The 144179-nt window shown below is 38.7% G+C and overlaps 8 protein-coding genes across 13 annotated transcripts; 2 read left to right on the forward strand and 6 right to left on the reverse strand.

Moving 5' to 3' along the window:
• Positions 1–10045: 10045 nt before the first annotated feature.
• LOC128506186 (interferon-induced protein 44-like) lies at positions 10046–18291 on the reverse strand. 3 transcript variants are annotated; one of them, XM_053476514.1, is made up of 9 exons: positions 18220–18290; positions 18010–18079; positions 16060–16103; positions 15198–15231; positions 14693–14894; positions 14081–14275; positions 13632–13803; positions 12093–12193; positions 10047–11683 (listed from the first exon to the last, which is right to left on the reverse strand). In XM_053476514.1, the coding sequence occupies exons 3-9, from the start codon at positions 16088–16090 to the stop codon at positions 11522–11524; spliced, it is 897 nt and encodes a 298-aa protein (XP_053332489.1). In that variant the 5' UTR covers positions 16091–16103; positions 18010–18079; positions 18220–18290; the 3' UTR covers positions 10047–11521. The 3 variants fall into 3 exon arrangements, with proteins under 3 accessions (XP_053332490.1, XP_053332489.1, XP_053332488.1); XM_053476515.1 differs by lacking the exons at positions 18010–18079; positions 18220–18290 and adding an exon at positions 16216–16482 and having other exon boundaries at positions 10046–11683; XM_053476513.1 differs by having other exon boundaries at positions 18010–18291.
• Positions 18292–21028: 2737 nt separating this feature from the next.
• Positions 21029–30199, reverse strand: nsun3 (NOP2/Sun RNA methyltransferase 3). The gene is made up of 6 exons (XM_053477695.1): positions 30041–30199; positions 29793–29923; positions 27424–27767; positions 27033–27187; positions 23766–23887; positions 21029–21628 (listed from the first exon to the last, which is right to left on the reverse strand). The coding sequence occupies exons 1-6, from the start codon at positions 30164–30166 to the stop codon at positions 21361–21363; spliced, it is 1146 nt and encodes a 381-aa protein (XP_053333670.1). The 5' UTR covers positions 30167–30199; the 3' UTR covers positions 21029–21360.
• A 3216-nt stretch (positions 30200–33415) lies between these two features.
• arl13b (ADP-ribosylation factor-like 13b) lies at positions 33416–44665 on the reverse strand. Of its 4 annotated transcripts, none has more exons than XM_053477244.1 (10): positions 44065–44665; positions 41727–41797; positions 40433–40682; positions 40168–40273; positions 39800–40002; positions 38353–38467; positions 38086–38248; positions 37719–37835; positions 36398–36466; positions 33416–35063 (listed from the first exon to the last, which is right to left on the reverse strand). In XM_053477244.1, exons 1-10 carry the CDS (start codon positions 44121–44123, stop codon positions 34987–34989), a joined length of 1230 nt encoding a protein of 409 aa, XP_053333219.1. In that variant the 5' UTR covers positions 44124–44665; the 3' UTR covers positions 33416–34986. The 4 variants fall into 4 exon arrangements, with proteins under 4 accessions (XP_053333219.1, XP_053333220.1, XP_053333218.1 ...); XM_053477245.1 differs by lacking the exon at positions 44065–44665 and adding an exon at positions 41960–42106 and having other exon boundaries at positions 33416–34897; XM_053477243.1 differs by lacking the exon at positions 44065–44665 and adding an exon at positions 41960–42106.
• Positions 44666–45410: 745 nt separating this feature from the next.
• Positions 45411–59549, reverse strand: znf654 (zinc finger protein 654). Its single transcript, XM_053477248.1, has 9 exons — positions 59418–59549; positions 56185–56330; positions 55988–56069; positions 54179–54314; positions 53865–54067; positions 53633–53769; positions 53137–53278; positions 47741–51557; positions 45411–46456 (listed from the first exon to the last, which is right to left on the reverse strand). The coding sequence occupies exons 1-9, from the start codon at positions 59529–59531 to the stop codon at positions 46446–46448; spliced, it is 4788 nt and encodes a 1595-aa protein (XP_053333223.1). The 5' UTR covers positions 59532–59549; the 3' UTR covers positions 45411–46445.
• A 683-nt stretch (positions 59550–60232) lies between these two features.
• On the forward strand, positions 60233–61474 carry cldng (claudin g). Its single transcript, XM_053477287.1, has 2 exons — positions 60233–60352; positions 60726–61474. Exon 2 carries the CDS (start codon positions 60755–60757, stop codon positions 61382–61384), a length of 630 nt encoding a protein of 209 aa, XP_053333262.1. The 5' UTR covers positions 60233–60352; positions 60726–60754; the 3' UTR covers positions 61385–61474.
• Positions 61475–62361: 887 nt separating this feature from the next.
• htr1fb (5-hydroxytryptamine (serotonin) receptor 1Fb) lies at positions 62362–63499 on the reverse strand. The gene has a single exon (XM_053477285.1). The coding sequence runs from the start codon at positions 63487–63489 to the stop codon at positions 62380–62382; it is 1110 nt and encodes a 369-aa protein (XP_053333260.1). The 5' UTR covers positions 63490–63499; the 3' UTR covers positions 62362–62379.
• Positions 63500–117309: 53810 nt separating this feature from the next.
• chmp2bb (charged multivesicular body protein 2Bb) lies at positions 117310–124219 on the reverse strand. Its single transcript, XM_053476461.1, has 6 exons — positions 124056–124219; positions 123584–123675; positions 122232–122426; positions 122049–122151; positions 121810–121916; positions 117310–118796 (listed from the first exon to the last, which is right to left on the reverse strand). The coding sequence occupies exons 1-6, from the start codon at positions 124087–124089 to the stop codon at positions 118677–118679; spliced, it is 651 nt and encodes a 216-aa protein (XP_053332436.1). The 5' UTR covers positions 124090–124219; the 3' UTR covers positions 117310–118676.
• A 2399-nt stretch (positions 124220–126618) lies between these two features.
• Positions 126619–140736, forward strand: creb1a (cAMP responsive element binding protein 1a). The gene is made up of 8 exons (XM_053477206.1): positions 126619–126779; positions 130838–130975; positions 131202–131348; positions 131441–131541; positions 131625–131764; positions 137534–137716; positions 139338–139476; positions 139590–140736. Exons 2-8 carry the CDS (start codon positions 130889–130891, stop codon positions 139732–139734), a joined length of 942 nt encoding a protein of 313 aa, XP_053333181.1. The 5' UTR covers positions 126619–126779; positions 130838–130888; the 3' UTR covers positions 139735–140736.
• Positions 140737–144179: the final 3443 nt, after the last annotated feature.

The raw sequence follows: 144179 nt of genomic DNA on the forward strand, positions 1-144179 counted from the left end.
TCTCTATTTGGTAATGAGTTCTGAGCAGTGTAATAGGCAGAAAGAATCCAATGGGGCTTTTTATTCCCCTTGTATTTAATCACACCAAAGAACCCAAGTTCTAAATGGATGCTTAAAGCAGGTCAGATGCACATAACTGTTGGATTACTGGATGTAAAGTTAATTTTCTGAATTACTATCTGTCCCAGCAACCCAAGATAAATGTTTCCATAAATTGCATGCAAACAACTGTCTCTTTTGGATTAAGTAATTAGGGCTTTATATATCCTTATAGCTTTAAAGATAAGTGCACTGACAAACACATTAATACTTTACTCAAATAAAATTGCTAATATTCATCCAAAATCCAGTACCTTGCTAAAGTTTTGAGCCAACCCGCAATTCCTCATATTAAATTGAATGATGTACATTAAATTAAAGAAATTGGAACTAATGTTTTACTGTAACAGATTGCAAAGTGCTCAAAAATACAATTTAAAAATAGGTTGTTTATGTAACGACCTCAGCAGCGACCACTCAGCAATCAGCATCACCAGTATACTAATCACTGGCCTCATCGGCTGTCATCATCTGCACCTGTTTCTCGCTGGTTCTTGCCAGGAGTTAGACGCTTTTTTATGTTTGAATGGTTCATAGGTCACTGTGTGGCCTAACAAACCAAAAACATTCCTCTGAAACTGCTCAGGTACAGTGATTGGACTAAAAATGACCACCAAGGTCTAACCAAAGAACAAGAATCAAAGAAAGCATTCAAAGTGCCTGGAAAGCTATTACTCAAGATTACATTGGTTTGTTTTCTTGGAAGCAAAATATAAAGAAATATCTGGTGGTTCTAGACTTCTGTCTATACTTTTAAATACAGATTCAGATGCTTAAATCAACTTACTTATTCATTCATCTTCTATTATCCTGTACAGGGTTTTGGAGGGCTGGAACCCGGTCTATCTCGGGAAGGTATGAGGCGGGGTACATCCTGGACAGGGTGCCAATCCATTTGTACACACACTACAACAAATTGAAAATGGCAATTGGCCTAGTCTGCATGTCTTTCAAACGTGGGAGGAAACCAGAGTACCCAAAAGAAACCCATCAAGAGAACATGCACACAAACCCGAGGTGGGAATCGAACCCTCTACCCTGGGGGTGCAAGGCCACAATGCTAACCACTAAGCCCCTAACTGTGCCACCTCAATTTACTCAACAAAGCAAAATTACTGTACAAAATCATAAAATGGTAAAGGTTTAAATAAAGCTGAAGTACAAAATTGCAGAATCTTAAACATACATTAGCCAAAATTAACAAAAAACATAAAGAACTGAATCAGGTTAAAACTTGAATCAGGAGCCTAAAGTACAAGTTCGTAAAAAAAAATTATATATATATATATATATATATATATATATATATATATTTGGTACTAGTACAGTTAAATTTAATTAAAAAATACTAGTGAAAATCGCAAAGGAGAAAGAAGATAGCATTATACATTTTTTAGTTACTGATGCTAAAGTGGTGTATCAACCAAAAATGAACAACAACGAACTAAAAACCACTATAAAATAAGACGACTTAACCATCCTCCATAAATGTTAAAACCAATTGGTCCCAATGACTAAATAATATAAAATGTAGCTAGGATTTTTGTCCTCTACAGTTAAGGGGGAGAATTTTAAAGATGTAAATGTTTTTGGTGTAAAACACAAATCCATGCAGCCAATAAAATGTGAATTGTAGAAATTCGAATTTAATCAAATCCATCATTCACATTTTTGTTGCTATAATTACATGTTATAGTTTCAATTCCTTAAAAAAATTTAAACTGGCTGAAGCTGGTTTTCAAAAATATTTTGAATGCAGAGCAAGCAGTATGTTAAAAATGTAGTATGTATAAAGCAGAGATTATTTATCCTAAGAATTAATGAGTGTAAGTAAGAATGCATTTAATCAACCTTGTACATTTTTTTAAAAATCATACCATCATTCATGGCAAACACCTTTTATATTTATATTTGAGGTTGAATATTTACACAAAACAAGAATTCCTCTGGCTTGGCTGATACCTAAAGAAATGTATTTATGTGCTTAAAGATTAATGCACCTAATTTTATATGCAAACAGTGTAGGATGTTTGTATGACCTTATGTTAACAAATCACCCTTTAAGTATTAGTAGAAAATGACTCTGATATTAGCAGTCAGACATTTTGCATTGCCCACGCTCTGCAATGTCTCAATTTGGCTTCAAGAACTGTTATGAAAAATCCTATGTATCCCACTTCAACCTGGACAAAACCTGTATCAAGTCAAGTGCACACACAAGGGAACGCCACCTCGGACCTTGTGTCCATAAGTCATTTCATTTCATAGCCAGAGTGTTTTCGTAAACATCGGCCTTATGTAACGATGCGCTGTGCAGAAGCAGGGAACAAAAACTGATTGAATAATGATCCCACTGAGCCACTGACACCCAATCACGCGTACGAGAAAATACTTAGGCTTAGTTATGCGTCAATCCACCCGAGATGTAATGTGTTGCTTTAACAGGTTATTAACGTCCCAATGTTTGGCAGGCTGAAGTCTGACGGGTCAGGACACACGCTGGAACAGAACCAGTATGGGAATTGGGGTCGCATATAAATACAACACAGCAATTGCTTATGGATCATCAACAGTGTTAAGCAGAGATTTGAAAAGTAATTAGCATATAGTGCATGTAGCTTTGGATGCAAAGCAGAATCAAGTTTTATATTAATGCTCTTGTTCTAATATATTATTATTTTTAAAGTAACAATCAGTACACTTTCTAAAGATTTCTCAAGGTTTCTCGGTAGCATCAATAAAAAAAAATAGTTTATAATTATATATAATTAAAACTTCCAAAAATTGTTGTTAGGCTTTTGGCTGCTCCTATAAAGGGGTTGCTACAACTGATGATTTGATCTGCACCCCAATTGGTACAATATTTACACCATGTTATTCCTGGCGGAACCCTCCCATTTTATGCAGGCTTGTGACCGGCACTGCATCCAGAGGCTGGGGTTTGGGCAATGGGTGGGAATTGAAACTTCAACTTCCACATGGCAGGTGAGAAACCTACCACTGAGCCACCAATGCCCAAATATAAACTGTCTTTCGGTTGCTCCCATCAAGGGGTCACCACTGCGGACCATCCGATCTGCTCACAACTTGCCACAGGTTTTTACGCAGCCCTTCTATTTTTCCAGCCAGACTTGGGACCAGCACTGCATGCAGTTGCTGGGTAGTACGGTGTGTGACAACCCACCCACAGTAGTGCCTAAACCCAGATCCTCAGATCCCCAAATCAACAATCAAGAGTCTTTGAGCAAGTTGGTGTGGTTTGCAAGGAACAAAACTTAATGGTAGTAATTGGAAAAAAAATTCAGGGGGAAATAATCAACTTTGGAGCTGGTTTGGAGCCTGTCCGTGGCTGATCAGAGAAGAAGCCAATGTAGTCTTCTGCTGTTGTAGTCCACTTACCTTAACTTTCTGAGACACACTGGTCCTCACCACAGTGGCAGTTACCATAGTCTCCCTGTGAAACCTCGAACTAGCCAATGTGAAAATCCCCCGGGATCAGTTTCTGAAACCCAGCAAACGAGTTAATGACATTATGACTGTTGTCAAAACATGATGTTCATTTTATTGGATTGTGAATTCGCAAGCATGTAGATGAGTTTTTTTTCTTAAACTTCCTCATTTTGTTGCTTCCATAACAACTAGCAGTACAAACAGAGATAATCAATGTTATATCAGTCTTTGCTGTAATAGTGTTTCACCACTGGAATCTCAATTTCTCTGATTGCATCGCTGGCACTAAAGGCTACAGTGCTGATGCCCAAGGATTGATGAGTGAGGGAGAGAAAAAACATTGTTTAAGTCATGTTATCTTAGTAGCTCTTAGTAACTTTGCAAGTGGAACACTCTGGACTTTTAAAGTATCATTTCTGCCACTGTTTTATTAGTGAAATGATAAGAAAGCACCAAAGGAATAATCTCTGTCCATTAAATATCAAATTACATAATACCACATAGACTTGTCAGAAGTACATCTATTCATTATGACCTTGAATAGTACAGCAATATTGGGCTTGCAATTACTTCTTTGAACTGATCTTATTCCGAGGCAGAATGAATGTACAACACACGTCTTAAATAGAATAAAACCCTTGGAATTTGATGCAAAAAAATGTACGAGCTTCCTTCTTACTGTAAGCTTTTGGTAGCCATCATTAAGCTTCTGTCAGAATTCTGGTATATATATGACTTTAATAAATAAGAGAGCAATGCAAAATAATCAGTTTCTTCTGTTTCTTTTTATACAGATGCATGTGTTGGTGAGAGAAACAGTTTTTAAATCATTTTTTGTGAACTGCTAAATTCAAAATATAACTATTGCTATTTAGAGTGTACCTGTATATTTAAAAGAAATCACAAAACATCAAAATAACCCAAGATCATACAGTATTTGCAGAGCTTTAATTAAAAAAAAAAAAGAAGAAAAAAACAATTTCGCAAAAATAAACAAATTGTGTTAATGCTTTGGCTAAATCAGTATCTGGTGGAAAAATAACCCTGATCTGCAATTACAGCTTTCATGTGTTTTGGCTCTCCACCAGTTTTTCACATTGCCGTTGGGTAACTTTATACCACTCTTTTTGCAAAAAAGCAAACGGCCCAGCTTTGCTTGATGGTTTGTGACTCTCCATCTTCCTCTTGATGACACTCCTGAAGTTTTCTAGTGTAAATTGCAGTGCTCTCTTTTTTTTTTCTCTCTTATTTTTATATATATTCAGCTGATGCTCGGCTACAAAGCCAAAAACGGCCCAGCGCCCACTTACCTCTCAGCTCTAGTCACACATCGCACTGCGATCTTCCAGCACTGCTCGACTAGTCTCACCATCTCTCAGAGATTGAAGAAGACATGCACCAGGATTTTTTTTTTCTGTTCTGGCACATAAGCGGTGGAACTTCCTCTAGATTTCTGTACAGTTAAATCTTTAAACGATGACTTAAGACATATCTGTTTCTTCAGTACTTGGGCTAATCAAAAACATGAAAGACAACTATACTACAACAGAAGTTACTAAGATAAAAAGATTACAGTATATATCAAAAAAATTTAAGTATATATGTCTATATAAATCTATAATGAGAATTAAATGGATATGTGCAAATATCACTGAATGAGGATGAGTGTTAGTGGATAGACTACGGAAAAATTGAGATGTGCAATGAGTTATAGCCATTGAAAGTGACAGCAGTGCCAAAGTGAATGGTGCAAGACTGAGGTAATGTACGGCAATGCTAAAAGGTTACATGATGATAGATAGATAAATAAGTGAACAGTGAGTATGTTATGAGGAAAAGCAGCATGTTAACTGAGAAAGTACATTTTCTGTTGGGAAAATCAAACATTGTTCTCAGGGTTTTCTTCTGTTAAAGATGTGTGTGTTCTACAGTCATTCTGCCAGTTCTGCAAATCATTGCAAGAAAAATATTACCCTGACATTCATGGTTATGTCCATGATGAGTGTAGTACATCATGTAGTACAACTAAACAGTGTTTTACACCAGTTTCTTAGAAGGTTGCTTTTCTATAATATGTTTAGTAATAGACCGGGAGTTACATTAAATAATACTCCATTTAGGTCAACAGATGTTGTAGGTACAGAAGATTTTCCAAAGGATGGGTTAAGATCAGCTTGAGATTAGATGTTGTTCCTGCCTAGCCGTTCAATTTACACTCCGTAAAGTGCATTCTAATCTCTGGATTTATCGCAGGTGGGAGAAGTGGCATTGAAACACAGTAAAGTAAATGTCAGTTGCTATTTTAGTATATTTTATTTCTTACCAGCCAAGGAGCCATTTCTTACACTGGTAGCAAACCTGGTGTTTTTCACATCTTCTCTCACACAAACACACACACACACACACAGACGTCTCTGACTCCCAACACCGAGGAGCGGCAATTCATTTCTTGCCCGAGCAAACTGCTCAGTGATTCAAAAGGGCAAAGCGCTTGCAGCAAATGGAAAGGCGAACGATGTCCCTGCAAAAAATTCACACAGACATGTGCTTGCTTGCTGCCTCTCTCATACACACACACACTCCCACACACACACACACACACACACACACACATACTCCTACTTATCCTATTGTTGTTTTGTGATGAACAGTGCCAAACATTCATGGCACATGTTAAATGTGATCTCTTTTTTTGTGAAATTACGCTTAAGTAAATATTGCACAAATGCTTCCTTAATTGTTGCTTAAATGTTATTGTCATTTCACGCAACTGCTTTCTCTTACTGTTTCTGCTAGAAAATTTTTTGGGAAAACTTTATGATTTAAACAGGGTGGCAATGTGGCATGATGGTTAGCACTATGATTGAGGGCTTGATTTCAGCCTCAGGTACAGTACGTGTGCATGTTTTCCTATAGTGCTTGGTAGGTTTCCTTTCACATTTCAAAAATCTGCAGAGTAGGTTAACTAGTGTTTCCAATTTGTGCGTGCTTGTGCCCTGCAATGGATTAGCACCCCATCTAGGGTGTACCCCTGTCTTGTGCCCAAGTGTCCTGCTACCCTTTAAAGGATAAGCAGTTGAAAAAAAATGAGAGAGTGAGCAAGTTTAAAAGACTTTTATTTCCATACCTTCTGATGCAAACTGCTTTAAAATATCTTTTAAGAATGTGTGAAATTGTGTTTAAAGTAAAAACATTTTAGAACTTCCTCTACACTAACCATGGTAACATTTTCTGTATAATTATGTCATATTTTAAATATTTATACCGGTATTCCATAACCAAAAGGCAGTGTGTTCTAATCCAGAACATTCACTCGTGACTTTTCTGGTATATCTGTGTTAATTTTGTCAGGTATTTTCAATTTCATCTAAGTTCTGGGATAAATCTTATCCTATTTTTGTTAAGTCAAGTTTTAGTCAACTAAAAGTATGGGCATTGTAGTCTGAGGAACCATTAAATATTTTAGTCCAGTTTCAGTCCAAGGAACCCTTAATTATTTTAGTCCAGTTTCAGTCCGATGAACCCTTAATTATTTTAGTCCAGTTTTAGTCCGAGGAACCCTTAATTATTTTAGTCCAGTTTTAGTCAATGAAAATGCATTTTAGCAATAATACGATAAATTAACACTACAGTCAGTGTAGTCTAGCCAAACCCCCCCCCCTTTTTTTTATTTTTTCACAAAATAATTATCTTAACATTTAAAATAGATCTTTTCATGGAAAGTTTTTAGCTAATTATATTTATTTATAACCATCACAACAACTGCTGCATGTCCAATATATTGTTTTACTACAAAACAATAGGAGCAGTATGAACAGTGTTTTGAAACTTATATATATAAATGTACTTGGACTGTTTTAAGGATAGCTATAAAATAAAAAATAAATAAATAAAATACCTCACATATAACAAAAAAAAAAAACACAATGAGGCTGCAAAACTGGGTGATTATTATGTTATGCCTCTTTAGGTAATTTCTCCAGTTTTCCCCCAGATATTACTACACATCTGCTTTTTTTATCCTGCGGTTCAATATGAAGAAAATGGGCGCAGATATCGTTGGCCCGAGTAATACTGCTTAGAGTTAAAGATGACTCAGCTTGTAACATCTCGTCACTGCGCGCGCAAACTACTCCTGATATGCCGCGCGCCGTTACCCGGGAAACACTGCTGCTCGTATTAATGAACGCGGTTTTGTGGAGCAGCCGATTGTGACGAAAATTAAATGTTGACGAAAATAAACGCAGATGGTTTATTAGTTTTTGTAAACCACATTTTAGTCTTGTCTTTTTTCTTCAACAATATTACATGCTGATTTCGTCACTTTCACTGTTCATTGGTTTCCGTGACGTCTCGTCATCGTCTCCTCTTAGTCACAGTTTAAAAAAAAAAAAAAAGGAAAAAATGCTGGCACACTAATTAAAAGAGCGGTATCTGTTTGTGTTAAATAAATGAGTTTTATCTCTACTGTTCATCATTTTACATTTCTATTTAATTCCACTAGTAGTAGCTATAGTAGTAGAATCCTATATAAGTTATAAATCATCTTTCAAACCAGCAACACTTTTTTCTTTAAAATAACGGGTAATTCTGATGTTTAATTTTTTTTAAATAAAATAAAATATACACAGGATGACTTTAGCCATTCACTTTAGGTGAATCTGGTATTCCCGAGTCATGTGCATCGTCACGGTGCAGGTTCAGATCCCTAATGCATCACAGGCCTAAATACTAATAAACAATCAGAGTATATACAGTATATTAGGATTTGGTGGAATCCAGATGAAACCAGATTTTAAGCTACCAAGGATGTGGTTGCTGCTCCAGCACAGAACAAAACTTGGGGTAGGAAAGTAGGAAGTGTCGACACAAGGCCTTTCCTCTTGACCACTGCTAGGAGTTACTTTCAGGCCTTTTACACTAGTGCACTCTCTTGACTTCCCTTTCTTTTAAAGACTGATACACTGGCAGTGGTAGCTGATACACCACTACATGTCTCGACCACATGCTCGGTGGTTACACATTAGACTACTGATCAGAAGGTCAAAGGTTCAAACCACAACAGCACCAAGCTGTATAATGCAACCAAATGCAAGTTGCTCTGGATAAGAGTGTCTGCCAAACACTGTGAATATAGATTGACCTGGGGACCATTTTACCGCATGTAGTAGAGAGAAAGAAGCACATCAACAAGTCTCGCACTCCATTATTAACCGTGCCAGCTTGAGTTGCTCCACCAAATGAAAAATATGTTTATGGTCAAATATGAAATTTCAAATTATATTCTGTTGTCAGTATAAAAGAGGGGTTGGAAAGAATGAGCAGGGAATCAAAAAAGTAATTTGCACCTTTATTTTAAGTTCTGTTATGCATGTTATAAAAATAAAAAACAGAAAAGAAAAAAAAACAGAAAAGAAAAATAAATGTACAGCTCTGACATTTATCAAACCTGTTCCTGTGTCTTTTAAGTCATCCAGGGTGATACATTACATATGAATCAGCTGATGTTAAATGCTTCTTCTAGGCTTTGTACTTTAAACAAAACAGAATTAAAGTGCAAAATTCTGCGTATTAAAGTGATTAAAGTGATAACACGCATCACTTTAGCATCACTGTAATATATGTGAGGTGTTTTCTCTATTTTTAAACTTTATGAGAAACACCTAGCATGCAAGGAACTGATGGAGCTCTGTATAAAAAGGAGTCATTTTTTACTGTATATGATCTGCAGTGCTTTCTTCGTCTGTAATTTAAATTTTCATGTTCAGAAGCAATAAAATTATTTCTTAAATCAGAGGTATACTGGTTACTTAATTTTATACTGGAAGCAAAAAAAGCTAATACAATGTACAGAAAAGAGCATTAGAAACTAAGAATAAAGCTTGACATTGATGTATTTTTGGCCAGCAAAAAATTACTTTACACTGTAAAAAATCTGACCTAGGGTTTACTTAAAAAAATAATGGCAACAAATTGACACCTAACATATTTAAGTAAATTTTACTACTATAATAATGAGTAAGAAACATAAGATAAATTATTTAAATGTAAGACAAAATATATATTTAATTATAAATTAAATCAAGTCTTTTATTGTGTTGGATTTAATATTAACTGTTGAAAATATAATGTATTCAGCATAAATATTTTAAGCAAAATTAAATAATTTTAAGGAAAACAGTTTTACCTTTACTAGAAAAAAATGTGTTACATTCAATGAATACCTGAGAGAAATCTGGAAGAGATTGATTTATGTTTATTAAATATATGAGACAAATTGACTAACATTAATTAAATATTTAAGTGAACCTGATCTACTTTTATAGATAAATCTTCATCGGCACCTAAATACAGTTAAATAAAAAATTAAATCTACTCAATAATTTTGGATGTCACTTCATTGAAACAATTGTAATATTTCTAAGCTACTTAAATGCTTGTGTTGGGTTACCATAAAAACAACAGGAATAGAATTTAACATTTGTAACATTGACATTTCTTTGCAGACACGATAAACATTGTCCAACATTTTTGCAGCATCAGAAGCTGGTAAAATGGACAGTAACTGCATACTTCAAATGCAAGTACTTCAAAACTGCATGCATCAAAAAAGAATATACTGCCAAATGTTTCATCTGAAACATCAAGAGTTTTTATTTTACCATTAAAACTAGCAAACAGCATTATTCAATTCAATTCAATTCAATTCAATTTTATTTGTATAGCGCTTTTAGCAATTTTCATTGCCGCAAAGCAGCTTTACACAGTCAAAAAAATTATTTAAGTTTGTATGAAATGTGAATTTGTATGAATCAAAATGGTCAGATTATAGGACCATTACAAAGGTGGGCCATATTTATCATAAAGAAACATACAATATTCTGTTACTACACATGTCCCCTTTAATTTAATATTTTATATAGAGCTCAATTCAAAACACAAAAGGTAAATCATTAAGTTAATGACTCACTTCTAGAGCAACAGTTAACTGCTGCTGTGGGGGAGGGGAAGCTAACGCTGAAACTCTGAAACACTGACTAGCCCGGCTGCCTCTTTAAAGAATATTATATACTATATAACACACATTGTAATAAAATTCACACACTGAACTAATTACCATGCTAAGCCGACTTTTAGCCAAATAAAAACAGAGCAGACTTTGAGGACATCTTTGCTTTAAAACAGACTGAGAGGAAAAAGCTTAACTGAATTTAACCACACAATAAAATTTGTATATTTCACAACTGTCTGTAAAACAAAATGTAACTGCTACAAAATTATTTGTACATACTTATTACTAACTAAACAAATCGTACCTTAAGAAAAATGCATATCCTGCAGCATGTGGCACCTTGTCTGGACATAAAAAAAATGGGCGGAAATTGCATGGCAGTACAACCTAGTCTCTCTAAATGAGTAAAATTTACAACATTTCTTTAGTTGTGACATGGCCAGAAAAATGTAATTAAAATTTCAGTTAGTACATTTTATTATGTTCTTGTCACTTATATTTTATTTAACAATTGTTAACTAAGCCAGTCCCACTTTTTACAGTGTACAATCTTTTTCTTGACAATTAACATAGGCCTACATATACTACGTTAATGATAATTAAGTAGTTACCTGATTATGTAAGACACCAAATTAAATTAAATTAGGACAATAATTTATATTTAAATAAATTTTTTAATTAAGACAATAATTTAAATAAACATTAGACAAGTTTTAAATTTAATGCATGTATGTGTATAGAAATGTCAAAAAATTAAAAATCAATACAATGTTAAAAAATCCTTCATCCATTAAGGATTTTTCTCTTGAAATCTTAACCAACAATTTGTACAAGACGGCATCCAGCGAAAGGCCTTTTTTCATGGCTTAAGCTACTTAAAAAGTAGAGTTACATTACAATAAGCATTATACTTGGAACACAAAATACTAAGTTGCTTTCACATGGCTATGCTTAGGTATGTTATATCCTATCCACATAGTCATTGGCCAAGTTCACAATATGTTTCATTGCGGTAAGGATCAGAGTATCCATGTCCTTGTTGTTCTCGAGTTTTTTGCTGTAGTTCTGTACAGGAAAGATGCAGTTAAGTGGAACTCCCAGTCTATTATGACACTCAAGGATCTAAAGAGACGAGAATATGCACCACTTATTATCAGACAACAACACATATTAGCTTATTATTTACAGTCAAAAACTTATTGAAGAATCTTAAGGCAAATTTCTGCAGCTTTGACAATAGAAAAACAGCAGCTTTGACAATAATTCCAGATGTGAGGTAAATCACAGGTCATTAAATGTTATAGGTTTGATATTAACAGTACATTTAATAATCCTGATAGCAACTGAACTTGATCGTCTTATTTGATTTAGTTGACAATTAAACATTCATGGACATAATATTGTGGGAGAATAGTTTATTTTATATTTTATGGTGGTAACAATAACTATGACATTTAATTTAATCATGACTTTTGTAACAAAATGTGCATTTGTCCAAACGACTTTCATCGAATAATATTTTTTTCCTTACCTTCTCGTTAATCTTCCTGCTTTTTTCGATCTTCTTCAGGTCACCCGATACCATTGGACATGCTTTATCCACCATAGACATGACAACAACTTGAGGAATTTCTGTGGCAAGCCACAAAAGTCAGTCATATGTTAAAGGTATTAATTAAAGGTATTAATTGTGTCCAAATTTTTTACTATACAACTATATTTTTAACCTGAATACTTACAGTGCAGTGGAAAGTTTTTTTTTATTTTTATTTTTTAAAGATTATCCATGTAAATACAAAATGCAGTTTTTAAATGATGATTTCATTTATTAAGAGAAAAAAGCTATCCTACTCTACCTGGACCTACAGTATGTGAAATAGTAATTGGCCCCCTTGCTTGCTTTTTGCAAAGCTGAGTTAAATTCCACGTGTCCCAGAACTGTTAAATCCAAAATTTACTTAAATAGAACCTGACTGACAAAGTGAAGCATGCAAAAATATCTAAAAAGCAACATAGTCTTAAGAAATGCAAGAACACATGAAAAAAAAAAAGTAATTATCATGTATGAGTCTGAAAAGGGTTAAAAAGTTATTTCTAAGGCTTTGGGACTCCAGTAAACCACCGTGAGAGCAATTATCCACAAATGGAGAAGACTTGGTGAACCTTTCTAATTGTGGCCGGCTGACCAAAATTACTCCAAGAGGACAATGACATCCAGGAGCTTATAAAGGAACCCAGAACAAAGAACAACGAACTGCAGACCTCACTTGCATCAGTTAAGTTCAGTGTTCCTGATTCAACAATCAAGAGACTGGGGGCAAAAATGGCATCTATTGGAAACGTTCCAAGGCGAAAGCCACAAATCCATCAAAAACACGAAGGGTCATCTCACATTTGCCAAAAAACATCTCGACTTTGGGGCAAATATTCTGTGGATTGATGAGACAAAAGTTAAACTTTCCGTAAGATGTGTGTATGTCCCATCTGGCGTTGGTAGTGTGATAGTCTGGGGCTGCTTTGCAGCATCATGACCTGGACGACTTGACCATTGCGCTCTACCAGATGCTAAATGCTAAAGAAGAATGTCTGGCCATCAGTTCAGTTTATGACCTCCAGCTCAAGCACAATTGGGTTTAGCAACAGAACAATGATCCAAAACACACCAGCAAGTCCACCTCTGGATGGCTCATTAAAAAACTAAATTAAGGTTTATATTTGGCCTAGTCAAATTCTGGACTTAAATCTGATTGAGATGAACAGGCCATTCAAGCTTGAAATGAAAACAATTCTGAATAGAAGAGCGGGCCAAAATTCTCCCACAGCGATGTGAAAGACTAATTTCCAGTTATCTTAAAAGCTTGATTGCTGTTGTTGCTGCCAAGGGTGGCATAACCAGATTTTAGGTTTAGGGGCAATTACCTTTTTTTTTTTTTTTTTTTTGCAAATTGCTAGGTACGTCATCAAGGGGCAAATACTTTTTGCCAGTACTATACACACTATTAACAGAAATACATTTTAGTTATTTCTTGAAGAAAAAATGTTTGTCATTTAAAATGACATGAAGACTCACCTAGGTCTCGTGCTTTTTCTCGAACTGTTCTCATTTTAGCAATAATATTGTCTGACATTATAGTTATTTTGTCTCCTGGTAGAACATGCACCAGACAGTGAACTTTTTCATCTAGGCTTGGGTTCTTTACATATTCATTGCATTCCGAAGTCAGCTCGTTTTCTGGATCAAACTGAAAATGAAGGGGGGGGGGAAGTAATGAAAAATGCTAATTAATAATTAAAAAAACACTACTACTACTACTACTACTTCTAATAATAATAATAATAATAATAATATCTGATGAGTATTTTAACACATAAAAATGACTGGCACATAGCACATTTCATATTTGTAACTGTTATCCAATCATTCTGAATCATGTATAACTATTGTGTCACATCCCGAGTATATAGCTCCACAGTCTATGCATTTTATGAATTCCTCATGGTACTATTGAACCAACTTACCGTATAGCCCTCTGGCACATGACCTTGCATGGCACTGATGATGTCACTAATTTGAACTCCCTTTGAAGCTACTTTTTCTTTCATACCCTTCTCACTAGTCTGCAATGTCTTTGAATCTTCTTCCAGGCCCATGATGTCATTAAACACAAATGAAAAGTCATCATCTTCACCTTTCTTCACCTTGTACGTTGTGTACTAAAAATGAAACAAACAGACAAAACAAGTCTTTACAAAAAAACTGGTCGATTGTTTAGATGGAGCTTTTCAGTTGACTTCGGTCCTAGACATGTGCAATATAATAATTATCCCTAAACAATCTTGAGTATTGTTCTGATTACATACTCTCAAGTGCTTAATCTTCTTCAAGGTCATTCAGACCTATAGGAGAAATTTTGAGTTACTAAATCTTTTAACACACTCAGTTACTGTTTGGTTTCTCTAAGTTTCCTCCTTCTGTCATCTCAGGAAAATTTTCTCACCACCGTCGGATTGTTCATTAGTGATTTAAATCAGCGTCTGTATTCTTGTAAGGCTGCTTTGTTAAAACATCTACTGTGAAAATTGCTATCAAATAAAGCTATTTAATTAAAATTGATTTTAAATTTATTTTACCTTCATAGTAAAGCTGGTTCCTCCCTGTGCATCTACTGCAGCATTGCACACTTGGCGGAATTGAAGGGTCGTGTTAACAGAGTTGATAAAGCTCGACTTCCCAGAGCCTACTGGTCCAATCAGCAAAATTCTGAGACGTTTTACCTTTGAGTTTGGCTTAGAGTGTGCCAGGTTCCAGTTCATTGTATCTCTATTTGACTCACTAATTAAAAGGGTAAACATTGTGTAAGCAAAATATATGCTTTGTTTTAAAACAGAATGTACACTTTGCATAATATAAATAATTAAAAAATATAATAATAATAATAATAATAATAATAATAATAATAACAGCAATAATAATAATCACTAAGCACACTAAGTGATTTACTCCTTCTTCTTGTTTTTTTTAAATAAATTTTTTTGTATTAAAATAGGCAAAACAGTTTTTGTATATATGCTACATAGTACTGTACTGTATATGCTACATGTGTTTGTGAGATTGTTTAAATAGTCATACATTTACCTCCAATCCATAATTCTCCATGGTTTTTCTAAGGCTTGAAAAAGAAAAAGTTAGCATTATTATTATTATTATTTATTTATTTATTTATGTATTTTTTTTTTTTTTTTTTTTGTTTGAGTGTACTGCATCAAACACATGATTATTTCTCTGGAAATTATTAGAGACCAACATTTTAAGAGATACTTATATACACATGTATATCATGTTTTTTGAGGTTATTACATAAAAGGCTATTTAATAGCAAATGGAAAAAGAGTAAAAAAAAAATCCTGAATCTTTAAATTATTTAAGTAGTGTCATTAAAAGCAAGTATTATCAAGACTTAACTCAACTTAAGCTTAAATAAGTGCTGATGCTTACAGTATTTTTATTGGCTCTGTGTTGAAACAGCTTTATACATGATTATGTGTTTAATGTTAATTAGATAATAATAGATAGTAGATAATAACTTTTGCATACTTAAGCCACACTTGAAAATGCATAAATTTCACTTCTTGAGAAAAAAAAAATATTTAAGTCTCACCTGATTATGCTTATATCAATAAAAAATCAAGCTAAAGCTAGAATCAGTATAAGTCCATAGCCAAAAGTTTTTAGAATGACACAAATATAAATTTACACAAGTCAGCCCAGAAGCTTCAAAAAGTAGGGTCAACACTGCAAATAGTGACTCTTCGCATATACTTGATACTTGACCGCATAGGATTTGACACTTATGAAATGCATGTAATTATACTTAAGTATCATCTGACAAAAAGATCTAAAAACACTAAAGCAGCAGACTTTGTAAAATTGTATATTTTTGTCATTCTCAAAACTTTTGGCCACATTAGGTAATCATTTGAAAAACTGAAAAACTTACTTTCTTTCGGAGCTGAGTAACCTGAACCCATGTTTTCTCGTAAGCTGTTAGTAGACACAACAGTGTAAATCTTAACAGAAGTCTCTTCTTTGGTACTAGTTCCAGTCAATTTCAAAACCAAATCATCTAAACTAATAGTAAATTTTACTTTCATACCGTAAGTTTCTATAAATTACACTTTAAAAGAAAAGGTCTTTAAATTACTCTGCTTGAGGCTACTAATTCAGTTGTACAATAAAAAATACAATAAAAAATACAATAAAAATCAAGTCCATACTGATCCAGAGCTATGCAAAAGAATTGAAAACATCTTAATCTAAAGTTGATATAAAGATTATAAGAGAGCTGAGGAGAAGGTGCACATGCACATGTACATTAGTTGCTGAGCTTTACATTCACTTGACTTTCAGTTTTCATTTACTGTAAATTGCAGCCCCTGGAGCTCGATCTGTTCATAATCACATCCCACAAAAATCAGACTTCCTTGAGGTGGAGGTGCAAAGCGACATTGCTAACCACTACACCACCGTGCCAATTCATTTTAAAACGCAGTTAATTCAACTTAGTAATTATGTGATACTTGTATTTACACAGCCACAAAAGCACAAATAAAAACTTTTTTTTCCCTCTGCCCTGTGATCATCCATGCACTCCAGTATAGTTTACCCCACTTATTTTCATTCATCTGTGATAACAGTCAGACACAATACAGTGAAATCTCGGATTGCGAGTAACGCGGTTTGCAAGTGTTCTGCAAGATGGGCAAATATTTTTAATAAATTCTGACTTAAAAAACAAACAAGTCTTGGTTTACGAGTACCAAGTATCATGTATCACACATGCGCTTCTTGTTTTTATGCCGAGCGTCACGTGATCACAACTGAGCTACTGTTTTTCTCTCTCTCTTGCGCTGCAGAATTGTGGGCTGCGATTTACATCTCTCCTGCTGGGTCTTAGTGCGTGTCTCTCACTGGTATAAACGACATCCGTGCACGCGTGTACTGTTTACTATAACAGTGTGACCACGTGTGTGTGTTAAACATATTTAATTTTGTGTCTGTATGCGAGTGTGTACAACGCACGTGTAAAGCAAAAGCAAATCTCATTAGAGAGGTTAAAGATCCATTTTCTCTCTCTGCCTAGATCAGCCTGCTTTATGTGTCTGTGCCCGCGTCATTGGACAACATGCCCCCCCATTACACACACACAGACCCCTCCTACTTTCAACACACACACACACACAGACCCGTTCTACTTTCAACACACACACACACACACACATACAGACCCCTCCTACTTTCAACACACACACACACACACTCTTTCTCTCTGCTCTACACAGAAACACTGCTCTGTCGTGATTCTTTTCAAAGGTAAAGTGCAGGTTAATGTGTTTTACTTTACAGCAGTGATTCCGTTGGTGTGTCGCTTAATCAAGTGTCATTACAGAGATTTCTTGTTTATTTTTCTGATAAAAGTGTTTTCGTTAATGTTTGTGTGTGTGAAGTGGAGGAAGGGTAACTGTGTATGACGAGAAGGGGCTCCTTACTTTAGCTCACACATACAGACACACACACAGCGCCTGCGTGCACAAACAGAAACACTTAAAGTATCTGTCTGGATTTATTTTTAACTTTTTTTTAAAGGTAAAGTGCAGGTTAATTTGTTTTATTTTTACTTTATATTTTGTGTTAATTGTTTTTATGTATAAATTTTTTGGCCTGTGGAATGAATAATTTAAGTTTTTTTATTATTTCTAATGGAAAAATTTTATTTGGTTTACGAGTGTTTTGGATTACAAATTAGGCTCGTAATCCAAGGTTCCACTTTACCTATACTTTTACTGAAGTATTATTTTTCCTAAGGTTTTTTACCACCCTAGTTAACATCTACAATGCAGTACAAATTGTTAGCATATGCTATGAATCTGCATAGAAATGTCTGACTTACCTTTTTCAGAAATTTGAAGTACACAGATTTTGTGACTCAAGACTCACTCCAGGTCCTTAAAACCCCAAAACTACAGTAGAGGAGGTATCACCAACACAAAAATTTGCTCTGAATATTTACAATCTTAAACCTTATGCATGAACCAACATTAACATGTTAATATTTTTAGACTAGTGTTAACAAAACAAAAAGAAAAAAAAGGTTCGGCACCTGATCATAACTATTGTGTCAGTGAGCAGGAAGTGGTGTGTGTGTGCAGTTTTAGGTGTCAGATGCACACCATGGCTTAGTTTTACTTTCATTTAGTAAAAACGCTGAATTTACTGTAATCTGAGAGAAACACTGGAGCAAAACATGATGAAAACCTCCCCCAAAACATATTGGGACACTAATGCCACATTTACCTTCCTGTAAGTTAAATAAAAGTTAAAGTAAGATACTTTAAGCACATTTTTCAAGCAACTTATTTCTAATAACAATGAATAAATAAAAAATAAATAATAATAATAATAATCTTTTTTGAATAATAAAAATAGGTTGCAAAAAATATTAATATAGGAACAGTTAACCCATATTTAATGTGATGAACTACACCCTGTATACATCAACGTTAAATAAAAAAGTCTAAAAAGACACAACTAAGCTGTGAGAAAAGTTTGATTTATTTTGAACAATGATGGTAAGTCTGTTGAACTTGCAAAAATGAACGACAAATCAGAAAAGTTACAGAAGTAAATCAAGAAAGAGACTGGTTACAGCAGGAGAGTAATGCAGTGGAAATCATTTATCAGCCTCGAGAACAAGAAAACACATTTGCTAACATTTGCAAAAAAACAACAAAGACAGCAGCATCTGAAGTCCATTTTCTTTTATTATTCGAATTTAACTTGAATGGATCGGATGGAAAAGGGCGTCTCCTGGTATTACACATGCAGGTATTCCAAAACAACTAACCAAAGCACTTGGACTTCACAAGAAATGTGCTGCGGTATCTGGCACCAAGATGTTAGCACCAGATCATTTAAATCCGATAAGATGCGAGACATGGACCTCATTGTCCAGCACATCCCACACAGATGCTCGATCGGATTGAGATCTCAGGAATTTGAAGGCCATCTGAACTGTTTGTCATGTTCCTCAAATCACTTCCTGAAACATTCCCTGGAGATGCTTTTGATTGTGAATAGAGGTTATACAGTAACAGTTTATTAATCAAAGACTTTCATAATATTTGTTCATATATTAGTTAGTGGCTCATACTCTACAATTCTTACCCTAAAGTCCACTTTAATTTTTACTTTCAGTCAATTTTAAAACCAAATTATCTAAACTAATAGTAGTTTAATTTCATACCGTAAGTTTCTATAAATTACACTTTAAAAGAAAAGGTCTTTAAATTACTCTGCTTGAGGCTACTAATTCAGTTGTACAATAAAAAAAAAAAAAATCAAGTCCATACTAATTTAGAAATTATCCAGAGCTATGCAAAAGTGTTAAAACCATTTTAGTCTAAAGTTGATATTAAGATTCTAAGAGAGCTGAGGAAAAGGTGCACATGCACTTTATTTGGTGAGCTTTACATTCAATTGACTTTCAGTTTTCATTTACTGTAAATTGCAGCTCCGGGAGCTCGATCTGTTTATAACCACATCCCAAAAAAGTTACACTTCCTTTGCTAAACCTAGTCTAGTCGTTGCAAAAGTCACTTTTGGAATGGAGAAACCTTTGGGGATGGGGGAAAATAGTGTATTTGTATGCAAGCTGTGACTTTTTTTTTTAAAGGTCAAAGGGTGAGCTGCTGCTTGTCTGTTGGTTCCTGAAAACCCATGTATATTGAATATGGTAAATGCACAATCCAGTTTCTCCATTAACAGGTTTAAACCTACTGTTTAAACACAACTGGAGCTTCCTTCAGCTCTTTTTTTTTTTCTTACTTTGTACTTATCTTTTTTTTCCTTTTTTTGCATTTTCCATTTCATTGTAAACCTGCTTTTAAATCTTTATTGTGCTTTGATTTCTTCTGGCAAAAAAAAAAGGTTTTCAGACAAAATGTTTGATAACATCCTTAATAAATCTAGTTAACTGATGAGATCTATATATGTTCAAGTCAAACCGCACTTTCGATTGCACAGAATAACAGAATACACTTATGAACTTGCAACATAATACATGTAACTCCCTTTATTTCTCTATATAACCCACTGCTACTCTAATGCACTTATACCAGAGTTTCACTCGTGCTTGGATTCCATCAATTCCGTGTACCCGAGACGGGGTACACCCTGGACAAGGTGCCAATACTTCACAGGGCAGATACACTCACACGTTACAGGCACTTTGGGACCACCATTTAGACTAATATGCATGTCTCTGGACTGTAGGAGGAAACCGGAATGGACGTAGGAATCCCACCATGTACAGGGAGAACATTCAAACTCCACACATACACAGATCTGAGGCAACAATCGAACCCTCGACCCAGGAGGTGTGAAACCACTGTACTGTTTTCAATTAAACCCAAGGCTGGTTTTAAATATTTTTGCTGTGCACCTTGGGCTTTTAAGTCCTTGATTTTTAGGATGTAAAAATAAAGAGAGACAATGGGGAAAATAAAGCAAGGACACTGGAAGAAGAGAAATTTAAAAAGCCATTGCTTTTGAAAATTAATTTTAAGACCATGCGTACCTTGAGCTGTAAAAGGTAAAAAAAAAAAAAAAAAAAGGAAAGAAAATCTTCTTAAATACAATATGGCCCTCATAATCCAATGGCACAAAAGTGATGATACTTTCATTTTTTTTAAAAATCAATTCATGCCAAGCAACATTCCTTGTAAAGTCCAAAAAATCTCATTTAAACACTATTGCTAAAGTACTAACGATTCATTCCTACCTTGCCTGACCAATTCAGCTTGAATGTAATAAAACCGACCTAACAGTTTAAAGAAACAAGCACCAGGTAAGGAATAAAGCACTTAGAGGCATGCTGTTAGAATATAAAAATAAATAAATAAATGATCAAAGACGTGTTGGAGTGTTTTATTTCTCCTTCATCACAGCAATCTGCTGATGATTACAGTGTTTTATTTTTAATGAAGGTCACATCGTACTTCTTCTGATCCATTTATAGTGACATTTATTGTTGTAGAACAACAGGGACTAGTGTTCAGGCTTTTACCTCTGACTGTTACAAAGCGCCGAGGCTCACATCGAAACTCTCCGTAAATGTTAAACAAGCATCTCCTTAACGGTTACTGCCGGTACCGCTGCCAGAGCTGTTGTTATACGATATTAGTCCACACCTTCTGATCGATCGGATTTAAACAATCATGTGGTGCTATGAGTGAGTAGCTGTTCAGCAGGTCCTCCTCAATCTGCACACATACATTGGTCCCCAAGTTCGTCCCTGTTCCGGCACCACCAAACAACCCAGCGGAGGTCGGAGGTGGGCGAATTTAAAATGACCAGAGAGAGAGACAATCAGTTCTTCCTCCAGTTCTGCAAGCTCCACCCCGTGGACGGTGGAAAGTACCGCCTCCATGACTGACTGGTTCTCAGCGCTGGAAAGGGTGCAGGTGGAGTAAACTACAATCCCTCCGGGACGCACCGCTGACAAGGCTGAACTGAAACATACATAAACACAAGGCACACACATACACGCACGCACACGAGTCACACCCAGAGAGAGAGAGAAATCTGATAATAGCCATCGTGTTGCCTGAAAGGTCATCATTATTATCTTTAAGGTCAGCGAGCCACAGTCTCATATATCACTTCAGGTTTAATTCACTACACATATTTAGACTATATATAAAAAAATAAAAATAAAAAAGCGATCGTGTGAGGTAGCTGTGTGTGTCCTGGACTCTCCTGGTGGTAACATCATTAAAGAAGCAAGACAGGAGTGTAACACAAGCACGCAGTCAGTACCTGCTGACAGCAATGTACCAAATATCCCTAACGGTATGCAAGCCTGCTGAGAAACATCTGCCTTCATGCATTCATCACTCATCGCACGACACTTTGCTTGCCGATCGAAGCTGAATTATTTTGAGATTTTCAAGGTGGGAATAACACGACTTCGATTAGTCACTCTGAACCAATTCCATTTCTTCTAGAAACAGACTATTCCTAAAATGGCGGTCATGAATAAGCTCACAATACCCTTTTTAATTTCAACCTTCTCTCTGGTTACAGCATAACTTTGAGCACATACTGTATGTAGCTCACGTATACCTTATACATTAGAGAATTTTCAATGAAAAAGTTATGTACAGGGTTACTTTTGTGTGATATTACATGTATCATGACACTAATTTATATTAAATTTTTACTGTATATGTTAGCATTTGAAGTGGCGAAACGTTGCAGTTTCTCATAATCCTACCTCTATAGAACTATTTACTGGTAGTAACCGACTTACGAACATTTAAATTACGAATTTCCGCAGATATGAACGAAACATTCGGGGATGTGAACAAATCATGGACGTAGCTCATCTGTATTGTACAAAAAAAAATAGACACTGCAGTGCAACAGATATCAATTTTTACAATTATATACAATATTTTCAGTGTGTAAGTAAATGTATAAAATGTCCAAAGTCCTGTATACTGTATGTGTGTGTGCATGGAAAAAATTAGTCGGCCTCCTCAGTTTCTATAATTCAGTCCAGAAGCATGATTATAAAAAATGTCTGTCCTGTAATGCTGCCCTGATGGTGAATAATTATAATTTCGTAAAATCCTCAACAAAACAGAGTTCACAGTCAAATACGGTGGAAAACAGCGCTGAGACAAAATGGCATCTGGGATTCTCACACATTTGACATTTGTGTGAGATTAATTTTCTTAGGCATGGTTACAGTTTTTGCGCACATGATGGCTGTGTGCGGAAAGGAGATGGAGATTTAGTCAAGTGAATTGGTATGATTTACATCAGATATTCGCGTCGAAGGCGTATAAGACTCACTTTGTCGGACTTAAGAACAAATCAGACATATGAATGTGCTTCCAGAATGGAACTCGTTTGAAAGTCGGGGACTACCTGTACATAATAGTTTTGGGAAAATTATTTCCTAAATTTGTTTAGAATTTGAACAAAATTTTATAATTTTTTTTTATTCAAATCTGAATATTTATACAGTCGTGTAGAATCGGCACCTGGGTATCGTGATAATATCGTATCGGGTGATCCCTGGTGAGTACGGTCCCTATTACATACATACAAATTGTATATTTTGACACGTAAGCTGCATTAACCAGTATTATGCAAGTTACATTTTCCTGAAGAGTCGGATGACGAAAGTAAATGTTCCCTTGTAGACAGTTTGGCACAAGCGCGAGATCCAATTATTTCACATCTGAGAGAAAATCTACTTGGGATTGATTTTTTTTTTTTTTTTAATCTCTTTTTTATTTTTTTTCTATGAGGTTTTCAGCTCTTCAACTACTTTTCAATTTCATTTCCATTCATTATTAATAACACTCGGTTAGTGGTAGTGTCGAAACACCATAAGCACAATCGTGCACATATTGTACGTCTGATCTATGTCTTGACTTACATAATATGTTAAAATGAAAAAAGATTTTTATGAAATCTGATATCTGTTGGGGGGGAAAACAGAAGCCTTCATAACATCTAATGTAGATTTCTGTCAGTTGTCAGTGAGTGTTTATACAGCCTCTGTACGCCACCCTTAGGTTGGAGCGTCTGTGTATTTTGTGCAGATCAAAGTTAAGGCATGTCTAAGACACTCACCAGATGAGCTCCTTTTGTAGCTGAGGTAGTTTAGCGCGCTCTCTCAGCCGCAGCTCCCCCTGCTGGGCTCCGGGGCTAAACAGCCAACTGCGGTCGTTGGAGCATGGGGCATCTACTAGCACCTGACACAGGGGACAGACACACAGAAACACACCAGGGAACGTGTGTGAATCTTAGCGAGAGGAAAATGAGGGGGAAAATATTCCATGCGCCTGATGGGAATAGCGACGGGAGTCGAGTGGCAGCACGCTGTGAAGGGAAACGGAGGATGTGAGCCTCTGCTAAGCTAAAGCCCGCAAGGAAACTCTCACAAACAGACACACACACACAGCTCAAAATGACAAACACACAGCACTCATGAGGGAATTGAAAGAAAGCGAACATCTGAAATTAGCAGATGGAGGACACACCTGAGTTACAGCGGAGTTTGGCAATTAAAAAAAATAAAGCAGAAAAGATAACAAAACATACATAAATAAATAAATAAAAATGCCCTGAAAAAATAGTGTATAAATTTCTTAATTAGGCTTCAATATTTAAAACAGCATGACTGTTTTATTTACTTTCTTCTCTCTCTCTCTCTCTCTCTCTCTCTCGCTGTCTACTTGCTCCAGCTTAGCTTCTCTCAGAGATTAAGGTTTTCGCTCCTCATTAGAGTCGGCTCACTGTGAGAGTCTTGATGAACAGAGACTCGAGCGTCTGGCTGCACGCGCGCCAGCTTAATTCCCCCATAATTTCAGTCCGTCACAATTCCATTGCCTACACGGCTCGCACTAGAGAGCCACTCTCAAGGCAACGTTCCCCAGAGTGCATGATGGTACAAAATAATGCTTCAGAGTGGGGGGGGGAGAAAAAAAGCCATGATGAAGCACATCACTGCAATGAAATCATAGTTCTGTTCAAATGAGTCAGGATGAAGTGGTGGAGCCGTCCTGAGAGAAATCGTACATGCAGGCTGGGGAAAAGTGCCTGCTTCTGACAGGTGAGGGTAATTCTGCTTCACTTCCTGGCTTTTGTCAGAGTGACTGATGAAGATGGCCCAGCGTTTCCCTTTAGACGGATGACACATCATGCAAAATGCCAACGCTTCCACCTAGTGAATAAAGCGGTGCACTACACCGTACTATATTACTGCATTAGATCATTCCTAATATGTGTATTTTTTTTTACTTGCCTCGTGCTTTAAAGATTACTTGCTTAAATAATTTAAATACTTTAAAGCTTCTTGCATAAAATGTATTATTGATATAGCTAAGCTACTTTTACATAGAACAACAAACCAGACAAAACTTAAATGTTAGTATATCAACTATACATGTTTATTGTATTAACCCACTATCTGCATATATACAATAGATATATAGATATAATATAATTATAGATAAAATGAAATATAAAAACGAACATTCATCAAATTATTTTTTTACCTTTAACCATGAGCTTAACCTCATTTACTTATAAACTTTTACGACATATATCTAGACTTTGCTTGTAACTAACTAATGTCTTTTCTTATTGACTTAAACACTTTTTGTACTTATGGTCTTACTTGCTTAGTTACATACTCAAGCCACTTTATTTCTGGTCTTTACTTACCTTAGTATGGTCGTTACTTACATTTAACCTGGATTATTTTCCTTACTTAATTTACTAACGGATTTAAATTACTTTTATTTATTTATTTATTTACTTATTTTAATTTATATTTACTCTACTTTATTTATATAACAACTTGCTGACTGTACCTACCTTACATATAGATTTTATTTACTTACTTATAACATTTTTCATACTTTACTTATATATATGAAATACGTTACTTTATCACTTAGGTTGTTTATACTTATTTTTTATCTTCTTCTTCTTCTTTGTCTTTCGGCTGTTCCCTTTCAGGGGTCGCCACAGCGAATCATTTGCCTCCATCTAACCCTATCCTCTGCATCCTCTTCTCTCACACCAACTAACTTCATGTCCTCTCTCTCACTGCATCCATAAATCTCCTCTTAGGTCTTCCTCTAGACCTCCTGCTTGGCAGTTCCAACCTCAGCATCCTTCTACCGATATATTCACAATCTCTCCTCTGCACATGTCCAAACCACCTCAATCTGGCCTCTCTGACTTTATCTCCAAAACATCTAACGTGGGTTGTCCCTCTGATAAACTCATTCTTAATCCTATCCATCCTTGTCACTCCCAAAGAGAACCTCAACATCTTCAGCTCTGCTACCTCCAACTCTGCCTCCTGTCTTTTCTTCAGCGCCACTGTCTCTAAGCCGTAGAGCATCGCTGGTCTCACCACTGTCCTGTACAACTTTCCTTTCATTCTCGCTGAACTTATTTTTTATCTGTAATTAGTTGTTATTAACTGTAAATTATGATGAAATGAAAAACTGGCAACAAGAAATCCCGTAGCCTGGTCACTTTCAATTTTATTATATAATATATCTATATATTTGTTACGTAGCAACCAAATAATTAGGTTTTAAAAATAAATAAATAAATCTAAATCTAAGTGTAAAGTCTATAACTTAAATATCAGAGTAGTTGAAGGCAGATGGTAGACAGATAGTGATCCACACCACTGACATGTCGTTCAATAAACTAATAATTAAATCACGAGCGCTGCTTTATGATGTACAGCCCATTAAACCATTAAAGTAAAAGGCTGATTCAGCATGCTGTGTAAAGCCCCTTCACGCTGTATGACTGGCGTGTTTCTCCTGAAGGATGGTTGGCGTCTCCAGTGTCTCTGTGTAAGAGGAAACGTGTGTGTGTGTGTGTGTGTGTGTGTGCAGATTTTGCCAACACTACTAGTACTACTTAAAAATAACTGAGTCAGTCTGAGGAAAAACGCAGACATCAGGAAAATGTTTAATTGCTTTAAAAAAAAGAAAAAGAAAAGAAAAACCTGAAGTGGTCAGGTGGAGCTGAGGAGCAAAAAAATATATGGCTTGGCTTTAAAGGGGCAATGAAATTATTATTTTTTTAATATAGAGGTAAAACAACAAAAGTTATGATACTTACAATCAAATGCAATTTAAAAAACAGTAAAAACTTTGATATTTCTTTTCAGAAGTACTTATGTCTTGTCTTTTATGTTGGCTGAATTGTATATGTGCTAGCTTAAAAAAAAGCAATTCTGATGTATTAAGAGCTCAAAGTCATATAATTTACAGATAAACTAAATATTGTGTAAACAGTTGTGAAATATCTAAGGTCAAACAATTGCAAAATTTTAAACTGTTAAAGCAAACATGGGTTTCGTACCTTGTCGAACATCTTAAGCTTTGTTATCCCGATGTCCCTGCCGTCCTCGTTGGTCACGGTGAGGGTGTCTCTGAGTGCATGAGGTACATACGACTCCAGAGTCTTCACCAGCCATGCGTACCTGCTCTTGTCCACTTCGTTACAATGCAGCAGCCCTGAGAGTCACATGATCATCATATAAGCAACAGCATCGGGGTTAAAAGAAGATATAAAATATATAGGATGCAATTATTAGACAAATGATTAAGTTAAATAAAAGAAATGATCAGTGTTGGGCAATCTGCTGTGGTATAAGAGGAATAAAACACATCAAAACCTGCAGTTAACAATAAATAATTAACAAGCCATAGTAGGGTTATATTATTACTCTCATCACTAAGCAGTGTTGTACCTGGGTTTGCTGTTTGCAGTACAGCGAGGGCTTTCCCTCCCGGAGCGGAGCACAGATCCAGCACTCTCTCTCCGTCCTTCACGTCCAGAGCGAGCACGGGCAGCAGGGACGCGGCATTCAGCAGGTAGTACTGCTTCAGCCAGCCCTCTCTGTGTCTTTGAGTGGGCAGACGCACTGCATCTTTATGGACGAGACACTGGAGAGGCCACGTGTTAGGAGGATCGGGTTGAGAGAGAAGGCTGTAATAGCCACGGGATTTTAATACAGCCCTGACATCCAGGTGATCACTGAAGCGATTCAGTAGGACGCCATACTGCCAACAGTGAGGATTCAGCAGGACTTCCCTTTAAAAAAAACACACACACACACACACACACACACACACACACACACACACACACACACAAAATCTTATAGCCCTTAACATTTAATAGAATAATTTGTGTGAGTTAGTAACTTCTCTTCAAGGGGTAGGTCTTCATGTCTTTTATGTGTATGTGTGTGTTAATCTTACTGATTAAAACCTTAAAGGACCTTTAAAACCTTCGAGTTGGTACCTTGATCGGTTAAGGCTGCGGGTTACTGGGTTATTAATCGGAAGGTTGTGGATTCAAGCCCAAGCACTGCTAAGTTGCCACTGTTGCCCTGGAGGAAGGCCTTTAATCCTATCTGCTCTAGGGGGCGCTGTAACCTGGCTGACCCTGCACTCTGAACCCAGCCTCCTAAAAATTACTTTCACAATGTAAGGTACATGTGAAAAATAACTGAATTATTATTATCATTATTACTATTATTATTATTTAAAAATTTGGATTTACTCGTTTAAATAAGTTTTCAAAAATGTCAACAAAATAAAACAAGTTCCTCACAGGAGTAAAAGAATTACAGTCAAATAAAATATGTCTAATGGACAGATAAACACTTTTTGTAAAAAAAGTAAAATAAAAAATGTGTGTAGCCTTTGAGTGTCCTGTTCTGTATAAATGACTTGATCCCAACAATTAATAAAAGGAAATGTATGTTTTGTTCCAACATCAAGATTTATTTCATGTAGCTTAGAGGGTTCGATTAGTTTAGGTTTTGTCTGCTTGATCATTACCAGGGATTCCTGTGTCAAAGTATTCAACAACAAAAAAAAAAAAATCAGTTAAAATGATATTATTGTAAAAATGATAATTGATATTTCCACGATTGTTGGAAGATCTGTTTTCGAATGCTAGTTCTGATCGCTTAGAAGATGTTGATGCATTTTCATTGACAGCTGCTACAAATCACTGGTTTGTATTAAAAAGTAAAAAGAGAGTCTGATAAGATAATGAATGCTTAATGTAAATCATAACTTGTTTCACAGATGCTCAACACAATTATAAATATTATATAAGGTAACTATAAACAGAAATAAAAAATGTCAACATTTAATAGAAACGAGAATCAAGGTGCCAATGTGATTTGCATTCTGTAATACTGCAAACTCCGCAGACGCAAGGCTGCATTTAATTAATCTTTTTTTAAGTGTAAAATTGTAATGAAATTGTAATAAGCTGACAATTATAAAATCGTGATAATCAGAAAGGAGTGAAACGATTCCTCGAGTAATAAGATTACAAAAAATGATCAATGAAAAATCTTCTGCTTCGAAGCTTCTTTTAATTAATGTTAAAAACTTACGTTATATTTTTGCGCAATTTTGTTTGGCATGACACAGTGTGCTTCCGGATGCAAGCCGTCAGTAAACAACGAGAAAGAAGAAGCGCTTACATTACCCACCAAAGCGAAAGGAGACGCTGTGTATTGATTCGAGGGAGCGTTCTGGTGCGGGCTGCAAAATGGAAGGGAGCGATAAAATTACATTAAAATGTATTTTAATGTGTGCCTTAGTTGTTTTGATACTTAAAGTCATTTGAAATACTTTTTTTTTTGTGCATCTGAGAAAAGGCTTTAAAATAGGAATGTATGGCACTGTAATTCATCTTAGTCAACTTTAAGCTATTCCTTATATTGAGAATAATGACAATGTTTATTTTTAAAATGAAAGTAGATTTTTTTCTAAAAAGAAAACCAATTAATCTTTGTTTCTCTTATGTATTTTACTTTCCTCTTTAATTAAGCAAAAGTAAAAAAAATTTCCCGATTACTCGATTAGATTTTCGGTAGAATACTCGATTACTAAAATATTCGACAGCTACAGCCCTATCATCAGCACCTAAGCACTGTGATGTATCTTATCAGGTGGTGATTGGTAATTCCCATGACTTCTGTCTTACCAGAGACACTGTATGAACAAAAGTATTGGCCCGAAACCTGCAATGCCATTGTATCCAAATACATATACTTCAATATGGAGTTATGGCCTCTGGCTGAAAGCTCACCTTGCAGAAAGCCAGACTTGTCCCAGTTCGTGTGTGTACTGGTTGTTAAAATGCTCCAGTACTGACTCACACACCTTTCTCTCGGCTCTGCTCCTCTTCTTCTTCTCCTCCTCCTCCTCATTTATCCGAAGCTTTAAAAAAAACCGTTAAAGAAAGATTGTTACCATGACAACGCACGCGCCTGACCCGTTTTTTTTTTTTTTTTTTAGTTAAAAAATGTTTAAAGTGGAGTTTAAACGGGAACAAACCCCGGTGTGAAGTCCTCTCCTGACCCGGTCCGGCGTGACGGAGACATGGACACTGTCTAAGCCTAAACTTATCACATAACTGCGTGTCAATACACTTATTTTTAACAAACATTTTAATGAAAACATTGACGCAGCATCATCGAGCGATAGTGAAACATCGGTCCGTCCGCGTAATGTGACCCCCAGAAACGCGGATCGTCACTATTCGTTCCGTTTAAAAAAGGTGGGGTAAACTTTCCGCTCCACACGATACGATATCGATTTTTAATGCAAGAATTTAATATTTGACGATAGTGGCTTAGTGGTTAGCACTGTCGCCTTGCGCCTCCAGGGTCCGGGTTCGATTCCCACCTCGGGGTCAGTGTGCGGGGAGTTTGCATGTTCTCCCCCTGCTTGGTGGGTTTCCTCCGGGTTCTCCGGTTTCCTCCCACAGTCCAAAAACAGGCAGATTATGCTAATTGGTGTTCCCAAATTAGGAGTAGTGTGTGTGTGTGTGTGTGTGTGCCCTGTGATGGATTGGCACCCTGTCAGCTCATGCATGTGGATGAAGGTAGATAGCACTTTCCTTCAAGTGTGTTATGCTGCCCTGTGAAGGGCGTGGCCATCTGTTTGAATCAACGAGAAAGTGATATCACTTTGCAGGTAAAAAATTAAATAAATGTTGTGGACATTCAATAATCAAAAACAGAAGATACAGCTTAATGATTAATATAGAGATTTCATACATGCAGCACAAAGTTTAGAAGCTGAAGAAAGATACAGCTCTTTTTCGCTGTTTGTATTTCAGTAATAGAAGAGCAAAGCTCAGAGGGGGTGCAAACTAATGACTACTGCATTGTCATGTGACAAAGTAGCATAAAGTATGTTAATGCACTATCCATTCTCAGTATGTATTGTTTACTCATAAATGCAAACATTTGTAAAATTAATAGTTAATATATAAAAATTTGGGATGCAGATTATTATTATTTATTTTATAATTCAGAAACTATTTGTAACATTTCCCACCTGAAGTTGAAGTATGTGTGTTAGCCTAAAAAGGAAAGTACGGCAATGTGCATAGACACACACTGGAAACCCGTGGTTTCAGATCTAAAACATTTTCCTTAAAGACAAAAAATCCATGCTTGGGTTACGAAGGGTAACAATACAACGCATACTCATCTGTACCATAATTACACATACACTTACAGTTCTTTTTTTTTATTTTATTTTTTTAAGTTTTATCCTGCAGAGAAGCTGACTGCTGAAAGCACTGAATAGAGCACAACCCTGAGCTTAAATGACGAAGTTTAGTGTCCGGTCAGTGTTCTCTTCAACAAGAAAACCTCTGAAGATGTCATCCGTGAAATGAGAAAAAGCACGAGACTTGGGTGATTCATCATCCAGACATATCTTAAGGTTCATCCACTTTTTAAATCACTAATGAAACATAAGTCATTAGTTTTATAATGGAGACTTACATGCTTAACCTCGGTTGTACAGAGTGATTATTGAGTTACTGTAACCTTCCTAGTGGCTTTAAACAAGCCTGGCCATTTCCTTTAGAGCTTTCTCATCAACAAAGTATTTCTACTAACAGCTTGCACATCAACGCATGCTTTTGCAGCATTCTGTGCGACATGTTTTGTGTGAGGTTTTAAAATAAATAAACCAGTGCATCTGGTAGCAACAATCATGCCATGATGGTTCATATGAAGGTTAGCTTAATGTCTTGACCTGTATCTTTGTAATTGAATGCATTGCAGAGGTACTACGTGACTGGCAACTGGATAAATGCATAAAACAGCAGTACACACTTAAATAATAACCTGCCGGATTGTTGAGACTCCAATGAATTAAAGAACATGTATATAAAAAAATACAATGCAGGTAGTCCTCAACTTACGAACAAGTTCCGTTCCAAGAGCACGTTTGTAAGTCTGATTTGTTCTTAGGTCCGACTCGTATACACTTTTGACACTAATATACAGTGTAAAGCATACTGTACCAATCCACTTGACTAAATTTGTCCCCTTTCCCGACACTGCCATCATGTCTCCAAGAAACATAATCGTACCTGAAAAATGAATCTCAGTGAAATGTAACAATGTTGTCGCAAAGGAGAATCACAGAGGCCATTTTGTCTCAGAGCTGTTTTCCAGTGTATTGGACTGTGAACTCTGTTTAGTTGAGGATTTTTAAAAAAATTTGGATTATTCACCATCAGGACAGCTTTACAGGACAGATATTTTCTATCATTGTGCTCCAAGACCGATAAGGGTCGACTCATTGCACCTGCACCCCCACACACACATACAATACACCGGACTTTTTTTTAACTTCACTTACACACAGAAAATATTGTATATAATTGTAAATATTGGTATCTGCCACTCTGTAACTGGTATCTGAAGTGTCTAATTTTTGTTCAATACACGTGAGCTACGTCCGTGACTGAAACAAAAGTAAAACTATAATCTGTTCGTACCTGCAGAAACTCAAATGTTCGTAAGTCTGGGACTACCTGTATAAAAAGTCACACTGGCTATGAAATTTAAGTCTCACAATGATACAAAACACTATATTATAATAAAAACTTTTCCTAGTTGATTAAATGACCTTGAACAAGCTTACACTAACCCCATTGGTCAGGCATTTGGTTGTCCAATAGTGAGCGATACTGAAATTCTGGCATGTTATGCTAGACACCAGAGTTTGACCTGGCAACGTGATGTCACAAAACTGATCTGGTTTCTGACAGTAATGCTTAGTATTAGAGTGGTCCATACTGTATCAATGTGTATGTAACAAATAAAGTAGTCTAAATAAATGAATAATTTGTACACATGTGCTTGATGTTTTAACCCTAATCCTAAAAGAAATAAGAGTGGTTTGGGTAAAAGATGTAATATTAAGAACACATATCAGAATGAATTAATTGAAAATCTGTCCATAACATTTAATGCCAGTTAATATTAGAAAACTATAACATAAAATTCAGAGGTTTTTACTGTATATCCAGCACTAGTGGTGTGTCCATGCAGCCATTTTTAACTATTAAAGCTTACTTCTTCATTTCATATAACCCTCTCCCATGCAGCTGCTGAAAGCTTAGATCTTAAAGGAGCTCAGGGCTCCCCCAAAAGTGTGTAATTTAAGGCTCCAGCTGTAAAATATAGCATCAGACACCATTTATGTCACTACTCCTCTGAACATGCTGCAAAAATGCAGCAGAGAGGATGTCCTTATATAAGGTCACATTTGGGGGTGCTTGTCTAACTTCCCTGCTAATGTCCCAGTCAACAACAACAAAAATTTTGCATAATAGGTCCCCTTCAACCCTTAAATAACCTTTCAAGCAACTTTTGAACAGAATTACTATTAAACCGGATGCCAAATGGATAAAAAATATTTATGCATTTAATTGCATTCATATTAAAACAAGATGGATAAAAAGTGCATGTAACAAATCAGTAAGAGAATGTGATATAGAAAAAAAAAAAAAAAAACAGTTATCTATTTGAAATGAATTACAATACAATTCTGGGAAGAAAAAATCAACAAGGAGTGTTATATAAAATCATACATGTTAGCAAAAACATGAGGGGCCCCACAGGGCTAATTTAAAAATAATACTAATTTTTTTTTTTTAAACTTAATGTAGTGTGTGGCTAATGTTCCAGCTTAATTTGACATTTGGTGCTTTGGGAACTGTTTCTCTGCAAAACAAAACAGGATTTAAATAATAGTTTTAATCCGTAACAGTCGCAACTGCTACAACTGGATAAAAAATTTAAACATAGCACTATGTTGTAGTCTGTACATGCCACAAAACAACTAAAATACATGATTGATAAAGTGTCTATGAACCAGTGATAATGAAATGCCTCGTAGTGAACTCGCTTAAAAATTTTGCTGTTTCCCATTGGGAAAATAGTCACATTAAAGGAAAAGTCCACGCTGAACAGCATTAAACATGTTTAGCTGTTTAATTTAGAAATATCTGTAATGGCTGCGTGTTGATCGTTTCTGCATTTTTCTCCTTTCTCTAAGAAGTTAAGTGTATGTAAGGCGCTACCTTGAGGTCACAGAATTCTGTGCAGTTTCAATGGGAGAATCTTCACGTACATCAAACATAAAGGGGTTAGTTTTAGGTATAAAAAATTTAACACTTCTTTTCTCACTCACCCTTTTAAGGTGCAAGATATTTATAAATGAGAACTTCATGAGGATTGAAGTTGTAGAGAAGACAGCTGTATGAGGCGAGCATACGTCAGGGATTAATTTAAGGAATTATTTCCTATGCCAGATGTTCACGGTGAACTTTTCCTTTAAATTGTGTGGTTAACTGCTGGCCAGCTTTTTACTTGTGTATTACATCCGTGCAGTTTGTATGGAACATAAAATACCGGTTCAAGTCTTCATTACATGCTCATGCACGAGCCTTCACGGAGTTTGAAGCTTGCGAGTGAGTGGGAGCGATTTCTTCACCAGCGTCTGTTCAGCACAGTTGTAGCGTTATTTAATATACACCTTAATCTGTTGTTTTTTTTGTTTGTTTTTTTAAAAAAAAGCAGTTCACAGTTATATATGTGATTCTAAAAATAAAGATTTACACATAAAACAATTCGATGAACATTATAATCGTACTATTTGCCATTATTCTTTGTTTGGTGGAAAAATAAAAGATTATTTTTTATATATATACTGTAGATCTGAATTCAGTCACTGCTGAGGGCTTAAACTGAAAATCACTGAGAGTCTCTGTGGAATTCGAGCCCTTGGCTGGTCACATGATCCCTCTGAGCAAGCCGATTGGTTCCTCTTGCTGTCGCTGGCGTCGCTGGTGATTGTTCTGTATTTACACAGCACGGGCTTGGAGATGAGAGAAATGAAAGAAAAAAAAACAGTGATTGGTGGAGATGAATCATCTCTAACCATATGACAGGAAAGAGAAGGAAAGGCTAGGAAATGACATCATGAGTTTCGCCGTTTGGTCTCTGTCTAATTGCTACGGGTGGGAGGGGCTTGCCATAGAAATCTGCCAATAGGAAAGAACCACGGAAGAAACTTTAGTTAGAGCCACGCTATTAAAGGAGCAGTTTGTAATGTTTTTTTTTCTTTATAAAGCGAAGTGCAATTGTCATTCACTTCCTGTGTGTTAAAAGTCAACTTCAAGAATACTCGTATTCACTTTAGGAAGAAACACAAACCTAGAAACATTTCTTAAAACATTACAAACTGCACCTTAAAAGTCAAAACCAGAAAATCACATTCCACCTTTGATTCAGCGTTAACTGAACACAGTGTACAACGAAGTGTTAAATTCCACTCCAGCAGTGTTACTGAAAAGGATCGGTGGAAAAAAAAAAAAAAAAAACTCAACACAGACCGCTGCGGTTAGATGTTAATGAAGATTTTTTTAATTATCCAGATCATTTCCGCTGATTACTTCCACTAAAGTAATAAAAGCCAAAACAACTGGACCCTTTTATGTGCTGAAATTCAAATAAAAAAATATTAAATAATATTTAAAAGGAGTATAAAAAAAAAATAAATAAATAAACTGTGAATATATTTTCCAAACACTCGTTTTGTGAGTACATTACAACTCATAAGAAATTAGATTGAGATTGCTCCTATTTATTATAATTTTTAATAAAGCCACCACTGATTTTTTCACATTAAATTAAATGATGTAGATCAAATTAAAGAAATGGGAGCAAATGTTTTCCTGCGACAGGTTGCAAAGTGCCTAAAGATACAATAAAAAAATTGGTTGTTTATGTGTCAACCTTAGCAGCGGCCTTATTTTCCCTCTCATCTGTTGATCTTCTCCTATTGAAACATTCAGCATCACCAGTGAACTAATCACCGGCCTGATCTTCATCTGCACCTGGTTCATGAATAAAGTTTTTTTAAATAAATACGAAAAAGTCAGGCTCTTTGAAAGCACATATGAAGACACGAGGGGTGGCTCAAGACTTCCGTACTGTATCATTTTCATCTTTTTTTCTTTAGAGAGAAGAATCTTCCTTATGTATTAAAAGTGTAAAGTCCAGTTGCCTTGACCTGCATTTAAAGTCATGCAATGCAGGTTAAACCACAAACCTACAGGACCATCTTAGAAAAGTCCTGGATTATTTCATGGTAATAAAGAAAGATTAGTACTGGAGACATTGTAGAAGAGAAAAGATGGAGAGATCATTTCCTGAGTCATGAGCATGCATGGTGAGGTACAGAGTCTCTGCGTGGGCATGCTCTGTAAGAGTGTGTGTGATGTTCATGATCAAGAATACGTTGGAAAACGATGTGGAAGTTCATGGTGACAACATGCAAACTGTGAAGTGGCGGGATTATTAAATAAAGAGTTACCAGAACGCCTTGTATCTCCAAGAGGCTCGAGCTTGGGAAGTCTAGAAACTTTGGGAGTAGCCCATCCAACTACAAACAGAAGTAACACAACACATCGTAAAGATGTTTTCTTTGCGTTTGTTCATTTGTTTTTAAATCGATGGAACACTTAGAGAGTAGCAGGACACTGAAAGAGAATCTGGAGGGTTATTTTTATTTTTTAAATGTACAGTGTATATCGAGAATATAACATGAGAGATTTCCTGTTCCACTCTGACTGAATGCTAAGATTTGATTGGCCAGTGCATTATGTATTTCTTTTTATTTATTAGCACAGATACCTGCAACTGTAGCATGAATAAAAGATTAATATTCGTGCTCTCATTATTAAATGTACAACAGACACGTACAGGTAGTCCCTGATTTACGAACAAGTTTGGTTCCGGTAGCACGTTCGTAAGTCTGATGTGTTCTTAAGCGAGTCTTATACGCCTTTGACACGAATATACAATATAAAGCATACCGATACACTTGAGTAAATCTCGGTCCCCTTTCTCCATACTGCCATCATGTGGCCAAAAAACCAGAACCGCACCTAAGGAAATCAATCCTAAATGTGAAACGTGGCAGTGTTGTCTCGCGAAGGGAATTCCGCCCACCATTTTGTCTCGAAGATGTTTTGTACTGTATTGGACTGTGAACTCTGTTTTGTTGCGGATTTCCCGAAATTAGGATTATTCACCATCAGAACAGCTTTAAAGGACAGACATTTTACATCATTGGACTGATTCAATGAAACCGGTGAGGCCGACTCATTTTCCCGCCCCCCCAAACACACATACGGACTTTAGACATTTTGTACCTTCACTTTACACATAATTATTTTTTTTTTTTTTTTACATTACACGTTAAGTGAACCGGGAGTAGAACTGTGGTCTGTTTATATTTGCTGAAAATTCGTAACTTGAATGTTCGTAAGTCGGGGACTACCTCTCATTTGAAAAATGTGTTTAAAAAGAAGCCATTTATTATTTGATAATGACATAGTAAAGTTTTTTTTTCCAATGTTTATTTTAACATTTATGTCTTAATTGTTAGTTGTAACTGCTCAGTCTTGGTTACACTTTCTTTCCGTCATGTGCGAGTGACAGACACGAGCTCGGATTGAGACTGAGAGAGAGAGAACGAGAGAGCGAATGACTCTCTATCACAACCATTAGAAAAACTCATTCAACACCTGCCAACCAATCAGATTTAAGAACTGCATTATATTTCACACACAGTAAATAAGTATAAGATGATAAATCATTACATATCTAACACTCAGACAGCATTGTCTTACCTGGCGCGGGAGGTGGAGATGGGCTCTTTGCGGGGCCATCCATTACGAGAGGGTCGACCCGGTTTTTCCGCTTGAGACGTATTTTCTTGCGCTTCTTTTTCGTCTGGTCTGTCAGCCCTAAGAATTTCATTTAAGTTTTTATTCGAGTGAACGAGGAACTTCTGGGTAATTTATGGATATGTGTGCACTTCAGACATCAAATTATCTACAGTCTGAGCTCTGATTTTTCACAGAAACCAGACTGCCACCATTAACCTAAGAGTGGAACCACTGGAATACAAATTAGACCACTTGCTCTGCTAAAACTGCATAATGCTCATAATTATTCGTCCGACGATTGAGCAGTCGCATTGGATAAGACGCTGACCTGATTCTGGGCTCTCTGCCGTCTGCCGTTCACTCTCTTCCTCTTCATGTTCTTCCTCCTCATCTTCCTCATCTTCGTCCTCCTGTTTGCCCTTTGGCTCGTCCTGCACGACCTCGTCTCCTTGCTTTTTCATCTCCATTTCTTTCTGTAGCTTGTTTTTATTCTGGACAGAAAAAAACAGGACAGAATTAAGCTTGGACACACGCAATTATTCTTTTTATTCAATTATTCACTGTACAAAAGTTACATGTCAGGCAGAACACTTACTTCTGCCACGATATGGTTTATTGGCTGAAATGGGTTGGACATGTCGGCATCCTCGGGCTCCTCCTCCTTTATTTGCATGCCAGCTTTCTCCGCCTCTTCACGCTCTTGTCTGTCTCTATGCGAGAAAAAAAATAAGCCTTGATGGTGCTACAGAGATTATTTTGTCTTGGCACTCAGTACTCTATAACATGAGGAAAAGGAGGTTGCAGATTACATTAACTTAATCATGTCCATAGAAAATTTCTAAATTCACATTACACCTCAGAGCAGGATTATCTTTTAATCCAACGTGCATTATGGAATTCATCACTGACATTCGTCCCAATCCACTGAGATGCGTTGTTCATTCCTTATAGCTCGAGCAGTAGTGTTTCCCGGGTCACGGGCGCGGCCTATCAGGAGTAGTTTGCGCGCGCATTGACAGGATGTTACAAGCTGAGTCATCTTTAACTATTTGTCATCACAGCACTATTACTCGGGCCAAAGAGAAGAGACGACATTTGGGCCCATTTTTATAAGGCGCCGTATGCGGCTTAAATCAAACTTCATTCAAACACACAAACAAACTGTGTGTGCGTCTCAAAGGTGTGTGCGCGCATTTCAGTTGTTTAAGCAGTTAGTAATATATGTGTATGTGTGACTGTTTTATACGTTTGTGTGACTGTGTTTCATGTGCGTGTTCATGAGTAAAGTTTCGTTAAAATAAATACAATTAGCTGAAAACATTAGATAAAAAGATGCATTGTAAAATGTTAAGATAATTATTTTGTGAAAAACCTTAAAAATGGTTTTGGCTAGACTAGAGTTAATTAATAATAATCTTATTGCAAAAAGGTGATGTTTTTCTTGACTAAAACTAGACTAAAATTTCCAGATTTTTAGTCGACTTAAACTTAAACAAAATTAGAATAAGACTGACTAAATATAATAAAAACTAACAGGGACATGTATCCTGGGACTACGACTAAGACTAAAATTGAAAATGGCTGACAAAATAAACACTATTGAGGTTCCTGTCCTAAAATAACAACTGACTGTTTTTGTTGTTACATAATTACCTAATTCCACACGTGTTATTTCATAGTTTTGAAATCCTTAGTATCGTTATAGAATGTAGAAAATATATTACTAAACAAAAACAAAGTTATTTGAAAGTGACCCCAAACTTTTAGAGCTGTATTGTACAAGAAATAAAACACTTTTGGGATGTGGGGTTACGAGAAAAAAAAAACAAAATAATATATTATCATTATTATTAATTATAAATTATACATAATAATAATAATAATAATAATAATAATAATAATAATAATGTATAATAATAATAATAAACTATGGAGTAATAATTTAATAAGAGTTCACTGTGCACCTTTTTGTTATTGTTCATTTTCATCCATTCATTCATTAATTTATTCATAAAAAAAAAAAAAAAAAATTAAAAACAGACCTCTCTTCTCGGATGCGTTTCACTCGCTCGGCTCTCTCCTTCTTATCCTGCTCCTCCTGTCCGCGCTGCTCGGCCGTGTCCCTCTGAACGCGCTCCGTGATCGCCTCGTAATCCTTGGCGATGTTATTTAGCAGCCAGTTTAGACCGTTCTTAATGGACTTGTCGAGCTTCTTTCCATAACCCAGGACTGCTGAGCATGGCTCCTGACAAAACAATTAACGCTCGTTTTTAATTACTGTATAGCTTTAAATATTATTTGTTTCTAACTTTATTTACAAATAATGCTTTTGTTCAATTGTACACAAATCATTAATTATGTAGTTATTATTAAAACCTTCTAGCTGTATTGTGAGTAGTAAAGAACTTACAATCTGACAGAGACACTTGTTCTCGTTGACGAGCTTTTCCAGTGACAGGCTCTCAATGATGTCAGCTTCAGCCATCGCTCCGTCTCGGTCCTGCTTGTTAGCCAAGCTGAGGGGGAAAGTAAAAAAAATATATTTTAATAAAAGAAAGAGAGGGTGCTGTAAGTGACAGTCCCAAGGGCAAGATGTTACAAGCACATGGGTAAAGACCTGCACATAAGAGGATCTGAGAGAGAAAGAGAGAGAGAGAGAGAACACCAAGACTTACACTAGCACGGGTTTGCCGGCGATGCGAGGGTGCCGCAGCACTTCTGCCATGGTGTCTCTGGTCTCCTGGATCCTCTGCACATCGCTCGAGTCCACAACGAACACCACGCCGTACGACTCCGAGTAGTAGTTCTTCCAGATGCCCCGGATCCGCTTTCCTCCGCCGAGGTCAAAGATCGTGACCTCGAACTTGCCCTGCTTCAGGTCCACTTTGGAGAAGCCGACCGTTGGGGCTACGTCCACAGGACTCTCTAGGGGCAGACATTCAAACCAAACACTGAAATATATAATTTCACTAAATTTACTTTGTAATTAACAGTTTGTAAATCACTTGTCTGGGGGTAAAAAAATCCTCTCGTCTATTAAAAGTTGCCTCAAAATACAAGGCTGAGACAAACTTATTCGCACCACGGCTGTGGAAATTATTTTAATTCACTTTTAGAAAAGACTAATAAATAATTTTTTTGACACAACCTCCTTGCTTTTCAAACACTTTGTCCGTCTGTTAACAAGCTGTCGTATTCTCTCAATAAAAAAAATAACGTTTTAGGCTGAGCTAAGAGCCATGGATGTGTTGCTGTCTTCACTTCTTTGTCCTAGTAGGGCTGCATTCAGGAGACCAAACAGATGAAAGTCAGATGGAGTGAGATCAGGACTGTAGGGAGGATGCTTTAACACCTCAAAACAAAATGTCGACAGCGTGGGCAGAAGTGTTTGGACGAGCATCATCATGCAAGACTTCAGCTCTTCAATGAGCGTCTCGCTTTAACAAACAGTGTTAATTGTTAAACCCTTTTTCTGATGATTCATTGATGAATTTAGCTGATGGTTGAATTTTTGAACTTTTTCTTGATGATGTTTCCGTTCCATACTCTGCTGTTTACTTTCAGGCTCACAGTCATGAATCCGTGTCTCGTCACCAGTAACAATTCTATTTAAGAAACTTTCACCTTCCTTAGAGTATCGGGTCTGAATGTTGTTTACAAATATCCAAACGATTCTGTTTACGCTTTTCTTTGAGTTGTTTCGGCATCAGATACACCCTCAGATCACAAAACAAAACAGAACAAATCACTGCATGATGCTCTTCTTACGAGTGGGGTATAAATTTGTGCTCACACCGCAGTTACAAATGACCTGATGTAACACGTTCACACACCTGCACAGCAGTGACCCGGCGAGACAGTAGCCTTGAACAAAGAGCGCTGATGAGACTAATAACTGGAGTGTGGATAATTTTTGACTCACCCTCATATATTTAAAACACTCCCATAATACAGTGGTGTTGGGCTTACCTCCCTGGATGCCTCGTACTGTAGCGGTTTTCCCAGCATTGTCCAGTCCCACCATTACCAGCGTCACTTTCCTGTGACCCAACACACACACACACACAAACACACACAAACACACACACACCTGCATTAGTTACTACATATATAGAACTCAACCATAAGATGCAATAAGCGGACCACCGTAGAAAAATCCTCTTAACCTTCAAAGGCAGAAGCGTCTCCTCAATGATACTAACCTGTGGCACTTGCGCCACAAAGACATCAGGCGCCCTATCCAAGTGACCGTCCTCTGTAACCATGAAGACTTCATCGATCGTTAAAACGAGCAGAGATGCTAGCTATCTGTCCGTCCTTTCCTAGCGCCGGCTGTGCGGTAACAACAAAACAAACGCTCTCCTGTTAAACCTGGCTGTGCAGGGATTAGCCAGGGATTTCCAACTTAACCCTGCTGTGGGATCAGCGCTAAAGGACAAATGCTGCTTACCTGATTAGCACATACACAGATTTGGAACTGATGTCAGAGAGTCTGTATCAAAAAATAACTAAATGAAACAAAAAATTCTTCCAACCAGAAGCAAGATTTGTTGAGCTTTAGAATGTGTTAAAAAGTAAATCTTGGTTTCCCTTCTCTGGCCAAGTTAACCTGTCTCAGGAGTTTTTTTTTTTTAGTTTTTTTTTTTAACTCGGTCACTTCAGGTCAATGTTAACTGTGAGAGAAAATTACGAACCATCATACAGGTTAATCTGAGTGATAAAAAAGTGGGCGGCTTTAACGTTTAATGCTAAACGACGCTTGTAATCACACAAAGAGTGAGGTTTGTACTTGTTGCGTTCTTGCATCAAGACTCATAAGATAAAATTATTAAACACATTTCTCAGATAGTCAGCTCTGGGTGGATGAGCTACAACAGCAGATGAGCACACCACGCTGGTAAGCCAAGGTCTTATTACAGGTCACGCCACATTTCCATCCCCTTAGCTAGTAACAAAAGTAGTCAAAAAGCCGACTTTTTGATATCAGTACGAGTCTATAGCTCACATTTATTATGTCAGCTAAGAAAACTCAACACCAAGTGCAAATTCTGACTGAGTAGTGTTTTGTTATATACACAACCACACACAATGACATGCAAAGAAATGCGTACACGACTGTTTGTGACATAAAAGGAAAATAAGAGAAGTAAAATGCCAATAGAAGAGAATGTAAAATCTACAATCACCATTTATTGATCGCCATTATTCCCAACAGTCAATCACTAATTGCTATCATTCTCAAAGATCAATAACTGATTCAATTCAATTCAGTTTTATTTGTATAGCGCTTTTAACAATTGTCATTGTCGCAAAGCAGCTTTACACAATCAAAAGAATTATTTAAGTTTGTATGGAATGTAAATGTGTATGAATTAGTCCCTGGTGAGCAAGCCAAAGGCGACAGTGGCAAGGAAAAACCCGAGATGGTAATAGGAAGAAACCTTAAAAGGAACCAGACTCAATAGGGAACCCATCCTCATGTGGGTGAAATGACCATTTCGATCACTAATCAGAATTGTTCCATCAATCACTTATCGCCATTTGTTTTTCCAAAGACCAATCACTAACCAACATCGCTACCGAAAAGACCAATCACTGACCACCATCACTCCCTAAAAGACCAATCACTGACCACCATCGACCTCCAGAGACCAATCACTGACCACCATCGATCCTCAAAATCCAATCACTAATAAACACACTGTATATGTTTAAACTTTTAACTATTCGGGGGTCGTTAAGTTGGGGCTCAGTGGTTAAGTTGCCCCTGCTGGTTGCCCCTTGATCAAAACCCTTACACCTCAACTGCTCAGAGGTAAATTTCAGATAACACATAAGTCGCTCTGGATAAGGGCGTCCCTAAGCTGTTTGCCGAGACCAATCATTTAAAGTCAGTTTCTTAAAATATTTCTTTAAGTAAATAATAAGACTGAGTAAATATTTTCATCATGGCTGCTGCTTCTTTTTGTCAGTGTTCCTGAGAGAAAGTATTTTGTAAATGTCCAAAAGTGTCTCCTGTGCAGGATGCCCTCACCAGAAAACTATCTGTAATCCATTATGAGCTCGAGTCAAACTTAATATACCAGTGATCATAACAAGGAACATATTCATCCATGACGTCATCTAGATACTTTTCCCTGAAGCGACCGGTTACCATGCCAACGCCGGATCTACAGTATAACTAGTCACCTGATCATTATATGCACGCGCGCGCACGTGCGTGTGAGATTGTAAAGGTGTGTTATACGGAGTTTAAATGAATGAGGTAATCAATGTGTGAGGAACAGGCCGGTGTAATGAGTCTCACCTGGCAGGCTCTCTCCACCGTTTCAGCCAGCTGCAGCAGTTCGCCATCAGACTGAACATCACAGGCCAAACACATGGACGTGCAGACTTCTCCTTTCTCTCTCACACACACTCAACTAACCTGGTAAAACCTAAGGTTAACTAGTAACAGTTACCTCGAGGAGATAAACAGCGCTGGCATTCTGAGCGTTTACACAGAGTTAACCAGTGAGGAGATAGAGCTCGGATAAACATCAGAGCATCTTTACCTTTAAAAAAACAAAAACATATATATAAACGCTATACTATATCTATTATTACTAATTAACTCGTTTAACCCCGAGCCTACATCCTAACTCATCTCTTTACATCCCATAATAACCCGTTTATCAAACACAATGCTAACATAGCTAACCTGTCCTCGGTAGCTAGCTCATTCGTAAATGTTAATACGCTACGTTCGTAGCTCCTACAGATATTTTGCCTTTATCTTTAATTATTTTTATTTAAAACGAGCCTTTTAAAAACGTCTATCGCTCGGTTTAGTCGAGTTTCCTAATGCTAGCCCTTAATTAAAAAGCTCATTGCTTCTTCTGCTTTTTTTTGTTTACGCCACCGGCTGCTATGGCTGCGGCCGTGATTTTATCCGTCCCAATCCACACACTATCACACTAACTAGTCTGCCTCTATAAGGCCGCCGAGTATTGTGTCGTAACGCACTATCGAGTGCCCTAGTTCCTGGTTTGCAACATAGCCCCTACATAGAGACCGTTATATATACAAAAAAAAAACAACCAGCGCCCCTAGTGGAGTGAACGTGTAATCGTAGGATTAGTACTGCGGCATGCGCTGTACTGAATCACTGTCCCACTTATACATACACAAACATGTATTCATTATACACACATACACAGATCATCCATAACATTATGACCACCTTCTCACAGTTGCTACAGTACAATTTCAATACAATGGCAGCTGGCGGTGGTGGGATATGTTAGGCATCAAGTGACCCTTTTTTTCCTAGAAGTCGACATGTTGGAAGCAGAATTTTTTTTTTAAAGAATTTAAGTGACTTTGACAGAAGTCAGAGTAGATGACCTAGACAACTGGGTCAGAGCAACTATAAAACCGCAGCTTGTGTTTGATGCTCCTGGTCTGCAGAAGTCAGGACCAAAAGTTATCCAAGAAAGGAAAAAAAAAGTCTGATTCAATAAAAGCGCCACTGTAGCTCAAATTGAGAAAAAGGTTAAAAGATGGTTGTGGTGGAAAAGTGTCAGGGTGCAGAAGGGGCAATATTAGGCAGGTAGTCATAATGTTATGGCTGATCAGTGTATACACAAATGACACAGAAAATTCGACTCCGTTGTAATACACGTTTAATTTTTTTTTTTTGTAGGCCAGAAAAACTCTTGATATATAAACCCACTATATTAACCCATCCCTATTATATATCGTTCAAACTGTCCAAACATTTACATAAAATACAAAAAGAAAGAAAAAAAAAAAAGAATATGAATAAATTAAATTAGTAAATCAATGTCCTTGTGTAGAACAGATCAGTCATGCCTCGGTTGTGAGACAATTGATTCTTCTCATTGTTATTTGAGTGTTAAGAGAAGAGCTTTAGAAATATATATATATATATATATACATTAATGTCATGAGAGGTTTCGTGACTGCCACCGATCGCACTTTTCGAAACAAATTGTCTTTTTCCCCAGCTCTACGATGTAAAATATATCATCAAATACTGCTCTGTCATCATTTTATCTTTCATTAAAACTTGTGAGAATTGATTTGTCCTCCGTGCCATATATATATATATATATATATATATATATATATATATATATATAAATATATAGGCAAATCCTTTAATAAATCTAAATCGGTGACGAGCGACTGGTTTGCTCGTTAGAGTACAAAGGAATGCGAGACAGCCAGATCTGGGAGATTAAATGCTAATAAAAATCTGTGACAAAAGTTCACAAATAACCAGATATTTTCCAAAACTTGCTGAAAATTCCAGCTTTCATTGCCATTGCAATTATATCGACACTTTGCACTTCTTGAAGCAAAAAAAACAAAAAAAAACAAGTCTATCGCAGGTCGAGGTTGAGGCAGAATCCTCCTTATGACCACAACGTTAAACCTAGCGTTGTTTTTCAAATACTGCAGCACACTTTAAAACAGAATTCGCAATGGAGCTCTGCATCTTGTCACGCGCTGCAAATCCGCAGTGGTGTGAGTAATACAGGACGTCTCTCTCTGAACCGGTCCAGGGAGATGTCCAAGCCGTCAGACAAGCTCTCAGTTTAATAGCCTTTTTATCAGAACGGTCCTTTTTTTTTTTTTTGTCGTTGACTTGATTTTTTTCACCGTCCACAGCAGCAGTGCTCTTTAGAAGGCATCTATGAGGAAAAGATGGAAAATAGTTAGAAAGCAACATGATGTAAACGGCTTTTCACTGTTACAGGATTTAAAGTAAGATTATACAGAGAAAAAAAAAAACAAAAAAAAACAAAGCCCTGCTGAACGTTCCGTCCTTGCATCAAGTTTTTAAACTTCCACTATTATGCACAGAGATTTCTAAGGACACAGTTTGCACTGATGACATCATGTTTAAACATCAACGAACCAGACACGGGGGTAAAGCGTTCTCAGAAACGATGCCGCCACCATAATGTGAAAACCCCCTAAGAGACGAAAAGATGATACAGATGGGGATAACCATCATTCACGCTTTTATAAATATCCAAAGTTTAAAAAAAATATATTATTTATTATTGTAAATGTGACTAGGTTAGCGTGCGCCACCTGTAGGATCATAGAGGAACTGCATTTGAGAATCTCAAATGCAATTGCAGTCAAACACAAAAGAATCATGCTATGTAACTACATTAAAATTTCCAAATTTTTAATAGATTACCAGGTTAAGGTAGAGCTCAGTGTTTATTAAATTAAATGTATTTAAATGTATATTTGCACCTTACAGACTGTTTATATATATTTGTATATTAACCAAATTTACTGTTTACATTTACCCCTCTAATTTCAGCAAACATACCCTAAATGATGATAGCTGAACATCCTTCTACCATGCAAAGTTACATGTCCCATTCACTACGTCCATGTGTGTGTCCGAGTATCCAGACCTGAACCCTATTGAGCACCTGTGGGACGTCCTTAAGTGGAAGGTGGCAAAGTGCCATGTGTCCAACATCCAGCAGCTGCATGATGTCATTATGGGGGAGTGGAAGAGGATCCCAGTAACAACATGGGAGAAGCAGCTCTGGAGATGTCCAGGCCCAAGAGGATTAAGGCCGCGATAGATGATAATGGCCACTTTGTTTGACAATTTGGACACAGTTTTGACATGTTCACTTAGGGTGTACTCATTTTCATTGCCAGTTATTTAGACAATAAAGTCCCCATGTAGAGATTGCCATGCAATTGGACATTGACTACTCTAAAGTAGATCTAATTTTCATTTCTATAGTTTTTGTCTCTTGAGAACAAGCCTAAAATAAAGTGGATACATGAACAAGGTTTGACCAAAATATATAATATAGATTTCTTTTATAATGATTTTCAACATGGCTAGGATTTCAATTTTTACATTTTAATTCTGAATGATTTTCTTTTTATTATAATAATAAATAATGAAACAACTCATGTTTTTAGACTGCACTTACTTTCATCATCTGAATCGAAGCCGAAAAGGGATGTGCATTTATCCCGGTGCAGCTGGAGCTCCTCCTCACCATCGAAGGACGCGTTACAGCGCGAGCAGCTCTGCCTCTTGACGAGGACATCATCGTTCGACTCTAGGCCTTTGGCAGGTGCTTGGGGCCTCCTCCACTTTTTGGGCATGCTAAGATACAGCTCGTCCAAGTATGCCGAAGGAGGGAGTCTGCTGAACGGCTTGACCGCCACCTGCTCGGACTTCGCGTCCTGCTCTTTCATGATAGCAGGGTGCGCTTTAACGCCGGATTCATGCGCATGCTCGCCGTGACCGTTGACAAGCCGGGAGCTCTTGCTGCCGTAGTTCACCGAGCTTCTATTTAGCGTCAAAGGCTTTTCATCTTCTGGTTTTTGAGCTCTCAGTTTGCTAATTTCACCTGGTGGTGGTGGAGGGGGTGGAAAAGGTGGAGGTGGATTCTCGTTATCTGTTGAGATGCTTTGAGTTGCTTGTTGCTCTTGTTGTTGTTGTGCTGCTGCTACTTCTGGAGCGCTCTTTACTCTTGATGCTTTGAGGCCGGGTTTGTCCGCACCCTTCTCAGTGGAAGTTACTGTTTTTACCGTTTTGTAATGATTCTTTTCATGGCTGTACAAATCCTTAAGGCTGGTGGATTCCACCGTGCACGCAGGGAAGCAGCAGCTCGCTTTCAGAGGATTGTGGTCCCTCTCCATGTGGTCACCCACGTCCGTCCGTGTTTTAAACCTCTTCTGGCAGGCCACGTGGTAGCACGGGTGTTTGAGGTTACCCCGGTGAGAGACCACGTGGTCGAAGAAGTGCTGAGGACTCCAGATCCTTCTGGCACAAAACACGCACTTTTTGGCAGCAAGGTTGTAGAAGAACTCAAGGGCGTTCGTGTCACCCGGGTGGTGGATGAGGACGTGCGAAAGGACCGGGCCCGGCATGGCTTGGAACGTGCAGGCGTCTACGGGACAGCCGACCGCAGGGGTACTACCAACTCTCCTCTTCCGCAGAGTCTTCGGGGTCTCGCTGGATTCCGCCTCTGACCCATTTTTCTGTTTTTTTACATTCTTCTTTTCCGTAGCTGCTTCTTCATTTTTTCGTTTCTTCTCATTCTCTCCATACTTTTTCTTCTTTGCCCTCGGTTCCTCGAGCAACTCTGAGTTTTTACTTTCCTCTTCGGTATTATTGCTGGTCGCCTTGTCAGCTTTGGTCCTGATGTTATAATTAACCCTGTTACTTTTCGCCGTCTTCTCAGATTTCTCTAAAATAGTCTTTTTCTCTTCTTTTCCTCGTGCTACATCTTTATCAGTTTTGAGACCGATGTCTTCCTGACGCCACCACATTTTCCGCTTCTTTTCCGTTACTCCGTTCAGCCTGTGAATGGAACCGTCCTTGGGTGCTGAACCGTCTCCCCCCGTCCTCACTCTCAGAGGCTTTCCTTTCCTACCTAGCTTGGCCCTAAGCAGGCGTCCCTTGTGCTCAGACTTCTTAATCGAACCTCTTGTTACGTATCTTATCGTCTCGTGCGGGACGCTCTGCTTATCGTCCTTCGCGCTAATCTCTTTTTGCTCTGGTGCTGATTCGGATGTCTTCGCGTCCGTCTCCTTCAGAGCCGTTTCGGCCTTATCTGAGCTTTTCTCCGTCTCGCTCTGAGTTCTGGCTTTCCTGGTCAGTTTTAATCTCATTAGCAGTCTTGACTTGATCTGTGCGAATCCAGGCTTTGCTTTCTTCGGCGGCGACTCTTGAACGGTCTTTTCGGGGCTTCCGGCGGCTTCAGTTACAACCTCCTCGCGCTTCTTGGTCTCGACCTGACTTTCCTCCTTACCCAAATTTTTTATGTGCTTCTGGAAATGCTGCAAGGCTCCACGAGTCATAGCCAGCTTGTCACAAAACATGCACTTCTTTTCATTCCGGTAATGCCACAAAGCATGGCTAAGAGGCGTCTCGTAGGTTTTATTGCAAAGCTTGCACCGGCGTTTGGTCTGAGCATCAGGTACAGCAGAGGAGCCGTAGTCTCGCGGCGTCTCGACCTCCACGGTCTGCTGCAACGCCTGGTCTTGAGCTTTCGATTCTTCCAGAACGACAGGAGTCTCAAGAATGATTTCGGCTGCGCTCGTGTTTTTCGAGCCGTCTGCCACGTCCTCGACTCCGTGTTCATGAGTGTCCAGGATTCCTTTGGGGGTACAAACTTGACTTTGGTGTACAAGTTCAGGTGTGCTATTAGGAGGAAGAGGAGGAGGAGGTGCGTTTTCAGAGGTAGAAATACTGTCAGTTTCTTTTTCAGACGTTGTACAAACGTAATCAGTAGCTTTGTCAGGTGTAGTACCAAGACTAGAAACTTCCGGGGCGTTTTCCAGCACTTGAACACTACTGTCAAACGCGACGCTAGCGCTATGATCTTTGGGAGAATTGACCGCAGTAGTAGTAGTAATAGAAGTAGTGATTTTACCATCAGCTTGGACTTCAGCTGAAAGCGATGACGGATCGGCTCTGTCGCTAACAACGTGGATCTCCTGGGTTTCAGCAGCGGTCAGTGAGGTCACTTTAGTCCCGTCGACTGGTTCACTCGGATCCTTTACAGGCTGAAGACCATCTTCTTGCTTCACGGCGAGCGGAGCTGCTAATGCTGCAGTATCCATAAGGTGAAGGAGCGAAGGGCTTCCCTCCTCTTCAGGCACTTTTGCGTAGGTGTGGAATTTTCTAATCGCGACCATGATGTCCTGTGACTGAAAGTCGTCTTCTTTCCATGAACAGGGAGGCTTCTCGAACAGCAGCTGAAGGAACGAGTCCGGGGCTTTAATACAAGGCCCCGTCTGAGCTCGGTCGGAGCGACGCTCTGTGGAAGAAGTCGTTCTGGACGTGGACCGGCCCTGGACGTCGACAGGCAGCTCGACTTCGTTATCAGGGTACGAATATTCCATGGTGATCTCGATGACAGGCGTGTCGACCAAAAGGCCCTTGAGCGAGCTGAACGGGTTTGGTTTCCTTCCTGGTTTCTTCGGTTGCCCGGGAGCAGTGTTTTCTTCCAGTGCGGCCAACTGTTCTAAAAGCCATCGGGGTTTCCTGCCCCGCCGTTTTAGAATATTTTTCTCTGCCTGTCGAGTGAGAAACCTCTGACATCTGTTGTTCAGCTGCCCGGCATGATTTTGTGCCGAATCCAGCTGCCTGAAGGAACGCCGGACTGAAAACGGCTCCAGACCCTTGCCGAGTCGCGACCCTGGTTTCCTCCCTCTCCTCTTATACTCCAGGATTTCGGAAGACACATCAGCAGAAGCGCTCGGGACCCGTTCCTCCTCATTGTCTCTACTACCAGGCCTCTCTTCCTGCCTAACCGCGGTCCTGTCTGGCTCTGCCCGGCATTTGCAGTGCTCTCGGACGCAGTAACTCGGGCCCCATGGGTCCTCCTCCGTGATTTCACAAAGGGCGGCTCGGGCTACCTCGTCCCTCATGAGCTTCAGGCAGTTTGTTTTGATGTTCAGAAGGCTCCAGAATTCGGGGTCGAAGAACAGGCCCTTTTTTAGGATCCGGATGACCTCAAAGCGAACGTTGTTCCTGACGTGACTGGCGTCCAGATGGTACTCCAGGTCTGGGTGGTTGTACAAAAAGAAGACGGTCTTGTAGGCCTCGACCGTGCGCTCCAAAAAGAAGACGAGCAGCGCACAGGCTCTACAGATCTCCAGGTCATTGGGGAACAGGTACGCAATGGTTTTGTAGATGAGAGATTTGGTGACGGGGTCGTTCTTGAGGTCAGTCTGAAGGGCCTGGGCGCAGAGCTCCACGCAAAAAGTAAGGCCTTCTTTTCCCAAATTCTGAAATAAAAAAAATATATATATTAAGAAAAATAAGAAAAGAACATGATTAAACATACAATACTGAGCTACAAAAATGTATTTATAATGCACGTTTAATCCTAACATAGTTGACCAAAATGCTGTACGGTACTTTGACTAATTCTATTAATAAAAATATGTATATTTTGTCCACTTAAAGCCACATTAAATAATAGGAAATGTTTGTCAAGGTTAATTCCTCATTCTTCTTGAAAGCTCCTCTGTTCTACAGACAAAAGATCTGACACTGGAGACTCCTTCAAAAACCCGTCATATAAAAAAATCTCCAAACAGAAAACCTCAATTATCATATCACCGATTAGAGTGACCTCTGCTATACAAAAGCGTGTTTTTAATCGGCTGATTATATCCATGTACATGACACTGAGGATATGAATTGTTACTATAGCAATGATAAGGTTTTCAAGATTCAAAGAACTTTATTAATCCCAAAGATCCATTTGAAATATAAAGCAGTGTTTTCCACACATGGAGCATACTATGGTGGACCACCCAAGTATATTTGCCAAACCTTTTTAACAAGCTGTCCATCTGACACCCGCAATTGATCAAGTAGTAGCGGACAGTTCCCTCTCACGTTACCAGAACAAACAGGTACAGGAGTTCTAGCACCAGCGCAATGTACAGAGAGACGATAAATACAGTGGATGCCAGCTGCAGTAAAAAGTACGCAGAGGCCGTAGTGATGATCAAACATGCACAGTTAACAAACCGATCTTTTTCTGATACATCATGTAGAACCAAAATTATTATTACTTTAAAAATGTGTCAATGAGATGAGGTCGCAGAAATGTCAAACTTAAAAATGCACATATTATCTGGTCGCAGAAACAACTAAAATAAATCATAACACACATGATTTAATAAAGCCGTACCATTTCTGACTATGCGACCCATTTTTTAAAATTTGTTTAAATCAAAATATACCTGTATAGTTGGGTAAAATTAAATAAAATTAAGTTCATCAAAACGCATTGGTATATACCACAACCCTGTCTAAAACTCCTGATTTAAACAACGAGTTTTCACTCCAAATTTTTACTTTATATTTTATTACTCTTTATAGAAGTTTCTTTTATGCAGAAATGTTTTCAAAAGCATCTTTTGTCATATTTTTGTATGTGCCCAAGACCTTTTCACAGTACTATAAATAAAACAGTTGTTAGGTTTTACTGAGCTTCCTGGAGAATATAAGTTCTTCTGGTAACTTTTCTACACTCGCTCCTTTCTACTTTTATGCAAATCTCAGGAGCGTACATTAGGTTTTTTGTTTCCATCTGAAAACTGGTCTGTCTTCTATTATATTTTTTTCTTTACAGCCATGCATATATTCTCCTGTAATGTTATTTATTTATAAATTTTTAAGTTACATATGGAAATACTGAATAATTTTATACAGAATTATGCAGACATGATAAACATGTATGACAAAATTGGTATAGCATATAATATGGTGCCTACGACTTTTGCACAGTACTGTGTATATATATTATAAGATTTTTTTTTTTTTTTATGTATGTACCGTGTGTGGACATACCTCGGACAAGATCACCTTCATGAATGGAAAGATTGCTTTGACGTTGGTGGCTGACATGAGCAACGTTTTGCATTCTTGCAGGAAGTGTTTTCCCGGGGCCTTCACTCGGAGGAACAATTTGCACCAGATGAAGACCAGATCCCTGAGAAGGACCAGACGATACACACAGATAGCCTTTAAGTGCAATGTACCACAACTCAACATTTTCACAGAACATAATTAACACTCTTACTACTATCCAATGATGTACACTTTAAAGCACTTTTTATAAGTCGCTCTGGATAAGAACGTCTGCCAATGCCTAAATGTAAATGTACTACTAAAATTACTAAAATTCAACCATGATAATTGTAAATAATGTCATTAATCACATAATCACAATAAGTTCAGTCGATTTTTATTATTATTATTTTTTTTAAGAATCCAACCATGATATGAAGTCCAATCTGCTGCTGACTCAGACACTAGTGGTGTCCAACGCTATTTCGGAACTCACCAAAGGTAGTACATGTCTCCGCTTCGGAGCTGCTGCAATAGGAAGCCTTTGCTAAGCTCCAGGAGCAGCTCGTCCTTCTCTTCATTCTCTGCAATGCAGAGGATCTCCACTGCATCCTTCCCGTCGATCTCTGCCATCTTTACAGATCCAAAAAAGGAAGGAGAGAAAAAAAGTTTAAAATTATGTTGTTGTTTTTTTATATATTTCTCGAATCAGACCGGCAGGAACACACCTCCATGTAGACGCGTTCTTGTTGAGAGGACTTCCAGAGACAGGAGAGGTAGGCCTGCTTGAAGAAGAGACATCGGCCTGCGCTCGGGTTCTGACTGCACTTCAGGGCTAGCGCCATGGCCTCGCGGGTCCGCTCACACGCCAGCAGGTAACGAACGCGCAACTCGAAAAACATAAACAGCTCAGAGCTGAGGTACCGGTCAACTGGAGAGACGACGGTAAAATGTTAAGTTTTTTTAACGCCCAGGAGCTGTTTATGAGCATATAACGAGTAAAAAAAAATAAAAAATAGATAAATAAATTAACTATTCACACCTTCTTCTTGTGGTTGCTCCACTTCCTTTAGGATTCCCTCCAGTAAAGGACTAGCCCAAGGACCTCCATCTCTGATAATGTGTCTAACCTGCAACAGGTACACGTTCTGGTACCTCACTAGACTCGAGTGGCATTCCTACACACGGAAAAGTACGAGACAAATTAAGATGGGATCCATCCAGTGTTTCCCCACACATAGAGTATACTCTCTCTGCGATTGATTAACTAGTCAACCAATTATAAAAAAAAAAAAATTATACACACATACAAAACAAAAAAATTTACACACATACAAAAAAAAAAAATTATACACACATACAAAACAAAAAAACTTGTTACAATATTTTAATACTAAATTTTTTACTAAACGCTATATATAAATTTATATACACACTGTTGCTCAAAACGTTTGGGATGACTTTCTAACTCCGTGGCCGTTTCCTGATTTTTATTTCTTTCTACACCGTAAAACAATACTGAAGGCATTTATTCAAAATACACAATAATCACCAGTTAATATTGAGATGTATCTGCTACTTATGATCTGTAAATCCTTCATAACGGCTCTAATCTGATTCTAATCTAATTCTTGTTAAATTAGTGATTTCTGAGGCTGGTAACCCTAAATGTCCCCTCTGCAGCAGAGGTAAGTTTTGGTCTTAGCTTTGGTCTTTCCTGGGAAGGTCTTCATGAGAGACAGTTTCATTATGCGTTTTGCAAATGCATTTGACAATACTGTTCTTGCAGGGACTGTTCCAGAATATCTGAACCCCGTGTCTTAAAATAACATCTGACTCTCGATGCTGTTACATAATTACATACGAGTTATTTCAAGGTTTTGAAATCTCCAGTACAGTAAAACCTCGGATTGCGAGTAACGCGGTTTGCGAGTGTTCCACAAGACCGACAAAGATAGACACAGACAGACTTCTCCTACTTTCACCTTCTTACACTTTTTCTCTCTGCTTTACACAGAAACACTGCTCTGTCGCGATTCAAATGTCATTAGAGATATTTCTTGTATATTTTTAAACCAATAAAAGTGTTTCCGTTGTGTGAGCGTATGTGTGTGTGTGTGTGAGAGAAAAGAGTGGAGGAAGGGTACTGTGGAAGACGAGAAGAGGGAGAGGAGAAAGGGGCTCCTTACTTTAGCTTTACACACATATACACACACAAACAGAAAAACATTTATCTGTCAGATTTTTTTTTAAAGGTAGTGTGCGGGTTAATTTGTTTTAATTTTACTTTATATTTTGTGTTCATTATTTTATGTATTTATTTTTTTGGCTGTGGAACAAAAAAATTGAGTTTTCATTATTTCTTATGGGAATTTTGATTTGGTTTACGAGTGTATAGTATAAGCTGCTTTCCGGAACGAATTATGCTCGTAATCCAAGGTTCCACTGTATTGGTAAATCACTCAACAAAAACAAAGTGATCCGAAACTTTTGAGTGGTAGTGTGGGTGATAATATTATGAAAATAAAATGACGATATTATTACTATTACCATAATATATTAGACATCATACAATTTTTCTTTTCCTGAAGTGCAAATTAATGTTCTCTCTCTCTGCACACACATATATATATATATATATATATATATATATAGTTAGATATATAGTTATAAATATATAAATGTAAAATAAATATAAAATATATAAATATATGTCGGCCCGCTCTGATGGCTACCACCGCAAGATCTGTGGAAAACAGTGTCATCACATGGCTTAACGTTAGCATGAAAAAGGTGACAGCCTACTTGTTAGAACTTCCTGAATTAAAAGGGTCGGAGGTGATGCAATTACCTGAAATGAGTCCAGAATATCTTTTAGAGGGTCCTCGGGGAACTCGTCTCTCCCAAAGAACAGCAGCAGCTCAAAGACGCTCCTGCGGTCGTGTGAAATATTTTTTTTTAACGGTTATTTTCGAATCCTTCGGAAAGTGTTTCTGCTTATCAAACTTTCTTCAGAAGTAAAGAAAACTGTGATACTCCTATACTCACAGAGCCAGACTGCTCAGAGTGTAGCGCACGTGCTCGCAATCAGACGGGAATGATGCTGTGCCGCGGACAAACGCGCACAGGGCGCTCCTCAGGACTTGCAGCTGTGGAAGGGGCACCTGCCATCGACTCGTGTATTCCTCAACCAGCTGTGAGGCAGAAAGAAAGAAAACCAGAATTGGGATATAATTGGAACGGTTGAGCTCTACAAAAGAGGAAATGAACAATAGAAAGAAGAGAGTGAGTCAGGAATAAAAGAAAAAACTATTTTTTTTAAAGTCTTTACGACCAGGAATGGAATTCTAACTAAAACTTCTACAACAATTTTTCAACTACAAAAGGTGTCATGGGATCGAGTCATTACTGATAGTGATACCATGATCGCGTGACGAACAGAATGTGTTGTACTCTTTCGCTCGAACGGCCCAGCTAAACGTTTAAAATGTTACTGACACTTTATTTGACTACGTTAGATCAGCTCATCATCTGTTCACGCCTGCAGTAGGACATGAGGTGTGTAGTGTAGGAACATGGCGCACAAAAAAAATAAATAAAGACTTATTGTACACAAGAAGAGATGGAATCTCATCCCTGGTGCTCAGGATACCGTCCTTGATGACTAAAATTATGCGTTTGTTTGAAATATATTACACAAAAACCCAGGTGTACACCTCATTGTCAGCGATCGCCATCTATACAGACGGTTATTTATATATTAAAAAAATAAATACGTAAACTACTTTGAAAGGTCTTGTCCTGCTCACGTGTGCATTTTGTTAAAGGTGCAATTGATTTTTTTTTTTTTTACTATTACTTTATATCACCAATAACCATCAGTAACATGCAGAATGCAAGTGTTACTGTTATAAAACTAAATGAGTCTACACCATGGAACAAGCCTGAAAAGTCATTTGGAAAACTCATTTGGCTTTCCAGCCTGTAATACAGGATTGTGGTCCTCCGCCGAGTCGTTTTAATGACAGAGAGCCCACAGTAGCTGGGTGAAGGCTTATTTATGCTTCTGTGTGAGAGTCTACGCAAGTGTGAGCGTTTAAACTTGCACTGTGGTGTGTCCATGTCACACGAAAATTACACCAACAAACCACTGGGTTACTATCCCAACTCTACTGAGTCCCTTCACCACTCAGTTGTTTTTTTTAGTAGTTATAGTTCTAGGGAGAAGTACGACGTAGGGTACGGTGCAACACAAGAGTTGACACAGAAGTACAAGTCAGGCTTAACTCTCTTGCGCAGGCCTTAGCGACATGTACAAAACCTTTACAAACACTATCTATACAAATTAACCGCACGTGTTCTTGACTGGACAAGTTTCTCGTCTTTTAACTAAGCAGAAGCCGATTTGATGTCGGAAGGGACTGTTTACGTTACTGTGATCCTGAACACTGAACTCTACCATGGCTGGAACAAACTGAAGAAATTAGGAACATTTTAGGAGACTGTGTGTTGTGTCATAACAGAAACATTCCAACTCGTTATACACGTCATATAAACTCGTTATAAACTTTTAGTACATTTGTGTGTGTGTGTATGGAATTGTACATAATTTATATGTAAACCAGTTCCCTCACGAGATTAATATAGTCTATCCATTTATATTATGTGTTTATAAGTGTGTGTACACACACACTGAATAAGTTGTGTAGTGCATTCTATTACTTTTTATTATATTTTAGTGTATTCTAATACTTTAGTTTACAAAGTATTGTATGTTTTTTTTGTAGTGTAAATTCCTTTATTTTTGCCCCTAAAAGAGAGAGAATCAACACACACACCATGTAAATACATACATATATACACTGAATAAGGTGTGCAGTATAAAGTGAATCCCTTATTTGACCCAACACACATATACACTCACATAGATAGATAGATAGATAGATAGATAGATAGATAGATAGATAGATAGGGACTTGTTCCTCAGAAAGACTCAAATTAAGACAATGATAGATAGATAGATAGATAGATAGATAGATAGATATCAATCTCTCTCTCTCTATATATATATATATATATATATATATATATATATAGAGAGAGAGAGAGAGAGAGAAAAAGAGAGAGAGAGAGATATCAATAATACATGGGTGTGTGTGTGTATTTATATGTATAGAAGTATCTAATTATTTATATGATGTAGTGTATTGTAGTGTACAATGTATTGTTTATTTGTTTTGTAGGGTAAAGTGCCTTTATTTTGCCCCCTTAGAGAGACTCAATACACACTCAAACAAACAGATGCAGATAGAAATAGATAGATAGATAGATAGATAGATAGATAGATAGATAGATAGATAGATAGAACTCACATACATCTATACACATCGTGTACACACACATTGTATCTCTCTCTCTATATAGATAGATCTATCTATCTATATATATATATATATATATATATATATATATATATATATATATATATTAGTGAATAAGGTGCGTAGTGTAATGTAAATCTCTTATTTGAAATCTTAAAGAGACTCTACACACACACACACACACACATATATATATATATATAAAATTTGAAAATTGTTGAAACTCAACAAACAAAATGATCACTTGTGGCTGAAACCCAAACTAACAAACCCACAGCCTCAGTGCAGACACAGGATCCTGATTCATCTACACATACACTACACCCTTATATAATATTCTATCTCTCTCTCACTCTCACACACACACACTTTTTCGTGCTATTGAGTTAGCTTCACTTCATTCAGCTGGAGCTCGATTGTTTTGGAATGTAACTTAGCAAGCTAGTCTGCTAAGCTAGCACACATCTTACACACACACACACACACCTGCAAGAAACAAGTAAAAGTTGACACTGTTGTTTTTTAAACATTGTACTAACTTATCGGGGTGCACGCGCAACCCAAAATAAATAGCCCTCCACAGTGCAGGAGGGGGATCTCGGCTGAGAACGGCTACCATACCACACACACACACACACACACAGACACACACACACTAGCGCACTAACTAGCAAACTAGCACGTAAAGGCGTAAGGTAACGCGTTACATCCTCACGTGCTGTTTAGTATGCTAGTACGCTAGCATGCTAGTTTTGGAAGAGCCGAGCCTAGCCTAGCCTAGCCTAGCTCCCTTTTCATTATCCAGGCTTTAGCATTAGCTACTCGTTGAGCTCTATCTCTTTATATAGATATAATAATCCCTCTCCTTCTGTTTATCTGCGTGTTTTTTTACAACCTCACCTCGCAAAACCTCGCGCAATACGACCTGCTCTGCAGTCGGCACTCGTCGTTCAGCAAACTCTCCAATTCTTTCTTAAACCTGTCCAACTCCAGTTCACTCTCCTCTTCCGCCATACTGCTTGTCTAACCCAGCGCGTACCACACACACAGCCGCTACCGTTCACCTCAACCAAACCTCACAGCTCCGGGGACCCAGAACTTTGATTGGACGATGAGCTGTCAGTTTCTCACGCTCCGGCCTCTTCCTATTGGTTAAAACTCGTGTCAATCATGGCTGGCTTCAGCTCAATGTATCTGATTGGTCAAAAGCGGGGCTTTAACTTTTTTGCTCTTAGCTCAAAAAAAGAAAAAAAAACGAACAGAATATGATGAATTAAATAAATGAAAAAAAAACACCATCGTGAATAAGCGAATCAGCCTTTTTGTTTTCACAAATAGTTTGTAAATTTATTTTTTTTAATAAAACAGCAACATACACACACATACAATTGCTTCGAATAGTCTGTTTAATAAAATGCACATACCCCAAAAACACACGAAAAATAATATTATAAAAAATATTTCTAACACGTTATTATTAACCTTTTTAAACATTTAAGTTGCATATTGAACTTTATTCAGTTGAATTTTCTCTCAATACATCCACACAGCACTTCTGTATCACGTGATTCTTGTGGTCGTCACGTGACTTAATTAACTTTGCGTATTAACCAATCAGCGAGTAGAAATTAGCACGAGCGGCCCTATATAAAGCATGACAGCATACAGGAAGCTGTGTACTCTCTTGTTTTGGCATGTTGGTCTTAAAATTTTTATATATTTTTTAAGTTAGTTAACTCTCTTTACAAGCGGTGACCCCTGTAGTAATTTAAGACAGTTCTTATGATTTTATTTGTTTGCTTTTATTGGTATTGCAAACAGGTTAGAGCATCCAGGTGAGCTGTTGCTGTCAGTTTTAGATGAGTTTCTTTACTTGTTAGTGTAAAACTGGTACAGCTGTAAAATCATTTGTGCTTAATTTAGACTTGTTTTTTACTATGTAAATTATTGATATGTAATTCTTGACTTCTCATTTTGCATCAAATTTTGCATATCTGCTTGCTTTTGTCTAATTTGAAAAAATGCAGTTGAAGTTATAAACTCTTATTTTGCACTGTTAACACAATTGTGCTTCATTTCTTGTTTTATCTGTAAGTTATAAAATATGGCAAATGTTTTTCGGTATCGTTCCCATTGTGACATGTACTATCCAATGCCCTAGAGCAATATTCTTTCAACCTTGTCTCCCCCCCCCCCCCCCCCTTCCAGATTGAATCCATCTCAGCCTAAAGAGCACCATGTCTGCAGGGCTACAGATGCTTGGTACCATGCTAGGGATGCTTGGCTGGCTGGGAACCATTGTGGCCTGCGCTGTTCCACAGTGGCGTGTGACGGCTTTCGTTGGCAGCAACATCGTGACGGCGCAGGTCGTCTGGGAGGGTTTGTGGATGACCTGTGTGGTGCAGAGCACTGGCCAAATGCAGTGCAAGGTCTATGACTCTATGCTGGCTTTGCCTGCAGACCTTCAAGCCTCTAGGGCTATTCTCGTCATCGCTCCACTGGTCGCTCTGTTGGCCATACTCGCTAGCGTAGCTGGAGGCGAGTGCACAAATTGCTTGGAACAAGGCACTGCCAAGGCAAGGGTAGCTACTGCAGCTGGAGTTTTCTTTCTTATTGCAGGGGTTCTGAGTCTCGTTCCACCCAGCTGGACGGCAAACGCAGTGATCTCTGACTTCTACAACCCGTTGGTGGCTCAGGCACAAAAGAGGGAGCTGGGGGCGTCCGTCTTCATATGCTGGGCGGCTGCAGTGCTGTTGGTGATCGGAGGAGGACTTCTGTGTACCTCTTGGTCTGGGGGTAAAGGAAAGCAAAAAGGCTTCTACAAACCAGCGTCTCAGACCAGTAGAGAGCGTGCTGCTTATGTCTGAGTTTGTGATTTTTGTTTAGCTTTATCATGTTTGTTTTAAATAAGTGTTTTTTTTTATTTCTGTAAATAAAACCTGTTTTAATTACCTTCAGTTTGGTGGCAGCTGTCTGACTTTTAATATCCAGTAGATGGTGGTGTTGTGCTTGGATCTCTTTTGAAATGCCACCTACCCCTTTATTTAAAAGTGGATGAAACTGTGTACTAATACACGTGCATATCAAGACCTGGTATATTGAGTTTTTTTTTTTTTTTTTTTTGAGCAATTTCCTGAGTTGAAATTGGGAAGGAAAACTAATAATGCAATATAAAGGCATTTGAATGCAGCTGAAGATAACCTGATGTTTACAAGATAAACAAGCATTGGTGTGTTCATGTTGTGCTTGCATTTCAAAGACTTTAATCAGAACCTCTTCTTGTTTTGAACAAAAAAACAAAAGCAAATGTCTTCAAAGGAGTGAAACAGCTGAAAACACTGGCCACACTTTTATTAAGATAAGAGGGAAAAATATCAAGCATGTATTACATCACATTATTAATTGAGTTTTGAATATGAACAGGTTGCATCTTTCCAATTGGGTTTGGAAAATGAATAGCCAAGAGGAGTGGGTTGGACAGTGACATGACCGTTCGTAAAGATGTCATGTTGAAGGGCTGAAACTGCCTTTTTTTTTTTGTGTGTAAATATAAAAATATTTAAAGGTGAACTTGGATAGATGTAAAGTCAGTTGGCACCTACAGTATTCGAGTCTACTCAACAACCATTACCTTCAGTCATTGGTGGACTTGATGCAACAACTGCATTTCTGCATTGTTTTGGTCAAAGCTCCAGGAAAATTCTTTTTTTTCTTTCTAAAAAGTCCAACTACTCATAACCATTAATATTTATATCTGTGCAGTATGTTGCCATTCTCAAGTTTCCAAAATAAGCCTTTTTAAACATTTTTACTTCAAGTCTTAATGAGCTCTTGCTCTCCGAAGTATCCTTTGACATAGAGTTCACCTGTACTGGTTACGACACAAAGGTACGAGTTTCTGAAAGGCTTTTTTAAAGTCCTCATTGAAGATTGTGTATATTAGCGGGTTGATGAGGGAATTGAGATAGCCCAGCCAGGTGAGGAAGTCCGCAAGCAGAGCCGACGTACTGCAGGAAAGGCATGTGTTCACGATGACCTCCTTGAGAAAGAAAGGTAGCCAGCAGATCACAAACGCTCCGAGGATTAGGCCAAGAGTGAGAGCTGCACGTCTTTCTCTGGCCCCCGGATTCCTTCGGCTCTTGAACACCCGGTTCGTTGTGGGAGTTATCTTGACACGCTCGCCATCTGTGGACGGTTCTGAAAAGGACTTTTCGGTGGGGCTGAGCGTGTCCGGACTAACTGGAGCCGGAGCATCCCTGTCTGAGCTCATGACGACGCTGTTGACCGACTGCTTCACCAGGCGGCTGCTGCCTCTCCGGTTGCGCAGTGTCTGTGCCGCCCGGTAGATCTTATAATAGAGCACGAGGATGAGGATGAGTGGGATGTAAAAGGCGCCGAAGGTTGAGTAGACGGTAAAGGCGACGTGGTCGTGTTCCATCATGCACTCCATGACTCCTTCTTGTTCCTCGCTTTCTTCGGGCATCTTCCTCCATATGAGAGGGGGCAGCGAGACAAGTACCGACAGCACCCAGACCACTACTATGGTCACCGCTGCTCTCTGAGATGTGCGTTTTTGCGAGTATGCAACAGCGTCCGTGATGGCGCGGTAGCGGTCGTGAGCGATGGCGGCCAGGTGCAAGATGGAGCAGGTGCAACAGGTAACGTCCACGCCCAGCCACAGGTGGCACATTGCAGGCCCAAGCACCCACGTCTCTTCCGCTATGTATACGATGCTGATTGGCATTACCAGTGCGGCGACCAGGAGATCAGTGACGGCTAACGAGCAAATCAAATAGTTAGCTGGCTGGTGGAGCTTACGGGTGACCAGAATGGCTGTGATCACCAGAGAATTGATAATAGTTGTGGCAACAGCTAGGATGGAGAGCATCAGGCAGAGGACGATTTTACTTCCACTGGTCCCAGCGTCCGGATCATCAGACGGCTCCCCCAAGGAGCAGTTTACGGGATCCATGGTTTGGAACAAACCTAGGGAAGAGAATTCAAATAAATAAGTAAATAGTGTAGGAATAATTACATGGCTTTAGTACAGACAGTTTAGTGGCTTTTTCAAATGAAGTGCCTTCTTCTGGAGAAAGATAAGAATCCCTACATTTTAATAATATGTTGTGACTATTATTTCCTATTTTTGTCCATACAAGCGGTATACAATGGGTGACTGTTATAAGAACATATTTATGAGAATAAAAACGTAATCCCTTGCTACACTAATGCACTCAGAGTAACACTAATAGAAAGCTTCTCAGTATGCCAGAGCCACGATCAGACTGCCTGAAACCCTGGCCTCCCAGGAACTCCTTTAATGATCTAAACATGTGGAAATTGCTTGGACTGTATGGTGGATGTGGCAATAACTCCCAAAAGAGTTCCTACAGTGTTGGTGAATGATTGTGTGGACAGTCCCCACGGACTGATGTGTCTCTTTCACAAGTCGGTGACAAGTTGAGTCGATTCTCAAGGCCACGGCCTCGGCCATGTTTGCACCATTCGGATGTTTTACTGTGGCTAAGAGTCTCATCAAAGTACTGCACTTGAAGTCTCCTGGAAATGTCAATCGAAAAGTTATATCTAATTTCAACAGAATTTGAAAGAATCCAAGTTTGACTTGAATGCCCCATGTACTGTATATAGACACACACATGCGCACACACAGTGGCTCATATTTCCCACTACAAAAACTAATATCATTCAGAAAAAAAGCCATTTCTTTTCTGACAGCTCTGACTCATTCTGTCAAGTGCACATTGCCCCACTTGGAAGAAAGCTCAACACGCGACACATGCACGACTGATTCACCATCTTCCACTCATACACTAACCTTTTATAAAGTGTTAGATTAATAAAACTGCACAGGCTTACTAACTGACTTACTATTGTATTCATTTAAAGCTTCACTTGCTGTAAAACTAGTATTACAAAAAAAAAAAGGCCATTTATGTAATCTTATTGAACTCTATTAGAGTCTTGCTTTATTGAAGCACGTAAATGGAGCACTAGAGAATAAAGATTAAATTCTTGAATACATCCCGAACTCTCGTTCCTGACAGGTAATCAGTGTGGGTGACATGGTGGCTCTGTCTTTAGCACTGTTGCCTTGCAACTAAAAGACTGGGGGTTTGACTCTCTCCACCAGTCTGTCTGCATGTTCTCCCCATGTTTGCAGGGTTTCCTCCAGGTACTCTGGTTTTGCCAGATGGGTGATGGCTTGGCACCTCATCCTGTCCCTGGGTTAGGCTTTACCCACCATGTGACCCTACACAGTATAAGCGGTATAGATAGCCAGTGCAGAAAACTGTATATCTTGTTACATGATAATTTGTAGGATACCTTTTTCCCTTTTAGCTGCTCCCGGCACAGGGTTGTCACAATCTCAACACAAGCTTGGCACAGGTTTTACATCGGATGCCCTTTCTGACGCAACCTTCCCATTTTATCCGGGCTTGGCACAGGCCCTGCATCCAGTGGCTGGGGTTTGGGTGGGAATCGAACCCGGGCATTCTGCCTGGCAGGCGAGAAACCTACCACCGAGCCAACAATGCCCAACCAGGTATACATAAATAAATGTGTGAATGTTTTGTTTGTTTTTTTGCTTTATCTGTTGATCTGTTATTTAGATTAAATTATTCAGTCACATTAGGGAAGTACTTTAGAGTGAGACTTTATTGCATCCATGGATTTCACAGTATAAATACCAAAATAACAACTATTATATAAAAAAAAGTGTTTATACCATACAACAGTGGGTTATATGGGTTCGGTCATTTAAGTTGTGTCTTAACATAACTGCTGACAGTCTGGCTGTTCTCAGCAATTCTATCGGGTTTTTTTTTCCTCATAAGAAAATTCAAGGGTGAAGAAGTTGTCAACCTGCAATTTAGGTTGTATTCAAATGCAGGTTTAAGTCCGGTCAACAAAGGCAAATACACAGTTGGGAAATCCAAGGCCCGAAGCAAAACGACGGATTACGAGAGAGAGCTCTAGGACGTCTAAGGAAGACACGGGTGAAAAGCAAATAAACAAGGTGCAGATGGAAGAGAAAACAGGCACTCAGACTTCTAAACAAAAGGCTTAGTGAGACGTCGCAGTGAATGAACTTACAAGGGATTTTAAACAGAGCAGAAAATTCGATTTTGGATTGATTCCCGTCCAGTATGTACTCGCATGGTTCGTGCAGCCTTTCTGGCACTTTCGATGTGATTTAAATTATTATATCGCATAGAAGATTATATAAGATAAAGTATACTGACTTTAACCTAAAAACTATTCGCAATTCGAAAAATTTCAATTTTGTGATTCTTGATACTTAGAAACGATGATCTGTTAATATAAAAAAGTATATGAGCTTTTAATTTGTTTGCTGTAATTCATAGGCTCTTCGGGGCACATTGGAAATGTTGAATTATACATCGATCTGCCATAACATGACCACTGACAGATAAACTGAACAACAATGATTACCAACTGATGAAAGGATCATGAGCACCCAGTTCTCACTCATGCTCGGGGAGACCGAAGGACAGCCTGTCTGGTCCGATCCCATGGGAAATCCAATGCAGCAGAAATCCCTAAAAAAAAGTCAATGCTGACCGAGTTCGCCACAGCCCACCATGCAATCCGCCCATCAACCCAGTCTTCAAACTCCCCAGATCCCAATCTGATTGGACGCCCAGTGGATTTCCTGGACAAACAAGAATCCACAGACGCCCTACCCCACAACCCACAGCACCAAAACAGAGAGATCTGCGACCAACATCGTGGTGCCCAATACCACAGCGGGCCCTTAAGGAAACCCAAAACATCCAAAAGGTGGTCATCATACTCATATTCCATTGTTATGGCTGATTTCTTCTTACAATGAGTTTATAAAAACTGCACTTAGCACTCCATATAACCTGTAACTTTCCTTCTCTGGCCTATTAAATTGGAAAATTGCATAATTGAATTTCCTGTTTTCCTGCACTAACTCAGACCATTGTGTCTTCTGCTTCTTGGCTGCAAGCACATGTGACACTCGTTCGTACAGTAGCTTATTTTTGCCCATGTCTTTTGTGCCCATTCTGCCACGAGAGCATTAGTGAGGTCATGTGAGGAGGCCTGAGGTGCAGTCAGTTTCTGGTTCCTGTACATTCCAAACGTCTTTAGTGGATTGAGGTCAGGGCTCTCATGGAGCTTACTTATCATGCCCGAGCAGGTTTGGGTGCCTTAGTTGGAGTGAAACAAAACTCTAATGTTACAGTAGACAAGACATTCTGGAGATCACCTCAAATAAGAATCCTACAAGGATATACAGTAGAGACAAGGTATTTGGGAGAAAATTTCATCACCTCATACGAGGACATTCAGGTTTCAGGAGGTTAGGAACCCAGATCCGTCAGATCTGTGTGTGTTTTATAAATTGTCTGAGAGTTTGGTGCTGTGGAAGGAAACCGGAGTACACAGAGGAAACCCACCAAGCACAGAAAAAAACATGCAAACTTCATGCACATAGACCTGAGGTGGGAATTAAACCCCCAGTCCTGGAGGCCACTTTATCACCGTGTCGCCACCTGATGAACACAGATTTGCTGGAAGATTTTCTTTTAGATGTCACTTTCTAATACATTGCTCCAAAATCCCACATGTATGGGGTGTCAGTTGGGTTTAGATATGGTCACTGTAGAAGGGATGTGATGGACAAAATTTTCAATCTCATTAAACAGGCGAGTCAACTGGAAAAGATCACGCCCATCAGTGCATGAACCACATTTGAAAAGTGCACCCACGACATATTAGAGTTATTGTTGTAATCAATTTCTGACATTTTGAACAAGGTTATCTGTCCTATAATATCATATTATCACATAATAAAAAAGACCAAAACATCATTGCCACCCAACTACCAGCCACTGAACGTCTTCACCACAGTAGAGCATTATCAGGGACTCCTCCTTTCCAAGTCACAAAGTTTTGACCTCCTTCTAAACAAGGGAATGTACAGGAACTTTCACACCAAAACCATCAGATTCAGGTCCAGCCTTTTTCCCACAACCATCACACTGCTAAACACTACACTGTTAAACCACTCATCGACTATAACGCTTTATCCTGTATACAGGATCACAGGGGGTTCCTGAAGCCTATCCCAGGAGACGTAGGGCACAAGACGGGGTACAGGCACCAGTGTATGGGGACGTAATTAATTACATTACAAAATTACTGTCTTTAAAAGTAATCAGTTACATTACAGCGTTACTGTACTAAAAACTAACTAGTTCGAGTACTTTTCCATTGTAGAAAATGAAAACTCCTTTGTGATTCCTCATGCATGTTGTTTTAGTCAAGACCTTTATAATTATTCTACCATCATCACTCAGCCAAGTTTGGCCCATAATCTGTTAACTACTAATACCCCTATTTCACCTAAGCGGTTTCCACGGCAGCCATAAGTTCTGTTCATCATGATTCACCGCGAGTTTTGGTGCTGTGATTAGTTTTCCATCTTTCCACGCATCGGTCCTCGCATAGTCAAACCGCATAGGTGAGATAGGGGTATAACAGCAGGAATAACAGAGGGGGAAGGGTTATCAGGGGCGGGGCTTGTAGGACGACTTTCACACACACACACACACACTAACGGATTGGGAATGACTGCTGTCTGCTCATGGATTACATAAATTGTCTGAATAACAGATTACATTTTTTTTTTAAATAACTAAATAACTGACTACCTGAATGGCGGACCTAACGCGTTAGATTACTCGTTACATCAAAAAAGTAATCCAAGTACTCTAACATGTTACTCCCAACACTGCAGGACACACACTCAGACATGACCCTGGCAGTTTGGAAAAAAACTAATAATGTGATCTGCATGTCTTTGGACTGTGGGAGGAAACCAGAGGAAACCCACCAAGCACAGGGAGAACATGAACAAAGACCCTGAGGCAGTAATCGAACCCAGATCCTGGAGAAGCAAGGCGACAGTGCTATAACCTCTAAGCCACTGTGCTGTCTCATTTAAACCACTTCCACCTTGTTACCTGTGATATATTTCTATATTTCACTGTAGTATTCTGTAGTTCTATCTATCTATCTATCTATCTATCTATCTATCTATCTATCTATCTATAACAAAGCATTCCTTATTTGTCCTGCCAATGTATCTGTGACTAACCGTAGACCTATTCAGTACTGTATGTTGAAATGAACTTTCAATCCTCTGCTAAATTGCTTCTGGATGTTTTTAAAGCCTCATAAGCCCTCCTGGTGCAGTGTGTCATGTTTATGCTCATCTCAGAAATGTTCCACGTTACACACCATATAACATGCATTTCAAGTCATAACCTTCAGCCGGTTTCAGCATACTGTATTACTTGTCTCTTCCCCTCTGATTTTGTGGTTTTCTCTCTCACAGGCACAGGAACCTTAAATATTTAAGCCTCTTACAACTTCAAAGTTTTTACCTTTCCCTTCCTAGCCCTGGCATTGCTCGGTCACGTCTGCAAACGTATTCAAAATAACATTTTCAGGTTTTCTGCCACCCTCAAATTAAACCTTGGAGAGTTAATAGCTCTTGTCAGTTTTGGTAGAACTGCACCTCAATCATACAGGTGCATTGTTTATAGATGTGACTGTTGCTCTGTCATTTTTGGGAAACATTGGCATGGGAGATTCAGAGTGTATTCAGATGCAGACTAGTACTCCAAGAATTTCATGTGCAATTCGGCACCATGGCTAGCGTGCAAAACCATAAAATTTTAATTAGCATGCACACCTGAGCCGAACTGGAAAGCTACTAATGCACTTTTGTAGCAAATAGGGTATACAGCTTCTGCACAGGAGAGGTCCATGCTGGAGAAGATAACAAGGAAGATTGATGCACTGGGTTGCTAGTAAAATCATATATATACAGTGGTGTGAAAAACTATTTGCCCCCTTCCTGATTTCTTATTCTTTTGCATGTTTGTCACACAAAATGTTTCTGAACATCAAACACATTTAACTATTAGTCAAAGATAATATAATTGAACAAAAAATGCAGTTTATAAATGATGGTTTTTATTATTTAGGAAGAAAAAAAATCCAAACCTACATGGCCCTGTGTGAAAAAGTGATTGCCCCCCTTAACAAGTAAAAATACCTTAACTGTAGTTTATCATACCTGAGTTCAATTTCTGTAGTCACCCCAAGGCCTGATTACTGCCACACCTGTTTCAATCAAGTAATCACTTAAATAGGAGCTATCTGACACAGAGAAGTAGACCAAAAGCACCTCAAAAGCTAGACATCATGCCAAGATCCAAAGAAATTCAGGAACAAATGAGAACAAAAGTAATTGAGATCTATCAGTCTGGTAAAGGTTATAAAGCCATTTCTAAAGCTTTGGGACTCCAGCGAACCACAGTGAGAGCCATTATCCACAAATGGCAAAAACATGGAACAGTCGTGAACCTTCCCAGGAGTGGCCGGCCGACCAAAATTACCCCAAGAGCGCAGAGACAACTCATCCGAGAGGCCACAAAAGACCCCAGCACAACATCTAAAGAACTGCAGGCCTCACTTGCCTCAATTAAGGTCAGTGTTCACGACTCCACCATAAGAAAGAGACTGGGCAAAAACGGACTGCATGGCAGATTTCCAAGGCGCAAACCACTTAAGCAAAAAGAACATTAAGGCTCGTCTCAATTTTGCTAAAAAACATCTCAATGATTGCCAAGACTTTTGGGAAAATACCTTGTGGACCGACGAGACAAAAGTTGAACTTTTTGGAAGGTGCGTGTCCCGTTACATCTGGCGTAAAAGTAACACAGCATTTCAGAAAAAGAACATCATACCAACAGTAAAATATGGTGGTGGTAGTGTGATGGTCTGGGGTTGTTTTGCTGCTTCAGGACCTGGAAGGCTTGCTGTGATAGATGGAACCATGAATTCTACTGTCTACCAAAAAATCCTGAAGGAGAATGTCCGGCCATCTGTTCGTCAACTCAAGCTGAAGCGATCTTGGGTGCTGCAGCAGGACAATGACCCAAAACACACCAGCAAATCCACCTCTGAATGACTGAAGAAAAACAAAATGAAGACTTTGGAGTGGCCTAGGCAAAGTCCTGACCTGAATCCTATTGAGATGTTGTGGCATGACCTTAAAAAGGCGATTCATGCTAGAAAACCCTCAAATAAAGCTGAATTACAACAATTCTGCAAAGATGAGTGGGCCAAAATTCCTCCAGAGCGCTGTAAAAGACTCGTTGCAAGTTATCGCAAACGCTTGATTGCAGTTATTGCTGCTAAGGGTGGCCCAACCAGTTATTAGGTTCAGGGGGCAATTACTTTTTCACACAGGGCCATGTAGGTTTGGATTTTTTTTCTCCCTAAATAATAAAAACCATCATTTAAAAACTGCATTTTGTGTTTACTTCTGTTATCTTTGACTAATAGTTAAATGTGTTTGATGATCAGAAACATTTTGTGTGACAAACATGCAAAAGAATAAAAAATCAGGAAGGGGGCAAATAGTTTTTACACCACTGTATATAACCAAAAGTCCAGAAGGTGGAGTCAAACCTGATCCAACTCCTCCAACTTAGGTGTAATTATTTTTAAATTTTCCCGAGGGCAAAGTCAAACTTGATCCAAGTTGTTCTACCTGGATGTAGTGAATAGAAATATTCCAGAAGATGGAGTCAAACTTAATCCAACCTCTTTTTAGTTAAATCGAGTGGAGATAAAATTTTCAAGAGGCAGATTTAAACCTGATCGAACTCCTCCTACTTCGTTGGGGTGACCCTAAATTGGTGGGGTGGATTAAAATGTTCCAGAGGGTGGAGTCAAACCTGATCCAGCTCCTTCTACCTGAAAGAAATGGAGCCAAAATTTCCAGAGGCTAGGGCTTCAAACTTGATTGAGCTTCTTGTACCTGGATGGAATCAGCTTCGAATTCCTGGAGGTGAAGACAATGGAGTGTGTTTTTCCTGGTGCTTTGTTTCATGTTGCACCGAACCCCAAGGTTTATACAATGAGAAGGATCAGGTCCAGCTCTACCTCATGGTTCTGTAGTGTAGACTATCTCCACTATGCACTCAACTTGTATTCACTGACCTTACTTGACCCTTAGCCTTATGGAGACGAATGCATTTGTCATTGAGATCAATTTAAACATAAAGAGATTAATAATTAACAAAAATTCTAGAGCTGGAATCATTTCGTCTTCGGCTTTGTCACTAATGGTTTTGTTGATGTGGCACAAAACATCCAAAGTGTGCTCAAAAGAGTGTGAAAATTTAAAACCCACATGCCTTCATTTAAAAGAGATAACACAACATTGATGATGATGATGATGATGATGATGATGACATTGAAGATAAGCCAAAATGCACTTTGATTTTATTTCACCATAGTCCTGATGTGTTATCAGGAACCGTGATGGCGTTTGCCGTATCGTAAGCCAAAATACTGTTATCATGACAACCCATGTCAGTGCTCACGTCCTTTCCTGAATGGAACGAAGCAAAACAAAAGAGACGTGTTGAAAAAAAAAAAAAAAACCTGTCTCTCCTGATGCTAATCCGTGCCAGTTAGATCGCATTAATGTGCCATCCTACTAATCACGCTGCTAATTTCTGCGCCGCCGAGCTCCGAATCACACTCCTCCGATCCATAAATTGATGTGTATTAATTCAGCTGATGCTCAACCCCCAAGACCCCACCCGGCCTCCCCGAGGAATTCGAGCCAGGCATAACCGTGAGAACCTAAAGGTTGATGGTTTTATGACTCACGGCTCACGGTTTTAGAGTTACACGAGAAATATTGTTAAATGAATTTTAAAGATTATAGTATAGGCCTCAGTTTGCTTTAATGACAATATTGCGAGACATTTGCTGATTAGCCCCGCCTACTAAGGGTATCTGCATTCTCTTGTCAATCATTGTCCTTATCTGTCGTCATCACATACGATTATACCCTTATCTCCACCAGTGACTAGGATAAGCCTCGGCAAGCTGACATGCACAAAGTCGTGTCGGTTATGATTTCCTGCTGAATGTCAGGTAAATAGATGTGCGAATAAACAACGCTTGATTTGTTCTTTCATCCTCAGTTTATCCTGGGTACGGTTGTGCTTGGTCTTGGACAACACCTCAGAGGGGTGCATGGCAATTTAATACTGTACTGCCTGCATGGTTGTGTATGGTGAGAGGAGACCTGCACATACCTACACACAGACGGACAGCGGTCGCTGCTGCACATCTGCATCATAAGAGATGCACCGTGACATTCCGCATTTCGGACAGCGTGTAAAATCTGGTCCTGCCCTAGATCCCGTAAAGAGTGTTACGTAATCTGAACGGTCGCTAAAACTGTATAATATCATTTAGACCGTCTGGAACATTTTGTCCATTACTGCAGTCATTTCATCGACTCCTAACTCGCACGAGCACATCATGACATGATCTCTCCTCCGTTCCTGAAGAGAGAAAGAGAGAAAGAGATAGCATAAGCACTCTTATGCATCAGAAATCTCAATATGTTGTAGGTGTGAGAGCTTAAAATAAACCAAAATAACAACACTCGAATGGGGAAAAAAAAAAAAAAAAGAAATCATGATTTATTTCCTTCTCTGAGAGGCTGGTGATTACAGCCATAAAACTCTCAACCTTTTAGTCACCAGAACAATAAATACTCAGCTACAAGTGCCCTTTTTTTTAAGCTTCTATTCGTGCTCGTTTTAGTGCTGTTGTATACCTGTCAGTTAAAGAATGTAAAAGAGCTAACTCCAGATGTTAATCTTCAACTTGTGTGAAACAGGGTTGCATTTGATAGAATAAAAGTGATGGGACACCATTCAGAAGCTATAATCAGGGTTGTTGAGTTGTAGGTCCTGATGTTGCGCTTGAATATTTCATTGTGGAAATTATACATCATTTATCCATCTAGGAACCTCTGTAGTCCAACTAGGAACCGTGGAGGCCAATAGTGACCATTGTGTTTATTCCCATTTCTACGACCTTGTGCCTTGTAGGACGTCCCATCAGCAACTAATCCGCATGTCTTTGGAGGGAAACCAGAGTACCCGAAGGAAACCCACCAAGCATGGGGAGAACATGAAAACTCAATGCATACAGACCCAGCATGGGAATCGAACCCATGACCCTGATGAAGGTGCAAGGCGACAGTGCTAACCATCCGTATTCTGGCTGTGAATTTATTTAAATTAACTTTTAGAAAATAGACATACATCTTTTTTGGACACCTCGCTTTTCAATACACTTTGTACAATAGGCTTTTTTCCATACTCCCTCATTAAAAATCTGTTTTAGGCTAAGCTGCGAGCCACAAATGTACCGCTGTCTTCACTTCTTTGTCCTTGTAGGGCTGCTTTCAGGGGACCACACAGATGAAAGTCTGATGGAGCAAGATCAGGACTATAGGGAGGACAGCGTGGGCGGACGTGTGCGTATGTCATGCAAGTTTAGACTTCAGCTCTTCAATACGCGTCTCACTGTAACGAGCACTGTTATTTGTTAAACCTTTTTCATGATAAAGAGATATCATGGAATTCTGGCCCTTGAAAATCCCAGAAAACTGTAAGAATTGGAATTTTCCAGCTGATGGTTGACTTTTGAACTTTTTCTCGGTCTGCGATTGAGGATGTTTCCGTTCCGTACTCTACCGTTTACTCTCAGGCTTGTAGTGATGAATCCGTGTCTCGTCACCAGTAATGATTCTCTTCAAGGAACTTTTTGTATGAATTTTGTTTGCAGATATCCAAACACTTACTCCATACTGCGCACAAAGTCTTAGTAAAAAAAATGGCACCAGGTACACCATCAGACCACTTAAAACTAACCACTGCACGCTGCTCTATGTTTACGTAAATCACAAGTGGGGTGTTCATTGTGGCCGGGGAGACAGTAGCCTTGAACGGAAAGCGCTGATAAGACCAAAAAAAGTTTAAATATAACCACAGTGCGGATAATTTTTGACTCACCCATGTAGTATGCATGAGTATGTACTGTATGTACTGTATGTATGTATGTATGTATATGTATCTCACCAATATTTTTTTTCATCTCCCCAACAAAGGTTTCAAAATCCCTGATTGACATTCCATTCTAAAAGAGATCAAAGATAAATGTATAAATAAATAAATAAATAAAAAAATAAATCAGCGTGAATAAATACGCATGCTTGAGCCTTCACCTTTTATTTACTGCTTGATTTTCATCCTAAGCAAATTATAGTTTCAATCAGAGAGCACTTATCATGCCATGGTGTATTTATTAAATTTATTTATTTATTTATTTTTGTCTGCTGTTATGAGCGAACGCCGTGCACGTTAGTTGCAGCAATGTTCCTGGCCTTCACCTCGAATAAATAACAGCTGAAATGAAGCGGAATAAAAAACGACCACCTCTGAAATTTCTTGTATTTTATACATACGCAAGAGACAGCAAGTACGTACAGTATATCAAATAGGTCAAGTGACTATTGGTATCAGACCTGCATCCTGCATTCTGAACTTGACCGAAGCCTCAGTGTTGGAATTTTATTTATTTTTTTTACTTTCTTTCTTTCTTCTTTTTTTTTTTTTGTCGTCGCAGCTTCGGCTTGAGCTCTGTCTACAGTTAAGAGTTTTCATCTCGTCAAACAAACACTTTATATAACTGGTTCAGGGAGGTCAGGCTTCTCTCTTTGTTGATGGCTGTCAGGGAAAGAAAAGAACAAAACGGGGAGGAGGGCGAGAGAGAGATATACAGAGAGAGAGGGGGGGTGGGGGGGAACAAGGCGGGGGGTATGGGAGGTGAACGCTTTCCGATGCACTCACAGAAACACTGCCAGATGTGCGAGTGACTAAGGATCAGTCACACTGAGCCAAGAGGTCTGTTGGGGTTTTTGGTGGAAAGCTACAAGCTTTCAGCAGCCTGGCAGCAGTCGACCGGAGCTACAATTAAATGCTCGTTCCATTAGCCACATTTCACCTGTACGTCAGTGCTTGTACACTGTGTCAGGAAATGCAGGAAGCCACTAACCCGAGACTTGCGCTTTCACAGCTCCGTGATCTTCTGTCTTCTCTTTTCACACCCTGGATACTCACTCAGTGTTGTCTGTACTGCTTTGTATACAGGGTCGTATTCCAGGAGACTTAGGGCACAAGGCCGGGGACATCCCCGGACGCGGTGTCAATCTATCTCAGGGCACACACACAATATGAGAAATTTGGGAATGCCAATTAGGCGATAACCTGCATGTCTTTGGACTGTTGGAGGAAACCGGAGAACCCGGAGGAATCCCACCAAACACAGGGAGAAGATGCAAACTCCATGCACAAAAAGAAGGGAATCGAACCCTGACCCTGAAGGTGCAAGGTGGCAGTGCTAACCATCTAGCCACAGTGCTGCCCATAATTGGGTTAGTGAGAAATAAATAAATAAATAAATACATAAACAATGCTGTACATAATGGGTTTGTTCATTTTGTTCATTTGTTTTCTTAATTTTTGAAGAGCCCCCAGCTTTGAGGTAGCACTATTTTACCTAAAATGCGTTTGTAAATGTGTTTCTCTCTCTCTCTCTCTCTCTCTCTCTCTCACACACACACACACACACACACAAACATCATAAAAAAAACAATAATACACAAGAATACGAAGTAAGTCTGTAGAATGTGGGAGCAAACCAAACACACACACACACACACAGACACACTGATGTTTTAAAATGTTTTTTATGCTGTTTAATATACTTTTTGTATGCTACCTTCAAGATCCTGAAGCTCGTTGCAAGAAATACATGAGATTCTCTTTCCCCTGTGAGTGGAGTATCTGCAGCTCAGCGTAGGTACAGTAAATTATCCATAGGAAGAAACATCAGATACCACAACAGTGACAGTTTTTGTGTTTGTTTGAGCACAAGGTCTATGAATTTTCTTTCTTTCCCCTGACAAGATACCAAATAGTTTATTTGCATACAATTACCTAAGACACATACAATATGTGACCCATGATATCAAATCAAATATTAGTCACATTTTGGGTGATTTGAGTTAGGCATATTTTCAAGGTCCGTTTTGATACCATGTTGATTAATGTATCATGTTCTGTTTCTGAGATTATGGCCAGTTGGAGTTTTTATTATTAAAATTAACAACAACAACAACAACAACAATAATAATAATAATAATAATAATAATTATTATTATTATTATTATATAAAACTGTAAAATTGGCGTGTCTGTACATTAAAGATATTTGTGGGGACGTGAGATAGAAACAAAAGTAATAGAAATAAAACACATCAAGATGTTTTTTGTTGTTATTTTTGTCTGTCCGTCTGTTTGTATGTGCACGCATCACATAAAAACTACTAAATGAATGTTAATCGGGTTTTCACAGGTGTATTAGGTCGAGTTTAAGGTAACATATAGGCTTTGTTTCTTCACAATAGGCTTTTGGGGAAGAGAAGAAATGCTACTTTGAACTTTAAATGGAAAACACCCTTATATCATGTGTGCAGTTACATTCTATGAGCGGGCACATCTAGTAAATTAATTGTTTAGGATTAAAACTTTCTAAATTCTGTAAAAGGATCAGTAAAAAAAAAGTATATATTAACCGACTTTTGACAAATTTTTTAAATTCAATACAATTCAATGACTTCACTCTACTGGCTGTGACGCAAAACTAACCCGAGTGCCTTAATACCTGACTTGATTAGACAGGTCACGTATTTCAATGTTTTTAGGGTAATTCAATTAATTGCTGTCCGAGGGCATTAAATACGCACAACCAGCCGATTTGGAGTCTGTCAAATTCAGTTTCATCACATCTTCTCTTAATGTCTGACTTATCGCAAGATCATTCTCCAGGAACAGACCTGGCATTTTTACTGATCGCAAAAGGGGGGGGGGGCAGGGGGGGTTCAGGTTGTGGAGATCATCATCTGCCACTGCTTCTGATCAAAGACTTCAATAAATATCCTGGGAGAAATGATGCCTCAGCAGGATTACCAGTTTCTGGGAAACTTTCCATCAAATTCAGCGGCAGACGGCACCTTAACAGCATCTTCGGCGGTGATGAATCCCTAGTAAATAAAACACTCTGATTTATCCCCTGTAGTGCAATATAAGCAACCACCTGAACATTACTTCCTCTATTACTTACCCTCGCTGTGTCCCTCATCTTTCAAAACTCATATATTAGAAATGAAACATTTGTCATTTTAAGGTTGTACTTGTATATACTGTATTTTGTGTTGTTTTTATTTAGGCTTTGTTGGAACATATTGGACGTGTCAGTGTATTTCCCTAATTGTGGTGTTTAAATTAAGGTTATTTGTCTAATAGACATTACTGTGCTGGAAAATTCTTCATTCTTTGCAATTGAAACCTATAGTATAATGGCTGACCTGGCGCTCTGACCCCAGCCTATTACCAAAAAGCTGGGGTCCAAACACCAGGTCAGCCATTATACAGTGACCCTGGAGCAGTCATGGGTAATGACCTCGCTTAACAGCGGGAAATTTGGCAAGGCTCGCACCAACAACCTTCCGATTGGTAACTCAGAGCCGTAACACACTGAGCCCCAGTTTGCTTCCTAAAAAAACACACACACATGCGACATATCTTTGAATTCACTCTAATTATGTAAGCGTATCACATACCCATCAGACTAACAGCCCCGCATCACGATCTTCTACTCCTCCCCGAAAAGTTGGAACCAGATCAAATTGGCTCTCATCCTTCACCTTCAGACTCGAAGGAGGCTTTGTTTTGTTTTAAATCCCCTCCACGACATCCAATTAGCCGAAAGTACATTCAATGCTCAGTGTGATTTGTGTCAAAGCACTTGGGTTCGCAATTTGCATTTACACTTGCAATTATCCAATCAACCAACCATGTTGCCGCAACATAATGCATAAAATGATGCAGAATAATGATTTTAATGTTTACATAAAGCAAAAAAAAAAAAGTACATCTCGCTGACTTCGGCCTTGGCACGGGTGTTGACGCCAGATGGTTAAGTTTGAGTGTTTTCTTACAGTGCTGATTTCATGGGCTTTTCACTCAACAGTGTCTAGACTTTACACAGAAGGCTGCGAAAAAAGTAAAACCACCCAGTGAGCAGTGGTTCTGTGAATGGAAATAATTTACAATCATGATGAAGAGAATATTATCTCACCACCCTGAGGTACTGTAAATGAGCTGCCACAACAAATTAGGCAGCAAGGACAAGCTACAGTAGGGTACAACAGGCACAAGGTACATTGAGAAATGGATAAATGTTGCCAGGTTTGATGGTAGAGGCAGAATCCGGTGTGAATCCATTGACCCAACTGGCCTTGTGTCAAGAATTCCAGATGGTGGTGGTTGTGTAATGTGTTCGGACAATGTTTTCTTGGCACACTGAACTGCTTAACCCCCAATTGAGCATTATTTGAAAAAATATTGGTGCTAATAATGTACATCTTTTATTGACCACAACTTGCTCATCTTCTAACAGCACTAAATATACTGTACATTGACTTTACACGGTACGTGACTGTTAGCATACCTAAATGTTCTCTCTCTCTTTCTCTTTCTGGTTACACATGGCACTCCAGAGTTGCCAGCGAACCTGACACCCCCTGCCCTCAGGACCTGGCTGACACATCCTGGTCAACTGTTTCTAGTTGGAGATCTCGTCACATGGAGGCCTCTGGCCGTATGGTCTGCTTAGGGATGCGTGTGGTGACTGAGAACGGTTCCACTTGATGACCACAAAGATGCTCTTGGACTCGGATGATGCAAGCAGTTTTTTCCTGTGATTGTGATGGCTTGTGACTGTAGTCGCTAAATAGATTAGGACTGTAATTACCACAAAGAGTCTCCAACAACAAAAGTGGACTTTATATTAACTGTCCTTGTCTGATGCAGACAGATGTTCTCTGAGGACTTGTGACTGCAGTCGCTCAATAGTTCAGGACTGGAACTTCTGACAGTTTTTGTACCAGAGCCTCCAATAACAAAAGTGGACTCAATATTAACTTAAACCCTTCTCCTATTATATTGAACTTCCAGCTGCAGTATAAATGGAAAGCTATCCCTACTATCCTATCTGAGGATGGGTTCCCTGTTGAGACTGGTTCCTCTCAAGGTTTCTTCCTATTGCCACCACCACCTAGGCAGTTTTTCCTTGCCACCATCGCCCCTGACTTGCTCATCATGGGCCAATCTGATAGATATAATTTATAATTTTTTCTTACATTTTTCACATTTATTTATAATTTTTTTTCATTCTGTAAAGCTGCTTTGCAACAAAGAGCTTGTGAGTGTGTGTGTGTGCTCTGCGATGGATTGGCACCTAATCCACCCGATGGATTGTACCCCGCCTTGTGCCCTAAGTCTCCTGGAATAGGCTTCTGTTCCCCGGCAAACCTGTACACGGGATAAAGCGGAATAGACAATGTGTGGGTGAGGGTATCCACAGGTTGGTTCAACAGAACTTTCCAACTGAAAGTTTTATCACTGAATAAAGGCAGATGATGATATGAGGAATGGTTAGAAGAAGTATTCCGTAGAAGACCTTCTTCAGTGAAGAACTGCAAGAGAAAGTCGATATCCTATATGGTGAATAAAAGAGGTAGGGAGGACTCGATGAATCAGTGTATGAAGTCTGCACTGCGCACAGATATGCATATGCACTCCGAGTTGGTGTGTGGGAGAAGTTATTATCTTAAGAGCGCGGGGGTGCGAACAGATCGTGGCGCTCATCTGCCAATCAAAGATCAACCGTCAAGAATGCAATGCGCATTTGCACTACATACACCTGCCTCGTTTTTAAGATCCGTATGTTCAATAGCGATGGCACCGGATATGTGTGAATAGTTCCTCTGGAGTGATTGCTTTGTTTCTCAGCAGAGGAGGTGCTTCATATGACTAATAAGTAACATTCGGGAAAGCGATAAGATAAGCAGGTGTACGGAAATATGCAGCAGAGCAGACGCTACAGCAGAGATACAAATAGTCTTGCTTCTCGTTACATCTCAGTCATAGCGCGATTTCACAAAAGGACATCGAGCAGTTGCGCCATGGTGTCTGACCGCAACCTTGTGAGAAGAACTACAGAGATGTATTGCCTCTCGGCAGTTTTCTCCCGGGTCCAGGGAAGTTAATTTATCATCTGCCACAGCTCAAGGCTGCTATCTGTTGTCGGTAACTGAGCCGGGTACTCTTAATGTGCATCTTAATGTGCCTTCGTAAACTTCTTCATTCACCTCAACAACGCAAGAAAGAGTGCACTGCCAACTGGGGCACAGACCTCATTTATTTATTTTTTGGTCAGTATTACAGTCAATTTATAACGAGGAGGTTTAAAGATTGACGAGTTGTTTTCTTTTACCGCACCGAAGAACAGGTCTTTAACCTCTGAGCTGAAATCAGAGTCTAGATCTTAAACTGGAGTCTTACCTAATAGGGTGACAAACATTTCGGCAACTTGTATCAAGATTATAAAGCAGCCCTGAAATTATCGAGTGTTAAAGGGGACATGTTAGTCATTGTAGACATATGTGAACACACAAAAACATAAGGAAAAAAAAATTGTGCAGTCAATCGATTAAAAATGTTAATCTAGTTAATCACAGTAATAGACTGTGATTAATCACGATTAATCGCAATTTTAAAATACACCAGATTTACTTGTATTTTAAAATTAAATTATTATTCGTACCATTTAAAACTTACCATTATCACACACATCCGGCTATTCAGCTTATGGGTAGCGATTACGGTCAAACTTGGTCATATGATTCATTTGCGTAAAAAAAATCATAATGTGTTAAAATTTCTAGATTAATCACCTGCATTAAAGTGTTATTATTGACAGCCCTAGAAAAAACAAACAAACAAACAAACAAGCAAGCAAATCGGATCCCCCCCCCCCCCCCCCCCACCCCATTATGGCCTCATATACAGTATCAAGAAATCCTTCCCCGGCTCAATGCTCAGCTCTGCTTAGTTTTGTCCTAGCGCTGCTGTTCTCTCGCTGCCATTTTCAGAAGCTACAGTAAATAAGTCTAGACTAGTGGGTAGAAGGTAAGCAAGTTTCATTTGCGACATGACAGTCAGGAACAGAAAATATTTAGTTTTATTATTATTATTATTATTATTATTATTATTATTATTATTATTTTCTTGTTCAACAACCAGAATAACAAAAACATCAACTTAATAGTGACTTTCTAATAAATTTGATCCAATTAACCAGGTTAATAAATAAATTATTTTAATTAATCTGATTAATAAATAAATTAATCTATTTCTAATAAAATAATGATAACTGCCTTCACTACGTGTCTGTATTGATGAACTTAGCCAGCCAGCTAGCTCACCATGCTTTATTCCATTATGGTAGCTACCATTTTTCTAGTCAATTAAGTTTCCAAGCAGACACGAGAGCACAAGGGCAGCACATTAAAGCTTTCACTCGCTAATGAATTTATGATTTGAACACCCCTGGCTCTGCATTTTAGTGACTTTGAGGTTAAAGTGCACAAAAGCAGTTTTAGCTTAAGGGGGTTTGAATCTCTTTTGCGTGAAGCTTGTAATAATCATGTCCTTTTAATTTTTTTTTTTTTTTAAAGAGAGTTATAAATAATTAAACATTCGGCTGCTTTGTGGTTTCTTGGCTAGATGTGGGCCATTGCATAAATAGCTCATGAACATGAAGGCAATGTTTTAGGGCATAATTATTTGCCTAATGCATTTTCCTTACTTCTTTTTAAAAGGTCCTGGAGGCCCTTTTGTGTTTTTTCATGAGGTCAACCTTTTTATTGTTACATTTTTGAAGAAAAAAAAATCATCTTAAATTTCTCTCCTTTATGATAATCCTATTGTGATGTATGCAGATATATTTTACCATAATGAAGGTGTTGGCAAACTATCCATTCAGATGTCGCATTAGACTGTTGCCTCACACCTTCGCAGGTCTGTGGTTTGTATCTCACCTCTGATCAGTTTTCATGTTCTCCCTGTGTTTTGTGCGTTTCCTCCTACAGTTCTTAAGTCCTTAATTCCTCCTACAGTCAAAGACATGTATTGTAGGCTAGTTGGCATGTGTGTATATGCCTGTGTTCTTTGATACTGAAGGTTTACACTCCATCCAGGGTGTCCTCTACTTTGTCCCCTGAGCTCCATGTAATAGGCAGCAGCATAACCCAATCTTCGCCCAGCCTTAAACAGGATAAGTGCTATGGAAAAGGATTTAATGAATATTATATGAGGACCGATCTGGCTATCGCTAGGGAGTCTGATCATCAGATCAGTAAACCTGCTTAAGAAGCAGAGCATTTATTTTCTAATGTGATACTGTATTTAAAGTCACCAACCAGATGATGTTTTACTACTGTATATTCCACTTATACACACATTTATATATGTGCATATATATGTGTGTGTGTATATATATAATGTTGAGCATGTTTCTTCTTCACATGTCTTATCCACATCACAATGTTTGCCAAGTCACACTATATAATAACACGACATACCATGTCCTTATTACCTTCTCCACCTTCTGTACATTAATCACTTTAACCCTGTTCATATGGACCACATTGTTATTTATTGTAAATTGGCCACCTATGGTTCTCTGGTTAGATGGTAACTGCATTTCATTGGCCTTGTACATGTACTTTGCACAATAACTATTAGGTTTAATCTGATCTAATCTACTCGGATCTAATCAAAGTCAGGTCAAGCAAATCTAAATCCAGCAAATCTAATCTAATAAAATTGACTCCAATCTACTCTAATCTAATCTAAGTCAAGCAAATCTAATCTAATAAAATAAAATCTAATTAAATTCAATTTAATCTAATCTAATATAATATTACCTAATTACATCTAATTCAATCCATTCTAATCTAAATATATTTGAATCTAATCTACTTTAATTGAATTATAATCTAATCTAATCTAATCTAATCTAATTAAATTTAATAAAATCTAATCTAATCCAATCCAATCTAATCTAACATATAAATAATGTGACCTAATCTACTCTAATCTAATCATGATACAATCTAATCTAATGCAATCTAATTTTAACTAATACAATCTAAAAACAGATCTAAATATCGTCCGATCTAATCTACTCTAATCTCATCTACTTGTTGTTCGATCTAATCGAATCTGATTTAATCTTATCTAATTACATTTAATCTGATTCAATCTAATCTAATCTAATAAATATAATCCCAGGTAATTTAATCTGATCTAATCTAATGAAAACTTTAAAGTACTTTAAAATAAGTTTTAAAAATGTAAAAAAAAAAAAAATTTTTCAATTTGCTTTGTCATCCAAACTAGCAAACTACACCAGGGCAAACGTGAAGGTGTCTAACCAATCAAATCACAACCCTTATAAAGTGTATGAGGTTTTCCATGGACCGGGGATCAGCATTTAAATTTGAGACTTTCTGGCTATCATTAAGACCCTGACATAATATAATATGGTTTAATGGATTTCTAAAACTTGATTTTTAGTCTTCTGAATTACACACAAAACTGTAAATGAGCCAAAATCGCCATCCTCGCCAAGCCTCATAGTTGCCTCAGAAGGCTTCATGAGTTTCTGTTACACTTTCTTTATCAAAAATATTTTAGTTAAATTTTTTAGCTAACAGCAATCTGGTCAATGCATGAAGATCATAACATAACGCATTTAAAATTAAAATTTAGTTTTGACAGGTTATGTAAGTGTTCTTCCTTAGGTTCTTGGCACTTTACAAGTGGGCTTATTAATTTGGAATGTTCACACATTTTCATCACCACAGTACAGGACATATTTCACTTCAGGGCTTCTGAAACACAATTTCACACTGCTCTCTTTTAATTCATATGTCTGCCAAATTCTATTTGATTATCATTCGATAATGAATAATAATTAATGTACAATTTGAATAGTCAAAGAAATATTATTGTTGGTCTGAACAAACTTTTCAAGTTTTTTATTACAACTGTCTTAATCCTTGCATATGAGAATGTTTTCCTTTTTTTCCTTACCATAAATAATGGCATTTTTGCCAGGAAGAAATCTATAAATTTCTGCATGCATCAGGTAGCACAGAAATATTTCTATAAAGTTAATCTTTGGGGCGAAAAAAAAGTCAGATGAAAGGGGCCAATAGTTCTGAAGTTGACTGTGTAGGAGAAGTCTGAAGGACGTCCATGACTCTGCAGAATTACTGGCTTTATTTTAAAAAGACATTTAATTTGCTATTCATTTTTTTTGTTTTGTTTTTATCATCTTGTATTACTTGTTCTGCCAACTGTGAATTTAAGCACTGGGTTTGTTCAAGCACCTCTTCATATAAAGCGCCCTCTTTTTTTTGCATACCTTTTATTTTCCAAGAATCCTTACGGCTTCTAGCTCCATACAGTAGTTAGTCAAACAAAATATGCAGCTCGATGTCGAAAGCACAGCAACAGATATTAGGTGTTTTGTTTGGGAAGGCATTAGTATTCTGGCCTGTACTTTTATGCAAAATATGTTTTCATAGCATGAAAAAAAAAGAACAACTAGAATCCATCAGCGGATCCGAAATTACATTCTTCACCCTCGTGACTCCATTCCGTTATAATAACTTCAGAGTAGTCAATGAAAAATTCATTGACTCTTCTGCATAATATGTTGATTTAAAAAAAAAAAATGTGGAATTCGCAAATCTGATTGACCAGAAGGCTAATTCTAGAAATGTTTAAAAGATTTGAGTCACCACTTTTTTTTTTTTTCAGTGACAACATTTTAATAGAGGTCAATATTTTAGGTCAGTTACAGTAACAGTTACAAATAGTACAAAGATTGCTATGTGGGGTGGAGGGTTGAGGGAGGGGGGCACAGCGTGGCACATCTGGCGACAGATACACCTGGATACATTTGTCATTTCAGTGACACTACCTTTTAGGGTCGGGTTTCCAGCGTGATGCGTGATTGTATTTTAGCGTTTGTGGGTGATGGACCTTTCTCAAGTGTCCAATAGGGGCAGTCCCCACTGAGCCACCCCTGCCCAACAAAGATTGCCATCCATCCATCCATCCATCCATCTAGGAAACTCTGTAATCCATCTAGGGACCATGGAGACCAATGGTGACCATTGTATTTATTCCCATCTTATATGACCATGGAAGGACCTCCGGTCAACATTCACATACTACAGGCAATTTGGGAACACCAATTAGCCTAATCTGCATGTCTTTGGACTGTGGGAGGAAACCAGAGAACCCAGAGAAAACCCACCAAGCATAGAAAGAACATGCAAACTCCTTGCACACATACGAGAATCCAGGACCTGAAAGTGCAAGGCAACGGTGCTAACCACTAAGCCACCGTTCCACCAAAGATTGCTATACACAGCTATAAATACATATGAAGAGCAGCATCAAGCACAAGAAGTTGTTAATCAACTTCAGAGTTGCGTCACACCACCCCGCCGTTAATTATTTTCCTATAACGGCACACCCTGTTGCGTTTCATTCTTCACACTATACGCTAATTAGATAAGCTCACATCTTAATCAGCGATCGTCATTAGCTTTAGTTAAAACACCATATGAGATTATTGTGTGTGGGGGAATTTGATTTACAACCCAATAGTGTGATACATTACCAAGAGAAAGCTACAGTACATTAACGCCCAGCATTTCGCATTTGTGTTTGCATTACTTGCCCTAGGCTAATCTCTCCCCTGGGTTTAAAGAAAGGAAAAAAATGACTGAATGGCAAGTTAAGCTATTACATGCTCAATATGAAGAAGGAAATGGGGATGGGGGTGGGGGTGGGGGGCAAGTAAATCTGTTTTGTTTCCTTCATCTTTATGAAGCTTTGCAGCCTAATAAGTTCATAGGCTCTGAGTGAGGTTGTGGAGTCAGCGGGAAAACCTACTAGCTTATTAATGTTCAATTATATGTCAGTGTGAGGCAGAGCGAACTAATACTATATTATCAGGCATGATTGAAATTCATGGTGGCGGACTTCAGGCGACGCTCCACTCCCATGAGTCAACTGATGTCTTTTTGTGTGCTTTTAAATGACTGTGTGGCAGAGTATAATATTTAGAGGTAGAACTGTAACATTTATAGAGTGAAAAAATGGACAGATCTGTGCATAGTATTTATTGAATGGTACGATCACAACAGACTAGACTGTTGGTATTACATATGGTACATTAAAGGATGTATCCTGGCATGTTCAGCAGAAAACTCCAAGGGTTTATTAGATGGAATGTTGTTATAGATCTCTAACGGAACAGTTTCTGAGTAAACAACCTTCTGTTCTGGGTGTTCAAATCAAACCGGGACTTCTGATGAACTTTCTCATGAATAAAGGCATAAAAACGATTGTGACTTTAAGCACAGTATACTGGTAAGACTTTTCCATCTATCCATCTAGGAACCTTAAAAGTCCAACTAAGGGGTCGAATGGTGACTCTTAGACAAATTAAGCATTTAAATCCTGGTTGAGGTTTCCAGAGCCCACTGCAGTCGTTCCTGTAGATGTTTAGCGAGTGGAACACCTGATCCTTTAAAATCCTTTAACTTTGTCACCAACTTGTTCTGTCTGTGCCAACTGTTCACACAATCATTCAACAACACCTCCTTCACATTACAGGAACTCGGAGCCATTTCCACATGTTTGGGCCATTAAAGGAGTTCCTGGGAGGCCAGTGTTTCAGAAATTCAGCAGACAGTCCAATCACGGCTCTGGCAAACTAAAAAAGCTTTCTACCTTGATGGTGTCCAAGCACTTGTTAAACACTGGGATCAATGCATTAGTGTCGCAGGAGGTTATATAGAGAAATACAGGACGTTTTTACTCTTACAACTGTGTTCTGTTATTCTGCACTACCACTGTTCGATATGAGCGCTTCTCATATATACACAATGTTGGCAGGTTTTCCCAAAGGAAAAAAACTAAAAGGAGGAGAGCATGTAGAAAAACTGACCAAAAAATAGAAATAGTATGAGTTGTTTGATTTTACTGTTATTTCTATTGAAATGTGAAGAATAGAAAAATTTGGAATTTAATACCAGAAGTTGGATGGTTTAAAACAAAGAAATTATGCATTAAGCATGGAATTATGGATGGAAATGACCATTTTACCATTATTATTTACCATAGAAAAGGAAGCAAATAAAAAGAAAACCAACATACAGTGTCTTAGTAAACTGAGGGACACTTTTCTGCTGAAGGATATTTCCTCAAATTAGTGTTTTGTTGATGTTTTTTTTTTTTTTTTTTTTGAGTGCTGTGAAACACTTTGTTCAAACATTTCACGTTAGTAGTTGAGATCTGGAAGAGATCATAATTCCTTAGTGTATGATTTACATCCTTATCAAAATATTCAGTAAGCAAATGGGCATGGAGTTATTTTGGGACGATGCCCCTCTGGATAGCATTGTTTCAGATGAAAGTGATCAGTTGGTAGAAATACGTATATGCATTTGAACAATTTAGTTTTTCTCTGCAAAACACTTAAAACATGGCAACAAAATGTCCCCTTAGCCAATCATTATTGTACATATATAAGTCTATATGAATGTATATATTGGGTGGGCCATAAGTTTTCATACATAGAAATAAAACATTTTTTTATTTTATTTTTTTTTGGGGGGGGGGGGGGGGGGTACCCACACAAGATGCATTTGACAAAAGATCAACAAATTGAAATCATAGTGATGGCCTGGTTGGGAAGCAGTCGCATGGTTGCAACAAAATTTACCAGACACTTTGTACATTGGTAAACATGTAGAGCATATTATTTGAATAAATAGTTTCTTATTAAATAAATATATATATTCAGCAGATTTGATTACACTTTCAGGTCAAAGTAAGATATGATATGCATTACATCATGAAATCTTTTATCTATGAGAAACCTATTCAAACAGAACCATTAACTATCCAAAGAATCCTTAAGGAACCCTTTTAACTGTACCAAAGTAATGCTTCTCAAGATCAGTTTATCTGTAATGAGTATCGCATGTAATCAATAATCGCATTCATCCATTTATCCTCCACATATTGTATGTATCATCCATTTATCATTTATACGTCAATTAATTGCTTTCATTTGGGTCTATAGACTGTTGAAATGGGTAAATGGCCATTCCTAAGGCTTTAGTGTAATTGAAAAAAATCCTTTCATGTGCATAAGTTGATGTACAGTCCTATATGCATATATGAACCTCTTAAGGAAACAGTATATGAAGATGTTCAGAAGTCAATATCTGTGATCTGAACCTTCACATAAAATGTCAAAAATAGTCATAAAATCATCAAAAATACCTAGCATTCTTTATTATACGGTTACAAGTAAAGAATTAAACAAAAATGTTACAATTGATATATAAACCCTTTTTTGTAACATTTTCTTTAATTCATTTTAAGCTTAAGTTGAATCAATTAATTAATTTCTAGAAAGACTAAGAAATATCTGATGATACAATAAAAAAAAAGAAAGCTTGACATGTGAGCCCAGGCTCCATCATTCTGTAGAAAATCTGCCCATCTTTAAGATATTTTCACACTGTAAGCTATCGTTTGTTTCAGTATCCATGGTTCTACAAGGATTCCCGTCTAACATCTAGGGCTTTTTATCAGATCGGATTTCTGTATAAAAGGTAAGCTGTCTGTGTTAATAACATACATCCAGTTACCCAGTATGTGCATACACCTCACAATCTGCACATACAGCATAAGGCTATGGAAAACATCTGTACAGGCACAACTTTTACATAATGTTAATTCAGCAGCCGTGTCAATCATTTCCATGGCTACAACTGTTGAAAAATTCTCTCACGGATTGGTTTGGATGAAATGACTTACCTGATTTCAGTCTGTCAGTGGAATTCCTGTCAGCAGCTTGGTTCTGTCAGAGAGAGAGAGAGAGAGAGAAAGAAAGAGAGAGAGAATGGCGTCTCCACTGTGGGCGCGTGAGATGTGAGCATTCCGTGAGCAAGCCGACTCGACACTGAGTGGATTTGGCGCGAAAAGTGAGAGCGTTGTGCAGGGGAGAGCGAGAGAGAGAGAGCGAGAGAGAGAGAGAAGAGAGAGAGAGAGAGAGAGAGCGCACATCTCCTGTGAAAGACATTGCTAAATGGCGTGAGGTAAAATTGGAGGCATCAATCACAAACGATCCTAATTCTTTCTTCAGGTTTAGCGTCTATGTCATTTAAGCTCAGTATGACACGGTAACCTCACAAATTATGAGCTGAGGAGCCACCTTATCCTTGTCCCTGGGATAATATTGTCAAAGATATTGGAATGTACTGTGTTTTAGACAGCCACATGTTGATCTTCCCCAAACTGTTGTCCCATATATGAAGTACCAAACTGTACGTTATAGCATTATAACGTCCCTTCCTTGGTCGTAACCTTTTCCAGCACGACAATGCCCTTGTGCACAAAGCAAGCTCTATGACATTCCATGACACCCCCTGGACATTTCTGTTTATATTCAACTCCATTCCATACTTCATTTCTATATTGTATAGCTGTTTACTTATTTTTACTTATTTTTTCTTTATATTTGGTACTGCACAGTTATTTTATTCTTTCTTAGTTACATTTACCTTCTTTTTTCTTTTTCATATTTATTTCATAATATTAGTCTTTTATTTAAGGTCACGGGCAGTCGCCTAGGCATTTCACTGTACTGTGTATGACTGCGTATGTGACAAATAAAATTAGAATTTGAGTTTGATCCTCTTCATCTTCTATATTGCTTATCCTATATACAGGGTTATAGAAAGCCTAGAGCCTATCCCAGGGTACACCTTGGCCAGGGTGCCAACCATAGCAGGGCACACATGCATACACTACATGCTATTTGTGATCACACCCATTAGCCTGCTTGTCTTTGAACTGTGGGAGAAAACCTGAGTACCCGGAGAAAACCCACCAAGCATGGAAACCACTAGATGATGGAATGTTGCTTTGCCCAATCAGCTCGAAGACCACTACTGAGGTCAGGAATTGATCTTGGATGAGATGGTGTTTAGTGGGGTAGAGTTCAGGGATCTGAGATCAATGCCTGACGTCAACAGTGGTCTTCAAGCTGATTGGGCAAAGCGGTGTTCCAACATCTAGTGGAAAGCCTTCTCAGAAGAATGGAGGTTGTTATAATTATAACAGCAGGAGAGGACCGAATCTGGAACCAGATGTTCTACATGCATATAAAGGAGCCATGGTCAGGTGTTTGTTTACTTTTGATTATGTAGTATACATTTAAAGCTTTTTTTCTGATTAGCTGATTAAATGTCCAAAACATATTACTTTGATGGTGCCACCCTGGCATCAAGAAATAGTGCAGTTTTGTAACATAGTTTCAAATAGTGTTGGTGATTTTGTTAAAACAGCACTTTATTTTTTATGGAGATCTTTTTTTACGTTTAATGTTTACCTGATCTCTATTTTACTTATTCCAAAATATAGAAGAGAGATTCCTAAAGATCACATGTTTCCACCGCAGTGGAAATGTAGCACTGTCAGAATGGACGTAAATAAATGGAGGTATAGAATTACTGTACATGAAACTCACAGGACGGGTCTATCGTCAGAGAATCTTCATGTCTGGTTACCTATCCAGACATATAATCCTGTAATACATGCCATTTAATATTTTGTTTTAAAAAGTCGGTTTTAGTTCATATAAAGCCTGAAATGTGGCTTCATCAAAGTGGAGGTTCAGCACTCAAATTTCTCAGGGTGTCTTTCTGTCCGTTTCGCTGTAATATATGGGTCAGATGAAAATGGAAGTGCGGGCCAACACACGGCTATCGCTCATTTGCTATCTGGGACAAACCACCATGGAATAAGGGGTTGAAATAATCAGAAACATGCTGGCAGATGAGCAACATACTGTACCATCTGAAATGCAAAATGCGGACCACCAGACCGCTTTGAGCAGCTATACAATATGTTTGATTCATTTTAGGTTTGGTTAATTCCAAAAACTGTCAAAATATAAAATATGGCTGCTCATGGGTTAAAAACGTCCTGTGCCAAAATATTGTTTAAACTCAAACATAACCGACTCAGAAATTTCACAAATTTGCAACCATGACATAATCTGTGATGTATAATCCGTGACATTTTTTATGCCATAAAAATGTCCTTTTCTATTTCTTATTATGTTATATTAGTGTAGGCTTAAATAGTACAGCATATACAGTATATAAAATAGTGAACCAGCCTAAAGAAATAAATACGGATATAAATTCTCACAGCCCGTCTAACAGCATTTGCATTGAGCACCACGTCAGAATTTTATCACCATCCCTGGACCCCTTCGGCCATTCTCCAAAGCCCCTGGGAGCTTCCGTCCTGCTGTGTGTGCTTCATAATAGTGAGAACTTCAACAGTATCCTAGTTATGTAACTGATCAGAGGGTGTCACGCAAACCAGATTGTCCTTCACATATCGGCATCGGCTGGACAGAATGTCTCTCCCTGACACCCCCTTACTATAAACACTTGATAAGATATAGGGACTAGAATATAAAACCAGATACGATTTGCATCGCATATAAATCCCACACTGCGAGTGTGAGTCACAACAGGGTTATAATGGAGTGTGTTTGTGTGTGTGTATATGCATGACAGAGGAAGCCCATGGGGTGACCTGTTTGAAATCTGAGGTGGCGAAGGAGCGATGATGTCGAGCAAGGGAAGACAACAAGGCGGAAAAATGTCTGAGTCTAAGGGAGAATAATAAACAATTGAACAGGTTAGCCGGCTCAGGCAGAGAGATACCGAGGTGGTGGCAGTGTCCTGGCAACCGTGTGAAGCTCTTACGCAGGCTGTTACTTCCCTTCCTCGTAGTCAATCTTCCCCTGAGCAGAAGATTCATCACCACAGGAGCTTTATCCAACGCGGAGACTCATAATACACATACACATACACATACACAAAATTATTGACAGATCCTTTTTTTCCCTTACACACAGGGAAATGCACACCTTCTGTTTTAGCACATAAAATGGCTTTTAAGACTTTCCAATTTAATTACCCAGGTATGCATTAAGTGCAGTAATTCAAAAGCCATGCTTAACTGTGAGTCCAGAATACTGGACAAAAATATCTGTCCACCTATAAGAGTCATGGGCGTTGTCCGTATCCAGCTACCAGAAGGTCATGAGATCAATTTCTTAGTACTGCCAGGGAGTCAACCCCATGAGCGAGTCCATTAACCCTGAACTTCTCAGCTTTATGCTTGTATTGGGTGAAAGCATTTAGTAAATGTGTCAGTGTTAAACTTTTTTTTTTTTTTTATTGAGTGCCATCCATTCAGATACCTTGACTACTAAAATAAAAACATATTTAAAAAAAAAAAACAGATACAGTGCATTTCTCCTGAGCTGTAATACCTGCCAATAACGAACCATGTAAATCCTTTCAGTTTTATCATTATACCTGAGCTGCTGGAATTACAGCACTATGTGCACCCACTATTATCCACAATCAAGTGCAATTACTCAGAATGCCGCAAGCTCGCTGTATTCTGTACGCATTGTGAAACACGCTCAGTAATACAGGTAATAATACTGTCAGGTCTGTACATAAAAAAGCGCACGTTGTATGTTGGATTTTGTTCACTGCGATGATCAACAGGTTGTCCCAGACGTCTCCATATACAGGAGAAACTCTCAGATGTCTTCTTAAATCTTTTACACGAAGGAAGTGCCTGTTACACTGCCCTGCCTTTCGCTTTGATTCACCGCGGCATCGTTTCGATAAGCTTATGTAATGTCATAGCACTTGTTTCTATCCGGAGGCATTCATTTCTCTCCAGGATCTTGTATTGATGATGAGGGAGTAGAGTTTTACCGCTGAGTAAAGTCTTACTCCAGCACATCACGAAGATTTTCAATGAGGATAAGGGGTTGACTCTGTGGTGGCCAATTAATGTTTGAAAATGATGTCTTATGGCCCCTGAACCACTCTTTAACAATTTGAGCCTGATCAATCCTAGCATCATCTTGGCCACCGGGGAAGAAAAAAATCCATTGATGGGGAAAAATCTGGTCATTCAGGACAGTCTGGTCGTCAGCTGACTTCATTTTTTTGGGCAGATAATGTCGCTGAGCCTAGACCTGAGCAACAGGGGCAACCCCAGATCATTATCCTGCCCCAACAGGTTGATATGGTAGAGGCACTGAGCGTGAGGGTGCATCACTTCAACTGCCTCCCTTCCCACCCTGACGCCCCAATCACTCTGGAACAGGGTAAACTCATTAGACCAGATGACTTTTTTTCCCACTGCTCCACAAGCCATTCTTTTTGCTACCTAGCAATCTTTTCCCCTGATTAGCCTTAATGATGAGTGGTTTCCTTAAGGCAACACAGCTGTTCAGTCCCAATCCCGTGAGTTCTCTTCACACTGTGCGCGTGGAAACTTTCAATATTAAATTCTAATGTTGTTTTTTTATTTGTTTTGATTTGATTTCATCAAATGTTTAAGGGATCTCCGATTACTGTTGCCTTGCACCTTCAGGGTCTGGGTTCGATTCCTGGCTACTGTAGGTCCGATTCCTGTTTCTGTGTGCATGTTCTCCCTGTGCTTGGTGGGTTTCCTTTGGGTACTCCAGTTTCCTCCCACAGTAGTTAGCTCCTCCCCCCCAAGGGAAGCTAAATGGCGTTCCCAAATTGCCTGTCCAAAGCCTCCTGGGATAGGCTCCAGGCGCCCCCGGCGACCCTGTACATAGGATAAAGTGGTATAGACGATAAGTAAGTGAGTGAGTGATTTCTTCCTCAAAGATGATGATGATGATGATAATGATGATGGTTCACTGCTGTCTTACAGGTTCTAGTAATGCATTTTATGGTACACAATTTTAGTAGTTTTTCAGCTTGATGCATGACAATAATTTGAACCTTATGAAGCAGAGTAACGTCTTCGCCATGACCAAACGATATGTCTCCTGAAATGGTGGTTTAAGAAATGAGTTTGAATGGTTTAAATCGCATGACTTTTTTTTTTGGTTGTCCAGCGTATATTGTTTTTAAATTAGCCTTCAGGAATGCCTTCGACAAAAGAAGAACATGTTGATATCGGGATGGATGGAGAAGTGTTAATTTCCCCTGTGTATGAAGACTTTTGGGACAACCTGTAGTTGTAGCTGTTTGTCTAATTCATTTTTAATGCAGTCTTCTGTCAGTCAGCTCTTTCTTCTTTATGCTGGCTACAGAATTAGATGTCCATATAAAAAATAAATAAATAAATAAAAAAATCCTGACGAATGATATTTTCTCCAGTGAAAAGGATTCTGATCCTGACACACAAAGCACTGTGATAGCAATAAAAAAAATCCTTTTAGCTTCACAGATTACAAAACGAGCCACACAATATGGCTCGAAAGTACACAATGCAAGGAATGTATGAGATCGATATGTGTAATATAGTACGCTGTAATAAGTATAAATATAGTCTAATGCAGGATAAATGAGGTTTCATCAACTGGCAGATTGTGTTCCAGCCATGGACCCTCTAAAGTATAATATTTCACTCTTTAAAATAAAATAACATTGCAGAACAGATTCAGCTTGTTATGGCTCGTAGTGGTGAAACGCATGGATTTATAAACTGTGCATAATTTCCCAAGCTACAGCATCTGCACACACTTTCGAAGGATTGTGTTTCCCTAATTTGGATGCCGCGTTTACCTAATAGATTTACAATTGAGTAAATACCAGGGGTGTTCGAGTTAATCCTGGATGTTTGATTGCGCAGAATAACAGAACACAGTCATGACAGTAAAATCTCTCTTTATTTCTCACTATATAATCCTCTGCTACACTAATGCACTCATCCCAGTGTTTCACTAGTGCTTGGATACCATCAAGGTAGAATGTTTTCTCAGTCCATCGAAGCCATGATTGGACCGCCTACTTCATATTTGAAATGCTGGCCTCCCAGGAACTCCTTCAAAATACAGTATGTGGAGCGAGGTCAGGACTGAATGGGGGACGTGGTACTGTAATAACTCCCAGTCAAGTTCCTGTAACAGTGTGTACAGTTCCCATACACAGATGCGTCTCTTCCTCTAGTTATCCAGCGATTTTCAAGGATCAGTTGAATGTTCACAGAAATGACTGCCTTGGGTTTTGAGTCACCTTAGCTACAAAATTTTAATTACATTCATGAATGTACGGCCTTTGCACCATTCAAATATTTTACCCCTTCTTAGACTTTGCTTCGTTTAAAGTCTTCTGTAAACATCAACCCGTTTTATGCCTTCATTTATTGGAAAAAATTCATTATCAAGTTCCAAGTCTTAGTAATTAAATGATGGCATGGAGTAAAAATATATAAATCAATATTAAATATAAAATGATTAAAGCCATGTAGATAAAGAAGTATGAGATTATTGACTTTGTGTCACATGGTTTAAAGCCCATATGGTTCTATTCAAAAGTGGTAACCTGATACACTACTATAAATCAAAATATAACCAGTTCACCTTGTCTTATGACAACACTTTTTTTTTGATACGGTGAAACCTCGGCATATGAATGCCCTCCCTTGCGAATTTCCACCATAAGAATTGAAATTTCGCCAAAAATTTGCATCGGCATGCTAAGCATTTTGGGTATACGCAAACGCAACCAAACCAAACACAGCCTAAGTTGCACGTACGTTCGGAAGCCATTCGAAACAAACAAATCGTGGTAAAAATTTTATGAAAGCTATTTCGAAAGTATACCCACGATATCAACGTTCTAGTCAACTCACAATACCAATGTTGCCTTCGGCATGCGTTCAATAGCTACATGATTTTTCATGAATTTCTTTGTAATATTGGTAATATTTTAAGGAGACTATACTGTAATTTGCATTATTTCTAATAGGAAAAATCGTATTGCAATAGGAATTTCCGTCTTAAAAACTCTCCTCCTAAACAAATTAAATTCATATGCCTAGGTTCCGCCGTATTTGGATCCATCCGTGTGACATTCGGCACTTTGGGCAGCGGGTACACCCAACACTGGAGATATATCCTTTATTTCTGCGGCAGTTACTTAAGGAGTTGCTAGCTTGATGCTGGATTGTCGTTGGTGTTTGGAAACACCAGTAAGCCTAACCGGCATGTCTTTGGACTGTGGGAGGAAACCGGAGTACCTGGAGGAAACCCACCAGACACCAGTAGAACAGACAAACTCCATGCACACAGACCCCATCGAACCTGGATCGTGTTAGCTAAAGGCGACTGTGCTAACCACTAAGCCAGTGTGCTGATCCATACCCACACTCTATTCATTAATTAATGTATATTCACATTAAAGGGTAACTGGTTTTGACTTTGTAAACAAAGATTCAATAGAGAATGCAGAAAGGTCGCTCACAGTCTTTTACCCATTACCAAGATAACCTGCTCCTGATTTCACTAATTGGATTCCCAATATATACATCAACTTAAACCCTTTGACTTGTCAGTGTTTTTTCCCTCCGAGCTTTTGTTCTCTGCTCCGTTTTGTAGTTTGATCAGTTTACTCGACGTGCCCTGCTTTCTGCCTTTATTTCACCTTGCCTGGCACGAGTATGACTCATTGGAATCCATCTGATAAACCTCTTGTGATTAGGTCCCACCGGCTCTGCGTCATCTTGATGATACTCTCCGTCCGTGATGTCAGCTTGTTAGTAAAGACCGGGAGGTTGGTTCATCTATTGATCTGCACGAACACTCTCAAACAACAGGCACACACGAGTGTGAAGTGCGAGCGGTGTCCGTGCTGGTAGTTGTACACCTTTTGATTCAAACACCATTTGAAAGGTTATTTGAAAGGTTATTTCGCGGGCCACCGTCTCAGGACTATATAGCAAATCCCTGCGTGAGGGCGGTATCCCAGGAAATGCAATCCTGCTTCAAAGCTGTTAAATGAAATGCATTTTGAATTTTTTTTTTTTTTTTGCTTTTAAGATAAACAATTTCAGTTTTCTAAAAGGAAAAAAAATGGGGAAAGGAAAAAGCAGACACCTAGCTTGAGATTAATGAAAACTACTTGATGTGAGGTGGTGCTGGAAGATGAAGGCAGCCTGTTTTAAATTCAGCTTGTTCTCATCTCATGTATATTGCAATCATTTCGCCGGCGGCATTTTGTCATTGTTGTTGCTCTAGTTGTTCAATTTTTTCCGCCGTGCCTTGAGGACTTCATATAGCTTTATTTGATCAACTTATAGCAGCTTGGTGTTTCATTTATTTTATACTGCTACAGCAAAGTGTGTGAATGAACATATACTGTAGCTTGGTGCATCCTTGAAGTGTTGGTTTAGTACCCAGTATATACTGTATCTAGGACAGAGAGAGGAGAGAGAGGACACGGCGGGCGTTGCTTATATAGAACGCAACCCCAGAGCTCCTATTCCTCCTTCTCTCAGTGTCAGCGACCCCACTTTACAAGCTAAACCTCCCATGACATTCCCTAACTGGCTTTTTATCCCTCCATTTGTCCATTTGCTCGTCCGCCGGTTTTGCCTATCTGGCTCACACACTCTGCACGGAGTAGGTCTAAATAACTCTAACGTCACCTGGTGTCTATCTCGGCTCATCAGGCTTCTAATACCCCGCTGTATGCGAGAGCGTGATAAGGACAACAGAGAAGCAAGCATCCGCGCACAATGAAACGTACACAAGCTCTCAGGTGTTCTCGGCTTTTAGCTCTTGAAACACACACACACACAAAACTGGAAAAAAAAAACGGATAGCGGCTATTAAGCTAGTAATCCGTTGATTAACATGAACATGGATGTGAAGCGGCGATGATTAAACCCAGGGAAAAAAAAGGATTAAGACATGCACACATGAAATAAAGAGGATGTGAGGATAATTTCCTCAAAGAGCCTATTCAGCCTGTGGACGTGCACCGTTTTGCATCGGCCCGGAGAGATTTACGCGGTGCCTGTAGGATTCAATAAGCCTAGGTAAAAAGTCCGTGTTGGAAATAAGTGGCGATGTCTGCTCATCGATCCAGGTGAGGATATCAATAGTGTTAGAAACGTTAGTTTCGGCTTCACAAAGGAGATATCGACTGGAGACGCCCAGGGACTATCAGACACGGAGTGTTGTTTTCTTTGACAACGCGTGCGGCCATAACGCCGCTGCACAAACTCAATTCCCTAATATTTTCTTTTCAACCTGGCAATTTACGGATGAATTGAATCGAATCAGGTTTAATTAAGCAAAAAGATATAAATGAAAAAAGAAATCCCAGTGCAGTTGTACCAGGAAAAAAAAAAACCTTGGCCTTTAATATATAACTTAAATTTCGAACCATAAATAGGTTTCGTTGTGGCACTTTAGGGAAAATTGAACGTACAGGTACGGCTTTTCATCTTAACATCTATTTTAATTTCATATTTGCAATTCAGCTGCTAATCTTATTATGCATGCACTTAGGCATTTAGAAAAGAATATTCCTCTTCTTTCACCTTCTCGCTCCACTTCCTATAGCTTAGAGAAAGCAGTGGGACATGCAGGTAAACAGATACTGCAGACGCACAGCGGCAAGCAACGTTTTGACGCTTCGGTGGAATAGCAATACAGCAAAATGTGATGTATGTCGAAAGTAAGTTAGGGATTTGGGGAAAACCTGATGAAACAGTGTCACACAATAGACCGTTTGGAGAGGCGGAGAGGACGGCGGGAGATACAGTACCACCACATCTGATGGACAGACGCAGGAGTCTCTAAAAGAAGCTTTTTTTTAAAAAAAATGTGAGATCTGGGTATCCTGTTATAATATTAGGTTATTTTACCATTTTTAAAAAGTAAACAGGACATACTGGTTATATTAAGTCTTAAGTCTTTAGTTTTTTTAAAGAACAACCGACTACATGGGGTGATACGTTGGCGTAGTGGTTAGCACTGAGGCCACGGGTTCAAAGGGTCGAAGGTTCGATTTCCATCTCGGGGTCTGTGTGCATGCAGTTTGCATGTTCTCCCCGTGCTTGGTGGGTTTCCTCCGGGTTCTCCGGTTTCCTCCCACGTTCCAAAAACATGCAGATTAGGCTATTTGGCATTGCCAAAGTGGACATAGTGTGTCAATGAGAGTGTGTGTGCCCTGCAATGGATTGGCACCCCGTTCCAATGTGTACCCGGCCTCATGGCTCAAGTCTCCTGGGATAGGATCCAGGCCAACCCGACACTGTATACAGGACAAAAGGTATTGGCGATGAATGAATAAACCTTTTAAACTATTATTGGTGTTCAATTCAAACTGGGACTTGAGATGAAATTTCTGTTGAACAAAGATTGGCGCTTACAATGGACTTTAAGCGCACCACGGTGATGAGACTCATTTGAAAGGTGCTAACATTTAAAAGAAGGCCGTATGTCCGTGCCAAGGTGGCCCAAAGCCCACTGCAGTTGTTCAGCAAATTAAACACTCAGAGACGCATCTGAACCGTAAACTCAATGGTTCACCAACACCACTTGCACGTTAACAGGATCTCAGCTGTTCTGTCTATTGTGTAAGAAAACCATAATCATATGTTTAATATTGAGAGGGGGTGCTGATTCAGGTGTGATGCTAAACTGCCAGCTACTGTACAAACCTTCCTCCTTTGTTAGTGCCAGTAATCTTCCCGTCCTGTAAGAAAATTCAAATGCAAATTAAGTTATTTTTTAAATTCCTGTTCATCTATTCCAGCTAATGGAGGGAGATGAAGTGGCAGTGCTAATGATGCGAGTAAGACAATGGAGGAATATCTGAGTCATCTGCTCGTGTAAAAAAAAACCTAAATAGCTCATGACTCTCTTTCACGTTCAGGAGATCTCTCCGAAAGGATGCATTTGATTATTTACTTTGATACAACAAATGCATTCATTACATACTCACGCATTTGATCCTGCTGCAGCTCGTCATGCAAAACAGCAGAAATTAATTGCTTCTTTTCATGAAAAGAGAAACTCCAGTGGGTTTATTGCTTCATTTTAGCGCAATAGATTTTTTGTATTTTATTTTCATTGCCTTTGCTAAGTGGCATACACGCCGACGGATCTACACCAACTGTTTCCAATGAGCGGCGACTGCAGTTTATAACGAGACAGTGTCGCCTTTTAAGTTAATATCTGACAAATATATCACACCTGCGACCTCGTCTGCAATTGGAGTCGCAATCAAGCCAAGATGCTGACGGGAAATAAATGCGAGTCTTTAATCCAGAGCTTATTGTCCCTGACCTGTGTCTGTTATTAAGGCTTAAAGCAGAGCAGTGCATCGCTAATGAAGAGTCTCGGGCTGAAGCAAATAAGGATGAACATGGTTTATAAATGAGAACGCTTCCTGGGAGATCCTGCTTAAAAATGGCATTCAGGCCTGGCACATGTGTTTGGAGCAAGACAAGACAATAATGTCCTAGAAGTGGTCATGGGGCTTCAGTGCCCCCATGACATCACTCGGGCTCTCATCTCTTAATCATGAAGGACTTTCATTGCCTCTTCCTGGCGTGCAGGTCTCTCCCTCTCTCTCTCTCTCTCTCTCTCGCTCTGCCTCTTCTCCCGTGCTGGCCTTTCTGGATAATTGGAGAGTGCTGCTTCTATTGTTTGAGAGACAGATAGAGGCAGGATGAAAGCAAAAAAAAAATGCCAAACATTAATATCAGTCATGGACAGGGTCCCGGTTTCACACTCGCGTCTCGATGGATGATTGGACGGCTTTTGTCCAAAATACTGGTTAAATTCCATTTCCGTCTCTTACGGTCTACCCGGTCAGTTTCCTTACTCCACTGGTTTCTGGCTGTGACTTTCGCACCTTAATCACATAACGGCAGCCTTCATTCGTCTGCCACTGCTGTAAACACACGGCATTGCTACCTCTGCTGCTTCCCCTAGCAACTTTTTTTGGCGTTTGCTGTCCAGAACTAAAAGAGATCAACGTTCTACCTTCGGCTAATCAGCGCTGCACACTGATGCACTAATGTGACATATTGTTCCCCACAGTGTGCTGCTTTTCCTCACCGACGCTCTCTTTTTCAGTTGGTTGGAATGATTTTTATATTTTTAAAAGAGAGAGAGATGGATTTTTGGCTACTAGTCAGCCTTTATTTTGCACATTTTTTGATAACACTTCGGGCTGTTGAAATATGGGACGTCAACATCAAATTCATTTGATGCGAGCGAGCAAGCTAGCTGGAATACTGGCAGCGATTAAAAAACAAAACGTTTCATGTGGCAATTATCGAGTCAGCACATGAATTAGGGGAAAGTACGACTTAACATGAAACGTCGCCTTCAATCCCAGTCCACAAATTGATGAGCAAAAAGCCTTTCAATCAACTTCGCTAGCAAGGGAAGGAAGGGTTTTCTTGGCAATATTGGACTTTAAACCCGGTACAAAGAGTGGAGATTGAAGAAACAAAATTGGAATACGCGCACGTTAAGCGCACAGTCTGGTGTCTTCAAATTCCAAATTTATATACTGGCTTGCAAAAGCTTTCATACCCCTTAAACTACAAACATAAATGTATTTTATAGGGATTGAGATTATATATAAATTCTAAATGGTTTAAAAAAATATATACGAATTCAAATCTGAAAAGTGTGATCCAGTGGAACCAATTGTGGTTCACCAAAAGTGAAATAAAAACTGGCAGAATAAAAGGTCTACCATACAGAGTTAATAGTGGACAACTTTCTTTACTCAATCACCCACTCATCTTCTATACCGCTTTATCCTGTATTCAGGGTCGCGGAGATCTGGAGCCTATCCCAGGAGGCTTAGGGCATGAGGCAGGGTACACCCTTGGACAGGGTGCCAATCCATCGCAGGGCACACACACATACACACACTTACACTCTCATTAACACACTACGGGCAATTTGGGAACGCCAATCAACCTAACCTGCATATCTTTAGACTGTGGGAGGAAACCGGAGTACCCGGAGGAAACCCACCAAGAACAGGGAGAACATGCAAACTCCATGCACACAGAGACGGGAATCGAACCCGGACCCTGGAGGTGCAAGGTGACAGTGCTAACCGCTACATCACCGTGTCACCCACCTTTCTTTAGTATTCTAATATTTAAATGAACGTGCTTGGTATAAAAAATTATCATGTTTCTTTAAATGTGGGTGTAATTAAAATACATAAGCTATTTAAATTTCGTAATCCGGTTCATTTTCTTCCTTTTTTTTTTTGTTAAATTTTTCACAAACACACACACAAACACACACACCCACACACACACAGGAATTTAAGTGGGATATCAACGTTTTTCCAAAACTACAGGATTTTTATTAAAACTGCATTTCACTTGTGTATATAATAATTAAACCAATTCATATCCAGCGTACGAGGCTCAATATAAAAGACTTTATGGAAAAAGTTGTTCTAAAAAATTCTGTGATAGTTTATATGTAGTTTTATAAGGATGTGCAGAGAGCCTTTAGTACAAGGAGTCTGCAATACATTTTTCCTTCAAGCCTCAATTAAAAAACAGGATGTGAGGAAACCAAGATTTTTCTTTTCTTTTTTTAAACTCTGAAAACTTCAGCACGGTTACAATACGTGCAGACTACTGACTGCAGTCTTCATCTTCGCACGATCTTCACTCCAGGTGTTGGAAAAAAAATCTTGACTGATGTTCTTTTTTCACAGCCTTGAAACCTACTTCCCGTTTAGTCTCTGATTGCATTTGCATTCCCATCAGCAGAGAAGATCTCAAGGCGATGGCGCATCTAAAGATGTTTATCTGATCAGGTTAAAATTTAATGGACTCAAAAGAGATGTTGTGTTCAGGCAGCCGGGCCTGCTGTGTGACTTGCGATGGTCTTGCGAAGAATTCCGTTTTTTTTTTTTTGTTGTTGGCCTTCCGATCGATTTTTAGATCCACTGTCATGAGAGACAGCATGCAAACCAAATAGCTGAACAACAACAAAAAAAAAGTGCCTTCCATGATCATTTTATACCATTTATACGTCTGACAGCAGGGAACTCTAGCGGGAGAGTAAAAAAAATCGACTGACAAGAGTCTTAAGCAATTTTGCTTCAGAGACTCCCGAGAGGTCTTTTGAGTCGATGCCTTCTATTATTTCTCAACAGCTGGACTGTCACTGTGTGTGCCGTGACCTGAATAGAGAACCTAAGAGAACCTGTGTGGTGACGAGACTACCTTTTGAGACCGGATACTTGCTTGCTGCTAAACCCACAAAAGTGCAAAACGGACCTGTGGTGGTACCTGCCTTTTAAAAATAATAGACGTGGAAATGCAGGGTCTCCCTTCTGACAGATTTCCCATCCAGCCATGAGTATGATCTCAAAGATGATCTTAAATGCTATACAGTGTATACACAAGGGGTGTTGAAGCCAAGCTGAGACTTCTGAATAAAGACGTAAAACCGATTGACATTTACTGAACACTTCAAGCACAGTACAGTGATGAGACTCCTAGCCACAGTAAAACGTTTTAATGGTGCTAAGAAGGACGTATGTCTGTAAATAAGGATTCCGGCCGAGATGGCTCTGAGCCCACTGCAGTCATTTCAGTAGTGATGGGTCGTTCATGAACGATTCGTTCTCTTTAAACGATGCTTTAACATGACTGAGAAGAACGAGTAGTCTCGGAGAGTGATTCGTTTATTTTCTACTGGGCGCAAAACGTTGCATAACCTCCATAGGTTATGTACAGGAAGCACAAATGATAAGTTACCTTTGAGTCTTTTGGTCTGAATCGTTCGTTCTTTTGTCACGTGACGTCCATAGACGCAATAGATTCAAAAGAACAAACGACTCGGACTAGAAGACTCATGAGAAGAACCGCTCAATTCTGTTTCCTGTGTAATGCACTGCATGGCGTCTATGAGAGTCACGTGACAAAAGAACGAATAATTCGGACCAGAAGATAAGTCAGGTGAGCTGCTCATTCTGTTTATTATAATATGTCCTTAGCTGCATTGTAATATTTTCATTACTGGAATTAGAGCCAAAATTTGTGTAGACGTATTAGGGGTCTGTTTACTAAAAATGTAACATTTTATTTCTGATAAAAAGAACAAAATGAACTAAATGACTCAAAAAACATATGTTTATTTTGATGAATGAGATTCGAGATTCCTGTTATTTTTGGAAAGCTGAGGTCCGCGCACGCATATATGCGTTTTGAGGCGTCTTCCCCTGATGACGCCAATAAGAACTTAAATTACACTTTCAGTTTTGATCGTACAGACAAGATCTATATATTAATAAAAAATGCAAACACATACATTCATTTTGGTCACGTATTATTGTAGAACAGTTTGTGCTGATTACAAGAAAAATACAGGTTGGTAAATAATATATTATAAGTAGCTGAAAAAAGCACAAATATCAGAGCATGTCCAAACATCTCAAGGGCCCCAAAATCACCTCGGACCTCAGAGGGTTAAATTCCACTTGCCTTACCAGGACCTGATTCACTTAACCAGGACCAGTCTGACAAAGTGAAGATCAAAAAAAAAAGGAACACGATCTAAAGAAGTTCAAAAACAGATGAAAATCAAAGTAATTGACATGTACCAGTCTGGAAAGAGTTACCAAGGCTTTGGGACTCCAGCGAACCACGGTGAAATAAAATATGTTTTTCCATCCTGTGCATCAGTGTATTTTTTTCCACAGCATCCTATCTTGTTTTTTTTATTTATTTCAGTGGCCTTTAAGTGACCCCCCCCTTAAAAGAACTAGTTGTAGGATTTGTATGTGATTGCTAAAAATCAATTTTAATCTTTGCAGGAAATGGCAAGTATTGAAAATTGTCACTCGTGTTCCTGTTGCTCTGACAGAATTAAAGAAATGAAAAGCTGGCTGAAACATCTAAGCAATTTCCTCTTTACTTTTACCCTCGCTTAACAATGTTGAGTTTAGCGAGACAAGTTGCACATAAAGTTTAGCAAATGTCCAAAAACCATATTCAGTCCTATTCAAATATATTAATTATGGTTCAATTCCCATGGTGCATGGAGGTTGCATGTTCTTACCGTCTCTACAGTCTCTACAGTCCAAAGACAAGGATTTTTTTTTAGTATAAAAAATAAAATTTAAGTTAGTGTGTCCTATTAATATGATGTCGTCCTTGATGATAATGATAATAAATATATAAATCCTTTTTTGAGATCCATTCGTTTTATGAGCCACAGAGACAAAGAAGAAATTTTTCCATTCAAGAAAAGAGCCGTTGTTTAGTCGTTCCCTACACCGTTTGCAGTTCCTTTGAACTGAGCAGTTTCGCTCCCTGTGGTTTGGAATCGCACTTAACATGTCTGAACACCCTGTGTAGTATATTTTGCAGGGTACTTCAGGCCGATCCAAACACACCTATGCAGATAAGGTTAATTGGCGTTCCCAAATTACCCATAATGTGTGAATGTGCATGTGGATGTTAACCGGAGGTCCTACCATGACTGTACAAATGGGAATAAATTCAATGGTCAACACTAATTGGACTACAGACGTTCCTAGATGGATGGGTGGGTGGATGGATGGATGGATTTTAAAATGTGCACATGTTTTTCTAATGAGCAGTCCAGAGCATTGAAACACTTCCTGATAAAACAGGATGAAGATACTTCAAAAGGAACCAAAATCAAAAAGGAACCCATCCTCATCTTGGTTAGAGAGATCATCAATAATTCCCCTTTTATTACCGTCTTCTGTATGATCAAAAACTGTAATTGTGTATCCAGTAAATTCATTATAGATTTCACATGATGTCAATTTTATTAAAGTTATTAATGCTTCACTAATGGACTAATGGACTGTTTGTGGCAGTTGCCCTAGTAAAGCTGTCTTTAGCCGTCCTTGAAACATTTATTATTGACTTGCCGTCCTGTCTGTGAGCGAACGAACATGTCCAGATGCATCCGATGATTCATCTGAGACATTGTACATCCGTGATCTACACATCGGGCTCATTCATGAGCGAGTACGTGTCAGACTCAGAGTTTTATTAAAGGTTTTTTACAGCAGTCTGTGGAATTTCAATCGCCTTGTATCCTTAGCTGTGATTAAAAGGCAATCATTTGATGGTCGTAATCTAAAGGAAAAGAATTGATCAAACCAAAACGACAGCGAAACCATTTAATTAGCTGTATAGAGAGAGCAATATCAGAGAAGAGTGTCTATTCACTGAAAGAGAGAGAGAGAGCGAGAGAGAGAGATGCACAAAGAGCTAACAGTTAATAAAAGTCAATTATCAAGAAAATTCAGCGATGCAATAAAAACAGAGTAGCGGATCGCATCACCATACCAAATTGAATCTAAAAGCAATGAACGATCTACGTGTACAGCATAAGGTTGTTCGTACACCATTAAAATTCACCCGTGAATTCTATTCATCATGTGAAATTGTTAGCAGTAACATCAGTGGCGTTGCATTCAGATTCAACCCAGCATTCTTACGAGATCCCTGATTTAAGTATTTTTTTCCCTCCCTGACAATTGTCATTCCTTGGACTGTTGACGTCAATTACGGCAGAATCCGCGGACACTTGTTTAGTAGCTGATGCTATGTATAATTACAGTATAATTTTAGCTCAACACAATCCAGTTGCCTAGCAACAGTGTTGTCATGAGTTTAAATTGAACTCGTGAGCTCCATTAGAAAGTATCATAAATTTACATTTAATCATTTCCTCATGCAAAGTGCGCTCGAATGACGTTTGCTCACCGTGTACGCAATATGAAGTTTCTTGAAAGGCTGAGGACTTGTGGTATTCGCCGCCAGCTAACATGCTCTGAGATTAGCTTGGAGTTAGTAGAAGTAATGAAAGCTCAATTAGCTTTAATTTTTTTGTTTTTGTTGCATTTTAGTCACTTTAAATGTAATCGACCACAACTTCTGAGGAAATGTTGGATGTTTATGACAGTTTTTTTTTTATCATCTCAGGTTTGATAGAAATGTGCTGCTCATGTAGGATCCAAACCAAACCCCAGCCATTCAAGGGAGATATACCAAAGGCAGTTAGCATCTGCGACTATAGGCTGTGACATACAGTCATTCTTAAAAGTTAGTAGCCTCTCTTTTAATTTTAAGTGTTTTTGTGTAAAAAAAATATATATATTAAAAAAAAATCATCTGATGGTACGGGTTTTATGGTAGATCCACCTTTAGTTTTTCCAGTATGACCTTATCATCTTTGTGGAGGAATTTTGGCCCATTCTTCTTTACAACACTACTTGTGTTCAATGACGGTTTTTGGGTAGTCACAGCTCTCTTACCGTCACTCTCTTACTCTGTGACAAGTCCATTCCAAAACTTTAAATCTGTTATTTTTCAGCCAGTCTGATGTAGATTTACTACTGGTGTGCTTCTGATAATTATCCTGTTGCATGTCCCAATTTTGACCAAGCTTTAGCTGTCAGACCGATGGCCTCAACATTTGCGTCTAGATTACTCAGGTATACAAAGGAAGTTCATGATCAACTTATTGACTGCAAGGTGTCTGGGTCCTGTGGCTGCAAAACAAGCCCAAATCATCACCTCTCCACCTCAGTGCTTGACAAAGGGTATGAGGTGTTTATGCTGAAACGCTGTTTGGTTTTCCCCAAACATGGTGCTGGGAATTAAGGCCAAACAACTTTGGTCCCATCCTTCCATAGGACATTGCTTCAGAATCCTTAAAATTTGTTCAGATGCAGTTTTGCAAACCTCATTCATGCTTCCATGTTCTTTTTAGACAGAAGAGGCTTTTTCCTGGCAACCCATCAAACAAACCCTACTTGTGCGGTCATGGACTTTAATATTTAACATGCTCAGTGAGACATGTAGGATAGTATGTGAGATATAGCTCTTTTTTAGTGGTCTTGACCTTTGTGGTCATGTGGTTTACATGGTCTGATCTTGAGGTGAATGTGCTAGGACGTCCACTCCTGGGAAGATTAACAACTTTCTTGAATGCTTTTCATTTGTAAATCGTTCTTTCTCTCTGTAACACGCTGGACTGCAAATTGCTTGAAAATGGTTTTATAACCCTTTCCAGATTGAGGTACAGCAACAGTTGCTTCTCTAAGACCTCTGCTTATGTCTTTCCCTCTTGGCATAGTGTACACCTGTATACACACCTGAATGCTCCAGGCCAGCAAACTGCCAAAACTTCTGCTTTTATAGAGGTCTGCACATCTGCTGTTTTTATCAATTAATCAGGGGCTTATGATTAGCAGTAACTGGTCACTACTTACCATCTTAAATCCTGTGGAAGCAGTAAGAAGTACTTAGTATTTCCTACAATTATAAATATTTTTTGTAAAATAATAGCATGTTGAAAAAAGTTATATGGTGTTCATTAGAGATTGTATTTGCTTAATAACGAGACTCACTATGATCAGATTTTTAAAAAGGTTTTCACACTAAAATGCATAGAATTAAAACAGTTATGAATTATCATCCTCCCATAGCTGGCACATGTCATGCAACAGGTAAAACGGAAGCTAAATTTAATGAGATTAATGGGCATATTTGCATGTCAAATGCAACTCCTCCTTAGAATGTTTTAAAAAGTTCTTTATTTCTAGTCACAGCCTCTGCCCAAATATAAAATAACTTTTCATTAAAGAGCTCTATTACACTTTTCTGGCCATAAGCTCCAGGATCATACAATTTGGATCTCGGCACACCTATGTACATTTCTCGAAGCTGAGTTTTTGTTTTTTGTCCGGGAAGCAAACTTTTAAAGCTGGAACACAATTGGCATTCTGGAGCACGATGTAGTCTCCAGATTGAAAACATTCATCTATAAAAGTAATTTTAAGGACTTTGTTTGAAAGGAAACAGATAAACGCGGCATCTTTATGTGTGTTCCATCTTTACGCGTGTCTCTGGTCGTCAGTGTGTATGTTTTTGTCATAAATCGTACCAGACTCCCTGGTGAAGGATAATTTATCATCGATTTAAAGCTTAAGTAAAAAAACAATATGTCATCCTATCCTCTGTTTAAAATTCCCCTTGGGACCCTGTTATTCTCCTGTGTGTCATGTCCCTGCAGTTTCTTCACTCATTCTTTCCATTTCGCCCATTATTCCCTTCTCCCCAATGTCACAGCGATCCATTTTCCTTTTCTTTCCTTTTGTAGTGTAATAGTGTCCCATCTACAGTGAGGTCAATAAGTATTTGATTACCCTGTGATTTTGCAAGTTCTCTGACTTAGAACTAAACTTTTTAGATTCTGTCTCTCACAGTGGAAATGCACCTATGCTGAAAATTGTAGACCCCTCTATGATTTCTAAGTAAGAGGACTTGCAAAATCACAGGGTGATTAAATACTTATTGACCTCACTGTACAGTATATGTTTGTAGTAGTCACACTAGTCATGCTACATGGACCCTAATGTTCCACTAATAATGAGAATAACAGCCTAATTAGAATATAAATGAATTCCAGTATGCAACACCTCAATCAGAACAGCCTTCTCCTTTCCAGTCTGATGAGAGGGGTCATGTGGACCTTTGATAATCTGGGCCCGTATTCACAAAGCTACTTAAGCATAAAAGTTGCTCCTAGTAACAAAATTTTAAGAAAATTCTTAGAATTATGACATTTTCTTAGAATTTTCCCTTTTTATCTTTACTAAGATTTAGTCCTTAAATTCAGGACTAAATCTTAGTAAAGATAAAAATGATTCACGACACATCTTATCCCTAAAAACAGCTTCTAAGGTAAAAATTGTTAAGAGTAGAGAGGAGGACTTTTAAGAGGCTTAAGAGTTTCTATAGCAGGGGACAAAATGGAGAAGGGAAGAAAAGTTATCCTAACAAACATTGACCGTAAAAGGAAATGCTGCTCTTCTGTCCAATTTGGTTTTCTTGTTGTTTTACTTTCTTGTTTCTTGTTGTTTTACTTCCCATCTCTCTTGGATTGTTGGCTACATACCATCCAAAAGTGCAACTTAAATAGACTGTCCTGTAATCATGTAAACTGGTAAAAGGTGAGCAATTTTGCTCCTATCTATCTGGGCCCGTATTCACAAAGCTTCTTAGAATTCTCGCAGAGAGCTCCTATCTTAGCTTTAAAAGTCCTATCTGGGAGTCCTAGACTAAAAGTGATTTAGGAAACTTCACAGAGCAACTCTGAGTAAGGAAAGTACAAAAACCTTTATCTTAGTGAGGAGGTGTGGTCGACCCCGTTGCTAGGGATGTTGCAGCAATTCAAGGACTGTGATTGGTTGATAAAAATAAAAAAAACCTCTGACCTGTGCAAAGGTCTTGAAATGCACTCTTTGTGAAAATAGAATATATGATAATAGAACAGACAGTGAAATCATAATGTTTGTATATGAAGAAACTGTATCATCATGAATACAGGCAAGTGTCTGTTATAGGCTAAATATCTTAAAGTTAATTAAACAGCTAGATGTTGAAAATGTGTCTACTTTTGAAGCAACCAATTTCCACACAGTAGATACTATATTTAAGTTCTTACATTAATTTACCATGATGCAACATGATTGCAGGACAGTCTATTTAAGTTGCACTTTTGAATGGTTTGTAGCCAACAATTAAGGAAAGATGTGAGTAAGTAAAAGGACAAGAAAACCAAATTGGACAGAAGAGCAGTGTTTACTTTTAGATTTAGGTTCAGTGTTTGAAGAATATTTCTTCTTTCTGCCGTTTTTAGGGCTAAGATGCTTTGTGAATCAGTTTTATCTTTACTAAGATTTAGTCCTAAATTTAAAAGAAAATTCTAAGAAAATTTCATAATTCTAAGAATTTTCTTAGAATTTCGTCACTAGGAGCAACTTTTAGGCTTAAAAGTCTTTGTGAATACGGGCCCTGAAATGGATTACAAGGAATAAAATCAGTATGGTAAATAAATGTAAGAACTTCAATATAGTAACTACTGTGTGAAAATTGGTTGATTCAAAAGTAGACACATTTTCAACATTTGGTTGTTTTATTTAACTTTAAGATAACAGAAACTTTGCATAAAGTAGCCTGTAGTCATGATTAGACAATTTCTTTATATACAAACACTATGATTTTAATGTCTGTTCTATTATCATATATTCTATTTTCACAAAGAGTGCATTTTAAGACCTTTACAGATTTTTTTATTAACCAGTCCTTGAATTGCTGCATCATCCCTAGCAATGGGGTCAACCACGCCTTCTCACTAAGGTAAAAGTTTTTGTACTTTCCTTACTTAGAGTTGCTCTGTGAAGTTTCCTAAATCACTTTTAGTCTAGGACTCCCAGCTAGGACTTTTTACGCTAAGATAGGAGCTCTCTGAGAAAATTCTAAGAAGCTTTGTGAATACAAGCTCAGTTCAATAGGTACAGTAATTAAATCAAATTCAAATTCTAATTTTATTTGTCACATACACAAACATACACAGTACGAAATGTAGTGAAATGCAAATTTTCGCATATCCCAATTAGGAAACTGGGGTCAGAGCGCAGGGTCAGCCAGCTTGCAGCGCCCCTGGAGCAGATAGGGTTAAGGGCCTTGCTCAAGGGCTCAACAGTGGCAGCTTGGCGATGCTGGGGCTCGAACCCCCGACCTTCCGATCAGTAACCCGCAGCCTTAACCAACTGAGCCACCACTGCCCTATATTCATACTTATATTCATACATACTCACAACTATATTTATTACTCTGCATTCTACAGTCATGAATTATACTAACTCTTGGTCACAGCTTGGGTGAAAGTAGGTCTATAGTACTGGAAAGAAGGGAGAGCAGCTGCTTGCCACAACACTTTTTCTGCCTAATAAGTTGTTCCAGATTACCTCCTTGTTGTTTTATTTACACCTAAGGCGAGCTACAAAGCTAACAAGCTTCTAACACAAAGCTGAATTCCAAATCCCTCTGTAACCCCTATTTAATGGCTCTACTTGGTGTGTGGAACAAGGGATCACCGCATAGCACATTAGCCTTTTATTAAATACTATTTAGGATTTAACCCCAGGGATTAAAACTACTTTCACCAAGTGTCAGTCTCCAGCTCCGCCAGTATCTGTTAGTTAGCACCACCAGTCGTGGAAGGATATACAGGATGTGTTGGCTGAGCAAAATAACTGGTTAAAACTACCAATTTATAATCTATTGATAATATATGATGTCTGAGGAACTGCTCAATAAAAGCAACGTCACACTTTGATGCCTTGAGCACTTGGGCCGCACCTTCATTCCTACAACCACATCAGGACCATATTTAATATTCACCATAACAGCACAGCATTTTGTGCGACGTTGCTTAAATATTATCCATGTAAACACTTCATCCAATCGTTTCTCTCTTGTCGGAAATAAATAAATTCCATTCATGTACATTTGCTCCACGTAAAATTATACATACAGCTTCATTTGTGAATGCACTGACCACATACAGTACAGTACGGTAACATGATGCAGGAGAACTTACCACGCCAACGCACCAGTTTGCGTTTCGATGTTTCACATCCTCGTGTTTTAATAACGGCTACAGCCGAAGCCAGAAGTTATACAAGTTCGTGGCTGGTTTCCTAGACAGATGGTGGATGACACATGGTGAATGTTTTACTCTTCTCTCACAAACAGAACAAAATGTTGTAGTGTCAAATAACATTTATAGTGTAGGCATCTACTGTAGGCAGTGCAGATTTCACACTGGAATCTCCACAACAGTGTTACAGTCAGTTAAAATCCTAAACTAGAGATCTGTTGTAACAGCTTGGTCCTAGTTGTGGTCTTACATTATTAGATTTCTAACATTCGTATTTTATATTCCACATTTCATATGTGGAATGTGTTATTAAAGCAATAACAGAGTCATTCAAGGAAAGAATTAATATCTTTCTATCTGTCTCATTCACACATCTCCTCTACCAAAAGCCTGCCATCCTGGCTCTTTCATACGCGTCTCGGTGAAATCTCTCAAAGCTATCTGATTATGTTTAAGGGCACGCCAATTGTTTAAATGCATTCAAAGGAACCAATAAGATTGGTTTTCTACTGTAGATTAAGGACAAAAAGATGCTTAGATTCCCCTACTAATAGCACATTAGACACATTTTTAAATAATAAATCATCTTTATGAATAAAACTCCTTAGAATATACAGTACTGGACAAAAGGTCCTAGACATTCTGTCTTGTTTTCAGTTCCAATTTTTTATGGACTTTTATTTCTTTATTTTATGACTCAGCATCAGTACAAAATTCTACTTTCTAGATTTCTAAACAATTTGTATTTTAGAAACTGTGTATGTCACACACACACACACAAAAAAATGCCAATATATAAAAGACTACTTTTAAGGCTAAATGAATGAAAAAAAAAAAAAAAAAAAAAAAAACAATGATAAAGAATAAAATAAAAATGAAAAGAGTAAGGATAAAAAAGATAAAAAGAAGCATAGGCACCCAAAGAACTCAGAAGAACCGTAGCTGCTTCTGCAGGATGATCAGTAAATCTTGGTAGCTGCAGTACTGTGCAAAAGTCTTAAATGCATGTGCGTATATGCAAAAGCAAATAGCTGCTGTAGCACAAGGATGCTTTCGAAAATAATAAAATTGAATGTGTCTATGTATAATGATTACTCTAGAGAGAAGTAAATGACAGTTAATGAAACAAAATTTTAAACCATTCCTAAACAAATATGTGACATGGTTTATTTTCTATTGGGCGCGCATGCGCAAAGCATCGCAAAACCTCTGTGGGTTATATACAGGAAACAGAAATGAGTAGTTACCTTTAGGTCTTTTTGTCCAAATCGCTCGTTCTTTTGTCACATGACTCCCATAGACGCTATGCAGTGCAGTACACAGGGAACAGAATCGAACGGTTCTTCTCAATGAGACTTCTAATCCGAGTCGTTTGTTCTTTTCTCACGTGACTCCCATAGACGTAAAATATACTTAAATATATTAAAAAGAATAAATGACTCGGAAAACTAATGAGAAGAACCACTCAATTCTGTTTCCTGTGTAATGCACTGCGTGGCGTCTATAAGAGCCACGAGACAAAAGAACAAATGATGCGGACTAGAAGATATGAGAGGTGAGCTGCTCATTCTGTTTATTATAATACGTCCTTAGCTGCATTGTTATATTTTTATTACTGAAACTAGAGCCAAAATTTGTTTATGTAGACGTGCTGGGAGTCTGTTTACTGAAAATGTAACATTTTATTTAATTTCTGATCAAAAGAACAAAATGAACTTAACGAGATTTAAAGAACCGAGTAAAATGATTCAAACTTCCTAACACTACAAGCAGCCCGAGGCTCCGAGTGTGTGTGTGTGTGTGTGGACGGGCTTGGTTTAGTTCGGTTGCTATGGCGGTGCTGTACATGCATGGCTCTTATGGTTGTAGCTTAAGTTCCTCGAACACTTGTATTGAAATACGGTGGTCTGAATTTGCTGCTTCTATCTCAGGAAGCGTTAGTCTTGGCTGTTTCTATTTTTTGAAAGAGGAGGCGTTACCTTTTTGTCATGTGAAGTTTGAAAATGTTTATGTGTACTCTGAAAATTGTGGTAGATTTGAATAAAAGTTTCAAATTTTGGAAAGAGACCTCTTCTCTGACATTATACAGGTTTTAGTGGGTAGCACTGTCACCTTGCACCTCCAGGGTGCGGGTTCGATTCCCTTCCAAAGACTTGGAGATTAGGCTAATTGGCTTCCCAAATTGCATTTAGTGTGTAAATGCCCTTGTGAATGTTGACTGAAGGTTCTGTCATGGTTGTAAAAATGGGAATACAATGGTTTCCACTAGCCTCCAAGGTCCCCAGTTGGACTACAGAGATTCTAGATACAGTAGATGGATGAAATGTTTTGTTTAAAATGTTCCATAATGTACTATTTTCTTTTCTGCCATACAAATATTTATCTGGTCCTTTTTTTTCCCGGTGCTAGAATACTATACAGTAGCTTAGAAATCAGAAATGGTTTCTCGTACTGACACAATAAAAAATGTATTTAGTAACAAATAAAAAAATTAATAAGACAGGGTGAATAAGACTTTTGTACAGTACTGGAGATCAGTCAAAACGAGCATGTTAGAAGCAGAACCTTGTATATGATAAAATATCAACATTTGAGCATGTAATGTACACACACCTTCATAACTTTCATGTTTTTATTACTCACACTGCAACATCTACATTTGGATTGGTTTAGTGTCTTCTCCAAAATGTCCCCAACAAGTGATGTCTCTTAGACAGAAAGGACGTCTCGTTTTTTTTTATTATTTGTTTCCTGAACTTTGGTTCTTAGAAGGAGAAGCCAAGAAGCAAAAGACCTGATTAAAGTGGCACAATTAAAAATAAATTAAAAAAAGAGAGAGAGAGAAGCCTTTTTGCTGACTCATATCCTTCACAAAAACCTGCTGAATCCATAAATCACAAAATCATAAAGCATCATGTTTCTGTAGTCTGGTAGTAAATTTTAATCTTAGCTCATGGTTTAAGAAACAATGGCACAGTCCATTTCTTTCCTCTGGAGTGCTTTAGAAGAAAGGCCGGCTAGTTTGGCTTGTTACACAGAGAATGCCAATTTCTTTATTCTTTGACAGACAATTTCTTTCTTCTTGTTTGATTGATGTTTTCAGTAAACACTCCTTCTCTGGACGAAAGATCCAGGACCTTGAAGGTTGCAATATGATGAACTCTTTGTAATTACATGTATGTACAAATTTGTGCCCTGACTTTTCCGTTAAACATTACGGCACCCCTCTTCCAATCTTTAACAAATTATTATATAAAATTAAATATTGACTCTTGCTCTTGACTTGACGGAAATTGAAACCCAAATCCGGGCTTTTGCTGGTTGATTTATCCACTGAGGTTTTGCACAAAACCAAAACTCCACCGCATACTTCAAGGTTTGTGTGAAGGTTTGAGATGCTTTTCTCATCACCATGGTTGTAAAAATTGACTAAATTGCCATTTAACTCTGGCGTCTCTGATCAATACACTGCTTCTGCTTTCAGAACTGCTGCTCGCAGGGCGCAAATCTCACCAGATCAGCTGTTACTGCAATAATCAAAATGGCAGCTCTTGACCTGCATCAGCGATGATTTAAAGCGTCGCCCCCCCGCCACATGACTGGCTTATTAGATAATGGCATGAATAAGTAGGTGTATAAGCGGCAGACAAGTGTGGTCACACATAAATTCAAGGTATCCTTCTTTAAAATCATATCTTTTGAAAGAGTTTGGCTTGAAATGTCCAGTGATGATGTAAGATCTTTCGCACAAATTCACGTTACCAATACCAACCAAGGTTTCGGGTTCCACTTGTGCCACCAGGGCAGCTCTGGCCCTTCTAGGGCGTGACTCTGCAGGATCTTTAAGAGTGTGTGGTGTCTGGCTTCAGGAAGTTGTTCTGGTCCTTTTCTTTTGTGGCCAGCTTTGACTTTTTCAGACAATGTGTTGCATTGGCTTTTCCGTGATGAGCAGACTAGCCTTTGGTACATGGGTGAGCACTGAGTGCCGATGGTCTTGTCACCAGTTTGCTGGTCGATGTTATTGAGTTCACCAGACGGTGGTGGTAATATTATAGATGATCAATTCAATTTAATTTCATTTATACAATGGTTACTGTCTCAAAGCAGCTTTACAGAATAGAAAAAAAAAATTATGGAAATGTGTATGAACCCAAAGGATCGAATTGTCCCTGATTGAGATGATTAACTCAGGCAACATTACCAAAGCTTTAACAGGTTATGTATTACAAACGCTGCTATACAGCAGGATTTAAATCTCGTTCTAAGCCTAAAGCATTAATACACAATGCTTACACACTGCCCTCTGGTGTCATGACCAAAGTGTATTGTTCGCATTCGCATTACACACTCCCCCCCAAAAAAAAATTAAGACAGCATAGTTAAAAAGGTGATTTATTTATGGTTAACAAAACAAACAAACAAACAAAGACAAACCCTTCCATATTACGGTGAACAAATATCGATATCCCATAACTTTGATAAATATTGCTATGAATAATATGAAACAGAAAAAAGAGAAGAAGAAGAAAATTAATCAATCATTCACACTTGTAATATTTACACATGTACTGTATAAAGACTATTTGAGTAATTCTTAAAACACAGTGGATTGAGCCTGGCACGGCGAGTCACACAAAGTCTTCTGCTGCTGATTGTGAATTTAATGAAAAAAAAAAAAAAAACACACATCTTGAAGCTGCGTTCGGCCTCGGCGATGATGAATGCTTAAATTAAATGGAGAGACTTCAGACAAGCAACCTGCGGTCTGAAAAATAGAAATCCTTCCTGTGAGAAAATGAGTACCAGAACCTTTTTTTTCCCCCACTGCATCTAAACTGACCTTGAAGTTGGCCTGGAGTCTACTAAGCCTAATCTCAGCACTGCAATAAAACAAGACAAAAAGAACACGTATATTTAAAGGAGTGCCAGTGTCTGCGATGGTTTAAAACGCTGCCTCGTCTCATCAATTATTGTATCGAGCAAATGGTTTGGGCCAAAGAAAAAAATTAAATAAATCAATAAATAAAAATATAAAGGTGAGGCGTGAAAGTAATTTAACCCAGGTCGTGCTAACTGCAGAATTCCATGCTTCGTTAGCTCCGGTTCGTTGTTATTCGGCAGAAATCTCTAAAAATCAATCCGGAGAAGCAATCCAGGCAGAAAGGTAGCTGGGAGATATGAGGAAAGAACAGAGTACCCTACTCTACCCGGGAAACGCGCTACTGATCTGAGATCTGAGATTTTGTGGTGTTGTTCTTACTAAAGGAATAAAAGAACAAAAAATAGACAAAAAAAAGGGATGAATCAACTCCCAGAGTGCAGTGCTGCTGTTTCGAGTCTGGTATCGGAGGTAGATTTCTGTCAAGAGTTTAGGGAAAGAGTTGTTTGTTTTTTTTGCTTTATGACTCAATCTAAACTTCTCATGCATTTTAAATCACTTTCAATATAATTTAATAAGTTTTAACATTAGTGAATAAAATCAAGGTTACACAAGCATGCTCTCAAAACTTGTATATCTTGCTTTAAATTAATTTTTTTGTTCTTTTTTGTTCTGAGTCAATTCGAGCAGCAGTTCGTCCCAACACAATGACAGAGTTGAATGTTCCTGCTGTGCTGCGTTTTATCCCCGAGGTCTATTTAAGTGACTGCAAATGTCAAGGCTGAGAAGTCAGTTGTCTATGTTTGTGTGTGCACGTATGTGTGTTGCCAGGCAAATTCGGAGATGATGATGTCTGTGTCTGCGTTAGTCCACTCCGAGAGCTTTCAGCTGTCTCTCTATCTCTTCGTCTGATATCCCCGATGCTTTGGCGGAGGTGGAGGCGGCGGCGGGTTTGGTTCGGCTCGCAGAGGGAGCGTGGGCCATCTGCCGGGAAACGAGAGGAGTGTTAGGGCTCATTAACGAAACTGAACAAAACACTTTAAACGCAACAGACACAAGACACAAGACGTCAGGATGTGTCCAGAAAGCTCAAGACGTTAATGATGTCCGATACATGAGTCAGATAAAAGGAGACGATGAGCTGTGGTTCAAGTGATGTGTGTTTCAGATAATTATGAAGATGTCAAACAGATGAATCTTGTGCTATGAGAAACTCTGCCAAGCGGAAAAGACTTGGGGGGGGGGGGGGGAAAGAAATAAAATATATTCAAAGTACTTCACGGTTTGTAAAGTTTCTAGTAATAATAAGTTAATAAGTTTTACAGTTACAGCAGCTGTGAGTAAATTGAGCAAATCCTGTATTTAGGTAAAAGTAGAGATAAAAATAAATATAATATTACATAAGTAAAAGTACAACTTCTCCATTTATAGTTGTACTTGAGTAACCATTCAAAATACTTCAATTCAAAATGTACTTAATAGAGACGGGAATCACCAGGGACCAGCTTGATTTGTATTGTGATTTTAAAAGCATACTGATGTTATATATATATATTTTTTGGTCCAGATGCCATAACAATTACATTTTCCATACAGGACACTGTGCTGCCTGCTAATATGAGAACACTGTAGAAAGCACCATCTGTAGGATTATAGAAGAACTGCAACATACAGTATTACCATCTTAAATGCAAACACACTGTGTACAAATTTATATAGTGTTGCGATATGTGAATTGCCAGACATCACCAAAACAACCTCCCCACCCCATCTCTAATACCCAAGTATCAAACGGTACAGAGCTTGTTTTACATTACTGTAGCCTTTAAATCATAGTAAAGATCTCTCTCTCTCCCTCTCTCTCACCCTCTCTCCCTTCTTCCTTGCTGTTTGATTTCATACACCTGTTACACGATTGAGCATTTCAAGGAAAAGTGTGCAAATCATACAAAATTAAGTATAATAGCCAGCAGGAGGCGATATAACCACTTCAGCAAGATTACCGCTACTGTTATGTAGCGCAATGCCATGCAGAAATGTAGTGTAATAATAATAATAATAAAAATAAGATAAGATTCAGTTATTTGTCACAGAGAAATGATACGCGGGTACTGCCCCCCTGGAGCAGTTAGGGTTAAGGCCCTTGCTTAAAGGCTCAACAGTCGCAATTTGGCGGTGCTGGGGCTTGAACCCCCGACCTTCTGATCAAAACAAGACTATAACACTGTAACTATAAATAGATAAAATATGTATTGTTTTTTATAGATTTAAACAAAGTAATTGTTGGCAAATCAGTGCGCTAAACCTATAAATACAGGTTCCTCCAAAATTATTGGCACCCATTGTAGAGATTAGGAAAATTATAGGGTTCTGGGAAAATCGACCTTTGGATCAATTATCTTCATCTCAGACTTTAACCTTTAATTGATAAACATTTTTAAAAAACAAGGTAAAAAAAACATTTCAACAAAAACTCATGTGCTATGATTATCGACAGCCCTGTGTTTAATACTCTGTACAACCTTCATTTACTAATAAAACAGCAGAGTCTACTCTGACGTTTTACAGGGTTGGTTTTAGACACATGTTTTTAGATCACTGTTCTGCTGGAAGATCCAGTGACAACCCAGTTTTAGCTTCCTCTCAGAGTCAGCCTGGTTTGGATTTAAAAGATCCTGGCCTGTCATGAGGTCATGTACTCTTACAAGGTTGCTAAGGCCTCTGAAGGACAAACATCCCATAACATCAAAAAAAAAAAAAAAAAAAAAACTCAGCATATTTAACAATTAGGATAAGGTTCTTTTAATTATAGCCATCTTTCTTTTTTTGCCTAACCTGCATTTGTGGTTAAGTGGGTTTTCTGGCATACCAACAAATTCAAAGTAATTTGTTGGCATGGAGGTGGCATCTGAGGCTGGTTATGGAAACTTGGAAACTCTAAAAATATTTTAGTTGTTCTAGTAATTCACAAAAAGTGATCATCCTCTGGGATTTTTTTTTTTTTTTTACGGGATCGCACCAGCCTTCTCATGGTTACACTACAATAAACTTGGGTCATCTTCCATTCAGACAGTTCCAGTTGATGTTCACTTGCTTCTTATTGACACTGGCATTTTCACCGGAGGAACTACTTTGTTCTTAATTATTATTCCCTGCCCTCTGACTTCTCCTTTATTTGGTTTGTGTGTTCTCTTTTTTCCCCCCCGTGTTGATTGATAACTATCCTGTTCCAGCCTCTGCGTCACCTCATATTTGTATCTCGGAAATCAGGAAGTCGGGGATAACAAACTTAAAGATACTAGCGTTAGTGAAATGTCGTTGATGCTTACAGAGTTTTTAGAAATAGTTAGAAAAGCTAAAAAGGAGATGATCAGCTTTAATGTAATTAGTTATATTGATATTATTTCTTTTAGGCGCTTTGTAGGAGTATAACCATCGTTTCTGTGCATTTCCGCAAAAGATAAATTATAGCACTTGCTTAATTATTTTATTTTTATAATTACATTAATGTAAAAATATAATTATATAAATATTATTATATGTAATTATTATATTACTTAAATATATTAAATTATCACGCTTTGTTGAGTGATGCATACAGCCACGTCCACTTTGAGGGCAAAAGTGATGGGTGCCGTGAGGGAATCTTGCAAAATAAAATTTAAAAAAGCTAATAACATTCCTTCTACTCAACATTTTGATCTAATTTATGGTGCAGATTTAACTTTAGGAAATACCGAAAGACTGACAAAGTTTCAATAAAATCCATCAGACAGAGAAATTTTTCTGAGACCTTCAATGTATAAAGCGTAAAGATATCATTGAAAGAGTGAGTTCTGACCAGAGAAACACGCTGCTTGTGTTTAAGGTTTAATCTCAGAAGTAGACGCAAGCTCAATAATCCTAAAAAAATTAAGATTCCTTTAGTTTTATACCGAAGACCTTGGTTTCATAAGTTTGTAATCTAAGCCGTATGTGTAAAGTACGTCACTCTCACCTTTCCCGAGATCTCGATGCCGATCTCATCCAGCACCTGGTTTACAATGTCCTGGGATTCTTCCTCATCACCCGAGTCCTCGAAGAGATCGTCCAGCGTGTCGCTCACTGAACACGGAAGAGGAAGAAGAAAAAAAAAAGACGCAGACCGGGATCGTTAAGTTCTTTCTACATCTCCACCTGATCGATGCTTTCCAGTCGAAAGGCTTTCGAGATTAAAAATTAAAGAAGAACACTTACTCATCTCTTCAGTCATCTCCATCTTCGCTGTTTCTTTCTGGAAGTTCTGCATTGTCTGTAAAGTCTTCTGAGGATCCATCTTCTTATTGACTGCCTGCATGGTCTGGGGGGAAAAAAAAAAGGTTATTCAACATACATAATTCAAACTTATCCGTATCTGTATCCTCGTGTGTTTCCTCGTACTTTAGTGGTGGCGCCCATGGCTCCTGCCATCTTCATCTGCGAGTGCATGAGTTTGGTCTGAGTGGACATGGACGTGACTTTGGAGCTGACGGCGTACGTCCTGGTCTTCTGTTTTCTCAGCTGCACCAGCTGTTTGGCCAGGATCTTACACGCCTCCTTATTTCCTGATTTGGCCATCTTCTTGATTTCCATCTCCTGTTTGAGTAAGAAGAGATGCAACACGAACAGTATGTAGACATTTCAATGTGACACCAAGATTGACGTAGCACTTTTGAAATCTTAATATCAATAAATTAATCCAATTACTTTATGTAGCTATTAGCCTTTCTTTTACACCCTTTAAAAAAAGGAAATGAGTTGTTCACTTTAAAGCTGTCCGTGAAGACTTTACCAAGTCAGAAATGCCGTTACAAAACACTGAAACAGGAGACAACTGGTAAATAAACATTTCCTAATGGAAGCCGCCAACAATCAGAGATGTGTTTCAGATCTGAATGCACCATTTGTGATTCTGAGACGTCTCCTATGTAGCGCAAACTGTAAATACAGGGGGGTGTTCAGGTCAAACAGAGATTTTTTTATTGTGTAGAATAACAATCCTTATTTTATAAATACTTCCTTTATTTCTTTATATAATCCCCTGCTACACTACACTGAAACCCTGGCCTCCCAGAAACTCCTTTATCATGTGAAAATCACTTGAAGCGAAGTCAGGACTGTACGGTGGATGCGGCAGTAACTCCTAGACGAGTTCCTGTAATGCATGTGCATGTGGTGTTGGTGAATGATTGTGTGTACAGTTTCCACAGACAGATGTGTCTCTTGCGCAGTTTTACAAGGATCTGGCGTTCTACCGTTCCGCTGAACGTCCGTGGGAACGACTGCAGTGGGCTCCAATCCACCACGGACAGGATCGTCGACTGCAACGACTGCACCGTTCAAATGCTTTACTGCGGCTAAGAGTCTCATCACCGTACTGCGCTTGAAGTCTGACGCAAACGTCAATCAAGTTTTACGTCTCTTTCACCTTAAATTCCACCTGTTTGACTTCAGTTTGCAAACTTTTCATTATTTACATGCACACGCTTATATTTTTCTCTTTATCTTTCTACTTTTTAGCTATTCTACTGTAGAAACTGTATCACTAATAAAACCTGTTCACTTGAAAAAAAAATTTCAACTAGTAAATAGAACAGCTCAGTCAAATATATGTAAAAATCCACAGACTCTCTGGATATACATTACAAAGCCCCGGGAGTCGTATATATTGGAGTGGTTTCCTGTCTGTGGTATCACATGCTTTATCGAACACCCGTACTGTTCCTGTACAATCTGTGGGAGGTGCCTCGTACCAGTTGTTTTTCCTGTTTCTCCAGTGCGGCTCGGTCTCGCGTGATCTGCCTCTGAGTTCCCCTCAGCTCCTTATTCTGCTCCTTGATGACGTCTGTAACACAAGAACAGAAATGGCTCGGAGTCAACGTGTCCATTAGGTTTCTTAGGCTGTTCAGACACTCAGTCAGTCAGTTCATAACCCTTTCCTATTGATTTCCTCTTCATTCTCGATGAAATGGACTTAAATGATGGTCATATCAGAGAGCAGGAACTCTCTATTTCTGTTTAAATACCCACCAGAAATAACTTAACAATGATGGGGGTTTGTGTTTACCAAATACTGACTTGTAAATGAGACAGGAATCAATTCAACACACTTAGATTTTAAATAAATCAACATTTTCATCAATAAACACTCCTGTTAGCTCACTACAGCTACTTCAAGCTAGCTCGTTCCTCCTCAAAACCGACTGATAACCACCGTGTACTCACCTTCCACCGTCTTCTTCTTAAAAAGCGACGCCATAACAACCAACAACTAAAATACTAAAAATAAACAAATCCTTCCACCAGACTTTCTGCTACTTCAGTGCCGTTTTAGAAAATGACACACCGACCTATTTCCTGGTTCTTTCCCGAGAAGGCGGGACAAACACACTAACCGCAATCAAGGATTTGTTGCTTATTGCGTCACGTTTTTAAATCGACCAATCAAAATCGTTTTTTTTTTATAGCACAAGTAATGGAAATGAAAATATTTTTTTATATGTATATATCTTTGTGCTCTTCCTTAAGATGTATACTTAAGTAATATATTTTATTTTGAAATATTAGTTTTTATATTTTACATGCTTATTTATATTTTATATACCTAGCCTTCTCTGAAGTATGACCGAAACCACAAACCATTCACTATTTTAGAGAGTTTTGCTACCCACAATGCACCGCAGGAGACGTCATCGAAACTATGTAACCTAGAAAATGTCCACGCCCACAATGCATTTTGTTAATTAAACAAGGTACAGTATTGATCCTATATCTTTCTTACTTGCTAGTTCCAGTTCTGTTTTTACACAGAAAAATTTAATGAACAAATATGAATACCATAACTCTTTTATAGAATCTAAATCATTGATTAATGCTAATGCATAAACCCAATTGAATTATTGCAACTTAGTAACTCTCATCTGAGTTCATGTAAAATATTTTCGGACAAGAACAAAAACATGGTATTGGTACTAAAAAGTGTCTCACCTAGTTGAAAAAATGAATTTTTAGATAGGACCATTTTTTATAATACTTCTTATATTATTTTTGTAAATACGCATACACATTTATATTTTTATCAGATAAAAAGAAACATATTTGCTAAATACAATTTCATGCCCTTTTATGTCTGTAGTGTCTCGAACTTTTTGGAATTGAAATCTTTCAATGATCTTAATTGCCATTCAGATCAACCTTCACCAATTTATATTTCACATGAACCCCCCCCCCCCCCCCCCCAAAAAAAAAGGGTATTATTCTAATAATGCATAACCTATAAAATATTGCAACATAAATTTGACATAATTATGGACTCTACAGATTTTTTCGTTTTTACCAAAAATCTATTTAAGCAGCTATTTTTACAGGTCATATGCTTCTAGAATCTTACACAAATTTTAGTATCAATACTTATAAAAAATATGAATAACTTGCATTTTTAATTATTATTGTTTAAAGCAAGACAGTATAATGCCAAAAAAATGGCCATTTTTAGGGCACATATAAAATCATCTCTCCAAAATGTCTGAAGGTAGCAACTTTTAATTTGTAGGGAAGCAAGATTGGTCAGTTAGATGTTAAATAAATTGATGAAGTAGTTTCTTTGACACACATATTTTCTGTATATATGTATAACACACACAAAAAAGATAAAATCAGCACCTATACTGTGTTTTGGCCGTGACTATGTATGACAAACCAACCGTAGGTGGTGTTCTCATCACTAATAGACAATGTGGAAATAAAGAAATAGTGAATTTTATCGGGCCTCAATAAGTAAATTGGGAGAAAAAATTACAGCTTATACAAATATTCTACTCATAACAGTGTTAATGGTGGTCATTTTAAATTATTATACTGTATGTGGACATTGCAGATCTATGTACGTTTCACAACCAACAAAAAAAAAGAATGGATTGCTGTATTTCCATGTATATTTTTTACTTGTGGTGTAGTACAATCTTTTTGGCAGCAACTTAAAAATAACTTTTATTTTATTTATGAATATTATAATTTCATTTTAACTTATATAATTATCTTTTTCTGCCACCTTAAACATTTATTTAAATATTTTTTTACTTAATTGCCAAATTTTACATTAATAAATGTAGTCACTTCCTGAAATATCATCTTTCCTTTATGAAATTCAAAACCTCTTGTTCTCGTTAAATCTAATAAAATACGACAAATTGTCTCTGTTATTGTCTTGACATTCAGATTTATTCAGTGAAACACTGTTTTCCCCCCTAGTTAGTTTCTTTTTTTTCATTCTTTTTACTTTTTCTTTGGCCAACATAATATTTGATTATACATCACAGAAAACGTCTACAGTTTGCTCTATTACTGAAACTTTCTAACCTAAATTATCAATGATGGATTTTACATCCATATATTACTTTCATAATATTTTAACCTTTTAACCCAATCAAAGCCTCATTTTCCACCTTTTGCACAATATCCAAGTACCAACAAGAGTTAAAGTATCGCTCTTCTGAGCAGATGTTAAACTTGTTTCTTATTTTTCACTGCGCTTCCTTACTTCATTATTTATCTACTGTATCTATATTTATGCTTCTTCATAGTAAACAGTAACAGAACGCGCCATTTTGGAAAGACTGCACTGTGACGGCACTGTCCAATGACGTTGCACGTTTCCCACGCATGCGCAGAACAAGCACAAACGAACGCCCAGCCACCCCGACCCCTTTTCGTGAAACTCCGGCGGAGCTTCGTTGTGTGTTCGTGAATCTTCGTGCGCGCTCGGCTCTTTCCGACGCTCCTGACAGCGGAGTCGTGCCGCAGTTTCGTCCTCGCTCGCGTTGTTGTTGTCTGCGGTGACGCGGCGGAGGTGTACCCTGACGCGGGCTCTTACGTGTCGGACTGAATAAAAAGTGGAGCTCCGGAGGCCCGGGAGTGACGCGAGAACAGAGAGAGCGAGTCCGTGACCGGGTAAGGAGGAGATACGCAACGCAAATAAACGCGCGTCTAAGTTTTCAGCCATTGCGTTTCCTAACACACACACAAAGCGATCATGGCGGCGGCAGGGAGGTTGTTGTTTCACACCGAGCCGCTTTCAGTCAATGAGTCACACACTCGCACACAGAATCAGGGGAGCACAGGGACGACTAATGGGGTCCTAGATAGATACATAAGTAGATGGATGTGTGTGTTTAAACACGTAAAAGCGCCGTGCTTGCTGTGAAGACCTGAACACACACCAGCGGCTAGCTAATAACCAGAAAAACGTTTTCAAGCGCGCGCTGCTAGCTTAAATAGCTAACTGTATACTGTACAGAACCTTACACATAGCATTAGCATCCCCGCTAACTACAATTTACAGAACACATTAACCCCCCAAAATCACAAGGGGTATAATTCTCCAAATCATCAGCTATAAATACTTTTTTACCGTTTAGTCTCGGATTTACGACATTATATAATTTTTTTTTGTCGAAAACAACGCGACAAGTATTGTTTATTAATCGACGTTAGCGATTAATATAGCGTTTATAACGCATAGTATCCTTCACGTACAGACATTGGTAAATTAATTTCTTTCGCATTTATTGTTGGCGAAGGAATTTTTATTAATAATATGTTTAGCATTTTTTTTGTTAAAAAAAAGGAACCACTCGCGATTCTTTTAGAACGATTCTTTGAATCAACGATTCAATCGTCGCGAATCGACTCTTCCCAAACGAATCATATATCATTCATCGTACATAAATTTCTAAAATAAATAATTTTATGGGATTGCATCATGTGGCGGTATGGTTTCTTTGTTGCATTTTAATTAGGGAAAGAAATATGTATATATACTCAGTCCAGAGACGGCGAATGTTTTGTGATATTCTCGATAAATAAAGCCCTTTATGCAAGGTACATTCATAATAAAAGCAACCCTATTACAAACTGTATACAATTTTGAAAAAATACTTTATGTCCTGGTCATTTTACATCATTCTTAGCATGTTTTAAATGCATATACGAATCAAATAATTCAGAAGTCGCCTACCGATTCACTTAAACAAGTAGCTCAAATGAATCGATTCTCTAAAATGACTCCTAAGCCCATTGCTCTTTGTGTATGCGGAAGTAAAAAGGCGGCAAAAAAGGTACAAGAAGTCTTGATGGCTGAACTGATTGTGTGGCACAGTTCCAAAAATCACTTTTAATCTCAAAAATAATAAACTCACATCAATGGAATGTAAAGTAAAAAAAAAAAGAAGAACCCTGATTAGCTGTAATTACGGTAAACCCCAATAGAGTCACATTGCATCATTATAGTTGTTGTTGTTGTTATAATTTAAAAGGCATATATTGTTAAAGCTGTTATTAAATTCAACCACCAAGCATCTGTATTATTCAAGACGATACACATGTGCTGCAGTGGATTGAGACCATTCACACCTGAACTGAACAAATAAAGATTTTTTTTGTGACTGGTTCCCCACAGGCCGTGTTCTTCCCAAGTGGTTCATTACCATCCTATAAACTGTTTATATTAACATATAAACCTGTACGCTACAGTTACAGGTCAAATGATTAAAAAGGGACGTGGTTACTGCATAACATACACTATTTGTCGTCTCAGTATATGCAGGGATTTCTAGAATTTTCTCCGAAAGCGCCATAGATTTGTCATTACGACATCCTCCATTAAAATAAGTGCTATACAGCAAAACAGAAAATTATATCACATTATAATTTTTAAAATATAGTCAGTTTTTGTGTCTTAATTATTGCCATGATCATAATGATTCATCCTAGGACGTTTATTATGAAGCGAGCTTTATATCAGTTCTATACAGAATATGTAATGAATAAATAAAATGTATCACTTTATTTATTTATTTAAGGGTTTTTTTTTATTAACAATGTTTCAGATTGTTTTATTTGTCCTACAATTACTGGGCTCTTTTTTTAATGGTCCATATTAAATTTTTTGCACTTTACCACAAAATAAAAGGCAATTATTTCTTAGCCAGTATAAACAGGCGATTAATTCACAGCCTGCCTTTGTTACAAGGCACTAACATTGGAGACTCCTTCCATAAATTTTTAATAAACATCTCTTCAAATAAAACATCAGCCTATAAATATATTTAGGCATAATTTTTAAATAACTCTTTAGACCCTAATAGCTTTTAGATTTAAAGTAGGGTGCTTATACAACAGAGCAGTGATGCTAACAGACTAAAAAAAAAATAACTCACTGAAGAAATAATTACACCAGTTATCACAACTTGCATAAATCAGCACACACTTGTGTGGTTTAATTTGTCACTTTTATTTGCACACAATCAGTTTTATAAAAGGGAAAAATAATCTTAAACAGCTTACACACACACAAAAAAAAACTGTCGTTCATGTTAGGATTGACTTGGGTTTTTTGTTTTTTTTTTATGTTTTAATATCCTGTTTAAAAAGTGTTTGAGATTACTTTTAAAGAAGGAACATACCCAGAAACATCCAAAGAGTGTAAAGTAAATGTAGATATTGACTTTTTTCCTTTTAACAATTCTTAAAAAAATGTATTTGGGCTTATATTCTACTTTTTAAAAAATTATAGTAAAATGTATAATATTGTGAATGGTTGAATGTTTGAACAATGATAGGGCTGTAGCTATTGAATATTTTAGTAATCGAGTAGTCTACCAAAGATTTAATCGATTAATCGGATAAAATGTACTTTTGCTTAATTAAACAACGATGTGAAATATATAGGAAAAACAGAGATTAATTGGTTTTTGTTTTTAAATAATCAACTTTATTTTTAATAAAATGCTGTATACATTTAAAAAAAAAAAAACATAAATTTAAAGTTGACTGAGATTAATTAAGTGCATTACAGTGCCATATATTCCTATTTTAAAGCCTTATCTCAGATCCAAAAACTAAAAAAAAAAGGTATTCCAAACGACTTTAAATATCAAAACAACTTAAGCACACATTAAAATAAATTTCATCCAGAAGCGCGTTGTCACGCCAAACAAATAATTGTGCAAAAACGTAACGCAAGCTTTTAAAATTAATTGAAAGAAGATTTTGCCTCGATCCTTTTTTGTAATCGAATTACTCGAGGAATTGTTTCAGCCCTAAACGATAATTAAAAAAACAGGCGATTGCGGCTCTGAATTGCTGAACAGCAGGTCAGGGGTCGCCACTATTGGGTTCTTCGGCCAGATTTCTAACCGTGTGCTCTATACATCTCAGATGCCTCATGCAGTGCTGGTACCAAGCCTAATCAGAAAATCGGTTAAATATAACTGTTTCTATAACATAACATGGGCATTTTTTAAAATAAAAAATGCCCAGCATACATAGTCATTATTGAGGGCTCATTATGATATTGAAAAAGAATCTTAGCAGAGAGTCGAAATAAGAAAGAGGCACAAGGAGACATAAAGTGGAACCAAGTGCTATCTAATCAATGTAGAGTTCGTATAGGACAGCAGTTTGAAAGATGGAGCTCACAGAAGTTTAAGTGTATAAAATAATAAGGAGGTCTTATAGTAATAATAAAATAAAACTATGTTAAGTATAATTTAAAACATTTTCTAAATATTCCTAATTTATATTTGTTTGCATTTGAGGTGGTAAAGTCTTGCCATTCCTCGATAATCCTGCAGGTGGTGCTCTAAAATACTCACGCATTGTCCGGCAGCACAGCAACAGTTATTATTCAAGTTTGTTTGGAATTGTAACAAAATCTAATAAGATTTTTTATGTTATTGGGATATGTATGTATAAAATAGTGATACTAACAAATGTAAAACAAATCAAATCTGCACATGGGTATCATGATAATAATGTATCTGCTGGTCCGTGGTGATTCCCGTCTTTAAACTTTACAGTTCCAAAAAAAAAAAACATTTTCTGTGTCTTGTCTTTGTTTATTTTTAATTTTTTTGAGACACTTTGTGAAAAGCTCACACACACACATTCATTGTGTACACATGACACGACTTTGCCGTGATCGTTTTCTTACTTCCACATCCCCTCAGGCAGGCCGTGCTAACAGAGTCCACCTGGTTTCCTCACTGCGGCTTTCCTAAATGACCATGGACGCAGGAGCAGATGTACAGCAGGGCAGCGAGACAGCTGTCTCTGAGACAGACACGCAGATTGCCACCCTGGCGCAGGTGAGCCTGAGGCTTAATCCGCATCGCTCTGTTGGAATGCTGGAATTAGAAAGTGTGTGTGTGTGTGTGTGTGTGTGTGTGCAAAGTTCTCTGAGTTATTTTTAGACATAGATTCCCGTCATTTAACACCAGAAGAAAATGATGGAATACTTTCAATGTTTTAGGTTTTACTGTTAGTTACAGTCAAAACACCTTTTCCAAATCAGCATGTGTGTCTGTCAAGCAGGTTTCCATGGCAGCGGGCCAGGCTTCAGCTACCGGCCCCACGGTCACGCTGGTGCAGCTCCCTAACGGTCAGACAGTGCAGGTTCACGGTGTGATCCAGGCCACGCAGCCGTCTGTCATCCAGTCTCCACAGGTCCAAGCCGTACAGGTGAGCGAGAGAACTTCCTGATTTCCGTCTCACCGACCGACTCCACATGATCCATCATGTTTCTTTTTTTCTTTTCCAATGTTCGGTCTCAGATCTCCACCATTGCCGAGAGCGAAGACTCACAGGAGTCAGTGGACAGCGTGACAGACACCCAGAAAAGGCGGGAGATTCTCTCCAGACGGCCCTCATACAGGTTTTCTTCAAACACAAATTTTTTTTTTGAAAGTGTTTGTAATTCGTCTCCAGTAGATTTTAATCTACGCTTTACTCTTGCAGAAAAATCTTGAACGATCTCTCGTCGGACACTCCAGCCGTGCCGCGGATAGAGGAGGAGAAGAACGAGGACGAATCAGCGCCGGCTATAACTACAGTAACCGTGCCCACTCCCATTTACCAAACCAGCAGTGGACAATACAGTGAGTGATATGAGGGGACACACACATACACAAGCACTCAAACACACACGCACAAAAGTGCAAACAAAGCAGTTTATTGATTTACCTTTTTTTGTGTTTTTCCCCATTTCAGCTGAATTATTATTCGTTATCTTAAATGTTGTCGATTGCATCAGGTAGATTTTTTTAAGGAAAAGATTTACTCTAATGGTACGTTTTGATTAGAGTTTTTTTAAAGCCTCTTCAAAGGGACATTTACTGTAACGCAGCTTTCTCGCAAATTCAGCTTTCTGAACAGTTTGGATTTGAGGGAGTGCTATACTGCTGAATATAGCATAGCTGTGATGCGGTCACATGCTATATCCAGCCATATGGCACAACCTCGAGTGTGATATCGCTTTTATACAACGCTTCCACAAATACCATTTATCATCAACAGACTATGATTCATTTCCTCATTTAACCAGTTATTTTGCTCCGCCCACACGTATCCTTCCGCGACTGGTGGGACTGACTGACTGACCGTGACAGGCGGACAGTTTTGTAAATCTCATAGGTTTCTATTTATATTTCCACTTATTCCGTTTCGTTGACTTCCAGCTCCCGGAGGGTTCAAATTCAAATTCAAATTTTATTTGTCACATACACAAACATACACAGTACGAAATGTAGTGAAATGCATTATACGACTGCCATTGACCCTAAAAGAGAGTTAAATTTTACAAATAAGAAATAAATATGAACAAAAGAAATACGATAGAAATTAAATTACAAAATTAAATTAAACTAGGAAAAATATAACTAAAAATAAAAATAGAAATGTGCTATGAAAAAATAGAACTAAAAATAAAAATAGAAATAGGATGTACAAAATAGAAATATACTGTGCAAATTGAAATATACTGTACGGTGTGTGCAAATATGCATGGAACAAAGTGTCTTAGTGCAGAGGTTATTAAAGTGACTTTGTGCATTGGTCCAGGATGTAAACGTAAAACTGTAAAATGTAGTGTAGTTGTGAAGGTAGGTGTGCAAAGTTATTAAAGTGTCTTTGTGCAATGGTCCAGGATGTAACGTACGACATGTAGTGTATATATGAAGGAAGGTGAGCGTGTAATTGTCCATAGTGTTCATGGATGTAAAAAGATTGATAGATTTGACCAATTATGAAAATATTGTGTAGTTCTGCATAGTGGTGTGGTTGTGGTTGAGAGACCTTATCGCCTGCGGGAAGAAGCTCCTCCTCAGTCTCTCTGTGTTGGCCTTCAAGGAGCAGAATCGCTTCCCAGACCGCAACAGAGTAAACAGTCCGTTATTGGGGTGGCTGAGGTCCTTCACGATCTTCCTGGCCTTGGTCAAGCACCGCTTGTTGTAGATTGAGTGCAGGTCAGGGAGCTCGATGCGTATGATGCGCTCAGCTGATCGCACCACCCTCTGTAGAGCTCGTCTGTCCTGCATGGTGCTGTTCCCGAACCAGGTCGTGATATTTCCCGTCAGGATGCTCTCGATGGTGCAGGAGTAGAAATTCCTGAGCACCTTGGAGGGCAGTCTAAAGTCTCTCAAGCGTCTGAGGTGGTAGAGACGCTGCCGGGCCTTTTTTACCACGGTGTTGATGTGACAGGACCATGCCAGGTCCTGCGTGATGTGAACACCGAGGTATCTGAAGCTGTCCACTCTCTCCACTGGGCTCCTGTTGATGACGGGGGTCTGGTAGTTCCTCACCTGCTTTGTACTAAAGTCCACTATCAGCTCCTTTGTCTTACTGACGTTCAGGAGGAGATTGTTTCTCTGGCACCAGTCCTCCAGATTTCCAACCTCCTCCAGGTAGGCCGTCTCATCATTGTTCGTGATCAGGCCCACCACAACAGTGTCGTCAGCAAACTTGATGATGGTGGTGGAGCTGGTAGTGGCCACGCAGTCGTGGGTGTACAGAGAGTACAGCAGGGGGCTCAGAACACAACCCTGGGGGGCTCCAGTGCTGAGAGTGAGAGAGGCTGAGACATGTCCGCCCATCCTTACTGCCTGTGGTCTGCCAGTTAGGAAGTTGGAGATCCACTGACACATAGATGAGCTGAGTCCCAGGTGCTCCAGCTTGGTGGTAAGTGTGGAGGGAATTATGGTATTAAATGCAGAACTGTAGTCGATGAAGAGCATTTTCACATAATTCCCCTTCCGAGTGTCCAGGTGAGTGAGAGATGTATGGAGGAGATGAGAGATTGCATCGTCCGTGGAACGGTTTGGACGATAAGCAAACTGTAGTGGGTCGAGTGTGTCTGGTAGTGAAGAGATGATGAAGTCTCTGACCAGGCGTTCAAAGCACTTCATCACTACTGAAGTGAGGGCTACAGGGCGATAGTCATTGAGTGAAGCAGGATGAGGTTTCTTTGGGACAGGAACAATGATGGACTCTTTGAAGCATGTGGGGATCACCGACTGAGATAAAGAGATGTTGAATATCTCAGTGAACACAGGTGCTAGCTGGTCTGCGCAGGCTCTGAGGAGACGGCCTGAGATGCCGTCTGGTCCTGCTGCTTTCCTGGTGTTCACCCTCTTGAAGGCTCTCCTCACGTCATGCTCGGTAATGATGAACGCGCTTCCGGTGCTGGCAGTGACTTCCTGTCTGCAGCCGTTAGCGCCGCTAGGATTAGCATCGCTAGCGTCCTTAGCTGCAGCCTCGAAGCGAGCATAGAAAGTGTTCAGCTCATCTGCCAGAGACACGTCTGCGTTTATCATACCGGATGTTGGTGCTTTATAATCCGTTATTGTTCTTAATCCCTGCCACAGGCTCCTAGAGTCACTCTGTTGGAGTTGTGACTCTAGTTTCCTCCCGTAGCGCTGCTTCGCCTCTTTCACCGCCTTCCGGACGCTGTATGACGCAGCCTTGTACGGTTCCATGTCCCCCGACGCGAGTCCCGTGTTGTAGGCAGCGGTGCGAGATCTCAGAGCGTCGCGGATGGTTTTATCCACCCACGGCTTCTGGTTGGGAAACGTTTTAATAGTCTTTTTCTCCACGGTATCATCCGCTAATTTCCCGATGAATCCCACAACCGCTTCCGTAAACACGCTGACGTCACCATCGGAGCTGTTTCTGAACATGTCCCAGTCTGCGTCATCGAGTGCGTCCTGTAACGCGGCCACCGATTGGTCCGTCCAGCGCGCGACCTCCCTCTGAACCGGAACTTCCTGTTTCAGCCTTTGTTTGTATTTTGGCATGAGGAAGATGGCGGCGTGGTCGGATTTACCAAACGGTGGACAAGATTGTGCCTTGTAGCCGTCCTTGACCGTTGTATAGCAGTGGTCCAGTGTCCTTTCGCCCCTGGTGGGGCAAGTGATGTGCTGATAAAAGTTTGGCGCTGCACGTTTGAGGTTGGCACTATTAAAGTCCCCCGCCACAATAAGCGCAGCGTCCCGGTGTTGTGTTTGTTGCTGTGTGAGTGCCTCATGCAGCTCGCATAAGGCAGTGTCCGTGTCCGCTTGTGGTGGAATATAAACGGCGCTGATTATGACCGATGTAAACTCCCGAGGAAGGTAAAAAGGACGACACATGATGGACAGTAGCTCCAGATTTGGTGTGCAGGAGCGTGTGAGAGGAACAACGCTCGCGCTGTTGCACCAGCTGCTGTTCACCATTAAACACACGCCGCCTCCCCTTGACTTCCCCGAGTCCCGCGTTCTGTCCATGCGGTGAACCGAGAAGAACTCGGCCGGCTGGATGGCGTGGTCCGGCACCGCTGGGTTCAGCCATGTCTCGGTGAAGCAGAGGAGATTGCAGTCCCGAATATCTCTCTGGAACTTTATCCTGGCCCTGAGGTCATCGAGCTTGTTTTCCAGTGACTGGACGTTGGCGAGCAGGATGCTGGGCAGAGGTGTGCGGTGTGCACGGGCTCTCAGCCTGTTCCTGACGCCGGCTCGTTTCCCTCTGGGCCGCCGCTTCGCGTCGCGTCCTTTGTTGTCCCTCAGGATCTCACTCGGCCAGCTCGGATCCGGAGTTAAAAACGTCGAATTGTGAGTACATTGTATACCAATAGAAACAAGAGTGTCTCTATCATAACTAATGTACCCCATGGTGGTAATTTTGCCGGTTTTAAAACGCTGTAAACTAACTTAAAGAACAAAAACAAAGAAAAGGTGGTCGGAGCAGTCGTGACGGCAGCCGACCTCACCGGCGCCATCTTGGTATTCCAAGTTCTCAAATAGCGTTACATGGAGAGCTTGTGTGATCAATCCCTTGTTTCACACCCCAAGTGTACGGCCCTTGATCAGAGTTTGCAGAGTGATTAGGCATCCAGCTTCGTAGCCTTAAACAAAAGAACACATGCTTTAGATGCGTTTCAGAACGACTTATAAGCAGTTATTAAGGAGATAGTGTTTTTAAAAATGACAAAGTTATCATAAGTGTTTTCTTGCTAAAAGTGTTCTGTGACTGGTTTTGAATGTGACTTTTGGCAGGCAGTTGCTCTGTTTTCACTAGTTAACTCTGTTAACACCCATTATCACCACAACAGGAACTAACTGTTGTTTAATCTATATTGCAATCCGAGTAAATCTGTGATTGTCTGTTGTCTGTACATAAAGCGGTAAAGTGGGTGTGTCTGTACATTGCGGGGGAAAAAAATTGTGAGAACGTAAGCTGAGTAATAAGACACATCGAGATGTTTTTTGGAATTTTTGTCTGTCCACACATCACATAAAAACCACTGAATGAATTTTAATTTTTAGTTTCGTTTTATCGCAATCGGCCTACGTGAAGTGAAGATATGCTAATTTGTAATTTAAATGGAAAACACCCTTATATGTACTTTCATCACCACAGATGGAGCTGGACGTTATATTAAACTTGCTACAGAATAAGAAATCATTAAAAAAAGATCTTTAAAAAATCATTAGTTTATCTCAAAATTTACCAAATGGCGTTGTACTTTTTTTTTTATGCGCGAAAAAAGCGGCCTCTTGCCTTTACTCCACACTCTCTCTATAGGAAGGAATAAATACAACGTTCAAACAAACGCTTTATTTAGTTTACTTGGTTTGCAGGATTTGGATAATATTGCTGTTTGGAAAGTTGTTTGTTGCCCTTATGTGACTAAGCTTAAAATGAAGATTGTGACTTAATTCTTGTTGTACTTTAGTATTCCTACTTATTATTTGACTCGGCTTGCAAATACAGATTTTGAGTGCTGGCCGATTTCCTTTTGTGATTTGGCTTTTTTTTGGGTATTTTGGGTGTAGTAGTAAGATTTAACAAGAAGCGCTTAAGTGTGCCTGCTCAGAACCCTGCCCTGACCAGAACTCAAACCCTCCTGAACACCTTTGAGGATGAGCTGGAGCAATTATAACTGCACCCACGGCCTGCTAAAATCTCCCAAATCTAGAGGAAATCCTTCCCAGAGGACAGGAGCTTATTGTGAAAGGGGAAAACAGGAGACCAAATCTGAAATGGGATTTTCATCAAGCTCATATCATGGATTTATAATTCTTTTGTCATAAAATTTAACAAAAAGAAAGAGAACAAAGACTTTAAATGTGTTATCATGATTTTGTGTAATTAAAACACAAAAACAAAGTAACGGCTTTGTGATGGACAAGAAAATATCTTGTTGGTTTTTACCTCCTTACATTTTGAAAAAGTGTGTAAAAAAAAAAAAAAAGAACGGTCCTGATTTATTAGATATGAAATGTTAATATCTGATTCTCGGATGATTTTACTGCTTAATTCATATTTTTAGGAAAGACTGCGTTGTGTGTAAAAGGCATTCTGCTTCACTTCCTCTTTCTCTCTCTCTCTCTCAGTTGCTATCACCCAGGGCGGAGCCATCCAGCTGGCCAATAACGGCACAGACGGCGTTCAGGGTCTGCAGACTCTGACTATGACCAACACAGCGGGGTCCCAGTCAGGCGCCACCATCCTGCAGTACGCTCAGACCAGCGACGGCCAGCAGATCCTGGTGCCCAGTAACCAGGTGGTGGTGCAAGGTGAGCTCAACTATACACACACACACACAAATGTTGCTGGATAAATTTATAATACCTCGAGGTGATACCAAGGCTTCACATACGTGACTCAAACACAAACATGTTTCTCAGATCAAGTGTTGATTTGATCAGGGGAATTTATGGCCGACGCGCCAGAAAAACAGATTATTTATATTAGTATTGACAGAAGAGTCTCACGTGTTGTGAATGCTTTGTTTTCCAAAAGAAAAAGCCTCAGGGAGTTTCTGCTTTCCGCTTTCTCTTTATCGTTTTTTTTTATTATTATTATTTATTTATTTTGTAATGAGGATTATTAACTTTGTGCAAGATGCAAGAGAAAGTGTCAAGTACAGGACTTTTACTCCTGCTGGCAAAACAGTTTTTAATGCAGCACATAAGAAAAAACTATTTAGTCCTCATTAGTGTCAAATGATTCAGTTTTTTTTTTTCATGTTGTTCAGATACGAAGTATCTTTGAATTTGAATCATTATACTTCAGAGCAGCAGTTTGTCCAGCAGGGAAGTAAATCTCAGGATTTTTCATGAGGCCTCAATAACATAAATTCAAACGTTTCAAATTGTACCTTGCTTTTGCGATGTATTTTTTTTAAATATAGGGACATTTTTTCTTTTCTTAGCGACTTGAAATAAAAATATTTATCCTGCGCTTTTTCTCCTGCAGGTTGCACAATAAATCATTTATGAATCATTATTTTAGTTTTTTTTTTTTTTTATAAATAAATACAGTCAAACCTTAAATATCAAAGCGAATTTCCCTCATAAGAAACAATGGAAACTTCAAATCAATGATTTGCTTTACAACTTAAAAGTATTCATATAAAAATGACTAATAAAAAATATAAAGTAACAGTAAAACAAATTAACCTGCACTTTACCTTTGAAAAAGAATCATAGCTGGAGTGAGGGAGACTAAGAGGTGGGGGGGGGGTTATTGTGTAGAACGACTTTCTCTTTTATCTTCTTGTTTTTGTGCGACTTTTACAAGTAGCCTCTCTAACGAACCCCTCTTGTTAAGAATGCGACGTTGCATTTTTAGTTGTTAAACAGAATTATTTCCCGCACTACTACAGCCTTTTAAACGTGTTTTTTTTTTTTTTTTTTTCATGAGGACTGTTTGTTCTTTAGCAACTAGTGAAACAACACTACACTTGGACAATAAATAAATAAATAAATAAAGGGTTTGCGAGACCAAGCATGGTAGACGATTACACACAATCCCACAGCGCGTGAGAGAGAACCATTGGCTCAGTTGTGATCACGTGACGCTCTGTAAACGAAGCGTATACGTATTACAGTACTTGTGTTTTAAGTCCTCGCTTTCTTATCAAGTTAAAATGTATTATAACAAGTTTTTCTCGCATTCCAATGTTGTACTGTTTTTATATTTAAAAAACAAAAAAGGTTTAGATCAGTCCAATTTCTTATAGTGAGCGATCCTAATGTTGGTATTGATCATCTGTGTGTTTTAATATTTTCCACACCACCATCATGATGTATAGAAGTATTTATTTGCTAATATATATAATATCATTGTCCATATTTCAATGGGATAGATGTTTGATAAGTCATGCCGTCTTCCCTTTTGTGTCTCGCTGCTCAGCCGCGTCCGGCGATGTCCAGGCGTATCAGATCCGCACAGCGTCATCGGGCGCCATCACTCCAGGAGTGGTGATGACGTCGGGTCAGGGAGGTGCCGAGGAGGCCACGCGCAAGAGAGAGGTCCGCCTCATGAAGAACAGGTACGGCTCGAACGCTCTCGGCTTAGGTGGGAAAGTGGAAAGAAAAAAAAAAACATCAAAATAGCGTCTGAACGTTCTTGTTCTGTGAGTGTAACGCTGGGTTTTGGCCACAGGGAGGCAGCGCGAGAGTGCCGTCGCAAGAAGAAGGAGTACGTGAAGTGTCTGGAGAATCGTGTGGCCGTGCTGGAAAACCAGAACAAAACCCTCATCGAGGAGCTGAAAGCACTTAAGGACTTATACTGTCACAAATCAGAATAACACACACCTGTACACACACACACACATTGCGCTTTCCCCCCCAGGTCCTACTGAGAGACAGTGACTCTTCCCTTTACAAAGGAACCTGGGCAGCAGTCTTTTCTTTCTTTCTTTTTGTCTTTTTTTTTTTTTTTAAATATATTGGCCTATAAGAAATAATGAAACAGAACTTGTAACATCTAATGTCTTTATCGTCTCCTGTATGAAAATGTACACCTTTTTTAAAAAGAGAATTTCATGACAAGGTAAAAACTCGGACGTGACCGGACAGCCGTGTTACGGGGCATCCTGACGTCGCATTTGCAATTTCATCTGGCGAGAGATCCCACGATGCACCGGTGTCGGACGGCCACGCCTCCTTTCAATCACGCTGACTTTTTTTTCCCCCCTGGGAGACGCCGTTCGTCCGATATCACCAAGTGGGACTTGAGCGACAAAAATTAACAAAATGAACTTGTTTGAATTTCTATGTGCTTTCTGTTACTAACACCTGAATCCTATTTTGATATGAAAACAAACAAACAAAAAAATTCTATGAAATATGTATGTATATGCTTCTATTATGGGTTGTTTGTCATTTAACCTGCGCCTTTGCCTCTTTTCTTTAAAGTATCAGGAAAAAGTAACGTTTTCAAAACACATTAAGACACTTTTCAGTTACAAGACCTACACAAAGCATTTAACACGTACTAGTTTTCATTATTGAACTATTCCTTATTAATTTTGCATCTACATGACACGATTTTGTAAAACGCTTCCTGCTGAAACTTTTCCCCCTCCCCCATCCTGATTTTGATTTTGCTTTCTGCTTAGAGCTGGGATGAAGGAAAAAAATCCCAAACAAATAAGGAAAAAAAAAACACACACACACAAAGCGGCAGCTTGTACCTGTATCTTGCTCTCACTGCTGAAATGAAAACCCATTTTTTCTGTTATGTTTCTCTTTTCTTCACATCCAAATGTACCCGTCTGGAATAATATTACATGCATCCTGTTTTTAAATCAGTTTTTTCTGTCATTTTATTTTTGGTATACGTTGTCATTTTATCATGATCCTATGCCATACGGCAAGCGGAGCCGATTTTAACTTCACCTTCGGCGGCTGATGCTAATCGAGAGTGTCGGTTGCACGCATCAGATTTTGTGTTCTTGCTAATTCCTGTGGTTTGGCATGTAGATCAGACATGTTTTTAAAACTTTCTTTCAACCCTCTTATTTCCATCTTTCTTTTTTCCCCCCACTTGAGTTGGCATGACGTGTGTCTTTACCCAGAGCTCGGTTTAAACATACAAACCAGGCCCCACCACCACGCGCAGGATGTGCCCTTATAGGAAAATTATCAGCGATATACAGTAACTAAGCTTCTTCTCCACCCTGTTACTGAATCGTCCTTATCTAATTAATTAAGTGTGATATGAATTATATTTTCTTAACTCAACTATTTTTGTGCTTCCTTCATCTAGAGCAAGGCACAATCCTTCTCTTTTTTTATGAGGTGTTCTAGAAAAGGACAAACACTGAAATATAGTTTCCAGGATTAGGAAACACTGCTCTAAATAAAACCAGTGATTTATCTGACTCGATGTTATCACGTCGTTGTCCCCCTTCGGCTTAAAGCTTTCTAAAAGCATCTGCTCAGAGGACGAGGACTCCTCAGACCTGTCGTACCCAGTCTAAGCTCCTTGTCCTTCCTCTCTTCACGGTTCCCATGCAGGAATGGTGAAGTTGGTTTCTTGTGAGAAATGGTGTAGGGGGGAGCCATCACGGTTTTAAATGTATTTGCGGTATTTATAGTTTGCGTGTCGATGATATTGTTTTACCCGAGGTGATGCTAATCCTAATGAGCTTTAACCTTGTGCAAATTTCTTCCCTCGCCTGTTTCTCCTTCACCCCTCACTCTTTTTTAAATTTTATTTCCTCTACTCAATTTGGGTAGCAGTTAATTCCCACCCACCATCCAACCTGTCCCTCTTACATGACAGCACACAGAGACATGTGATACCAACTGCCCATGGCTGCAAAACACCTTCCTCTGTTGACCAATAGAAGGCAAAGTCTAACATTTTGTGAACAGTTCTGATTTTGTCCCTTCTTAGTCTTTTGTAGAATTTGAGGTCTTAAACCAGTGATTTAAAGTTGTTGTGGTGGTGTGGGAATTAGCTGGTGACCGAACCCGAGCAGGGATCATTCACTCACTCTCCATATCGCTTTATACGGGGTTGTTGTTGGAGGCCTGGAACCTATTCTCGGGGACTTTGGTGGGGTACACCTTATCTGTCACAGGGCACAAACACACTCATTTGTCTTCTCTTTCACACCACAGGCAATTTGGAGATGCCAAATAATGAGACCTGCATGTCTTTCAAGTATGGCAGGAAACCTACCAAGGAGTGGAAGAATATGCAACCTATACCGCTTTATCCTTGTGTACAGAGTCACAGGGGGGCATGGAGCCTATTCCAGGAGACTTTGGCCATGAGGTGGGGTACACCTTGGACGGGGTGGCAATTCGTTGCACACTTTTTCTCACACTACAGGCAATTTAGGAACGCCTGTAGTGTGAGAAATGCTCTTCCTGTGCTTGGTGCGTTTTCTCCAGGTGGTCTGATTTCCTCCCACAGTCCCAAGACATACAGATTAGGCTAATTGGCGTTCCCAAAATTGTCCGTAGTGTGAGTATGTGTGTGTGCCCTGCGATGGAATAGCACTCTGTCCTGGGTGTACCGCCTGGTCCCCCTGTTTCTTCTCAACATGGTTGTAAAGAGTTCCTTATGAGATCGTGCTCATCAACAAGTCACCCTTACGCCACACAACCTATGCCTCTCATTTTAGAGAATGATTTGTGTAAATCTTTGTTTATTAACGGAAGCTCTTGGCCTGTGGTGATTATGACCTTTAAGTTTTAAAAGGGAAATTTTTAAAGGATAAAGTGTATAAATCCTTCAACATCCATCCTCTCTACATTTGTCCCATTATGGCAAAGGAAAGTTTCCATTATAAGATTAATGGAGAGATCAAGACAGGATGTAGACTCTCATGCAGTATCATTTGGCAACATTGACTTCGAACCTAATTAGATTTAAATAATCAGAAACCTATTTAGCTTCCTCGAACCCATTTAGCGGTTGATTGTAGTATAGGGGTAAGTGAAAGTAAAGAGGCCAATCCTGATTTCGTCCCGATGCAAAGCTAAATCGACGTTGATTAGCGTTCGTCAGCCGAGACGCTGCTTTGAATGCCGTTCATAGATAAATGAGATGGTAGGCTAAACGATGTCTTAAATAATTTGCATTGTTCCATCAAAAGAGCAAACCTTTGAATGACTCATTATGGGCATTATAGTGATGCTAATAATGAGCCGATATTCCTTAACGCGTCTGATCTGAGCGACGGCACACATTCACTATCGAACAGCACACAAACGTGCTCTGAATTAGCATGTACTGTATATAGCTAAAGCTATGCAACTATGTACCATCCAGTCTTCAAAGAGTGCAACGCAGATAGTCGACAAAATAAGCCCCAAATGAAGCTCGTTATTTGCACGAGGCACTTTGCAGGCTCACACAAGTCTGTGTGCAGGACAGCCGGCCGTGCCTAGCATCCAAACAGCAATCTGGACAATAATCCGCAAGCAAACACACACAGGGCTGCTTTGCATTAGCTTCCCTGCTCGTCATTCTTCAGTCACAACTGATTAGCGATCAGTGATATGCAGGGAGTGATTGCTTTTGCCCTGCTACAGCTGTGACAGGAGGACCAGCTGAGGTTGTCCACTCGAGGCCATATGGTAGGACGCACAACCTCTATTTCTGCTGTCTGTCTTTTCTTCTCTCTGCTCGATCAACAAGATGGGAGTTGTATTTAACCTGATAATTGCTGCGTCCATCTGTCCATCCATCTATGCGTTCCATACATCTGGTTATACCTTAATTTCAACTGCACCGATTCTTCTTATAATCCTCTATCCACCCAACCCATCCATCCAGCCAGTCATCTAGGTTGATTCTCCTCTTTTACTTTATTATTCTAAATTCCTTCATCCAGTGTCAGTTGATCTCTTCTCATATCGAACCCTAAAGCAGATCTTTAGCACAAAATTAACCATCCATCAATCCATCCGTCTTGATGTCATGCTTTTGCTTCTTATTTCTTTTAGCGCCATTCTAACTCATCCATCCATCTCAATTCTTCTTCTTAAAATTTGAGTCGAATGCAATATCAGCTTATCCATCAATTCCTCCATTCCATCTATCCATCAACCATCCAGCCATACATTTCTTAACTATCTGTCTTGATTCTTGCTCTCTCTTTTCAATCTTCTAATGCCATACCAACCCACCTACTGTATCCATCCATCCATCCATCCATCCATCCATCCATTTCTTAATTATCTGTCTTTGTTTTGCTCTCTCTCCCCCCATTCTTCTCATGCCTTACTACCC

This window comes from Clarias gariepinus, chromosome 18, assembly GCF_024256425.1.
Source record: "Clarias gariepinus isolate MV-2021 ecotype Netherlands chromosome 18, CGAR_prim_01v2, whole genome shotgun sequence".
Classification (NCBI taxonomy): domain Eukaryota; kingdom Metazoa; phylum Chordata; class Actinopteri; order Siluriformes; family Clariidae; genus Clarias; species Clarias gariepinus.

What these genes read in the sequence shown, in the direction of transcription:
- LOC128506186 (XM_053476515.1), bottom strand. Translation starts at nt 16,090, where the DNA reads ATGGGTTCAGGTTACTCAGCTCCGAAAGAAA. An exon ending in GAACCAGCTTTACTATGAAG is followed by an intron (nt 14,276 to 14,692) that starts GTAAAATAAATT and finishes TTTCATTTTTAG; the next exon opens with TACACAACGTACAAGGTGAA. An exon ending in ATGTGCCAGAGGGCTATACG is followed by an intron (nt 13,804 to 14,080) that starts GTAAGTTGGTTC and finishes CTTCATTTTCAG; the next exon opens with TTTGATCCAGAAAACGAGCT.
- nsun3 (XM_053477695.1), bottom strand. Translation starts at nt 30,166, where the DNA reads ATGTTTTCATTAAAATGTTTGTTAAAAATAAGTGTATTGACACGCAGT. An exon ending in AGCTTAAGATGTTCGACAAG is followed by an intron (nt 23,888 to 27,032) that starts GTACGAAACCCA and finishes CCCCTGTGTCAG; the next exon opens with GTGCTAGTAGATGCCCCATG. An exon ending in CTACAAAAGGAGCTCATCTG is followed by an intron (nt 21,629 to 23,765) that starts GTGAGTGTCTTA and finishes TGTATGTTTCAG; the next exon opens with TTCAGCCTTGTCAGCGGTGC.
- arl13b (XM_053477243.1), bottom strand. Translation starts at nt 42,033, where the DNA reads ATGAAGTCTTCATGGTTACAGAGGACGGTCACTTGGATAGGGCGCCTG. An exon ending in AAACGCATCCGAGAAGAGAG is followed by an intron (nt 38,468 to 39,799) that starts GTCTGTTTTTAA and finishes TTTCTCGCATAG; the next exon opens with AGACAGACAAGAGCGTGAAG. An exon ending in TAAACCATATCGTGGCAGAA is followed by an intron (nt 38,249 to 38,352) that starts GTAAGTGTTCTG and finishes TTTTCTGTCCAG; the next exon opens with AATAAAAACAAGCTACAGAA.
- znf654 (XM_053477248.1), bottom strand. Translation starts at nt 59,531, where the DNA reads ATGGCGGAAGAGGAGAGTGAACTGGAGTTGGACAGGTTTAAGAAAGAA. An exon ending in ACTCTGAGCAGTCTGGCTCT is followed by an intron (nt 56,070 to 56,184) that starts GTGAGTATAGGA and finishes ACACGACCGCAG; the next exon opens with GAGCGTCTTTGAGCTGCTGC. An exon ending in GGAGACATGTACTACCTTTG is followed by an intron (nt 53,279 to 53,632) that starts GTGAGTTCCGAA and finishes GGTCCTTCTCAG; the next exon opens with GGATCTGGTCTTCATCTGGT.
- cldng (XM_053477287.1), top strand. Translation starts at nt 60,755, where the DNA reads ATGTCTGCAGGGCTACAGATGCTTGGTACCATGCTAGGGATGCTTGGC.
- htr1fb (XM_053477285.1), bottom strand. Translation starts at nt 63,489, where the DNA reads ATGGATCCCGTAAACTGCTCCTTGGGGGAGCCGTCTGATGATCCGGAC.
- chmp2bb (XM_053476461.1), bottom strand. Translation starts at nt 124,089, where the DNA reads ATGGCGTCGCTTTTTAAGAAGAAGACGGTGGAAG. An exon ending in CCATGGGCGCCACCACTAAA is followed by an intron (nt 122,152 to 122,231) that starts GTACGAGGAAAC and finishes TTTTCCCCCCAG; the next exon opens with ACCATGCAGGCAGTCAATAA. An exon ending in GCATCGAGATCTCGGGAAAG is followed by an intron (nt 118,797 to 121,809) that starts GTGAGAGTGACG and finishes GTTTCCCGGCAG; the next exon opens with ATGGCCCACGCTCCCTCTGC.
- creb1a (XM_053477206.1), top strand. Translation starts at nt 130,889, where the DNA reads ATGACCATGGACGCAGGAGCAGATGTACAGCAGGGCAGCGAGACAGCT. An exon ending in CACAGGTCCAAGCCGTACAG is followed by an intron (nt 131,349 to 131,440) that starts GTGAGCGAGAGA and finishes GTTCGGTCTCAG; the next exon opens with ATCTCCACCATTGCCGAGAG. An exon ending in AACCAGCAGTGGACAATACA is followed by an intron (nt 131,765 to 137,533) that starts GTGAGTGATATG and finishes TCTCTCTCTCAG; the next exon opens with TTGCTATCACCCAGGGCGGA.